This window comes from Copadichromis virginalis, linkage group LG14, assembly GCF_057382275.1.
Source record: "Copadichromis virginalis isolate Kocher_CV1m ecotype Utaka linkage group LG14, C_Virginalis_male_GT1.1, whole genome shotgun sequence".
NCBI classification, from domain to species: domain Eukaryota; kingdom Metazoa; phylum Chordata; class Actinopteri; order Cichliformes; family Cichlidae; genus Copadichromis; species Copadichromis virginalis.
The window spans coordinates 570212-714390 of NC_140631.1; the positions used below are offsets into that span (position 1 = coordinate 570212).

The window sequence follows — 144179 nt, forward strand, 5'->3', positions numbered from 1 at the left end:
TCTTCGATATCCAACATCCACACTGACGGCAAAACAACTAGTAGCAAAGATGAACAGGAACATGACTCAATACATAAGCGGGGCACAGAAAGGCATTGGCAAGATCACCAGAGACACAAAACACCAGCTCCTGGTAGACAAAGCAGTCCCCTGAGACTGCAAGACTAGGGTGACCAACAAGAAGGCCTGTGACTCAATGCCCCACACCGCATAGGCCTGAACCCCCTCAGTGAGATCATTGACAAGACTGGCTACAGATACTGACTACTGAATGGAGCAATTGTCAGCCACCCCCTGTACATGGATGGCATCAAGCTGTATGCCAGAAGTGAATGAGACATCGATTCACTGATCCAAAACACCAGGATATACAGCAATGACATGGAGCTATATCTATGAAGCGCCTTGAGGCGACTTTTGTTGTGATTTGGCGCTATATAAATAAAATTGAATTGAATTGAATTGAATAGAAATGTAGTCGGATAATAACAAACAGAGAGAAGGTAGTCAGAACTGAGGGGATCAAACTACCAGAAGGCAACATTGCATCCTGTGGGACTTCCAGATACAGACGGACAAAATGGTGGTGGCTAACCAACCGGACATAGTGGTGGTAGACAAACAGAAGAAGACGGCCGTAGTGATCGATGTAGCGGTTCCAAATGACAGCAACATCAGGAAGAAGGAACACGAGAAGCTGGAGAAATACCAAGGGCTCAGAGCAAAGCTCAAGAACATGTGGAGGGTGAAGTTAACAGTGGTCCCAGTGGTAATCGGAGCACTTGGTGCAGTGACACCCAAGCTGGGCGAGTGGCTCCAGCAGATCCAACATTGGAGATCTCTGTCCACAAGAGCAATCCTAGGAACAGCTAAGATACTACACAGGACTTAAGCTCCCAGGCCTCTGTTAGAGGACCTGAACTTGGAGGACAGACCGCCTGCAGGGGAGAGCAGGGAATTATATAATATACAAGCAGAGTCATTTGTGCTGGGCCCTTTAATTACTGAATGAATGTTTGATACCTGTGCTTCTATTCATTACACACATTTTAACAATAACTTAATCGCCATAATTCCAAGTGTAAAAAATGAATATTGTATATTATTTATGTTTTTATTTAATTATTATATAAACAATGCACAAATATCTTATTTGAATGATTGCTGTCATATAGATGAGAGAAAGTGAGGATAAAACACAGAATGAGCTCCACTGACTCATCTGAGCAGAGAGAGGCAGGCCAATACTGTGCTGTAAACTTATAGTGTAGTTTTCAGCTCTGACGCGGTCTGCTTTCTAGTTTTCTTTCCTCGTGTTCAACAGTTAAAACTGTTACATAATTCACCACCACAAAGAATATAAATTGATTTATTGTGAATAAGATGACCAAAACAGAATTAGAATTTTACACAAAAGCATTGAATGTTTACGTGTTTCACAAAGCCCTGCTTTGCCCATTACTGATAGAATAGAATAGAATAGAATAGAATAGAATAGAATAAACCTTTATTATCCCACGAATGAGAAATGTGGGTGTTACACAGCTCTTGTAGCAAGTGGAATATAAAATGTAGAAGGAAGAAACAAGGTGGTCCTATTTACATAAGCAACTGAAATTCATATATGCATATAACAATGTACAGAAATATGTATAAAAATAGTACAGAGTTGTGCACATAAGTGTGTGTGGGGGGTGGAGTGAATGATTCTGGTGAAATGTACAGTGAACAAACAAGCTGAGTGAGTGAGTGATGAGTGAGATAACCATGTGTTACAGAGTCTGACAGCTGCTGGTAAGAATGGCCTGCGGTAGCACTCCTTCCTACACTGCCTACATGCCTAATCAGATATTTACAGAGAAATACTCGGTATTTAGATATTCATTGTTTATGTTTAAGTTCCTTTAGTCATCTTAAGCTCCGTTGTTCAGTTATAGTTCTTTGTTTATAAGATCCCTTTATTTCATCACCACCGTGGTTAAGTCTCCTCTAACCTGTCACGTGTCATGTCTGCGTGTCCTGTGTTGTCAAGCTCATGTCATGCCTGTATTCCATTGTTCCTATTTTACTTTGAAAGTTATGTTTCTATGTTCATCGTGCTTGGTGTTACTTTTCCCTATGGTGTCATGATGTCATTCCAGTCAGCTGGTCTCAGAGTTCTTACTAATCAGGTTCAGGTTCATGTTCCTGTTCAGTTCCATGTCCATGTCTTTTGTTGCAGTTTTCATATTTATTTAGTAGGGGTGCAACAAAACAGATCCACTGAGCACTCAACACAGACAGCATCGTCAGAAGAAAAGTTGATAAAATAAATTTAAAAATTTTGTATTGTTCGATACATATGCGTACCGAACCGAAAGCACTGTATCAAACGGTTCAATACCGATACATGCGCTCGACTACTCCGCCTAGGCTGCACTGTCGAGTGCAGATCCACTGAGCGCAGCACAAGCTAGCAAGACAGAAGCTAAGCTCGTTGCAACATGGCAACTTCCTCAACGCTACCCCAAACTGAACCTCCCCCACCCTCATTCAGATCTGGCGTTTGGAACTATTTTGGTTTTCATGTGACGTATGACCCTGATGGTAAGCGCGTCATGAACAAAAGTAAAACAGTATGTCGGATGTGCCACGCAATGCTCAATTGGTGGGAACTACTGCGTCAGCGCAGTTAGCTTGTTAACGTGTTGACGCCGTCCAGCCTCACGCACTGGGCGATCCGCGGTAGCTCGTTAACGGAGATTTGCCGTGTTATGGCGTTAATGTCATTTTATGAGATTAGTGCTGACAGCACTAGTGGGAACACAACGAATATGACTGCACATTTACTCCGACAGCATCCTAGTGCAAAGACAAGTGGAAGCAGACAAAAACAACAAGCAGGCATGCTACAAACTTTACCCGAGTCATTTAGACAGCCGTTAGCACAGGATTCTCCTTATGGGGACCTGATATGTTTAATATGCTGCTGAGAATATAGCCCAGAAGAAGCGTATAGTAGAGCTTTTATTTTGAAAGAGCCATTTCTCTGTAATAAACTCTCTTTTCCAAAGATGAGGGATTTCTCCATCAGATAGATTTATTTTTTATGACTTTGTTGTTTCAGCAACATTAAATTTAAAAACTGTACTTTTGAGTTAACATATATATTTATAATTTTAATAAATGACAAATTAAAAAGGCATGAACATTTTTTTGTATCGAAAAAATATCAATCCAACCAACCAAAGTATCAAACTGAACCGTGATTTTTGTGTATCGTTGCACCCCTAGTATTTAGTTATCTCCCAGTTTAGGTGTCAAGTTAGGTTTTGCCCAGTTCGCTCTTGGTTTGTTTTTGTGTTCACATTTTGTCAAGCCAAATAAACGGCTCGCCTTTTGTTTAATCTTAGTTCCATCTCCTACCGTGTCTGCATTCGGATCTCAGTATTCACTTAAACGTATGCACTGTCATGGTCGGCTCCATGACAGGTGTTTGTTCCTCTGTTTTTAAGAGGGTTGCTGATGGCGGTTCTCTGCAACAGTATGGGGCAAGATGTAGACTTAGGCCTGGGGGGGCTTGAGTAATCATCTTGCAGCCTCACATAGATTTTTCTCTCTATTTTAGCTTGCTCATGTTTTTCAGCTTTTTCTAATTACATGTGCTCATCCATATTTATCTAACTTGCTCTCACTTTTGCTGCTTTATCCTTTATTTTCCCCACTGTTTACATTTCCAATCATCTGTCTCCTCAAACCTGAACTGTGTTTGCCTTAAGGGAAGAAGCACAACTTCCCCCCATTTTTTTTGTAATTTTATTTTTGTTTTAGTTTATTTTAGTTTTATTTAATTGTCTACTTTTTGAGTCACCACACTATTTCAGCTTCTGTTTATGTATTTTATTTTATGTATTTATTTAATTTTTATTTGTTTTAGGATAGAGTTAAGAATGTCCTAAAGCCACCAAGAGAAACATGTTTTTAACCTGGTTACATTTCAACTGACTTTTTTTACTGAGTGAATGAACAAAATAATAAAAGAGGAAAAATAGAATAGAATAAAATAGAATGCCTGCTTATTGTGCGTGCTCCACACCAACTGTGCAGCTATAAAATATAAATAGTAAGATAGCAGGAATAAATATCAAACAGGAGATATATATATATAAATATAAACAAAATAGATATATACAGACAGGAGGAATATAAACAAAACAAGACAAGGGCACACATTAGAAGAACAGGTTAGAAAGTCCTTGGAAGCAGTGCAAAAGGACTTGGTCTGAGTCTGTGTGTGAGTGGCCTCAGTGATGATGGTTACTCAGACCATGGGTCAGATAGGTGAGCAAGGTGGGTGAGGGGGGTAGTATTTGTTAACAGTGTGAATGGAGCAGCAGCTGTTAGTGGGTCTGCAAGTGTGGGACCTGATTGACCTGAGGCTGATCATTTATCAGTCATTTGTTCATTATGTGCTCACAATAAAACAATCTATGTAGAGACAGTGGCACTCGAGTATAGACTATATTTGTTCTTTTTCAACTGAGCCACAGTATGTAGACTCATACCACTTCATATTCATTTTTGTGACTTTTGATTGAGAAACATTTTAAAAAACAAGCAAAAAAAAAAACCAAACAAAAAAACATTGGTGGTAGACATCTTGTAGTTCCCCATATATTGTTCCCATTTCTTACATAAGCTAGAACAACAGAAATATTGGTTGCATAATTCTAGAAGACAAAGAAGATACGTCACGTACAACTGTAAAAGAAAAAAGTCATTAAAGAGCTCAGAAGGGTTAAATATGAAATGTTTTCATATTGTTTGACCTTGGATGAATTTGTGATTGTATGTAGAACAAAAACATTAATCTAGATATCAAAATAAAATTTTTTTTAAGTGAATACAATGAAGAATTAAAGATAAATGTAAAAGAAATGTGAGTAAAAAGCCATGACAAGTAAGCCATTCATATGGCTTGCCTGACACACCCACCTGAGCTACCGAACCAAAAAGCTCCGCCTCAGTCTTTATATCTTGAGGCTAACTTCAGGCTATAAAAAGAAGGATCAAACTGTAACAAGCGCACACTCTTTAAGTTTGCTTGGTGATCTCCTTTACAAGTAAAGTTAGCTTAATGCTTTAATTATTGAGAACACAGCATTGTTTCATTCGAAAGCATTGTTGAGCTTTTCTCTAACTTGCGACCTGTAAATCTCGAGCAGAACCATGGCAGGAGACCGGTCAGATCATCGGGTGCTGCAGTATGAACAAAGTCTTGTAAGTTTTCACTTGTCACCATATGAACTTTGTGCACTTTTCCCACAGTGCATCCACTTATGAGTGAAACGTGAGTAAAGTGTGATCAAAGCTGGACTAGAGATGTAATGAGTGAATTGTGATGCGTAACTTGTGAAAAATAAGTATATGCATGTACTTTTTGTCTGTGTGATTCTGACAACTTTTCTGGGTGATTGTATGTTTGAGAAAATATAAGTTTTAAATGATGCCCCACCTCTGGCTTTCGAGTAAAACGTCTGTGGAGCCATTTTGTCCATTTTTTCAGATTAACTGGTCTTTGATTAACTAGTGAGAGTGAAATGGATCAAAGGCATAACATCCAAAATGGCACAGGAGCCAGAAGAAACAAGAGTCCTTCTACATTAGAGAGTATGCATATATCCATACCTTAAAATGGACATTAATATCTTTAGGGCTAGGTTCTATCTTCTGAACCAAAAGCCCAACTTTGTTTAAGCAGCATATATTTTTCTTATGAAATCAGTTTTAGCCCTGCAAATATTCCTTTATTCATTTTTACTTTAATAGATTATCTAAATAATTTGATTGAAATAGGTAATGTTTCTAAAAAGTTGTCTAGAACTGGGTACGCCATGGAAATACAGTACTTGCCATTCTTGCAAAATACACATGAACCTGTTGACATCAACTATGCAGCAATTTCATTTCCAGCAAGTGTCTCACAGCCTACGTTGTTGGTGCGGTGACATTAAAAATGATTTTTAGCAAACCAAAGCAAAAAAGTGGTTCTCAAAAATGTAAAGAGACAAGAGAGCAGGATGAAGATACCACCAGGTGTACGGATCTGAGCAGTGTTGCAAGGCCCAAAGTTACAAAGTTCTGATTGGCAAGCAGTAGCAAACTTTGTGTTTTTGTAAAGGACTAAAACGTTGCACCGTTCATGTTGAAAATATGCACTCGTATTTTATTACATGCATGCGATATGTCGACAAGTTGGTAAATTGGAAATGACTGTTGAATGAGGAATTCTAGAAATCAGTTTGTTAGCAAGACTCAACCTGTTTTAGGCGTGTGGTAGCCTATTTGAAGAAGACTGTGTGAGTTTAAGAGCATAAGAGTAACTAAAGGTGTCCGTTCACGCAACCTCTGACTGAGGTGCTGATAAAAAGCATGAATGATGACAACTGCTATATCTTATTTATGCTCTTACAGTGTGAATGTAAGTGAGACAGAGAATGAGAGAGAGAATGTAAGATGGTGTGATTGCTCCTGTACAATGTGGCAGAGAGGGGCCCCAAAAAATATCTGCCCGGGCCCCAGAGACAGTTATGTCACAGAGTTTTTACTGTGGACTTGCTTTTCAGGAGCTGAAAAACAGAAGAAAAAAACATTGTGAACATATTTTCTTTAAAGAAATTTCAAGTTATATAGCTGAGACTGCAGCTACAGCACCAATGCCTGCTCATAATTTCACCAAAGCTAATTAAATCTTTGCAAAATGTTTTTGATGACACTAACACCGTTCACACACACTGTTATGTAATTTGAAGATTGTCATACAATTTATATTATCTGCACTCAAAGGGGCTGGATGCTGGTCCATTAGTGCTGCTGTGTACTCACTGGGCACCAGTGTTGGGTAAGTTACTTTAAAGTAGTAACTTAGTTACATTACTAGTTACTTCTATCAAAAGTAACTCAGTTACTTCAAGTTACTCGTTACTTTCAGAGTAACTAGTTACTAGGGAAAGTAACTTTGGTTTTACTCAGAATTCTCTTGTTAATGTGTTGCTTCCGTAACTGGATACTAGAGCAGGGCGATATGACCAAAAATATTTATCACGATATACATTTGAAAATTTGCGATAACGATATAATTGACACTAGACAAAATACTTTACAACTCCACAACTTTATTAGTGAAAAAAACCCATCAATGTATTTTCACTTAAACAAGCAGCTGTTTTTTATGTGCATAAAAGTTATATAAAAATGTAACAGTGCTAATTCCTTGCTGACAGTTTAACCAAAAGGCATTTCCAGTGGAAACTGGCCGACATATCCTCAGCATAACCATGTATAATATCCACAGAACTTAAAAAGAGGTTACACACACACAATACGGTAACATTATGTTGAAGCACAGTACGTATCACTCTGCGAGGCTCCGCCTACAATAGCCGTAATGCTCCGACAATCTATCAAGCGGTGCGGCTTCGTAGCTTAGCAAAGTCGTACTGAAACATCTGACAGATTTTCGAGCGCCGTGCACATAAAATCGTTTCGAGGTCAGTAAACACAACCAGAGTTCATACATAAGGCACACGGGATTATAAGGGGCTCTGTCGACTTTCAGAGAAATCAAAGGATTGATTTTAAGTGCCCCGTATTTTCCAAACAACACGGTAATAACGACGGCCCGCTAGCATGCGCTACCAAAAATAGTGCTTTGTTGTGTATCTGACGGACGAAAGCTAAACCAGTTCCACACCAGTGAAGTTGCAGCATTTTTACAAACCAGTTCTGGTTCATCCGTTTCATTCATCGATCCACTTTCGCTCTTCTCATTCTGCGTCGCCGCCATGTGCGTATGTAAACAAAGGCACTGCGCATGCGCATTTTACCCATATTCTATCGCGATATGTCATTTTCCTATTGTTGCCCAAAATTATACCGGTATTACCGTAAACGGTATGATATAGCCCAGCCCTACTGGATACCCAGCCAGACTGCCAGGCTTCTAGCTTGCCTACTTGCCACAAGTGCACTGTGCCACCTACCAATAGAAAGAAAAAAAATTATGTGCACACTTCCACGAGAGAAATCCCACGCCTGGACCGTCGTTGACCGCTGCCATGATTCTATCCTAGCTTTTTACATCCAACACAAAAACTGCAGTCGTGGTGCTTTCGATGGTACTCAGAACTCGGAAATTCTGCCCTCTGAATAGGAAGATGTAGGTAACACCAGACTGCAGATGAGCTGCATACAGGGCTGGACTGGGACAGAAAATCGTCCCAGGCGTTTTGACTAGAGACCGGCCCACCATTATAGGAAAAATCATAAAGCCTTTGAATGAAAACAAACACTGTTGTGACAGTGATGTTCACTGTTCTGATGGTATATATGCATCAATCTATCAATTGTTTGTTCTAAGATTCAGATAATTATTTTTTAAAAGTGAGACATTTTAAATGAGAATAAGAAAGAAAAGTATGTCTTTGAGCCCCCCTCTCCCTGTTAATGCCCTACATGGACCCCTGGCAACACTTTGCTAGACCCGCCCCTGCACAGTTACCAGCTGTCAGCTACTTAGAAAAGGATCCTGGTGTTATTTGTCTCTCAGAAACAGTTCATAACTTCCCTTCAACTCATCCATGTCACCTAAAAGGTAAACCTGTTTCTCCATCACCTGCTCAGCTCTGATGGTTCAGTAAGGACATCTCCTGGTTTCATCTTCATGTTTCCCTCTCACCAGATAACCAAACCGACATCATGACCAGCAGCTTTACAGCTGTGGCTCCAGCCAACATCAGCTGATACTAGAAATTAATATTAAATAAATTCTAACAACAGCTGATCAAGCTTAAACGTGCTGCTGTTGTTTAGCGCGACATCCGCTGGTTTCCTGTTTCTGGAGCAAAGTGGGCGATAAACAAACAAGAGAGACGATCAGCTGATCATTGATCAGTTTCATGACTGAAGTAGAAACAGGAGAGGGAGGGAGGGGAGAGAATGAGAGGAGAAGAGGCAGCTTTGTGTCTTTTTCATTGTAGCTGAAGTCCGGGACAAAATGTTCCTTTTCACCTCAATACGAAACCCGTAATATTTTCTCTGAATACCAGACGATTCTGTTTTTTACGGGACGGTTGGCAACTCTAATAATTAACCTACGAACAAAATAAAGTTCAACATCAGTAACATAGCACCACCCAGCTGTATAGAAACTCCGTCATGCTAGCTAGCACGCAGTACGAAAAAGTCAGCATAACGAAAATAAACTCGCCCTAAACTTGATTTATATGTGACTCAGATACACTGCAGGTCATAACTTCTTACCTGGAGTTCAGTTCACCTGACACTCTCGGACCAGTGGCTGCTTCGGGTCTCTCCTCTTGCCTCCCTTTTCCTTCATCCACCTGCTGGCCTCCACCACTTGCTAATGTTATTGAATCTGTGGAAGCTCCGCGATAGCCACCACACGAAGTAACGAGTAACGAGCCTATCTAAATCCCAGTAACGAGTAACGCGTTCCTGGTTTTGGCATAATAACTAGTTACCGTGCTTGTTACCACAATAATAACATAGTCACTGTAACGCGTTACTTAATAACGCGTTAGTCCCAACACTGCTGGGCACAAATCTGGACCTGTTTAGCTAATAATATGCGTTTTATGTTCAGTACATCATGTGCTCTGCTGCTCACTTATAAATAAACAAAACAGATACAATGTTAACATGAATTTATTTTCCTAGATTATTTCTTTCTTCAAAAACCACTTAGGAATCAATGTGCTACTGTTGGAGTATTTATTACTGCTGCAGTATGTTTATAGAAAAATTATAGACTTCAAATGAACAATGTAAATATGTAACCACATAATAGTAAAAAAAAGAAAAGAAAAGAAAAGACTCTTAGCTAGAAGCCAAATCCCTTTCAAATTGTGTCAACTCTGTCTTGTCTTTTAAATGTTGGCCTATTCTTCACCTCTCCTGCTCTTTTATCACTCTGTGACACACTGAAGTCCCCAAGTGCAAGTCGATATCTGTTATAAGCTTCTTCTGCAGATGGGTTTCCAATTACGCAATTCCCAGTTAGTAGTTCACCTTTTCTTTGTAATTAAAAGCACCAATTTATAATGCAGAGATCGCACTGCAGAATTAATATCAGCTCAGAACAAAATCTACAGTTCCCATCTTTCTAGCTCAGTGAATGTGACCCACAGCAAAAACTGCATCGAGCCATTGGTCTGATGCCTTACACAGACATTTCCAGGTATAAGATAGGACATTAAGAAATGGTTTATACTCTAAATCGGTCATGTCTACACAATTCCAAATCCATTGAATCAAGTTGCAATTGGCACTCATTTTTCATACATGACTGAGCCTCCTGGAATTTTACTGAACTTAGTGACAAAACCTATGTGGCAATAGCGGCTAACCTTGATATAAACAGGACTCGCACAAGACTTCTCAGCTTGTAGTGAGGAGAAAAAGCAGGAGTCAACTTTTTTCCTGACACGAATGTAACAATAGACACAATGGGACCTGAGTCAACAAACAAATGTGACTCAAAGCTTCTTTGAACTAAATGACCTGAGTGTGTTTGTGGTTAAAACACACTCATGGATGAGTGTGTGTGTGTGTGTGTACCATGTTTATATATCTGTGGGGACTATGTGGTTTTAGTGTCAGGGCTACAGTTAGGTTAGGGTTAGGCATTCATTGTTGATGGTTAGGGTTAAGGTAGGTGGGTAAGGAAAGCATTATGTGAATTAGATGTCCCCAACAAGATATGAAAACACAACTTTGTGTGTGTGTTATTTAACGTGCATGCTGTGTCCTGTATGTTATCAAGGGAAACCTCTCTGTGAAGGAGCAGAACCCACTTTCCAAAAATGTGTAACCTGCTTAACAGGTACAGTACTTCGTTTCTGTCCGAAGTATAGATTCTAAGTACTTTAAATCTCTGCATTCAGTTGTTGAAACAAGCCAAACTAACACACAATGCAACCATGACAGCCACAGAGTAAATGGGAAAGTTCTATATATCCTTTTGCCACACCAGCCAATACTTTGTTTCATATTCAATGTTCCCATGCACAACCACTCACAAACAGGGTTGTAGTGAGTTTTACACACTTGTGAAACTTAAATCTATTAAGTTTTGACTAAATTACCTGAATTGTCATTATAAATTTCAGGCAACCCTGGTTTGAGCATTATAGACAAATTTGAACATAAGTCAGATCTGTATTGTCAGGACAATGAGTGAGCTGCAATATAAAGTACTGTGCAAAGGTCATGATCGATCCTTCATGTTTTTGTTTTTCTGCTTTCTCGGAGCCAGACTGTAACGAGTTCAAGGAAAAACGTGCTCTGTAATTCAACTACCACAAAATATTTCATAGGAAAATATTTATTATGAGCCTGCTGGATGGTTATGAAATTTATGGTTCTTTGGGGTTCTTAGAGGTTGGATTATTTTTAGCAGAGAAAGCATGTGGGGGAATATTACACAAATAATGCCTGGAGCAGGCTCTGACTCAGGCCCCTAGTGATCCTGCAGCTACTGTACCACTTTCACTATATTACATTTTCAAATAGTTACACAGTTATGGTTCTTGTTATTTAGGCTGGTGAAGTGTTACACCTTAACCACCACAATCAACTATAGCTCCATCCATGCAAGGGAGACCTCCTACCCTACGCAGGCGCGGTCCTAGCCTGTTTGGTGCCCTGGTTGAACACTCCCTCTCAAAGACTCATCTGTTTACCTGCATCTTTTGCCCGTTTCTCCTCTTCTTTTCTCTTTTTTCTAAACTGAGGACCTGATTGCTTTGACCTTTTCTTGTCCATCTTTCATCAGTGATTTTGCACTCCAGTATCAACACCCAACCCCACAACATACACTAATAGACTAATAGGCCTACACCTTGTATAGGGTTTCTTTTTTTCTGGGATTTCACACAACCCAGGAAAAATAATTGATACATAATGGGCTTGCATTTACAGCATTATGAATGAAATGTGGTCTATTTGGAAGCAGCCCGCCCCTCCCCTGTTGACAGGTTGTGTGTGAGACTTCAGCAGCAGCAGCAGGCGCAGCGAGGGCCCTCGTGCTCACTTTTCAATTATATGTGTGTGATAGAATTTAGAAAACACATTAATGCAAATTATAAGTCTGTATCATAATGTCTTCAGTGTTTGTGTTTGTTGTAGGGCTGTCAATGTTAACACGTTAATGTGATTACAATTTTTAACGCAATCAACCTATCTGCAGCACAGAAGGGACAAACTTTGGACAAACTGCCTGAAATGCGTTGACAGAGACATTTCAGAGATTTTGAGTCATTCTGCGCTCCAAATGGTTTAATTGTGTTAAAAATTGTAATCGCGTTAATCATTCAAATTCAAATTCAAATTCAAATTCAAATTTTATTTGTCACGTACACAGTCATACACAGTACGATATGTAGTGAAATGCTTGGAGAACTGCTCGTGACCTAAAGAAAACAAAAAAGGAAAAGGCTATGAATAAGATAGGAAATAAATATGAAAAATTAAAAAGGGTAAATTTAACTAGGAAGGAATAAAATATAAATTAAGGTTAAAAATGAAATAACTGTACAACACAAATTAGAATGAAGGGTAAATTTAACTGGGAAGAATAAGATAAAATATATAAATTAAAGTTGAAAATAAAATAACTGTACAACAAAATACACAATACACAATATAGAACTATATAAGAATGTATGAAGAAATCTAAGTATAAATAAATATATACACAATAACAGCAGCTGTACCAGTATTAACTGGAAATGAAGAATATAGTGACCAGTGTTGTGCAAAAACAAAGTCCAGAAAGTCCAGTGTGTGTGTGTAAGAACCATATGTGTGGGTCAGTACTGTGTGGTGGTGTGATTGAGAGACCGTATCGCCTGCGGGAAGAAGCTCCTCCTCAGTCTCTCTGTGTTGGTCTTCAGGGAGCGGAATCGCTTTCCTGACCTCAACAGAGAGAACAGTCTGTTGTTGGGATGGCTGAGGTCCTTCACGATCTTCCTGGCCTTGGTCCAGCACCGCCTGCTGTAGATTGAGTGCAGGTCAGGGAGCTCGGAGCGGATGGTGCGCTCAGCTGACCGCACAACCCTCTGTAGAGCTCGTCTGTCCTGCATGGTGCTGTTCCCGAACCAGGTTAAGATGTTTCCCGCCAGGATGCTCTCTATGGTGCACGAGTAAAAGTTCCTGAGCACCTTGGAGGGCAGTTGGAAGTCTCTCAAGCGTCTGAGGTGGTAGAGACGCTGTCGGGCCTTTTTCACCACGGTGTTGATGTGACAGGACCATGACAGGTCCTGCGTGATGTGAACTCCGAGGTATTTGAAGCTGTCCACTCTCTCCACTGGGCACTCGTTGATGACGGGGGTCTGGTAGTTCCTCTCCTGCTTAGTGCTGAAGTCCACTATCAGCTCCTTTGTCTTACTGACGTTTAGAAGGAGGTTGTTCCTCTGGCACCAGTTCTCCAGATTCCTAATCTCCTTCAGGTAGGCCGTCTCGTTGTTATCAGAGATCAGGCCCACCACGACGGTGTCGTCAGCAAACTTGATGATGGTGGTGGAGCTGGTAGTGGCCACACAGTCATATGTGTACAAAGAGTACAGCAGGGGGCTCAGAACACACCCCTGGGGGGCTCCAGTGCTGAGAGTGGTGGAGGCTGAGACATGTCCGCCCATCCTTACTGCCTGTGGTCTGCCAGTTAGGAAGTTGGAGATCCACTGACACATAGATGAGCTGAGTCCCAGATGCTCCAGCTTGGTGGTGAGTGTGGAGGGAATTATGGTATTAAATGCAGAGCTGTAGTCTATGAAGAGCATTTTAACATAATTCCCCCTTCTAGTGTCCAAGTGAGTGAGTGATGTGTGGAGGAGATGAGAGATGGCATCGTCTGTGGAACGATTTGGACGGTAAGCGAACTGTAGTGGGTCCAGTGTGTCTGGTAGTGAAGAAATGATGAAGTCTCTGACCAGGCGTTCAAAGCACTTCATCACTACTGAGGTGAGGGCTACAGGGCGATAGTCATTGAGAGAAGCAGGGTGGGGTTTCTTCGGGACAGGAACAATGATGGACTCTTTGAAGCATGTGGGGATCACCGACTGAGATAAAGAGATGTTGAATATCTCAGTGAACACAGGAGCTAGCTGGTATGCGCAGTCTCTTAGGATACGACCTGGGATGCCGTCTGGTCCTGCTGCTTTCCTGGTGTTCACTCTCTTGAAGGCTCTCCTTACTTCATGCTCGGAGATGACGAGCACGTTTCCGGTGCTGGCAGTATCTTCCTGTCTGCAGCCGTTAGCGCCGCTAACACTAGCATTGTTGGAGACCTTAGCTGCAGCCTCGAAGCGAGCATAGAAAGTGTTCAGCTCGTCTGCCAAAGTCACGGCCGCGTTCGTCATACCGGTTGTTGGTGCTTTATAGTCCGTTATTGTCCTTAGTCCCCGCCACAGGCTCCTAGAGTCACTCTGTTGGAGTTGTGACTCTAGTTTCCTCCCGTAGCGCTGCTTCGCCTCTTTCACCGCCCTCCGCACGTTATATGACACGGCTTTGTACGGGTCCATGTCCCCCGTTGTGAGTCCCGTGTTGTAGGCAGCGGTGCGGGATCTCAGAGCGTCGCGGATGGTTTTATCCACCCACGGCTTCTGGTTGGGAAACGTTGTGATAGTCTTTGTCTCCACGGTATCATCCGCTAGTTTCCCGATGAATCCCACAACCGCTTCCGTAAACACGTTGACGTCATCGTCGGAGCTGTTTCTGAACATGCCCCAGTCTGTGTCATCGAGTGCGTCCTGTAACGCGGCCACCGATTGATCCGTCCAGCGCGCGACCTTCCTCTGAACCGGAACTTCCTGTTTCAGCCTTTGTTTGTATTTTGGCATGAGGAAGATGGCGGCGTGATCAGATTTGCCAAACGGGGGGCGGGATTGTGCCTTGTAGCCGTCCTTGACCGTAGTGTAGCAGTGGTCCAGTGTCCTTTCACCCCTGGTGGGGCAGGTGATGTGTTGATAAAAGTTCGGCGCTGCGCGTTTGAGGTTGGCGCTATTAAAGTCCCCCGTCACAATAAGCGCAGCGTCCCGGTGTTGTGTCTGGTGCTGTGTGAGTGCCTCATGCAGCTCGCATAAGGCGGTGACCGTGTCCGCTTGTGGTGGAATATAAACGGCACTTACAATGACCGATGTAAATTCCCGAGGTAGATAAAAAGGACGACACATGATGGACAGTAGTTCCAGATTTGGTGTGCAGGAGCGTGTGAGAGGAACAACGTTCGCACTGTTGCACCAGTTGTTGTTCACCATTAAACACACGCCGCCTCCCCTTGACTTCCCCGAGTCCCGTGTCCTGTCCATGCGGTGAACCGAGAAGAACTCGGCCGGCTGGATGGCGTGGTCCGGCACCGCTGGGTTCAGCCATGTCTCGGTGAAGCAGAGGAGATTGCAGTCCCGAATGTCTCTCTGGAACTTTATCCTGGCCCTGAGGTCGTCAAGCTTGTTCTCCAGTGACTGGACGTTGGCGAGCAGGATGCTAGGCAGAGGTGTGCGGTGTGCACGAGCTCTCAGCCTGTTCCTGACGCCGGCTCGCTTCCCTCTAGGCCGCCGCCGCTTCCCTTTGTTCTCCCTCGAGATCTCACTTTGATGATGACATGATGACAGCATTAACGTTGACAGCCCTAGTTTGTTGGTTTATTTTAGTTTAGTTTTGTGAGCTGGTTATTAGATGCCGCTCCAGCCAGAGAATGCCGCCCCGCTCTCTCCTTCCTGTGTGGCAAGCAGCAGGGGCACCTCGCAAACAGAGGGTGCCTTTACTCTCCGCAAAAGAAAACGGTTCGGTGCCTATGCAGTGCTCAAAATGCTTTGGCATGATGTCAGGGCAACATGGGTGCGAGCAACTTTTTTTTGCCGATGCCCATGATGCCGCCCCACCATGATACCGCCCCGGGCAACGGCTTATGTCGCCCATATCAAAAACCGCCACTGCCCCTATGCACGGGGGCCAAATATGGATTTTTGCAGATGGAAATGAATTCAGACAAGAAGTCAGAAGAAAGACACAATTCTGATTTACATCACACCGCCCATTTTTGGGACATGTTTAATGTGTTTGTCTTTTGAAAGCTAAATGGATGCCGGTGTTTTTTCGCAGATGTATGGGCGCTACACCCAGGAGCTCGGGGTGTATGCCAAAGAGGAGGCTACTCGGCTGAAGGAAAGTGGGGAGAAGGTCAGTCAGCGAAGCCGGACACTGGAACACGACAATGGACGCTGTGCCAAGTGTAAGAGTCAAACCACACAGCCAGCATGGAATATGAAGGACAAGCAGCAAGTGTTATTATTCCTGTTTCTGAAATTAGTGCTCGTTTCGTTATTTTATAGAAAACCTTCTTACCATTTCTAACCATGTGATGGACAAATGCCTATTCACACCACAATGAACAAAATTAGTTTAAAGAAAAGAAGTGCCGTGATACAGATTTTCTAAACCCTATTAAAATTTGGACCTTTTCATCTTTCACAAAAGTGTTCACACAGTCTAAATTCCTGTAGCGGTAGAGAGCAGAGTCACCATAGCAATTTGTATATGGTAGAAATCCACACCGTGTATCTTGCCATTTGAATATTGGCATTACCACTGAATGAGGCTCAAGACTTAACTGTTCAGGTTTGCTTTTTGACCATTGAACTAAGCCTCCTGTAGTACTGAAAACATCATTGAACATGGTCATGTTTTACTGTAGTTTGGCCATTTGCACACTGACTGGATGGCGCTCAGACTGAACCAAAACCCCCACTGACAGCTCTAGTATGGAACAATTCCATTGTTATCAAATATGCATTACATGGTCATATGGGATTTTAAGTGGTAGAAAAACATAAAGGATTATTAACCAGTCTTTGGCGATGGCACAGCTCAGGGCAATCATTTCTTTTTGTTGTGAGTCCAGTTCAGAGAAAAAATACAAAGAGTACTCCGTGAATTGCTCAGAATCCAAGCCTTGAGAGAAATTGTTTGAACATTAGCTTTCCGTTAAAAATGTAATACTACAATCACTTTGATGTCTCTAAACTAAACCCTGTGCCTTAGGTGTTGCTTGGGAAGCATTGATCCTACTGAACAGTTAGATAAAGAAGCTAAACAATATCTGCAGTGTCAGGCAATCATGGCAAAAGCATTCCTTGCAGCATTTCATACAAATGATCCACTGCCTTTCTTACCGTACTGTTGGTGTTGTCAGGTAGCTACAGTAACGAGATTATGTAGGACTAAATGGGATGCATTGAAGCATAAAACAAACACAAGTTGGAAAGTCTCTGATGTTCAAGTGGAATCTCCAAGGCACACATAGACTGTCAGTTTTAGTCTGAGAGTCGACAGCTGTGACAGTCCTAATCATGGTGAAGCTTTAGTGATACAGATGTTGTCTAAATCCAGTATGCCTGGATTGAGTTGGATTTCACGCCCAATTCATCTGAGTCACCTACAGATGAGTTTGAACTCAGGATAAATTTCTGTCAGTGATCATTTTTCCACTTGTCCATTCATCCATTCTCTTCCACTTATACTTGTGAAGGTCGCAGGGGGGCTGGAGCCTATCCCAGCTGTCATAGGACGAGAGGCAGTGTATACCCTGGACAGGCTGTACCCTGAGTCTGTCGCAGGCCAAACATAGACAGGCAGACTAACCATTCACACCTAGGGGCAATTAGGAATTAGCATTTATTACCAATTACTGTGGGAGGAAGCCGGAGTACTTGAAGGGAACCAACGCAAACACGGGGAGAACATGCAAAATCCATACGAAGAGCCCCTGACTAGGTGGCTCCAACTAAGAACCACGCCACGCCACGCCCCTAGTCACACCAACCCTATCCGTGTCCTCCTTCAGAGCATCTATGAACCTCCTCTGTGATCTTGCTCCCGTCCTACTGCATGGCAACTCCATGTTTGTCCAATATTTCCTTTATCCTTCCTGTAAGCATGGCCCGACCATCTCAGCCTAGAGTCTCTAACCTTGTCTCCAAACTGCTCAACCTGAGCAGTCTCTCTGTTGTAGTTAATTCTAATTCTATCCATCCTGCTCACTCCCAAAGAGAATCTAAGCATCTTCAGCTTGGACTCCTGTCTTTTAGTTAGTGCTTCATCTTCACTCTTTCCACTTTTGTTCTCTCACTTATCGCCACCACATTGTTCATTGCTTTGGATGTTTAACCCAGGTATTCAAAGTCATCTACTTTCTCTTTTTCTAATGCTTAAAGCTTCACTATTCACTTGCACCCAACTCTCACTAGATCATAATGTTGTATACAAACATCTTAATCCACCTTCCTCCACTCCTCCACACTTATTGCAAAATTCTCCCTCCTGTATATGGCAGTGGACACCCACCCAGCACCTCCTCATCACTTGTGTTCTCTTCACTTCACTTCCATTGTCTCCATCTTTGTAGCCATGTGTCAGTCTATGAAACCAGTTGGTCTTCAATTCTCCTGTCTCTTTCTCTCACTGCTGATATCACAAACTCCCAACACTCACACAGACATTTATGCAAACTCAGAATATGCAGCTGTGCCCAAAAAGGTGACCAGAGCTACATTTCTCTGCAATTTTGAGAAGCAACATGTAACATAGTGGATAAATAATATAGAATCAGTGTGTGGGGTATGGAGCCCCGCAAGACCTCGCAAAACAAACTCGGGATCTCGCAAAAGTTTTGTGAAAACGTCGTAGCACTTTTGCAAATATATGATGTCTTGTAAACCGAGCAGATATTTGATGTTTACACAACTACATTCACGCCTCAAAATATCTTGAAAGTTTATTTTGTGACCCAGAAAGAGTAATATTGCAACTAAGTAGCAGCCGCCATTGTGGGAATTCAACTTTTGCGAGATCTCGCAAAAGTTCATCGTAATTCTTTTCTCCCATGTCCCTTGCGGGGCTCCGTAGTGGGGAAAGGTTTCAGAGAGCACGCAGAGGCATAAACACATCAAAGTGATAACAGTGTGTGCAGTGTGGTTCACAATGACCCTTTACCTGAACATATTTAACTGCAGCTTTCCCCTCTAACGTGTCCTGCATCTTTGACATTGTCACAGTGTCCCCGTTTTAGTTATTTTAAAAGTTTCAAATATCATCAAGGCAACGTACCAGAGAGTGGGCAATTGGATTGTGATACAAGATGCCCTTTACTTCGGTGTGGACTACATTTAACAAATAAGTAACTTGTACAGTTAATGGACTGCTCTTCCATTTAAATGCACTCAGCCAGCATACACACACACATACACACATATTATTACCTTCAGTTCTTGATTTGATGAAAGAACAATATGTTTGCAGTGTTGGGAGTAGCTGTGATTCTGATTACCGGCAGCTGATGCAGGGCAGTTTTCGAAAAGCAAATGAAGGACCTAATAAGTTAGGTTTTGAAATAAATGTTTGACAGGGAATTCTTGGATATGCTTAAATGAAAAGGCTGAATGCCATAAAAGTCAGCCACAGCACAATTATTTGGCGTATTAAAACATCGGCATTTGTTCTACAAGCTCAAGTGTAAAAAGGAAGCAGGGAGATGAAAGCAAAGTAAGTGACTGCACACTAGGGATGGGTATCGTTTAGGTTTTATCTGATACCGGTGCCAAATCGGTACTTTTGAAACGGTGCCGGTGCTCAAACGGTGCTCTAACCGGTGCTTAAAGAATGGAGAACACAAACTTTGTCCTAAACCTCTCATGTTTAACTGTTTTCCACTTTTTCTTTGGTCATTTTAGCCTTTTTGGCCAGGGTGAAGGGAGTATCTGCCATCAAACAAGAAGACAGCCGCATGTAGCTATGATGATGTTTGCTAGTTCACCTTACATGCATTAATGTAATAACGTGGTTAGCCTACTCAACGTAAATTACACACGAACAACATGAAGCTACTCGCGCAGAGAAGAACGGCTGCTGCTGCATCATCATCCTCATCATTTCTGCTACACTGGCAGGGCTAGGGGCCAGGACTCTCCTCTTCGGGTTTTTGGGGGATGTTGCTCCGGGTCCGATAACAGGCAACCCACCCGCAGTAGATGTGCTCGGTGTGAGGTCTCGCAGCAAGCTATCAAATACGGCGCATTTCTGGGCTTTTAAAAAAAACGCTATGCGTCGCCAGGTGTTTCATCAGATTTGAGGTGTTACCTCCTTTGACAGTATCACAGTATCAGCTTAAAGCACTTGTTGCTGCTGAGTTTGCATCTTTTGCTGTGAAGTACAGCCAGACTTTTGACGGCTTCGCCTTGGACATTTTTAATCTGTAGCTCTGCTCTAAAAGAACGTACGTACCTGGCCCCGCCTACTATCCTCGGAAACGTAAAATTATTGGCTAGAATCTAAAGTGTATCACAGCTCAGGAAAAAAAAGCACCGAAATAAAGCACCGAAATGTGCGCTCCTTTTCGGTCTGGTTACTACCGTTTGTCAGAACCGGTACCCACACTGTAAAAAAAAAAAACGTTGCTAAAACTTAAAAACTCAAGGCAACCGACTGCATTTACGTTTTTAGGTTCTGATGGATAACTTATAATTTCAAGTTTAGGAGATAAGTTGCTTTAGCTAATGTTTTTGTGTTGACAAAATTAATAATTGTCCTTTTTCTGAACTCATATTTTATTGTTTTTGCAACGTATTTCCTAAAGTTTACACAAGGTATTAGTTTTAGTTTCGGCAACGTATTTCCTAAAGTTTACACAAGGTATTAGTTTTAGTTTCGGCAACGTATTTCCTAAAGTTTACACAAGGTATTAGTTTTAGTTTCGGCAACGCATTTCCTAAATTTTACACAAGGTATTAGTTTTAGTTTCGGCAACGTATTTCCTAAAGTTTACACAAGGTATTAGTTTTAGTTTCGGCAACGTATTTCCTAAAGTTTACACAAGGTATTAGTTTTAGTTTCGGCAACGTATTTCCTAAAGTTTACACAACATATTTTTTTTTGTTTTGCCAATCAATTTCCTAAAGTTTAGAAAAAGTATCTTTCATAGTTTTCATGAGGTGCTCCCTGTTGTACCAATGAATGTTTACACAGTTGATTTTCAAATAACTTTGTGTTCAAACACAACTGCACCACTGACAATGTTGACTTTTGAGATCAGCCATTTTTAACATACTGACAACATTCAGCCACAAATAAAGTCCTTCCAAAAACACAAAAAAAGTCAAATTTTTGTAACAAATGTTACTCATCCAATTTTAAAGGTGGTGTTGTCAGACAGAATATCAAACCTATCTTGATAGATAGTCACTAACAAACGGATTCAAAACATCAGATGGCAGGATGTGAACAACTTCTATCTGGTTTCCATACAGCAAACAACTTTCAAACAAATTTTTCCACCACTTGTCTTTTAATAGTAATCAACACTCCAATTTCCTGTGAAGTTCAGTATCGCGCCACATTTGTTATAAAACTAGTACAAATGTACCTAAAACCAGATTATAAAAATTGTTTAAAACAGCTCAAGTTAGAATAAAACCTTTCAACATTTTATAATAACATGTTATACATGAAATCTGCAATCAGTCATGCAAGCCACATTAAGTAAAGTTAGAACAGAAGACATTGATTCAGAACTTTCTGCACCTTACAGTTTTCTTAAAGACAGAAATGAACTTTTTTCAGAGCAACTTGCCACGAAACCCAAAAACTGTAAATCAAAACAAATTGCCATTCTGTTTTACACAAGTTGTATTTGAGTTGAACATGTTGTCAAATAGGTTAGACTTTGGTTAAGAGCTTGGTTTTGAAGCTTCTTATCCTCTGGGAACAGGTAGATGTCAACTCCATAAAAATGTGTTGCACAGCTTCAAATGTGTACTTGAGTTCTTTGGGAAACTCCATGTTGAGCCCATAAAGTAGGCCAAACAAGTAGGCAAAGGCAGTGGGAAGGTCTGGCAGATCATCAAGAATAATGTCCTCTTCCAAAACAATGGCAGTGTTGACCACTGTGGACTGCGAGTTGGGTCCCACGTAGTCCTCCAGAACAGTGAGGATGCCCACCGTAACACCTCGGGTTGCCCTCTCAACTGGATCTGTATCCTATGCAAAATAAAAAACAACAGTACATATAAGTCTCTGAAAACCAAAACTGAAGATTGAGTAGATTTGCATACTCACCAGACATGTTAAGAAGAGTTTGGTCTCGTCGTCGCGAACAAATATCGGTAACCCTTCCAAACTGATGGTTCGTCGATGCTGGACTATGTTTGAGACCTAAAACAAGGAAATCAAATAAGACTCAGTCTCATTTATAAACCTACCATTTTGTTTTTAAAACACATTAAGTGTTGTTGCTCAAAATACAGCCTTAAGAAATAAGATGTTGAAATGAGTTATTACAGATAATTGGTCATGTTTTTGTCAGATTTTTTTTATTTATTTATTTTTTAAGTAATTTTGATGTGCAACAAATGTAGCACACTTATTACAACATTTATAACAAAAAGTGCCATGAGTGGGATGAGAGTTGAACTGTCTGTCATGACCTGCAATCTGCCAAACACAGCGCTGCTTGTTAGCTTATAATCCCATTCAGGACACACTTTTTGAAAACTAACAATTTTTACATCAATTTAGTAAATATTTAATAAAGTATCTTTCGTTACAGTGGGAACTTCAGGTTCCTCATAAACCAGACACAAATACATTTTTATATATTACCTGTTCATCAAACTTCTGCAACAGGGAATCCATGTCATTGCGGAAAGCAGCTTTTCTAATTCGATACAGCTTAATCAGCCGAAGTGAGTAAGTGTCGAGGGCAGTCATGAAGGTCCCCATGAGATCCTTGGTGGTAATGCGTGAGAATTCCGCACAAATCTACAAAGCAACAAAAAAAATATAGAAGAAAACTTTTAAAGGTACATTATATAAAAATCACATTGTTTTCAAATTTGGTTAAAAGAGCTTAATTTCAAAACATTTAGTCTCGGTTGATCTATTGGTCAGGCCTTGATTGGATTTTTTTTTTTCCTTTAGTGGTAGTGGTGGTACAAATTATAACTGACGTATTAAAAAAAACAAAAAAAAAAACCCAAGAAAAATCTGATCGGCAGATCTTACAGTAAGTCTATAGAATACCTAATCAAATGTTGATAAGACAAAATAATGGTTTCAATTGTTACAGGATTCATTGCAGAAAAGAAATAAATCAATAAATTGTATTTTAAATTCATTGAAAAAATTCCATTAATTTTATAGTTATGTAGGAATGAAGTAAGAATAACATCCTGTGGTCAAATTTGTATACTTTCATAACACGTAAGTGACTTTCTCAATCCTGTTCTGTGAGTTTCATGGCTGTTGCCTGCTAAGGGTCAGCACCAAAAGATTCTAGATGCCCAGTGAAGACACGTCATTGCGGCGACCGTGGTTCAGGGGGTTGGGAAGCTCATCTGTAACCGGAAGGATGCTGGTTCTATCCCCAGCTCTCTCTGTCCTGGTCGTTGTGTCCTTGGGCAAGACCCTTTACCCTACCGCTTACTGGTGTTGGCCAGAGGCGCGATATGGCAGCGTCACTTCTGTCAGTCTACCCCAGGGCAGCTGTGGCTACAACTGTGGTTTCCCTGCACCGATGTGTGAATGTGAGAGTGAGTGAGTAGTGGAATTGTAAAGCGCTTTGGGTGCCCAGAGAAGAGCGAAATAAAAGCAATCCGTTATTATACACAGCAAGTTGACAAGTAAATAAGATTTCACTTCAATCGTTGTTGGTAATACCAAAATTAGCTTCATATTTTTAGAGCCAAGTATTTTTTTTATATTTTACCACTAGCATTGTTAGCTCATCGCGAGCCTTCAACCTTTTCTACAAGATATTGGAGTGATACAAACAGATGCTTTTAAAGGTCCTATATCATGTAAAATCAACTTTTTGGAGCTTTTAAACACATTTTAATGTTATTTCCTTAGATTAAAAACCCTCCAGAGTGGTTTTTGGCTTAATTCAGGCATTTCTTAGTTGTCTCAGTGAATCCTTTCCCCATAACCTTGGCTCAGCTCTCTCTTGCAAAACGACTGACTCGTAACATTGGGATTAAAATTTCTTTCTAACAACTCCAAATGCCTTGAAATTTTTCTGGGTGAATAAATGAACGTTTTCCATTTTAGAAATAAGACCACACTGGGGAAAAAGGGAAGAAGAAAAAAAAAACGGAAGTTTTCCTTTAAATATTTAAGAGACTATCTTACCTGTTCTTTCAAGAAGAGAGCTGGCCATCTGAGCTGCATTTCCTTGACCAAGGGCTGCATCTCCACAACTTCTTTCCTCCTGAGAGAGAATGTGATGTCCATCTTTTGGGTGATGAGTGCCATGTTCTTATCCCTCTTCTTCATTTCATCTTCCAAAATGCATCTTTCATTTTCAAGAGACTCATCATTGTAGTTTTCTGGGCCATCAGGGATAAAGTTGACTTCACCTCGCTTTGGTTTCTTTAAGGAAAATCTATTTGAGCCACTGTCATCTTCTTCCCCTCTTCTTTTTCGATTGACTGCAACTTCACTACATCCAGCTTTACTTAGCTTGGAACGGTAGTTGCCAAGCTTGAACTTAATGCTTGTTGCCCAACCATCATATCCTGTGCCATTGCCAGGCTCTTTGAGGCAGGGATGTTTGGAAACTAGCTCCTGTGCAACAGATGTTATTTCATTCTTGTCAGGGTACGCTTTGATTGCAAACATTTCTTGTGCCAACTTGTCTAGAATTTCCATCTTGATGTCTCTTGTTACACTTAAATTTGCCCCTGCTTTCTCATATACCTCATTGCCCTTGCGAAGTTTTAACGCTACATCATAGGAAAAGGTTGGGATAGGAAATGGATTTGGCCACTGTGAAGTGCTACGCATGTAGGTCTTTGTGGATGAGGATGGGCTGAAAGAAGATGCTGAACTCACACTGGCTGTATCAATAGATGAGATAGCGCTATGATCAGATGGAGTCTGTGGTGGCGAGGCTGATGCATTTTCCTCCCAAATGAGGTGCAACACTGCCCGTCCAGCAGGTAGCTCCTTAATATCCATCAGGTTGCAAAGTGCGTTCCCAAAATCTGGGTCTTCATATTGTATTGCAAAGTCACCTTCAAGTCCAAGCTTTGCTTGTAGTTCATCTTGAAGCTGCTTCACAGATTCTGGAACAGTGGACAGTTGGATTTTTCTGATAAGTTTTGGACTGACGTGGACTCGCAGTAACAGGGCCTGTGAAGACAAACCAAAAAAAAAGGGCGCAATTCTAAATAATTGACAAATTCAAAGTAATCAACTGAAAACTATTTATGAATAATACATACCATCACTTTCAATGCAGGAGGCACGTAACAGGTGTCACCATCAGTTGTCCATCTACGCAGTATTCAGCTAAAGGGTGGTAATCATTCAAATCTTCTGGGTCAAGTATTTCCAGATCTTTGTAGCTGCTGTCAAGCCGATATGATCTGTAGTGTTCCATAAACCAAGAGGAGAGCTTTGTAGCAACAAATGACACTTTCCCAGAGTCTACCAAAATGTTCAGTATCTTGTAGAATTCAGGTAGTCCACTCAGTTGTCCTGATGAAATGATCATGCCTTTAACATACTGGGTCCCATACAGATAAACACATTTAGCAAATGACACAGCTTTTACCTGTGGATATTTCAGTTTCAAGCACTTCTGAAGATTTTCATTCAAGAAACAGATGTCAACTGTGTCAATATTATCAACATGCAGACTTGGTTTAAAAAGACTGTGACCATCTAACAAGTATGCCATCATTTGTTGATGCTTTGAAGAAAGTGTTAGTAGTAAATTCTTAAAACATTGGACATCATGCACAGTTTTCTTGAAAAAGTTGTGCTTAGATTCAAATCGAATAGTCCACAAATCAACTAAGGGACCAAAACAACGCACAAGATGACTATAATGTTCAATATAGTGGTGTTTTGGCTTCAAATTAAAATCAGGAAAAGTCTCTATCAGTAATCGTCGATGATCCAATATTTTGGTGTCCAAGTATGACAATATTTCTTCTGATAGAGTTGTCGAGACAACAATTTCAACAAGCTCCTTAAGGTCCATCAATACTTCCCATGATGGCTCATGTTCTGGTATACGGGTCCCAATGATAAAAGGCAGCAAACGCAAAAGTGTCCAGTTTTCATGTCCATTGCCACTCACTCTTCCTGTTCCAAAACTGGCTTTTGTAATTTGTTGTGGCTTGTTGAGATTATCAGAGAATTTATATGGAAATGATTTTATACGTTTGTTTAATCCTTCAAATGTAATAAAACCCTTTCTGATTAAATCTTGAAGACACAAACACAATTCCACAGGGACAACACCTTCAAAGAAATCATGTAATATATCTGGAGGAAATCCAGTGACTGGATGAAAATAGGACAACGCACTTAAGGCACAGGAACCTTTGACACCACACACACTTTGTCTTTGACCATCCTCAAGCTCTTCTAGAAAAATGTTATGCTGTTCCACAGTTCTTAATGGAAATTCTGTAGGATCAAGAGCTGCAATCTGATGTTTATCAATACTACAAAATCGACAAAATTTGTCGACATTAAAGGACTCCAAAAAGCCTGCAAGGCTGTGAGCCCCAAGGTTATCTGCACAGACACAAAATACAGTTCCCTTTAAAAAACTATTTAAAGATTCAACATACACCCCTGTGCTTTCAAGACATTTTAAATCCTCAATGAGTGGATAAAGAAAAGCATCATACCCAAACTGTTTAACGTCTACACTTTTACCAAGAAGAGCAAGCTGTATTGAGTGTAATGTAGAACGAAACCTTGCAGATAAGTTGAGTACAACCCAATAGACAGCAGTTATTTTATGAATTTTTCGAGATGTTCCTAAAGGGTTGCATATTTCAAAGTCGTCAATATACAAAGCTAAACTAATGCAAGTATCTTGCAATCCTAAAAGCTTGTTGTTTTTGAAATACTGCCCATCTCTAAATGATCTGTAACCTTCACTAATTTCTTTATCAAATGCTAACTTTTCAAAGAAACTTTTCTCTTTCAATAAGTTCTCCAAGACCTGGTTTACTGAGACATAAACAAATGTATTTCTAGTTCTCGCTTTGTAGATGTACTCTGTAGGCTCAATTACATGAAAATTATTCTTGAAATAAATATTTCTCTTGTAATCAGTAGATAATGCACCTTTTGGTTCTGTTGAGATAATTAATGGGTTGGTTTTGAAAAGTGCATCATTTATATTTTTAATTACATCATCATCTGCCTCAATGTTCTGTTCAGCAAGCACCTGTTTGATTCTTTGAAATGAATGAACCTGAGAAAATTTTAAAATGTCACTAATTTCCTCAATAATTCTCTGCAAAGCACTTTTAGAAACATGTAACAATGTTTGCATGCATAGAAAAAGTCTAGCTATTTTATGTTCAAGACATTGGTAATCTACAAACTCATTGTCCTCTTTATCACTTGATGCTACACCTGAACCACTTGGTAATGTCTCTGGCTCCTGAGAGGTATTTAAGGATTTATCAGGGGAGCTACTTTCACTAGGACATGCATTTGCATGAGAAATCAGTCTAATACAGTTTTTTATATCTTTTGAGTTTTTGTGCTTTCTGCTTGTGTGTGACGTAAAGGTTGTTAAATTGTTGGTAGCATAGTCACATTTTTGGAAAGGACAGGATACAGTCTGATTTTTTTTTAAGTGCCTTAAAATATGTGAAATAAATGTATGCTGTGAGCAGTTTTCCTTAAATTCACAAAAATCACAAAAAAATGTTGAGATCTCCTGCCTTTTCTTAGCCCTGTTGTGTGATCTGCTGAGGTGAGACTTCAATGCCCCTCGTGTCCTGAACGAACAGACGCAGTCACTGTAAACACAGGGCAAATGAAATCCTCTTCTATGTCGTAGCTGGTGATGTCTTAAGAGTACTTCTTGGCTTGAACAGACAAAAGAGCAGAACTGGCACTGCATACAAAAGCTATAATGAGAAGAGAGGAGAGGACAGTGTCAACAATTCAAAAGAAACCTGAATTAATCTCAAATTACCAAAGTTACATTACCTGATAATGTGTTTGGGGCGGGGGGCAGGCACTCCTGTTCTGATTCCTCTCCTTACCAACTCCTCATCAGTCCCTCATAAATCAGGACAAGCAGTGGTCTGGAGTTGGCTTTTAATTCTCTAAATAAATAAAAATAGCAATTAGTTTTAAAATAAAATACCAGCTTCCTGACATTACTTAAGAATTTTTTTCTCCTGTCCTAATTTTTTTTGGCTCACTAAAGTGAGCTGATTCTGCCTTGTAAAATGCCATGTGAAACACAGTAAAACAAATAATTTACAAAACATACATTACATCAAATGTTTAATTTATTTAATTTATTATTAACAAATTGTATTCTACATGGAATGCACCAACAGTATACTGGGATGTATTATGTAAGCCAAGGATAATTTTGTGTGATTGGTTTTACAACTTAGAATGACAAACATTGGATTGAGAGTATGAGTGGGATAAAACTCCTGAAGCATCTGTTTAAATTATCAGTGCATTTATTAATGGTGCTCCATAAATAAACCAAAACAATGTTGTTTTGTGCATAACAAAAAGCTCACAATTGTGCAGTCAAAATGTAAAATAAAAGATGCTGAGCATAATAACAAAGACAGATTTTGCAGCTGCTCTGTTTCCAAGTTCTACTGTGTGACTGACAGCCTGGAGTTTGAAATCCTCTTTGTAACCGTGTCTCTTACAGGCGCCATTTATGGTCCTTACACGCATAATATGGTAATATTACGTTGAAGCAGAGTACGTATCACTCTGCGAGGCTCCTCGGTAGCCGTAATGCTCCAACAATCCATCAAGCAGTGCAGCTTCATAGCTTACCAAAGTCGTACCAAAACATTTGACATATTTTTTTAAGCTGTGTACCACATAAAATTGGTTCGAGGTCAGTAAGCACAACCAGAATTCATACATAAGGCAGACTGTCGATTTTTGAGATGAAAGGATTTTAGGCCGTGCGTCAACGCGTTAGCCCGGTTAGCTCACTAACGCCACCCAGCCCCACGCACGGGGTGATCCGCGGTAACTAGTTAACGGAGATTTGCCCCGTTAATGCAGTTATGGCATTAACTTTACGCTGACAGTACTAAAATAGTAATCTTCAAATGTTTTCTTTTTACCGACCAGCTCCTCTTTGATAGCTGCCGTGTCCATCTTGTCGTTGCCTGCAGGTGAAGCGATGGGGGAGGGGGAGTTGTGTTCAGTGAAGGAGAGAGGCGGAGTAACACAGCGTAGAGACAAAAGTGGACGAAAGAGAGGCAAACTTGCGGCTCCACGAGTATAATGATAATGTAGACTATATCGATATAAACTATATTGTCACATCTCATATTTCATTTAGTTCATTTAGTGGAGCTCGCTGGCCATGAGGACTCCACCACCCCGTTCACACAGAAACTAAAGCACACATTTTATTGGCTAGATGTGATTCGAACAAATTAAACGACATGGCAGCAGGCGCCCCCGAACTTTATTTTATTTTATTTAAATAGCGGTGGGGGGTTGCTGCCGTTGGTCATGAGTGAGCCAGCCTATTTTGTTTCGTTCGGTGGTATGGCGGCCACAGACTGCACTTCATGAAATACGCATAGGGGGTGTCGCGGAGGCTTGTCAGATATGAGCGCGCCTCTTTAGTAGCGAAGTTTGTCGGATTTTCATTGTTTTGTGACATGGCACGTAGTTTGTGACATGGAATCTTAAATGATATAGTAAACACATACCCATAAGCCACAAGGCTTCTTAGCCAAGAAAGTAATGCTATGCTAAGTTTCGGAAAAATACGAAGAACTTCAGTTGTGATATTTCTAACAGACAAATTGAGACTGTTCAAACATATACTGTCTGATATAATAAAAGAAACATTACTTGCCTTTAGAAACTTGAGATGAACGATCTATCCAGCTCCTAGCCTCACGTTCTCATTAAGGCAGACGGGCAGGTGGCTTTCAGTCCTTGCAAAAGCGCAAAGTAGACCCCGTAGCATCCAAAAATATGAGATGCGCATGCGTACTCAGGCACAGAAAGGCGCCAACAGCTTCAACTCATGTAAAACTTGAATTCATTCATTTTGCCAGCAATAAATTTCATCTGAGACCAACTTTTGCTCCAAAACGTTAAATGATTAGTTGAAACCCTTAATGTATTTGAGTTTATGGGCCAACTGAACTTTTATTGTTGAATTGTGAAAGAAATGACTGTAAGCTCAACAACTGCAAGTTTGATTTTTTACAGTGATCCCTACTGCACACAATCGTCTTTTTCCTGCAAGTACGATAAGGGTGGGAAGAAAGAAATAAAGAGAAATGGTTTTCACCAGGAATATAAACTTCTGAAAATGTCTTCTTTATTTTTTACAAAAAATGCCCCAAAACAAATTCATAATTACTGAATTTCCCAGAGGAACGCACCTGAGAAATTATTAAAGATTTATCTGATCTGCTTCTTTGTTATTGGGCATGGATCTGTTTATATTTGGGCCAAAGATAAGAAATGTGGGATAAATTACAAACTTTTGCATCTCTGGTTTACTAACTTGTAAAATGCTATAGAGTACAGAGCAGTGGTCTTTTGGGCTAACAACATGTTTATTGCTGTTCAATATTTCAAAAGCTATTGTGATGAAACACAGCTGTTATTGGAAAATGTAGAATAAAGTGACCCGTACTAATCTCTGGGTGCTGTAGTCCTAATGTATTATGCTGTGTTCTTGATATCCCATTAGTCGGCCCATTTCGCTGGCTGAGGTTCCTGATCTCATTGATCGGGGAGGACTGGATCTTCTTCTTCCTGTTGGGGATCCTCATGGGCCTAGCCAGCTGGGCAATGGAACTGGGCATCAACATGCTCCTAAAAGGTGACAGAGAGACTGGGTTGGTTTTGTTTGTTTGTTTTTAAAAATGCAGCATCACTACACACTAACATAATAACACATTTTGGGAAGGAAGGAGGTAAGTAATATCCAGAGATGGGCAGTAACGCGTTATTTGTAATGCGTTACTGTAATCCAATTACTTTTTTCAAGTAACGAGTAAAGTAAGGGATTACTATTGCAAAAACGGTAATTAGATTACCGTTACTTTCCCATAGGAACGCTGCGTTACTGCGTTACTGCGTTACTAAAACCGTGATTTTTTGCGAGAATGTCTCACGACAGTGACGTAAGCGAGTGTGACGTTAGTGACAACAGCTGTGTGCAGATCAACAATGGATCACATATCGAGTGCAGGAGAGAGTATGAGCGTGCAGCGTTTAAAGCGTGCAAGTACTGACCTTACTTTGAGTTTGATTCCATAAAAAGTGACAAAAACATTAGTGTCTGTTGTGCGTGGGAAGAAAACTTCTTTTTACAGCGAAAAAACCCTAAACTTCCAACAAGCACCGAGTAGCTACGACGTAATGGGAAACTCACAGAGAAACTCGCGGATTCTTCCACTGACCGCGGCACACCTGCACCAGGGTAAACCTCCGCCTGCCCCACTCCTGCTTTACAGGTGAAAATAGAGCAACAGGACCGCTGAGTCTTTGACTTTATTTATTTTCTGCTGTGTTTTACTTGCATCTATTTGAAAGACTGAGTGTAAACGCAAAATTAAAAAAAATTATGTGCTGGAATGTGCAGAAAATAGGTTTAAATGTTAAACAAATTTCTTCCAGTCAGAGAATGTTGCATATAATTAAATTTTTGCTTGATGCATAAAGTTAAAAGATTAAAACTGATAAAACAAGTTTTAAAAAGAGACTTTTCCATTTGATTACATTTTGTATGATGGATTATGTAGAAAAAGTAGAATTGGGCTGAAAGATCTATCACTTTATCACCTACTCAGGTTGTAAATCGTGTTTTTAAAAAGTAACTAAGTAACTAAGTAATGAATTACTTTTAAAAATAATCAGTAAAGTAATGGGATTAGTTTTTGGGGGAAGTAATCAGTAATTAGTTACTGATTACTTTTTTCAAGTAACTTGACCAACACTGGTAATATCTAACAACTACAGGAAACTGATGGTGAGAGGAAAAGATGAGTTGACAGGATGGAGGTAGTGGTGAAGGGTGAGGTCAAAGGATGGAAAAGGGCTGAATTTATTTGAAGTCTTTCACATTCTAGTTCACATCAAATAGACATGTATCACATGTATGCAAATGTATACAAATCTATTCAGAATTTTAAAATCGGACAGTGAAAACACAAAATAAATTAAGAAAAATATACAATGGAATTAGACACTGGAGCAAACCATTAGATGTGGCACATATTGGAAAGGTTTTAGATTTACTTCTTAGTGATGGAGACCAATCTTAAACCAAGTTGACATAAAAAAAAATTTGGAATTTGACAAATGCCTGGCAGGAAACTTTGTGTTCAAGTAGATGCATTGGGAAAAAAGCTCTGTGATAGGGCAAAGCCAGACTGGGTAAGCATTTGAGAGAAACTAGAAACCACAAATAAATGGTAAAAAGCTTTGTTCTTATATAGCTTTAGCACTCATAGCACCTTAAACAACATGTTTCACACACACGCTTCTTTTCCTACACGTAAGTTCTTTCTATCTATGTGTAACACTCACACTCAGACAAATGCATCAAAGGAGCAATTTGGGGTTCAGTATCACATTCCTCTAGTATTACAATTCCTTACCATCCAATGCCATGGCAGAGCAGCTTGACTCCACCTCCAGTGTACCTGGCCTGGCCTTCAATCTGGTTTCCTGCACGCATAATGTAACGACCTTCGTTTTCCCCATCACTTCAGCCAAATCTCCTCTCAAGTTTTTTGACATATACACATATGGTAAGACATATGATGGTCTTACCAAAATAAATTATTTATTCTCAATGATCCCAACTAAACCGCCACAAGATTGGTTCAGATCTCTAGATTCATGTATGTCCAAATTCCTTTGGAAAAATAAACCCCCACGTGTAAGCTTAAAAACACTACAAAAGACCAAGGATAAAGGAGGACTAGAACTGCCTAACTTTCAGCACTACTTCTTAGCCAACAGGCTTCAGTTTATCTCAGGATGGCTAAAACACACCCTCTTAGATGAACCTTGGCTAGATGTAGAACAAGCACTCTGCAATAATCTAGAGATCTCAGACCTACCATTTATCAGCTCAAACATCCAACGACATGAATGCTTTAAAAGCATCAACATCAGCTCTTCTCTGACAGCATGGTGGGAGTTTCTAAAATTGACGGCGTCTTCATTAATCCCATGCAAACGTACACCTGTCTGGAACAACCCTGACATATTACAAAACAATAATATGATAAACTTTTCAGATTGGAGTGGTAAAGGAATCAAATATTTAGAACATATACTAGAAGGAACAGAATTTATTTCATTTGACGGACTAGTTACACAATATGGGATCAACAAGAAAAGATTTTTAGAATATCAACAAATTAAATCCATAGTAAAAAAGAAATTTAAACCGGGTCAAGTTGAACTACAAACACCACCAAGTGTGGTTCAATTTCTTACTCTTAAACCCCCCAAATTACTATCCAAAATATACAGAATGCTTTCTAAAACAGATGAATCAATATCACTTCCTATTGCAAAATGGGAAGCGGATTTATCAGTTAACTTAGACCTAAACTTCTGGTCTCAGATTTGCTTAAAAACCTTTCATCTAATTAGAAATCCCAGTCTTCAATTAATTCAATACAAAATATTACATAGAGTGCACTATACAGGTCATCGGATGTTCAAGATGGGCTTTACGTCTACCAACAACTGCTCACACTGCCAAACCAATTCACCGGACAATTATATCCACGCTCTTTGGTTCTGTCCACCAGTTCAGAAGTTTTGGCGCGAGATATGTGAAGACTTATCGAAGTGTCTGAAATGTAACATTCCAACTTCCCCCTTAGTGTGTTTGTTGGGCAGCTTAGATAATGTCACTTCAGAAAAGAATATCGCCCATATGGTTTTCACTGCCCTATGCATAGCCAAGAAAACAGTCCTCATGAACTGGAAAAATAAAAATAATCTTAATTCTAACCAATATAGAAATTATCTATTAGATTACATTAGTCTCGATACAGCCTCTGCCACCACATCAGATCAATTGCTCTGGGCTCCTTTGATCAGCTCCATCACCTAGTGGGGGTGGGGGGGTCATAGTTTGGTCCCGCCTTCACTGTTGTGATTGGTGTGGGGGTAGGGACAGGCTTAGGGCGTCGGGGGGTTCCCCGGAGGCATCTTCCTTGGGGGGCTCAACCCGGGGTAGCGGTCATGTCCGGTTAGGGGCTCTGTTGGCTCTCAGGTGACTGTTTCCTCGCGGCTGCGTGCAGCGGGGCTAGGGGAGGGTCTGTGCTGACGGACGTGGGTTACTGACCTGGTAGCCTGGCTGCCCCTGGGTGGGTCCGGGATGGGCGTGAGGTTCTGGGGGCGCTCCGTCTCTGGGCTGGGACCCGGACCGGGCCTCGGGGGCTTGGGTCCTGGTTGGTGTGTTGCCGGGGTTGTGGGCGGGTGGGTGCATGGGGGCCCAGCCCTGGAGCAGGGTGCCGCCGGTGCGTCGAGCCACCTGGGGGGCTCTTCAACTGGTGGGGGAGATTGTCACATCTTGCAGGAGCTTTCCTCTCCTCAGGAGCTGCCTCTGCAGGAGGGGGAGATACAGGAGAGGTGGAGGAAGATCTCAGCCTGGGTGTTTATTGTCTTATGTAGTCTGGAAGATGAGTGGATGGTGGGGTGGGTGCAGTTTTCTCTGTGGTGGGGTTGGGTGGACTGTCCCGGGCTCTGTGGGGCCGGGCGGCGCTGCTGCACTGGGCCCGGTCTGGATGGGCCTGGGCCCCCTTTCCCTGGCGGGTCGCGGAGTATGGGGGTGCCTACTGGGGTCAGCGGGGGAGCTGGCCCCAGGGAGGGGTCACTTGCCCCTCCCTTCCTTCCCTCCCCATCTCCAGCTGCCTCCCTCTTCCCGCTCCACCACAACCACCCACACATGCAGGGCCTTGGAGTAGGGGCATGTCACCAGGGTGCAGAGGAGGCTACCCCCCCCTCTGTCCCCTTCTGGCTGCCTCTGCCTCAATTTTATCCCACAACTTAGACATTCACATTACTCACACTCTCATTACACATACATATAGGATCTTGGGGGTGGGCACGATACACGGACTCCAAAGTACCATCAGGGTGTACACCCCACCCCTGGCATCGTTGCCCACCTCTCAATTTTAAATACACGTAGACATTGAGGGCTAGCAGGAGGGACCATGCGCTTACCTGCTGCTCTCTGGCAGGTAGCTCCATGCCCTCCTGGGTTTTAAATGCACCTTAGAACACACATGCATCAACACTACAATGAGCGGGTGGAGGGAGGTTCGGAGTCTTCTCTCACCCCCGTTCTCTGCGACCTGCTGGAGCAGGGGGGCTAGGACTAGGAGGAGGAGTTGGCCGTCCGACTGCGGTCTGGAGTGTGGAGCCTTCCTGCTGCTGCGGAGTCGGGGCGGTCTGCCTCCCCCCACCGCAGGGAAAAGGGTAACACCACCTGGGTCTGGGTGCAGTTCCCCCCTCCAGGGGCGGGAGCACCTAGACCCGGTTTGTAGAGTACGCTTGGGGAGTGTGATCGTGTGTACAACGTCTCTTTATGTCTGTCTCCACGTTGGTTGAGTGTGGAGTAAGTGCATATGAGAGCATGAGGGTGGGAATGGATGTTTGTATCTGTGTGTGCCTGTATGTCTGTGTCTATATGTCAGGTTGGGTGTCAGGCGTCACCTCTCTGGGGACATCTCAGGCCCTCCAAGGTTTGGAGGCCTATCTCCCCCTACCACCACTTCCCCTGCCAGTGGCGGACCCCCTCAGACATCGGTGCGTTGGTGGTTCTTTGTGTCCGGGGATGGGCGTCCAGGTACACACCGGCTCACTCCTTGGCGGCCGCTTATCGGGGCCTGGAGCCTGGGGCTCGCTCGGGCCACTTCGGAGGTGGGGTGCCCCCGGCCTCTCGGCCTGGGGCTTGGTCACTCAGGCGCAGCTGGCTGCCGGCGGAGCTCACGGGCGCGTCACTGCAACTCCCCCTGGCTTCTGCTCCGCGGCTGCTGAGTGAGCCCTCATCTGGGACTCTCCTCAGCTCTTTCCGGGACAGTGGCGCAGCTGCCCCTCTGTTGGTCTTCCTTGGTCTCTTGTGTTCTGGGGGCCTCTGGATGTCTGGAGTTTTGATCTCCTCCACACCTGCTTCATGCCCTGGAGGACGGGGCTGTGGCCCCCCCACACCCTCTAGCAGATTATTACATGAAGGAACCTTTTAAAAAAAAACAAAAAACAAGCGCGTCCATGCTCACAGGTGTACACACGGGTGATCACACCCACAAACTACACCCTTTTTGGCTCCTACCTCAAAGCACACTGTGTTCTGTTGATCTTATGTGCTGCACAATAATGTTTAATATTTAGTATTTACTGTCATATTCCCATATATCATTGTGATGTTGTTTATTCTATTACTCTTGTTCTCTTCTGCTTGCTTTCTTTTTTCTTTCTCAGCAGGTGATCCAGGTGATTGATATATGCATTTTTTTTTCTCTGCCCGTTCTGTTGGTTTTTGTCTTTTGCCCTTCTCCCCCGTCCCTCTTCTCAGCTGTTTCTCTTTCCCTCTTTCTTTCTCCCCTTCTTTCCCCCAGTCAAGTCTGTCCCGTATTCAGTAAGTGAAAATAAAATAAACAATAAAAGGTGAATCAAATGGACCATTACGGCAAGGCTGGGATGGTCAGTTTGGTAAAGTAAATCCGTTGGGCATCTTTCTTTGCCTTTAGACAACAATTCTGATGGCAAAAGAGCCAAACGGGACAGGCCAAAAAAAAAAAAAAGACATATACATTTCTGCATTTCCTTTTTTCTCTCTGTACATCAGAGCACACATTGGAGGGGCATAGTCGATCAAAATGCAGAAACTCAGCAGTCCAAGGGGGGGCTTTGTCTGAGCCCCCCAATTTTGTTGGGCAGATGTATGTTATGATACGTGGGGCGATTGTGGCTCAAGAGTTGGGTGTTCGTCTTGTAATCAGAAGGTTGCCGGTTCGGACAGTCTTGGTCGTTGTGTCCTTGGGCAAGACACTTCACCTACCGCCTACTGGTGTTGGCCAGAGGGGCCGATGGCGCGATATGGCAGCCTCGCCTCTGTCAGTCTGCCCCAGGGCAGCTGTGGCTACAGCTGTGGCTACCAGTGTGTGAATGTGAGAGTGAATGAATAGTGGAATTGTAAAGTGCTTTGAGGTTTCTTGAAAACTGCTACATAAATGCAATCCATTATTATTATACCTAGACTACCCAACCATACAAAATCTATGTCTGACATACATGTAGATGCAGTTCTACATAAATATGTAAACAAAGGAGGCAAAAGCGAGGCTGCAGGGCAGGCCCACTAGCACAGCTAAAGAAAAAAAACACTGTTTCCTGTCCACATTAGATTCATAGCCAACAAAATTGACTGAAATACAGACTATAGTTCGGCTGTAAAATCTAGTATGGTAATCTATATTAAGTAAACTGAACTCAATTTTTCTCACGGTGTTATTAGAACTCAGTTTAAGAAAGTTACCAGTGTGTTTTATTCAAAAAAGCAAATCAAGCTCAGTAACTCTTTTTTGTGTGTTAAAGGTTCTCCAAGGGATAAAAACTAGAAGGTACAGTAGACAGGAATGAAAGAGGTATTTAACAGTGTAAAAAGGAAAAAGTTTGGTGTAAAGAAGTAAGTAAGTAATGAGAGCAAAGGGGACCAGGGAGGAGGAAAAATAAGTAAGCAAACTGTGCAAACCAGAAAGTTGAAATTAGACACCTGAACCTTTGAAATTCATCAGAAATGTCAAATCTCACAGGTTGAGAAATTCAAACACATTTCTCTGGCTGCGTGTTTTATACTTTCAGAAAGGGAAACTAACCTCGACCTGCCAGTTCCTGTTTTGTTGTATAGGTCTGTAACTGCACTGTAAATCTGTGAGGATGGTTTTACACATTGGGCCTGGTCTGTGTGGTTTGTGTGTCCACAGGACAGAAGTGGGTATATGGCAGACTGGACAGTAATGGGTTCCTGCAGTACCTGGGCTGGGTCGGCTATTCTGTTGCTCTCATCGTGTTTTCTGCCGGCTTCACCCAGATCGTCTCCCCACAGGCTGCTGGTATGTAAACAGATGTGGCAAAAGTACACACTTTCTTTACTTATGCAGAAGCACAGACACCAAAATGTAAAAAAAAAAATACTCAACTACTGAAAAAAGTTCATTTCTCAAGTAAAAGTGAAAGAGTACTTGATCTCAAATGTACTCAAAGGAAAAAAGTAAAAGTATCTCTTTGAAGGATAATTCTACTAACCATTTTTGTACAAGGTAACTGAACCTTGTGCTATATTAATATACTGATGAAACAATACTACTATATAAGAATACAAATACTATTCAAAGCTAAATTCTACTTCCATTGACTGTGGTTAGTTTGATATGTAAGAAATAAAAAAATAATTTTCAGTTGGCCACATGGTGGCGGGTAACTTTGCCTCCACACCTGCACAACAAAATAAGAAAATTCAGTGGTTAAAGTGGGATTCAACAGGTGCAGGCACACTGGGATCTATGTAGTGTCTCGGCATATGAAAAGGAATCACAATTGTCAATAATTTCTAATGTAAGCTTCAGATTGTATTAGTGTACAGCTGAACTGCTGCTTTTTGTGGATGTACACAATTGAATTCAACAGGATCTTGGCTCATGTCCTTCCCCTACACTGACACTGTACTGCTTCCACTATTTTTATACAAGACATATGGTTTGGTATAAAGTTGGATTTCAGTGACTCTAAGCATCATCACCTTAAATTCAAATTCATCTCTGCTATACTTGATGTAACCTAAATCTAGCTAAAAGACTAGCTAGCAACTCATTGTGCGACAAACTGCACACATACATTTTTTATTCAAGTAAAAATCTCATTGAGATTCATTTTCAAGAGACACCTGGCATCATGTGTGATGTCTAGTACTTTTTCCATTAAAATAACATCTGTAAATCTTGTCCATTGTTGTTCATTGTAATGTAAACAATAATCTTTTGGGGTCTAACAGAAAGTTTTGACAATCAGCCAGCTGTAAGAGTCCGTTGTTGTCCCCTACAGGTTCAGGGATTTCGGAAATGAAGACCATTCTACGAGGAGTATTACTGAAAGAATATCTCACCTTCAGGACCTTCGTGGCTAAAGTCATCAGTCTCGCTTTTGCCTTGGGTAGTGGTATGCCCCTTGGCAAAGAGGTAAAATAGATGCATACACACAAATCAGCTGCACACTCTTTAAATGTCTTCATGTACTGTTGTATGTTGCTGTGGGTAGGCGTCCATTTTCTGTGTCTGTCTGCAGTCACCATCCAAACCATCAAATTGGGAATAATTACTCAGTAGTTTGAAGGATCTAACATTCTAAGAGCTACATGTCTTTATCAGTGAGTTTTTGAGGGGCAAAATCCCATTTATTTATGATTTTCAACAAAATTGAAGCTGGCCCCAGGGAGGGGTCACTTGCCCCTCCCTTCCTTCCCTCCCCATCTCCAGCTGCCTCCCTCTTCCCGCTCCACGACAATCACCCACACATGCAGGCCTTGGAGTAAAGGTGTGTCACCACGGTGCAGGGGAGGCATCCCCCCTCTGTCCCCTTCTGGCTGCCTCTGTCTCAATGTTATCCCACAACTTAGACATTCACATTACTCACACTCTCATTACACATACATATAGGATCTTGGGGGTGGGCACGATACACGGAGTCCAAATTACCATCAGGGTGTACACCCCACCCCTGGCGTCGTTGCCCACCTCTCAAGGTTAAATACACGTAGACATTGAGGGCTAGCAGGAGGGACCATGCGCTTACCTGCTGCTCTCTGGCAGGTAGCTCCATGCCCTCCTAGGTTTTAAATGCACCTTAGAACACACATGCATCAACACTACAATGAGCGGGTGGAGGGAGGTTTGGAGTCTTCTCTCACCCCCATTCTCTGCGACCTGCTGGAGCGGGGGGGCTAGGAGGAGGAGTTGGCCGTCCTACTGCAGTCTGGAGTGTGGGGCCTCCCTGCTGCTGCGGAGTCAGGGCGGTCTGCCTCCCCCCACCGCAGGGAAAAGGGTAACACCACCTGGGTCTGGGTGCAGTTCCCCCCTCCAGGGGCAAGGGTACCTAGACCCGGTTCGTAGAGTACGCTTGGGGAGTGTGATCGTGTGTACAGCGTCTCTTTATGTCTGTCTCCACGTTGGTTGAGTGTGGAGTAAGTGCATATGAGAGCATGAGGGAGGAATGGATGTTTGTGTCTGTGTGTGCCTGTATGTCTGTGTCTATATGTCAGGTTGGGTATCATACGTCACCTCTCTGGGGACATCTCAGGCCCTCCAAGGTTTGGAGGCCTATCTCCACCCACCACCACTTCCCCTGCCAGTGGCGGACTCCCTCAGACATCGGTGCGTTGGTGGTTCTTTGTGTCTGGGGGTGGGCGTCCGGGTACACACCGGCTCACTCCTTGGCGGCCGCTTATCGGGGCCTGGAGCCTGGGGCTCGCTCGGGCCACTTCGGAGGTGGGGTGCCCTCGGCCTCTCGGCCTGGGGCTCGGTCACTCAGGCACGGCTGGCTGCCGGCGGAGCTCACGGGCGCGTCACTGCAACTCCCCCTGGCTTCTGCTCCGCGGCTGCTGAGTGAGCTCTCATCTGGGACTCTCCTCAGCTCTTTCTGGGACAGTGGCGCGGCTGCCCCTCTGTTGGTCTTCCTTGGTCTCTTGTGTTCTGGGGGCCTCTGGATGTCTGGAGTTTTGATCTCCTCCATACCTGCTTCATGCCCTGGAGGACGGGGCTGTGGCCCCTCCACACCCTCTAGCAGATCATTACATGAAGGAACCTTTTAAAAACAAGCGCGTCCATGCTCACAGGTGTACACACGGGTGATCACACCCACAAACTACACCCTTTTTGGCTCCTACCTCAAAGCACACTGTGTTCTGTTGATCTTATGTGCTGCACAATAATGTTTAATATTTAGTATTTACTGTCATATTCCCATAGATCATCGTGATGTTGTTCATTGTATTGCTCTCGTTTTCTTCTGCTTGTTTTCTTTTTCTTTCTCAACAGGTGATCCAGGTGATTGATAGATGGATTTTTTTTGTCTGCTTATTTAGTTTTTGTTTTTTGCCCTTTATCCCCGTCCCTCTTCCCCGCTGTTTTTCCCCCTCTTCCTTTCTCCCTTTTCTTTTCCTCATTCAAGTCTGTCCCGTATCTAGCAAGTGAAAAAAAAAATTATAAAATAAACCATAAAAGGTGAATCAAATGGACCATTACGGCAAGGCTGGGATGGTCCATTTGGTAAAGTAAATCCATTGGGCATCTTTCTTCGCCTTTAGACAATAATTCTGATGCAAAAGAACCAAACGGGACAGGCAAAAAGAAAAAAAAATTGACGTTTTGATCCACATTCTACTGTTGCTGACTTGCACGTTTTCAGTGAGTCACAGCATTAAGACACCACCACGAAGAGACAGCCCTTTTAATATGGAATGACAGCTTTAAGATATCCAAATAAAGAGTAAAGATCCCTCAGAAGACAGGCTTACACTCGGACCACATCTGGTCCTCAGAAACCCACACAGAGTAAATCGAAGCAAAGTGCTGGAACACCATTGTGCTTATATGAAATTTAAATTTAAATTAGATTTTCACCTGAGATCACTTCTCATATTCTGCAACTGGCATAAAAACCGCAACATGTGTATGTGTAACTGTTGACAGACCGTCAAACAGCAGCTAGAGAACCTGTTTTATGCCTTTATTTTTTCCTTCTGTCAGGCTCCCTTTGTACACATCGCCAGCTTGTGTGGCGCTCTCCTCTGCAAGTTGCCTGTGTTTCGAGGAATCTATGAGGTGAGTCTTACATCTTTTTCTTTCTCATGTTTTATTGAATTCATCCACTGTTGATTTTATTTTTTTTTAATGCTTTGCAAATGTCCTACACATATTTTTGCCTATAAAATACCAACAGTCATATTTCTATTCAGGCACTAGTGAACTGTCTCAGAGATGTACAATTATGGTTGGAGAGAAACTTATGGAGAGAAATTATTTTATTTGGGCATCCCAACCCATTTGACGGGTATGACAGTGCTTGGTGTGACTTTTGACTGTGCTTTAAAATTTAATAAACAGATCAGCTCTGTTGTTAAGACAAGTTTCTTTCAACTGAGTCTCCTCAGCAGGGTGAAGGCCTGCCTCCAACCACACGGCTTAGAGACAGTAATTCAGACTTTCATTTGCTCTCATCTCGATGATTGTAATTCTTTACATGCTGGCTCTGCTCAATCTTTACCTCGTCACCTCCAAGTCGATCAAAATGCAGAAGCTCGCTTTTTCACGGGAAATAAGCAGTGTGATCATATTGCAGCTATGCTGGCCTCCGTAGACTGGCTTTAGTGACTGTTTCTATTTAAAGAATACTTTGTGTAACCTTTTGTTGTTTAAAAACATGGTATGTAAATATACTTTGACTTGACTTGATTCATCGGTCAGTGTATACAGTGGCTAAATACAAAAGCATTTCATATCTATTTCATACTGTGCGCACAATATCAAAGAATACAAGCAGAAGTGTAGCTTCCAAAGTCGTGATGAATTTCTGATGATGATTCAGGAAACATAGTCTGTGTATAAGCTGAAAACTGATTCAGAAGCAATCTATGGTTTGGTGAAGATTTTAGCTATAATTTGCATGCTCTTTGAAGAATAAATGAATCTACCAGTGTTGATCAGCTCCAATGCCTTCTCTGGAACACCACGAGATTCTGACAAATTTAGTAAAACCACAATGACAAAACTGACTAAACACAGGAGAAAACACAAACACAGACTAGACCTGAGAGAAATAGGAGGACAAGAAAAAGTTGATAACTAACAATATCAAAATGAAAACATAAACTAGGCAAAAGTATATCCAGACTAAAAACAAGAGCAATTTCAAAATAGCTGGGAGAAAAGCCAGGATCATGACAAACAGATGTGCCAAAAAAGCTTCATTGTGTGGGGGTAAGAAAGTATAACATACTATGGCTATAAACTTGTGTGCATCAGTTTCATGTTTTATACTTGGACTATGTTACACTCCATTGTCCCTTTTAAATAAAGAATTATTATTAGTATTATCATATTTTACAATTTAATTTTTCGAACCTTTTTACCTTCAAAGCGAAAGAAGATACAATTTCATACAGCATATCTTTGACCAGAGAATTACCGCTATTCATAGTAAACACTTAAAATGGTCTTCCACCTTCTTACGGTTACATTGTAATTGTAGCTAATTTAATGTAGTCTAATCTATCCAATATTGCCTAAATGGTGAGTAGGTTATTTATTTCTGTATTCCACATCTATTTATTCTAAAGCTGAAATGTAATCACTTCCGTGTGATTTCAGAATGAGTCCAGGTACAGAGAGATGCTAGCAGCAGCCTGTGCTGTGGGAGTAGGCTGCGTTCTTGCTGCGCCCGTAGGAGGTGAGGTTCATCAAATGTGACGTGGTAACACTCCGAAGTAAGCTAAATCTGCAAACACTGTTAAGGCTTTAAGTTGAGCAGTGTAATATATAACATGTAATATGATAAGCTTTATGTTGCTGAAATCTGTGGAGCAGTTTCAGTAATGTTTCACAAGCTATCTTGTAATTGAGGGTTTCTTTTTTCACGCCTATGTATCAGTGCCAATTTCTTCAAGTTCAAGATTTTTTTGAGCCTCTCTTGTTAAGTCATGTATATATACAGCTCGCCATGAGCAAATCTATCCAAGATGAGCTGGAAGTAAATGACACTGAGATCTGAGTGAAGATGCTGGCTAGCAAATTCAACAGACAAAAGAAAATATTGTTCTTCAGCACAAGTGCAAGACGGGTTTTTGAAAAGTCAGTGTAAGTTTCAGAATATTTTAAAAGTCAGTTCCAATGCTCATGCCTTGCGTTGTTTGTGTGTTTCAGGTGTGCTCTTCAGTATTGAAGTAACATTCACATTCTTTGCTGTGAGGAGCTATTGGAGAGGGTTTTTTTCCGTCACCATCGCTGCCTTCTTTTTCAGGGTATTGGCTGTGTGGTACAAAGACGAAGGTATGACTGTGTGGCCAGATGTTTTTACCAGGTGTTTTAAGGAATTCACAATGTCACACCTTTTAATACTAAAAACAGCATTGATCATTAAATGAAACCTTACTGCTTTCATAGATACAACAGCGCTAATTTATGTTGAATGAAATTGCAGGCTGTTTGCAGTTATGAATTCAGGAAAATGTGGACTCAAAGCTTGTTGGGACTTATGAATTCCTAATTTGACAGATGTAGTCTCTTTAAAAATGTCAATTTAAAAAGTAAATCACCAGACCCTGAACACAGAACGCATAAACAAATGAAGATGTGTCTCCACGTTACTAATACATGTAGCTGTGATTTGTATATTAAGATAAGATAAGATAACTCTTTATTGTCATTGCACAGTCATACATAGTACAGTAGTACAATGAAATTGGAAAAACTGTCCTACGTCGGCACTACATATAACACAACACGACACGATATGACACATCACAACGTAACAAACAACACAACACAGTATATTAACTTAGTATAAAAAAGAAGAATAAGTGTATGAGAAGAATAAGTGTATGATGGTATATTTAAGAGACAAGTCAAAGTAAACGCAGCAAAATGAATCACAGTGGAGCTGCAAGTTTCAGTTTCTAGTGTTCTTCCCCCATTATTTGTGTAGTATGATCAAACATGGCTAGGTTTTGAGGTTTGCTCAGTACTTTCTCAATAAACTTCAGCAGGATCATTTTTTATGCATTCACCTAACAAATGATAGATTACCTAATTTGTTTTTGGGACAAGACATACACCACATGCCTGTTGCATCAGAAAGAGCTGTTCACAATGCTCAGCCTGAAACTAGCTTTACTCTCCATTTTCCATCAGTTATTCAACATCTGTAATACCTAATGTTATTGCTAAAGTTTGGATACTTGCACCTCGAAGTTTTGATGACTATTCAGTGATACACTAGCTTGTCCTCTTGGTTTTGCTTTCTCTTGCACCAGAGACCGTCACAGCCCTTTTTAGAACCCATTTCCAGGTAGACTTTCCCTTTGACCTCAAGGAGATGCCTGCCTTCGCTTTGCTTGGGTAAGTTTCCATCTCTAAACTTGAAATGCAAAAATTTGCTTTAAAAATAGTCAAATTGAAAAATACCCACTAGTTCCAACTCATCAGCTAAGCATCAGGAAAAAGATGTGCATATGAAATACTTTTTGTTGACTGAGGTTTTTAGCAGTCATTTAAAAGCCATTTGTTCTGAAAGATATTCCAACATATTATGATTGCCGCATATATTCTGATATTATTAAGGAGCACTACTTAAGTAGGTTTGATTCAGTTTTATTTATGTATTCACAACAACAGTCACCTCAAAGTGCTTTATATTATGAGGTAGAGACCCTACATTAACAGAGAGAAAACCCCAGCAATCAGATGACCTGCTGCGAGCAAGTGCTTGGCAAGAGTGGGAAGAAAAAACGTCCTTTTAACAGGAAGAAACCTTCTGAAGAACAAGTCTCAGAGAGGGCAGCCATTTCCTGCTGACTCTTTGGGGGTGAGGGGAGAGCGTAAAGTGATGTTGAAGTGACATCTTTTATAAGTAAATTTGGACTGAAGGCTTTGTTTTGTAATGCCAGGCTTTGACCTTTTTTCATGTCTATTATACTTTATGTCACAGTTTGGCATGGCAAACCGTGGGGGGTGTGGGGAAGGAGGACCCAGGCGCGGTGCTCTATGTACAAGCAGTGCGTTTATTTACAGTGATGGAACTGATACACAACAATAACACATCCCCGTGTGCTCCCGACTTCCACTCCGTGTCTTCTCCCAGTGTTTGTGCTCATGTGTCTGCTCCCTCGTGCCAGTGCACTCTGTGACTGCTGCCCTCTCATCCAGCAATCCGTCCTGGGAAAATAGAGGCAGTAGTTAGCACCCTCAGTTCACTTGGCAAGCTCACACTCACAAACAGACCAGCTGAAGAACTGACGGGAAGTCTCACGAAATGATCCCGTGTCGGTGGGAGCTCCAAGACTCTCTTAAGTAGCTCCCCCGACGAGGCCTGATCAGCAGCAGGTGTGTGGCTTCGGGTATGGCCAGTCCGCCAGCAGGGCCACACCCACCAGGCCTGAAGGCGCCCGCAGAAACACATACACACACATACAAGCAGGGATAACGAGGGACGGCAATACAAAATATATATTATAATATTAGTCCATAACTGCTCAGGGATCCTGGGTCGCTCAGACACTTTATATTTATACGTTTAGTGTGACATCAGTAAGACCTCAGTATACGGGCTATTTATAGTCCAAATGTGGTTCCTGTGGATCTTTTCAACTCAAAACTAAGACTAATTTTAGACGTTTAATATTCCTGCATGCATAGGCTCTGTAGTCACATGTTTTCAGAGGCATGTTTTCTGTAGGGAAACAGTTATGTGTTGAATGCAGAGTGATCAGCATACAGTGATACAGCATACAGGGAGGGGCTACTTGCCATGTCCAATGTCTCCACCGCAGGGAAAAGGTGTTACGGTCATTGGGGGGACTCAAACGCAGGACTACTTGCTCAAAGGAAGAACAGAGGGTTTTATTCACAAACACCAGGTGAAGTGTGTGACAGTGACTAAGTGCTATATACAAGCGTGCAGGGATTAGGGCTCCAGGGAATCCACAGTGAAAAGCAGGGGATCACTATCACTCCTCTTCAGTCTCTCTTGGCGTCTCACCAGTCATCCATTCTTCTCTCGCACCAGAAACTCTGGACTGTGACAAAAGGGTAACATCTCCTGGGTCTAGGTGTGGATTCCCCTTCTAGGGGCGAGGGTACCTTGTATAGAGGCTGTTTGTGGAGTGTGATTGTGTGACAATGTCCATTTGTCTTTACGTTGGGTGAGTGCTGAGTAATTGTATATGTGTGCATGCAAGTTTGTGTCTGTGTCTATATGTCAGGTCGGGTCTTAGACTCCGCCCCTCTGGCAACACCTCAGACTCTCCAAGGTATGGGGGCACACTCCCGGCCTGGCGCCCGTGGCTCGGTCAGGCTCCAACCGTGGGTGGGGGGCTCAGTCCACTCTGGCACAGCTGGCTGCCGGTGGATCCCGCGGGCAGGCCACTGCAACCCCCTCTGGCCTCTGCTCCGTGGCTGCTGAGTGACCCCTCGTCTGAGGCTCTCCTAAGCTCTTCCCAGGAGGCTGGCACAGATGTCCCTCCTCAGCTCCTCCTTGGGCTCCCACACTCGGGGGCCTCTGGATGTCTGGGGCCTGGATCTCCTCCATGCCTGTTTCATGCCCTGGGGGACAGGGCTATGGCTCCCCACTAGCACATCGTTACATGGAGAAACTTTTTGAATACAACCGTGCTGATCCACACAGGTGTTCACAGACACAAACTACATCTTTCTTGGCTGCTACCTCACAGCACACTGTGAGCTGTCCGTCTTGACTGCTGCACAAAAAACTTTGAAAATTCAGTATTTACTGTTATTTACGCTTAGCTAGGTTAAGTGCTAAGTGGGTTGCAGTAGTGTTGTGTTTAATATGTTGCTCTCTTTTTGTTTGTTTCTCTTTTTTCATTTTTTTTCTCTCAACCGGTGATCCGGGTGATTTTTTTAAAGTGTCCTCTCTCACTGTCCCTCTTCCCCTCTGTTTTTTCCTTAGCCTCCCTCTCTTTCTCTCTCCCTGTCCTATTCCCCGGTCATGTCTGTCCCATCTGTAATAACTTAATAAAATACAATAAAATAAAATAATAATAACAAATGTTGAAATGGACCAATACAGCAAGGCTGTGATGATCCACTTGGTAAAGTAAATCCGTTTGGTATCTTTCTTGGCCTTCACACAAATATTCTGACAGCTAAAGAAACAAACAGGGCAGGAAAGAAAAAGGAAGGAAGAAAGTGTGCAGCTGCGTGGTGGATTAGGAGCAGAAACATCCCCAGCTTCTTACAGCCAGTTTACAAATGTGCACATCAACAAAGACCGTCAATCAGATAGTCAAGGTTATATATACACTTGCAAACTTCTTGTACTTTCTGTCACAACTTCTCTCAGTCCTACTTCCATCACAAACATACTCGCTTCCTATTACACAGTTCTTCACAATAAAACACGATAACAACCTTACTAAATTAAAAATGAACCACACATAAAGCAAATGCACTTTTAAATGTATTAAACACATTGTACTCCTTTGGCAATAATTACAGATTCTTTCTAAATACTTTAACCATTACTGTTTTACATTTTAACATGGATTTCAATGTGGTTAATATCTATTTATAACAGTTTTAACCGGTTACAAAAAAATCAGTTGATTCCCAAACCATAAAGTAATGCTTATCTGTGCCCAGGAAGCACTGTTGCTGTCTGAAGCTCAGTAAGGCCAAACACAGTCAAGTCAGGAACTTGTGCATAAAACGTGAAGTGTTATGCACAAAGATAAAACTTTTAGATATTTTGTTTTACATTTCAGTTCATAAGTGCACAGTCTGATTTACAGGTACAAAATATTTATGACCTGAATTTGAACCCATATGAAGAAAAAAAAAATCACACAACGTATTAGTTTTTCCAAAAATATATAAACTGAATTTTAAAAACTTACATTTTCTAATTGTGAATTGTGTATAATACACATGAAAATGAAATACAATTATTAGCAAATCTCAAATCAATATTTTATTCACAATATAACATTGAAAGTTATCAAATGTTATATGTATATATGTTAATATTTCATGAAACATGTTTCTTTTTTGGGTGGTTGGTTTTTGGGTGTCACTGTATGGGTAAACTGTTGTGAGGCATGACTCATGGGTGGGTATTACGCAGTACATGTGGGTGCACTCACCTGTTCACCTCGCCTGGTGTTTGATGAGGAAAAGGATAGGGTGAGCATGGGGTGAAACCTTCTGCTGACTGCAGTTTGATTCAGTGGGTTGATGTCGCAATTTGGTGTGATAATTGGTGCAGCATTCTGTTGGTTTGTAGTTTGGTATGTTTGTGCAGTCTGTGCATTTGTGTGTTTTGTATCCCATGTACTGATTCATGGTTTGGACAGTGTAATGGTTAAATTAATAGAACAAACTCAGAATGGCATTTGATGTGTTTATTGGTGTGTTGTTTAGCCATTGGTTATGGAGTAGCTAAGCAATAGCTTATGTTGAAGTTGATAGCAGCTATAATTCTCAATTCCCGTGGTTGGAAAAACAAGTGATTAGTTTAGTTTAAGAATTAAAAGATCTCATCCAGGCAGTTTCTCTGATGTGAAGATGGGCAGAGGTTCTGCAAAACCGCAGAACAAGATTTAGTCCCTCAATATAAAAATCATATTTCTTAATGTCTTCAAGGCATTAACTTCTTTCTCTTTTTCTGCAGTATTATCAGTGGTTTTGGTGGGGCTTTGTTTGTCTACCTAAACCGACGGATTGCCCTGTTCATCAAGAAACAGAAGCTCTTCAACACATTCCTCATGAAAAAGTAAGTTGGGATTTTTTTAATATGAGGCAGTGAATGCAAAGCATTGTTGCAAATTTATGACAAGCATGTTAACTTGTCAGGAAAACTGATGCAGCCCATCTGCTTCAGTCTGCAGTCAACATGTTGTGCATTCAGACATGTTTTTCTGTAGACCTTTCTCTTTTTCATACCATTCTCTTTGAACCCCACAGATGTTTGTGTGGTTTAGTTCTATTACGTCAGCAGTTTCTGAAACACTCAGACTATGCCAGTCAAATTTTTTTAAGGAATTAAAAAATAAATAAATTCAGTATTCATTTACCGTAATTGTCGGGCTATAAGCCGCTACTTTTTGCACAAGCTTTGAACCCTGCGGCTTTTAGTCAGGTGCGGCTTTTCTATGGATTGTCTATGATTTTTGTGATATCGTAAGACGATTTGTTTTGTTTGTTCCGCTGTTGTACGGCACTACATTGCCTGGCGGAAGGATCGGGGTTCAAGAGTGGTATGTTGGTCACATGTCCGTCCGCCAGGCAACGTAGTGCCGTACGAAGTAGCGCGAAAAACAAACTTCAAAGTAGCGCTACGCGTTCAGCGGGAGGCGTGGATACTAATGTGCCACAAACAGGACTTTAATATCACCAACCATTCCCATGTTATTACGGTGTATCCATATAAATGGCCCACCCTGTACTTTTCAACTTCTTCTGTGTAAATGTCAGCTTTCAACAGTTCTGCACTTTTGTTTTCAGGTGAAAAATTCTGTATTTTCCAGCTCATTTAACATTTTTAACTTAACATTCAGCTATCAGCATCCACACTTCCATTTGATAAGAAAATGCATTTTATAGTTTCACTTGTAATTTACTCTTAATTTAACTACGTAACTCTAGAAGCCTGCACAGCACAGTCAGACATAATAAAAGGGACCCAACGTTGAAGCATTGGCTGAGACTTTAGGAAAGCATTTCCTGAAGCCTCCTAATGTTAGCCCACTTTACCCATTCCAAAACTAGTGTTGATGTGTGTTCACCGGGCTATATCCAGGTTTCATCATCATCATCATCATCATCATCATCGTTTATTTGTATAGCACTTTAAGAACACACCAGGCAGACCAAAGTGCTGAACAACACAGATCAAAACAACAACCAAATTAAAAATACCATAAAATCATTACATACAATAAAATAAATAAGAAGGTGTCAGTTTCCTACAGAGTTAAAAGCCAGGGAATAAAAATAGGTTTTCAATCTGGATTTAAAGACCTGGGCCCTATTTCAGGAAGCCGGTTTAGAGCAAAATCTGAGTAAGTATACCCTGAGTTAACGAAAACTCTGGGTTTTCGGTTTCACAAAGCGAGTTTAGATTAATTCTGAGCGAGTTACTATGACGACACACTCCGTGAAGCTAACCTGCCCCCTAGCAGGTTTACTTCAACTAACCCTGACCTTCTCCGCCTCTTTGTCAGAAACCTGACTGTAGGAAGTGTCGGACATGGCGTGCCCCTTCCTTGAAGAGCCAGTAGATGTTGAAGCCCAAATTCTCCGCAGAGCTCTCCGCCGGGAGAGAGTGATTAGAGCGCATTTGGACATTTTATCATTTCCTGATGATTTCCTGTGTGAACGTTACCGTTTTTCAGCACAATCTATAATTTATTTGAATAACATCCTCAGGCCTAATATTGCTCATGTGACACATCGCGGACATTCTCTCAGTTCTGTACATATTATTTGTATTGCACTTCAGTTTTTTGCAAACGGGAGCTTTCTGTATAATATTGGTGACGCTGAGCACGTTTCCAAGGCTACCGTCTGTCGGGCAGTCAGGAATGTTACAGTTGCACTGAAACGTCTCCTGCACTCGTTTGTGGTGTTCCCCGGTCATAGACCCACAAGATTTATCAAAGAGGGATGCCACAAAATTGCAGGTAGCAGGATGAACGAAACTTAATTCATGATGTGGTGATACTTGAACTACTACTTAAATTTTACATTTATTCTCACGGTTCCCAGGCGTGATTGGCTGTATAGATGGCACTCACATTCCAATCATTGCTCCTTCAGTAAATGAAGGAGACTATGTGAACAGGAAGTCTTTCCACAGCATTAATGTACAGGTACATAGTTCCCTGTAGCATTTCAAACTAACAAATTATTTCATTATAGTAATCGATGATAATTTGTGTTCTCTGCACTGTGAAGATCATATGTGATGCTGCCAACATTATCACAAATGTGGAAGCCAACTGCTCAGCCTCTGTGAGTGGTGGTGGTGGACGACCTCCACCTGTTTTTCAGGCCTCCGCTTTTTTTCTGTTGGCTATAACGGGTCACATTTGAGCATACAGAGTAAGCAAATATGTACTTGTAATGTGCTCAGATAATTTCAATAAGTGCTTACAGAGGGGAAATTAATGTAGCCTCAAACTGCAATTGATTTACATGGGACAAACAGACCAAGCACTATGGCTCATAATACAATTACACCTTACCTGTTTGGACTATATTTTTATATTTCATTTTTACTTGCTGCCAGGAACGTTTGGGGCCTGTTGGGTTGCACCTGCGCTCACATCACATCACAAAATCAAATGTATGAAATAAAAAATAAAATAAAATATAATAAAATAACGTGTTAAATGGGTGGAAATCCCTCGATCAATGTTTAAATTAACACTCACGCATTGACTCTGTCGGCCATGTTTTGCCATGCATGCTCCCTTTCTTTTGCAGCTGAGGCTGTGTTACTTTTTTTCCGCAAAATTTGCATGTTATCGCCCACCCCCGTGACATCACGCTCCAAAGCCCTATACTGCCATCAGAATTTCGGCCTCAAGCGCTGTAAAATACATTGACCGCGCCTTCTTTCCCTCCGTCTCCATGGTGACTCGCTTAATCTGTACTCCACTAATCAGGGCTTTATGTATCCTCGTGTGCGCGCTTAACTTGGGGTTAAAGCAACTCTGCGTTGATTGAACTAATTGTTATCAGCCTTTCTGAAACCGAATATTCCGAGTTGGACAGTTCGGGGTTACTCAACCCTGAGTATCGTTTTTTTCACTCTGAGTTTTCTAAACCGGCTTCCTGAAATAGGGCCCTGCACTGATGACGCTTGTCTAATTTGGAGGGGAAGGTTATTCCAGAGCATCGGAGCCGCAATTGAAAAGGCTCGGTCTCCTCTGCATTTCAGCCGCGACTTAGGGACCGACAGCAGCAGCTGCTCAGCTGAACGGAGCGAGCGGGGAGGAACATGTGGCTTCAGCAAATCAGATAAATAGACAGGAGCCAGACCATTTAAAGATTTAAAAGCCAATAAAAGGACTTTAAAACGAACCCTAAATTCAATAGGAAGCCAATGCAAGGAAGCCAGAACCGGAGTGATGTGATCGAATTTCCTACTACCGGTTAAAAATCGCGCCGCCGCATTTTGAACTAACTGCAGGCGTGACAAGGTGCCCGACCCAACCCCTATTAAAAGGGAATTACAATAGTCCAGACGTGAGGTAAGTAAGTAAGTAAGTAAAATTTTATTTATATAGCACATTTCTAGATAGAGATCACAAAGTGCTTTACAAGATATAACAGATTAAAAAAGACAAAATACAAACAAAGTTAGCAAAAGGCAGTTTTAAAAAGATGTGTTTTTAGCTGTTTTTTAAAAGTAATCAATGAATCAGCGGATCGTAAGTCCTGAGGAAGGGAATTCCACAGTCTGGCGGCCACAGTAGCAAATGCTCTATCACCCCTAGTTTTCAGTCTCGTATACTGAATGACAAGTAGGCCCTGACTACTCGACCTCAGAGACCTACTAGGGGCATAGGGCTGTAAAAGTTCAATGATATATGGTGGTGCTTGTTGTTGAAGAGCCTTGAAAGTTAAAACCAAAATCTTAAACTGGACTCTAAATTCAACAGGAAGCCAATGTAACTGCATGAGCAACGGTGTTATATGTGAAAATTTAGAAGCTTTCGTCAAAAGTCTTGCTGCAGCATTCTGAACGATCTGCAGACGCTCCAAAGAACCTTTATTTAAACAAGTAAACAGGGAATTGCAATAGTCCAGTCGTGAAGAGATAAAAGCATGAATAACAATCTCCAGTTCGGTATAGGATATAATAGAGCTCAATTTAGAAATATTTCTTAAATGATAAAAGCAAGACCGAACAAGAGATTTAACATGACTATCTAACGTAAGAGCAGGATCAAGGATAATCCCTAAGTTCCTGACAGATGGTTTTACAAACGTTGAAAGAGGACCAAGAGCATTTATTATACTGGGTATATGTCTATCTGGGGCACATAAGAGGACTTCGGTTTTACTTTCATTTAGTTGGAGGAAGTTTTCAGCCATCCAGCCTTTAATGGTTTCCAAGCACACATTTAAAAGCCGCAGCTTAGAAGCCTCTTCCGGTTTAAAAGATATATAGAGTTGGATATCGTCCGCATAACAATGGTAACAAATATCCTCAAAAGGGCTCAAAATGTGCTGAAGAGGGAGTAAATAAACTAAAAACAGTAATGGCCCTAGCACAGAGCCTTGTGGCACACCAAAAGACAGGGACGCAGAAGATGATCTATACTTAGAAACTGCCACAGAAGAATATCGTTCAGAGAGATACGAGGAGAACCATTTCAATGCAGTCCCAGAGACACCAACCCAGTGTTTCAGCCTGTTAAGTAAAATATAGTGGTCAACAGTATCAAAGGCCGACGTAAGATCCAACATTAAGAGAACAGAACATTTACCTGCATCGCTTTGTAACAAAATGTCATTAGAAACTCTAAGAAGGGCTGTTTCAGTGGAATGAACTTTACGAAAGCCAGATTGAAATTTGTCGAAAATACTATATTTATCTAAAACTGCTGTAAGCTGCTTAGCCACGATCTTCTCTAGAATCTTAGCAATTAACGGAATTTTTGAGATCGGTCTATAATTGCTAGTGAGAGATGGGTCCAGCATAGGCTTTTTTAACAAGGGATGTATAACAGCAGTTTTAAAATAGGCAGGGACTATGCCCGAGGCCAAGGAGGTATTAATTATAGTAAGAATACAGGGACCAGTAGAGTAAAAGACATTTTTAAATAATGATGCAGGTAAAAAATCAAGAGAGCAAGAGGATAATTTTGTTGCACTAACTATTTTTCCCAGCTCTGGTAGTGAAACAGGTGAAAAACCTTCTAAAACAACAGGCCGAGCTGGCGTGGGAACAGACAGCGCAGACGCTGAAAAAGACAGGTTTTTCCTTATGTTGCTAATTTTTTCTAAAAAGAAAGCAAGAAAAGTTTCACAATCTTCAACAGAAGAAATAATAGCAGCAGGTGGAGCAGGAGTAATAATATTAGTAATAGTATCAAATAAAACTTTAGGATTACCTCTGCTCCTTGCAACCAACTGAGAAAAGTAAGCAGCCCTCGCAACTCTAATAGCATTGTTAAAGGAGGCTAAAAGATCCTTTAAATAGAGGAGATGAACATTTAAGTGAGTTTTCCTCCATAACCGCTCGGCTTTACGACAATTACGTTTTATAAGACGAATGTTGTCATTTAACCAGGGTACAGACTTGGAAACAGGCACAGGTCTCATTTTAATCGGACAGATTTCATCTAAGATCGAAAGACAATGATAATTGAATAGATCTATAGAAAAATCAACATCGTTTTGTGGGGATAATGTTAAATTAAAAACATCAGAGAACTTCTGTGCTGTGGAGGAGTCTAAAGTGCGGGAAATAACTGTCCGATGAACAGGAGACATAGGCTCATAAAAAGACATATTAAAAAAGACACAATAATGGTCAGAAATAAAAATGTCCTTAGAACAGATATAATCAATATTCAGACCCAAAGAAAAAACAAGGTCCAGTGTATGGCCTTTGTTATGTGTGGGGCCAGATACATGTTGGATAAAATGAAAAGAGTCCATGATACTGGTAAAACTCCTAGCAAAGCGGTCGGACTCATCATCAATATGTATATTAAAATCTCCCACAAGAAGCAATTTAGACAACCTCATAGTAGAGGACAGAAAATCACTAAACTCGGCTAAAAACGAGTTGTTTGGGCCAGGAGGGCGATAGACCAACGCACAGTAAAAAGGATCCTTCTTTCCAATTTTGATGAGCTGCAGTTCAAAAGACAGAAAGTGTCCAACTTTCACTGAACGGCAGTTAAAACGGCTCCGATATGCCACCGCGAGGCCTCCTCCACGACCAGATCCTCGAGGCTGGCTAATGACAGAGAAGCCATTTGGGCACATTTCAATAGTAGACGAATAATCCGACCCCCGTTGCCAGGTCTCAGTCAAGAACAGGAAGTCCAGATTTTTAGAAACAATAAAATCGTTAAGCACAAACGATTTATTCGTCAAAGATCGGGCATTAAAGAGCGCCATAGACAGCGGGGTGAAAACATTGTTGTTGGAAGAAGCTAGAGTTTCTCGAATTAAAGGGCGTAAATTCTCGGGATCAGACCCTTCACGTTCATATATTCCACTCACCGAGGGGATGAAGAGCCAGTCGGCAGGAGAGTCTGGATGAACCCTTCTGAGATAACACGGCCTTGGAAAGCCGGGCCCCCTATATCCAAGTAGGGCCTTGGGAGACAGATTCCTCTCCATATAGCTGTCATGTGCGTAGGCAACGGAAAACGCCCGACATCGCTTTCCAATTCGTCCCCGCCGCCAGAGGAGCCTAAGCTTCACCTGGATGCCCGATCTCTTTCCTCTTCTTCTCCGTAGTCTACGGGGAACGCTGAAAGCGCTGGCCGAAGATCCAGTCACAGGCAGAGGGTGGAAGGTACCAAAGGAGTGCGGAGAAAAGTGTGGAGAATGGAAAGTCCCACAAAAGGAAGGAGAAAAAACATCTTTGGCCGTCATTGACGAACGGATGGATAACAGCGTCAGACGATCGTAGACCAAGGCAGCCAGTACATCATTAAAACAGTTAAAAAACAGCAGAGTAGAAAGAAAAAACACGACAATAGAGCGAGACCAACTACACCCGGCAGCGGCGAAGCCAAACACAGGCGCCATCATGCCGGAAGTACTCAGAGGTGATAAAAGCATGAATAAGAGTTTCCAAATTGGGTTTGGAAAGGAAAGGCTTGACCTTCGACAGGCGTCTGAGGTGATAAAAAGCTGATTTCACCACCCCACTTACATGACCTTCAAAAGTAAGCGCAGAATCAAGTTTAACACCAAGATTAGTGATTGAACTTTTCAGATGAGAGGTCAAATCATCAAAATCAACATCTGGAGAATCAGTAGAACGATGCGGGCCATATAAAATTACTTCCGTTTTGCGACCATTAAAATTCAAAAAATTATTTGCCATCCATAATTTAATATCGCTAAGACAGTCAAGCAGTGATTGACATGGGGAGGTATCCAAATGACTAAAAGGTAAGTAAAGCTGACAGTCATCGGCATACAAATGAAATGACACTCCGTGTTTACGAAAAATCGCACCAAGGGGGAGTAAATACAGCGAGAAAAGTAATGGCCCAAGGATAGATCCCTGGGGCACACCCCAAAGCAGAGGGGCCACAGAGGAAGCGGCCAGCCCCAGCTTGACACAAAAACTCCTTTCGGAAAGATATGATTTTATCCATGACAATGCCAGATCACAAATTCCCACACAGTGATGTAAGCGGGAGATCAGCAGGTCGTGGTCCACTGTGTCAAATGCAGCTGTCATATCCAATAACACAAGCACAGCATATTTACCACGATCAGTAGCAACAAGAATGTCATTCATAACTTCATACATCTGGCTATTGATTTCAAGAAGTTCAAGAATATGGAGGTAGTCCTCCTCCTTCATTATTCCACTCACTTTGTATAATGTACCAGTACCACTGGCAGCAAAACTACTGTACAGAGCCCCTCTGATGACATGGTCCAAAAAATAAATATCTTGTGGCCGCAAAATACTACTTCGTGGGCACGAAATGGGTATAACATGCCCACGAAATACTTATTTGTGGCCACGAAACACGTGACTGATAACCGTGATCCTTCCCAGGCCCTTGCAGTTGGTTGACAATAAAATCTATGTAAAGCAACTGGGCCTTCAATATCCTGTTTAAATGTCTCTCCATAATAATGGTTCCTTGCATTGCCAGGCTTTTCAAAATGCATTTGTAGCTCATCCCCAGCCTAAAATAAAACTCAATCATACTGTCTCTGTCCACAGTGCATAGGTTTAGCCTACTCTTATGCTTATGTCTCTACGCAGCTGTCCAGGAATTGTATCAATATGATGTGCGCACGTTATCTATTTCGTTGCCACAAATGCGTAATTCGTTGCCACGTTATACCCAATTCATGCCCACAAATTAGCATTTCGTGCGCACATTATGCCTATAATACTACTACTAAATACCTATAATACTACTTCGTGCCCTCGAAATAGTATTGCGTGGCCACAAATAAGTATTTCGCGGGCACGTTATACTATTTCGAGGGCATAAAGTAGTATTTTGTGGCCACAATTTATTTACTTTTTGGACCATGTCATCAGAGGGGCTCCGTACAAAACAGACCCAGGGCATGTTTGACAGTTGGTGCAGTTCACATTAACTCCTTCAAACATACCGCTCATCATTATAGCCAGCCAGTTCGATGTTTGGTCATCAGAAATTAATACTTTTCTCCATAAGGCTTTTGGCTTGTCCATGTGGTCAAGCTATAGATTTCAGTTAAGCTACCAAGAGTCTAGTCGAAGTTCAACTGTTAAAACACATTCGACCAAATATTAATAGGGGCATATGTATATTTGTGTCTCTGCATACTTTCGATCCTATGTGTATTAGAGAAAACCCCAAACACATTCAAACCTGTGCACAAAATTCCAGTTTCTTATATTCATTTAAAAGGAATAAATGACAAATCATAGATTGACAGAATGATATGGTAAAGCTCTAAACTCCACATGCATAAATACATTGAGCTGCTGACATGTGATTGGATAATTTGAGATTTGCCTTAAAAATAATTTTCATAGGTATACCCAGCAAGGTGGCCTGTAAGTGTATTATTTTAAGTTAAACAAACTTGAGTAAATAAAGGAAAAAATGTACCTATAAAAATTAATATAATATAGTGATTGGCTTCACGTTGCTTTTTCACCCATGCGTGAATAACTATGGTTTTCTCAGTAACTGTTAGACATGCATTATTCCCTGTTTATTGTTTTATGTTATTGTTTTAAAGCATTTCATTGTTTTACCCTTGCTTACTTGTTCTTTCTGTTATATATCTATGTTCTTAGATGTCTTGTGTATCCAGTGATGGTCTCTTTCCTCATTTCGTCACTATTGTTTCCGTCTGGTTTTGGACAGTTTATGGCTGGAGAGGTAGGTTCACAAAGCCCATGAACCATATATTATTTTTATTACATATACTCATCACTCTACAGTTATTACAGTAGACATCAAAGAATTCTTTAAAAAAATATGCAGGGCTTTTTCTCTTTATTCTAATTAAGCTAATTTTGAAATGTATCTAAAGATGGTTTACATATCATACATGTTGTATGGTTTGAAAACAGTCTTTATCCATCTTAAATCATTTAATTATTGATATACCAAATTATTGATATATCAATAAGACTTAAAATTCAGCCCGTTCTTGTTAAATTGAAGTCATTCATTATATAATAAAATACATCATCAACTAACTCAAAAAAATGAAAAAATTTTCTGTGGATTACACATCATGGAAATGCTAATGTTAAATAAAAGGATAATATTGAAACCATTAGAAATTATCTTCTAGGGTTTCAAGCCAAACACTGAATTTTGAATGAAATATGTCTGTGAAGGTTCTCAGTCATCCAGGTCATCGTAGTCAAAGGAGCTTGCAAAGAAAAGCGTCTGGACTTCTTTAAGTTGCTTGAAGACGTTTCACCTCTCATCCAAGAAGCTTCTTCAGTTCTAAGGTCAAATGGTGGAGAGTCCCAGATATAAACCTAGTGGGAGTTTCCCCCCACAGAGGGACAAAAGGACCCCCTGATGATCCTCTAATCGCCTGAGCCAAGGTGTGAAACTGGGCGTGGGTCCCAATCAGCCAGAGTTTCGGGTGAGCTCATTGTAAAACCTGGCCCCACTTTATCATGTGATGTCCTGAGGTCAGATGGCCCAGGATGTGAGTGGGCGTTAAGGCGTCTGGGAAGGATCTCAAAACTGGATTATAAATGGCAGAGAGTTGGTGTCGTAAACCCCCGCCTCTGTTCAAAGATGGTCGCTCACAGTGGACATAGATGCTTCTTTCACTCCTCTTTCAAACCATCTGTCCTCTCTGTCCAAAATGTGAACGTTGGCATCCTCAAAGAGTGACCTTTATCCTTAAGATGCAGATGGACTGCTGAGTCTTGTCCTGTGGAGGTGGCTCTTCTGTGTTGTGCCATGCGCTTGTGAAGTGGCTGTTTGGTCTCTCCGATGTAGAGGTCTGAGCATTCCTCTACATGGACACCAACTATCTGTCATGTGTTTCTGTTTCTATTATCTGTGAAAGAGCTCCGACTCAGTCACAGTCGTAGTAATTGTATTTTTTTTATTTGTTTAATTTTCCAAATTTTCCAGCTGACACAGAACGAGGCTTTGGTCACATTACTGGACAACCGCACATGGACTAAAGACGGCATCGCTGAAGAGTTTGACTACATTGGAAACGCACGAGTCTGGATGCACCCACAAGTCACCGTCTTCGGCACACTGGCCCTTTTCACCATAATGAGAGTAAGGTGAAAATATGTGTACAAAGCTGTAGGTTTGATTTATGCTAGTAAATGTGTCTGTCTGCAAGTTTTCATAATGTATAAAATGAATTTGTCATTCTATGTAAAGTATGTTAAATTCATGCACAATTCCTGACAGGATTTATTATACATACACGGGGTGCTATCCCCCCTTTTTAATCCAGAGGTCCACATTTACTTACATGTGAATGTGTTATTAATGTCTTTTTAAAAGCTTTCCCATGTTAATTTTATTTGCTGGAAAGAAAATATGTCCCTCTGCTGGTGCTGCAGCTTACTGCGAGTGCAACTAGTGCATGCATGTCCATTTCATGCTTTGGAGAGGCAAAGTGTGAAATGGAAACAGTGGACTACTCTATGTATTACATGCTTTGCTTTGATACTAGGTTGGTCTGAAAGCTGCGTGTGCAGCACACATGCATTTAAAGAACACTGACGGTAGGACATGATTTTCTATCATGGTGTAGGAGTGTCAGGTGCACACTGATATTGGCTCTGTCACACCGATCTTGCTAGTGAGCTGATGTCAATGTTAAACGTATAAGCTGCATTCTTGTCTTTGAATAAGAAACTTTGAATGATTATTTTATGGTTAATGGTTCCAAACATCTTAACATAAGAAGATGATCCAGCTAGGCTATCATTTTGACTCTAAAGGGGTCGGCAACCCTGGGCATGCGTGCCACAGCTGGCACGCAAAGGGTTAGATGATGGCACGACACACAGTGAATTAATCTGAGAAGGTGCATTAAAAAATAATAATCTATGGACGGGCCACTGGTGCACATCACTAATTAGCTTACATTAGTTGTGCCACTTCCACATTCCAACACTTCAAACGTTCAAGAGCTGTCTGCTCAGCGCAGCATCAGCACCACGAATTCACAATGCAGGTGTTTGGACCAATGCTTTCTTTTCTGATTAAACCAGAAAGCTTTAATGGGCAGCTGGATTTGTCTCGTGCATTTTCACCTGCTGGACATCACTACCTGACAAGTGTAACTGTCTTCAGAGCATTGCACAGGCCTTATTGACAGTGTTTGGCTCCACATATCTGTGTGAGCAGACTTTCTATCACACAAATAATGTTCTCAGCACCTCCCATAGCCGTCTGACTGCCGGACACTTGGAGACCTGTGTCTCTGAGTGGGAGACCATAGACCACAATAACATGTATTAACAAACATGCCTTAGTATTTTTCCTTATCACTTTTGTGAGTAGACCATAAATAGCATTTGTATTTTCTGTCGTACAGTTCCTTTGCTGTTATAGAGTTCTTGTTTTGGATAAAAAGTGTTTTTTTTTATTTGCTTTTTGTTTAAAACAGCTGATCTGCACTTTGCCAACATCTGCGAACAAATATAGTTCTTTAAAATTATTCTATATAGCGTGGAACTGTTGAGCATGATTGCTAATGCAATGGTTGATATGGCACATTGACTTCTGAGGAAACGTTCTGATAATGAGTAGCATTATCAGAACGGTTGCCGACCCGTGATTTAGACCAAGGGTATTCAACTGAAATTTAAGGATGTCTGGTCAGAGAAAACTTCCTCAGTCAATTTACTATGCAAGCTACAATGCATGTGACCAATTTGTGCATCTCCTGTGTTAGGGCTGGGCGATATATCGAGTTTTTTAAAAATATCTATTTATTTTCATGCGAGATATAAGATGTGACAATATCGTTTATATCGATATAGTCTATGTTACGTTATAATTATACTTGTGGAGCCGCAGGTTTGCCTCTTTCGTCCACTTTTGTCTCTACGCTGCGTTACTCGGCCTCGCCTCTCCTTCACTAAACACAACTCCCCCTCCCCCATAGCTTCACCTGCAGGCAATGACAAGATGAAAGTGGAAAATCTCCGTTAGCGAGTTACCGCGGATCGCCCCGTGCATTGGGCTGGACGGCGTCAACGTGTTAGCGAGCTAACCGCGCTAACCGCGCTAACGACATGCAGCCCACAGGGGCTGCACGGCCTAAAATCCTTTCATTTTCTCAAAAATCGACAGCGCGCCTTATGTATGAATTCTGGTTGTGCTTACTGACCGCGAACCGATTTTATGTGGAACACAGCGCTCAGCAATCTGTCAAAAAATGTTTTAATATGACTTTGCTAAGCTACGGAGCTGCACCGCTTGATGGATTGTCGGAGGATTACGGCTACCGGGGAGGAGCCTCGCGGAGTGATACGTACTGTGTGTGTATAAGGACCATAAATGGCACCTGTTCAGAGACGTGGTGCAGCTGTGAAATCTGTCTTTGTTATTATGCTCAGCGTCTATTAGTTTACATTTTGACTGCATAATTGTGAGCTTTTTGTTATGCACAAAAACAACATTTTCTTTTATTTATGGACCATGATTATTTAATAAATACTGATAATTTATTTTTGAGTAATTTCTTCATGTACATCTACGCTGTATGTAAATAAAAGTGCCCGTGTGACAGCTGGGACACAGTGTGACTAAGAACTCTCTTTTTGTTCTTAACTTATGGCTTTAAAAAAAAATCGAGATATATATCTTATATCGCCATCCAGGTAAAAAATATCGAGATATGAATTTTGGGTCATATCGCCCAGCCCTATCCTGTGTGCACACACTGGCTACAATAAGCCTATAGAAAAGAGCTGTGCAAATTAAAATAACCCTACAGTAAATCTAAAAAACTTTGAGCAGAGTAAAACAGAAATCGCGCATTGAAACCAAATAGGTCAAGGTCTGTATAAAGTAGCATCTGGGTTTAGACTGCGGTCTGCCTTGTGGTGAGCTGGAATCTAGAAACACACCAGATAATACCATGCAGCTCCTGGAATGTCACCCTATTCTTTCTGTTGATGTCTTCTTCTTCTTTTAGTTCTGGATGTGTGCCTTGGCCATCACCATGCCAGTGCCCTATGGAGCCTTCATGCCAGTACTTGTCATTGGTAAGATGTGTGTTTTTCTGTGAAGAAGAACAGATGAAACACATTTGAAGGCGTTAACACAAGGCTCAGGGGTGAACAGTCATTTGCCATGACTGTGAGGGGAGAGAAACAGGATAAAGGCACAGTTGAAGACAGCCAGAGATTAATAAATAAAAATTGTAGTTGTATATATACACACAGAATGAAAAGAAATGGGAAAAAGGAAAGACTCCCCCCGCAGGCTAGACCTAAGGCAGCATAACTAAGGAAGGATTCAGGGTCACCAGCCCTAATGATATGCTTTGGCAAAAAGGAAAGTTTGAAGCCTAATCTTGAAAGTAGAGATGACTAACTGAATGCTTATCAGGGAGTTTTTAGGACATCCAGATAATAACGACTGACAGCATTCCAGCCTAGAAGTAACACATCCATGAATTTGTTTTTCAACATCACTCAGACAAAATATTTGTGTAGCGTGTTTAAAAAGTGAATAAAGGCAGACCTATATTTTGTTTAACATGTGCATTGAGTCAGTTTCCTCACTGTGTTACTGGAAGTTCAAGTAATGTCATGCATGCCTAGCTGTGAGTAATCACCAGTGGACAAAAGAAGTATTCTTGAAGGGTTTAGCTAGTGGTTGTGTGAAGTTGCTTGCTTGCTGTCATTATGCAAAAATGGTAACAGAGAGGTTTTTACGCCAATACTACAGAAAACATTGTGAATGATTTGGTTACTAGCAGATTGCTGGGGTTGACAGTAGTTTGCAGTAATGATAGTCAAGAAGAAATTGACTTGCCTACAAACATTTGCCAACTACCCATCGAGGAGCACTGAAACTGTAGAGTGGTAAGAAACCTCAAAACAGAGACCTTCAATACTCCTTCAACAGGCATCTCCGAGAACGTTAGAGCACTTTTGCAAATATGTGATGTCTTGATAAATCGAGCAGATATTTGAAGTTTACACAGCACCATTCTCGCATGAAAATATCTTAAAAGTTTATTTTGTGACCCAGACAGAGTAATCTTTCAAACTCTGCCACTCTGTGTTCCTCCGCCACTGCCTCGTTTGAGTTTTGGGCGAAATGGATTCTGGGATATTGCATTTCGTCATTTCAAGCTGATGGGCAAGCCACAGGCAACCGTGTCTTGGCTGGCCTCACCCTGGGGACCAGCATGGGTACTGGAGCAGACTGAATGGCAATCCCACCCGAGTAGGTGCGGGTGCAGGAGTAGGCTGCCCTCACATTGGAAGACAGGACAAGCACTGGCAACAGCTGGGCGTCAGCTGTCCCCGCCTGAATAACAGAAATGGGTGCAAGAATGTTTTTGAGCTGAGATTATTTCAATGATTTTGGTGTTTGTGAAGCTGACAGCAAAGTAAGTGAAATTATTGTCTCAGAATTGGACAATGTTCAAGGTGACGTTTAGGTCTTTGAGTCAGCAGAATATATCACTGGGTTTTCTGTTCACCAGCCCGGTGACACTTAACGCACTGTTTCCAGTCCTGTAGAGACTGAGTTCTTGGTTCCCCAGTCGGCCTTTTCCAAGACTAAAATCTGTGAACTCCTTCATTTTCCAGAGTTCTCCAGTGGACCACATTGGAGTCTTTGCAAGGTTCATTTTGGCCCCTGAACCAAAGTTTGACAACCCTATTTTAGATTACTGTAGTGACTGATTCAATAATGATTTCAAAACTCAATACTTTTTTTGTTTTAGATAAGTTTTATATTTTGACTTAGCAATTTATTTTTGTCAGGCTGATGGTGCTCAAGCCACAGTGATTTCAGTTTTCTGTGCACATGTTTGAAAATTCTTGCAAGTCTAAGAACTGTATCAATACCTTTTGTGCAATACTTTTGTAAATAGTCAACGGTGCAATAGACTCAATACTTGAAATGTGCAATTCACTTGTATTTTTATTTTTATTCCTATTTATTCTATTTATCCCCTTTGTATATTTTATTTATATTGTCTCTGTATTTATATATATGTGTGTGTGTATAACTCTGTAACTTCTGTCGGTGCTGTGCTTTTTTGGAAATCGAATTTCCCAGAGGAACCCACCCGAGGGATTAATAAAGTTCTATCTTATCTTATCTTATCTTAACTGCTGATTTTAATAAACAGCCACATACTGATTGTGAATCTCTATCTCCTTCCACATTTCAGGGGCCAGCTTGGGGCGTCTGGTTGGAGAATGCATGGCATACTGGTTCCCGGAAGGCATTCATGCAGGTCATGCTATCTATCCCATAGTGCCAGGAGGCTACGCTGTGGTGGGTAAGTTAGCGACTCTCTCCTGACTACATTCTACTTAAAATGACAAATACTTTCTTTGGTACAAAGTAAATAAAATAACATTCTTAACATTTTGGAGACCCTTGTAGCTCACAAAGAACCCTATGCACACACCTCGGGAGTTTCGTGAATGTTTCAGCACTTTTGCTTTCCAGTGGAGACACTGTAGTGGCGCATGATCTGAACAGAGGATAAAAGAGTCGCCCAGGAGGTAGTAATGAAGAAGGTCAACCAACCACTGTATTGCCAGATACTGCTCATCCACAGAGCTGTATCTACCTTCCCGCTCAGATAGCTTCTGGCTTATATAAATGACCAGACAGTCAAACCCCCTCACCTGCTGGGACAAAGCTGCCTCAACTTGGAAGGCCTTAAACAGGCAGGGGTCTCAAACTCAAATGAGCCGCGGGCCACTTCTGGCACCGTCATCTCATTGGAGGGCCACTTAAGTGTCCAAGTAGTACAAAAAAACAAAAACACCCACTAATATTTCCTAAAATCTAGTGTGTTGTTTGTTTTATTTAATTCCAAATATTGTGTAACAAGACAAAATTGCAAACATGAAAACAATTTTTTTCTCACTCTTAACTATCTGAATCCTTTCAGTTTCATTTGTCATATGCAAGTTAGCACAGGGTCAGCATTGCAATGAAATGTATTTGACGAGTAGAAGACAGTCACCCAGCAGTATAGCACAGTATAGTACAGTAGTTTCAAATAAACAGCTCTTTCTGGCCAGACACGTGGCAGCACTTTTGCTATTTTGTTTGTATTTAACAAAATAAAAATGCAGGCATAAGCATACACATTAGTTTTCGACTACAAGTGAAAATTTTCCTTCCAAATAAATCTCTCACTGAACTAACACAGCCCTCAACATGTTTGCACTCTCTTGTTACCTCGGCCAGGCCAGTAACTAGCTTTACTTTGCTAGCGAGAGAAAGAAGCGTTGAAAGGCTGCTCCAGCAGAACTTTATTGTTTCGGAGGAAAACACGAACACAGTGTACAGTCGAGTCTTAATAGCTTACTGGGCTCGTCAGGCACTCTTTTTGGCTGCAGTGGTTATTTTTATATTTACATGCTTCCATCTCCCAAGCACCACCTCACCTCCTCTCTGGTCGTGCAACATGGGCAAGATACGATGGCTGTCGTTTTCTCTATCTGAAGGTTGCCTGCAGATAGATACTGTACCTCTGTCCAACTGTACACTTCTTTGGGTTGGCTAAGAGCCCCACCTGCCTCAGGCACTCCAGGACCATGGACTTCCATTGCATATGCTCCGCCGAAAACTGATCTGGTCTGTAGCTGTCCAAATGGAAATATTGGCTTCAGGCCCACTCCAACGTTCGAGCGGGGAGCTAGGGCTGGGCGATGTGACCCAAAATTCATATCTCGATATTTTTTAGCTGGATGGCGATATAAGATATATATCTCGATTTTTTTTTTTTAAGTTTTAAGTTTTAAGTTAAGAACAAAAAGAGTTCTAGTCACACTGTGTCCCAGCTGTCACACGGGCACTTTTATTTACATACAGCGTAGATGTACATGAAGAAATTACTCAAAAATAAATTATCAGCATTTATTAAATAATCATGGTCCATAAATAAAAGAAAACAATGTTGTTTTTGTGCATAACAAAAAGCTCACAATTGTGCAGTCAAAATGTAAACTGATAGACGCTGAGCATAATAACAAAGAGACAGATTTCACAGCTGCACCACGTCTCTGAACAGGTGCCATTTATGGTCCTTATACACACACAGTACGTATCACTCCGCGAGGCTCCTCCCCGGTAGCCGTAATCCTCCGACAATCCATCAAGCGGTGCAGCTCCGTAGCTTAGCAAAGTCATATTAAAACATTTGACAGATTGCTGAGCGCTGTGTACCACATAAAATCGGTTCGTGGTCAGTAAGCACAACCAGAATTCATACATAAGGCGCGCTGATTTTCCGCTTTCATCTTGTCTTTTTTTTCTTTTTTTTTGCCTGTCCCGTTTGGCTCTTTTGCATCAGAATTGTTGTCTAAAGGCAAAGAAAGATGCCCAACGGATTTACTTTACCAAATTGACCATCCCAGCCTTGCCGTAATGGTCCATTTGATTCACCTTTTATTGTTTATTTTATTTTCACTTGCTGAATACGGGACAGACTTGACTGGGGGAAAGAAGGGGAGAAAGAAAGAGGGAAAGAGAAACAGCTGAGAAGAGGGACGGGGGAGAAGGGCAAAAAAGAAAACCAACAGAATGAGCAGAAAAAAAAAATATATCGATCACCTGGATCACCTGTTGAGAAAGAAAAAAGAAAACAAGCAGAAGAGAACAAGAGTCATAGAATAAACAACATCACAATGATGAAGCAGGTATGGAGGAGATCAAAACTCCAGACATCCAGAGGCCCCCAGAACACAAGAGACCAAGGAAGACCAACAGAGGGGCAGCCGCGCCACTGTCCCAGTAAGAGCTGAGGAGAGTCCCAGATGAGGGCTCACTCAGCAGCCGCGGAGCAGAAGCCAGGGGGAGTTGCAGTGACGCGCCCGTGAGCTCCGCCGGCAGCCAGCTGTGCCTGAGTGACCGAGCCCCAGGCCGAGAGGCCGAGGGCACCCCACCTCCGAAGTGGCCCGAGCGAGCCCCAGGCTCCAGGCCCCGATAAGCGGCCGCCAAGGAGTGAGCCGGTGTGTACCTGGACGCCCATCCCCGGACACAAAGAACCACCAATGCACCGATGTCTGAGGGAGTCCGCCACTGGCAGGGGAAGTGGTGGTGGGTGGAGATAGGCCTCCAAACCTTGGAGGGCCTGAGATGTCCCCAGAGAGGTGGCACCTGACACCCAACCTGACATATAGACACAGACATACAGGCACACACAGATACAAACATCCATTCCCACCCTCATGCTCTCATATGCACTTACTCCACACTCAACCAACGTGGAGACAGACATAAAGAGACGCTGTACACACGATCACACTCCCCAAGCGTACTCTAAGCCCCGGGTATAGGTACCCTTGCCCCTGGAGGGGGGAACTGCACCCAGACCCAGGTGGTGTTATCCTTTTCCCTGCGGTGGGGGGAGGCAGACCGCCCCGACTCCGCAGCAGCCCCACACTCCAGACCGCAGTCGGACGGCCAACTCCTCCTCCTGGCCCCCCCGCTCCAGCAGGTCGCAGAGAATGGGGGTGAGAGAAGACTCCAAACCTCCCTCCACCTGCTCATTGTAGTGTTGATGCATGTGTGTTCTAAGGTGCAATTAAAACCCAGGAGGGCATGGAGCTACCTGCCAGAGAGCAGCAGATAAGCGCATAGTCCCTCCTGCTGGCCCTCAATGTCTACGTGTATTTAACCTTGAGAGGTGGGCAACGACGCCAGGGGTGAGGTGTACACCCTGATGGTAATTTGGACTCCGTGTATCGTGCCCACCCCCAAGATCCTATATGTATGTGTAATGAGAGTGTGAGTAATGTGAATGTCTAAGTTGTGAGATAAAATTGAGGCAGAGGCAGCCAGAAGGGGACGGGGGACGGGGGACGGGGGCGGGGGGGGGGGGGGGGGGGGTAGCCTCCTCTGCACCCTGGTGACATACCCCTACTCCAAGGCCCTGCATGTGTGGGTGGTTGTGGTGGAGCGGGAAGAGGGAGGCAGCTGGAGAATCTTGTCATTGCCTGCAGGTGAAGCTATGGGGGAGGGGGAGTTGTGTTCAGTGAAGGAGAGGCGAGGCCGAATAACGTTGCGTAGAGACAAAAGTGGACGAAAGACAGGCAAACCTGCAGCTCCACAAGTATAATTATAACGTAACATAGACTATATCAATATAAACGATATTGTCACATCTTATATCTCGTATGAAAATATATCGATATTTTTTAAAAAAACTCGATATATCGCCCAACCCTACGGGGAGCCCCTCCACAAAGTGTTCGAGTACCCCCATCTCCACCAGAGCCAGGGCCGGGCCACAACTATAGGGCGGTAGTCACCTGGCAACTGCGCCAAACAAGGCGTCTGGCATAAGAGTACGGCCGGTCCTCATGCCCCGTCAAGTCTCCTGTGAATCGTTGGAGGTGGTCCTTCAGTGTGAGCTCCAGCTGGTCAACATTTTCCCATTGGCCATCTGCAAAACAACCCCTTGCCATCACAGGTGAGCTGAGAGCCGCCAGCTGAGCTTCCTCATCAGCAGAGGCAGCAGCCACAGTGTCCAATCTTCCTTAAGTGCACCCTCTCCCATGTGGTATAGAGTCACCTCCACATTGGGAGTAGTGGTGGTGCCAGCAAGGAGCCAACCCTACAGCTAGGCTCTCCACCACATCCATCTGGCACTTGGACTAGTCCTGCAGAAGGCCACGAAAGTCACGCTGTATGGTCACCATTTGAACTAGTGCCTCAACTGGCTAGGCTAGTTGTTGGTCTGCCATGCTGCAACTGGGTTTTTGGCACAACTGTAGCACACAAACATTTAAGCAGTAATTTCTCTCGCTGTTCCTCTTCCCAACAAAAGGTGCTGCAGCTTTGTCCGGAGCAGTCAGCCACTCATTTTCCACCGTGGTCATGGTGCTTGAGTTGACTGGACAGATCTCCCACCTTCTGCCGGCCCTGATAGCAGTGGTCCTGGCCAACCTTGTGGCCCAGTCCCTGCAGCCCTCCATCTATGACTCCATCATCAAGATAAAGAAGCTTCCCTATCTCCCAGAGCTGGGCTGGGGTCAGCACGAGTATGTATACACTGGAGAAACACAAGCACACAACTGTCATGATAAATAGGTTTTGGCCTTTTGAAAAACTAGAAGTGGGAAACATCAAACAAGAATAATTTTAACTGTTTAATTATTAAAAGCTAATAATAACTGCCCCCCAAAAAAACAAACAAACAAAAAACTAACGTATTACGTAGGTAATTAAGAACATTTGGAAATGCTTGAAATCAATGTACATAAACAATACTAAGTTAATATCTGATCAGGTATTTGGTGACTGAAATGATACAAATTTCATAAAGTTGTCTTCTTCGATGTTCAAGTCGAAGCTGGTCAGTCACAGCGGTTGGCTGCTCCTCATTGGGCCCGATTCTCCTCCCATTAAAATGGAGCTGCATGGAATTAAACAAGAATCTATAAAAAAAAAATCTTCCTACAGAACTTTGTTGCTGCCATTTATTTCCCTAAAAGCATGCTCATGTTTTTCCTACTCTCGCGAGTCCTTCCTATCTACAGCAGATTAATAATCCTCTCCGTTCTCATTTCAGGGTGTATAACATTCGTGTGGAGGACATTATGGTGCGCGACGTGCAGTACATCACACTCAGCTGCAGCTACAGAGACTTGCTAAACATCCTAATGAAAAGTCGACTAAAGGCTCTACCCCTGCTCAAATCAGCTGGTAAGTCACTGCTACACACTGTGATGTTCATATAATAACTCACTACCCCCATGAATAAACACATACATGAACAATAGATACGTCTGTTTTTAACATGACTTTATCTATTAGAATCGACGATGTGTTGCACTGCATGAGGCAAATGGTGGTCACACCAGATACTGACCGGTTCTGGGTCCCCAGACCCCCAATAGCGCAAAAAACTGCACATTCCAGGGTGGCCTTTTGTTGTGGGCAGTCTGAGGTACACCTGTGCACTACTCATGATGTCAGATCAGCATCCTGATGTGGCACACCTGTGAGGTGGGATGGATTATCTCAATATAGCAGATGTGCCCACTACCACACATTTGGACTGATTTGTGACCACTGTTTGGGAGGGATGGTTATATTGTGTATCTGGAATGAATTTTAGGTCTCTACGTCCATCCCATGGGGAATGGGAGCAAAAACAAAAGTGTTGCGTTTATATTTTTGTTGAGTGTAAGAGGCAACTGTACAAGTGGAGGACGAAAGAAAAAGAAGCAGGCCTAAAAAATATATATATGTGACCTTAAGAAAGAGGACATGCCTCAAGGACATGGTTGGGATCGCCACAGTTAGCTCACTCCTTATTTCTAAAACAAGTTTACACACTCTTCCCTTATCTCACATAAAAACCTGCTCCTTCGCCCCTTTTTATCCTCCTCTCCCAGAGTCAATGATCCTGTTGGGTTCCATTGAGCGTACCCAGCTCCAGTCGCTGCTCTCGCAGCAGCTCAGCTGTGCCAGACGTCTGCAGTGCATCAAAGAACGAGGCGCTGAGGCGAAGAAGCTCCTCTCCACTGAGTCGAACCCACCCAGCAATAACAACAGCAGCCTGCAGACAGGCCCGGAGGAAGGCCACATCCAGGTGAGAGGTCACAGGAGGACGCATGCTTTGTGAAAGGAGCTCTAATATGAGTGACAGATTCAACATTTTCTTTCACCTGAAACATTAGACTTATCTGCATGTTTGTTATGTTCACCCATTCACCTGCTCATGCTTCATTGTTTTTTTCCTCATCTCTCACTCTCGCTCCACACCCCGTCTGGTCCATTGCTTGCTCATAGCAATTGTTGTGTATCAAAGTGTTGAATTGAATGAATGCACGAGGTCATTTCTGTGTTTGCAGAGGAAATAAACTGAAATTGGCAGACAGGTTGCAGATAGATGTCTATAGATGAAAGATGTTTTGTTGCAGCTGCTGCACTGCATTGCTTAACATGAGTGAGTGGCTAAGCAGAACGTCCTCAGGCATGGATGTGGAAGTCGAGCAGTCTGCTGTGATACTGTCTGCTTTTGATTTGATATTGTCTGATATGTTGATAAGCATATTTTCTTGGCAAAACATGATTTTTTTTTCTGGCCTTTTCAAAAATCCTCAGTATACGTAGAGAAGATGTTGTCAGGGAAAGGAAAGTCAGCAGGGGGACTGACTGAGGTCATACATTTGAGGCCAGACTAATATGAGAATTCTTAGTGTAGCTCTGGTGCTGCAGGTTTGCTCTCTTCATTCGTGTGCTCGTGTTTCTGTTGCATCAGCCCACAGTAGTGCACGTGATTGTGATTTTGTTTAATCAGTCTGTGTGTGTGTGTGTAGGTCACTAATGAGGAGCTGAACCCGCCGCCTGTGGTGGAGCGACCCACTGAGCTTTCCAACAGTAAGAACTACACTTACCTGTGCAAATACATGCACACAGCAGAGTTTCAGAAGACCAGATTGATGTGGCTCGAAACAAAAGGAAATAGAAATTCAATAGAAGTGTGGGTTTTGCTCTCTCTGTTCCTTATGTGACGAGCAGCTCCTGAAACTGTTTGAATTAAATAGGTATAAACACACTGGTTTTTCTAGCTCACACTTTAAATGTTTGCTTTGTGGCCACTGATTAAAAATACAAGACAAACCAGCTAATTTCACTCCCTGAGCTCACTAAGCTGGACCTCCTGACTATGTTGCGGTCTGTGTGTCTGTGTCTCTGTCTCTGATGCAGGCTCACGAGATGAATCAGGAGTCACACTGAGAAGCATTTTCTGTGCTAGTTCAGATGCAGAAGAGGTAAGAGAGTGACATCCCACCCACACACCCACACTTCCACCCTGCAGAAAGGTGTCCTAACATAGCCCGTCTCACTCAGACCTCTGGAGTATTTTGGCAGATTGCTGCAAAGCACAGCGTTGGTAGTTTGACACTGGACGTCATCATCAAACAGCATCAGCTTTAAGTTGCAATGTTGATGTCCTTGTAGTCACTCATTCAGTGACTCATGTCATTTTGTCCATCTTCTGTGCACAGACATAGTGCTAAATGTTTATGGAGGTAACAACCTGCTGAGGGCTGTTGTTTGCCTTTACCTGTGTTTGTGGCATTCACACTGAGTTGTGTTATTGGGTTCAGTGTACACGCTGACTATCGTTGCTTTCTGTTGCTTCTCAGGTACAAGATGATCGAGATGTTCAAGATCCCACTAGTGAGGTAAGATGTTCAGACAATCCACACAGACAGAGCAACCAATGAGCAGATCACAAGCGGTCGCAGTAGAGTGTTCGTTGCTCTGGGACATGAGAAAATGGGGGGACTACAAAGGTTTCCACCCAGCCCCCTGTTCAGATTTAGAAATGAGGAATTCTCTTGGATAAGAGGCGAAACATCTTCAAAAACAAGAGTTTGAAAAGAAGGTGATGGAACTGTTTTCAGATTGTCTTAAATGGTAAATGGCCTGTATTTGTATAGCGCTTTTCTAGTCTCTAAGGACCCCAAAGCGCTTTACATATCCAGTCATCCACACATTCACACACTGGTGATGGCAGCTACATTGTAGCCACAGCCACCCTGGGGCGCACTGACAGAGGCGAGTCTTAGCCAGCAGTGTGACAGCAAATTGCTCTGTTGGTGTTTAAGATAAGATGAGGCCTAATTATTCAAAAAATACACTTTAGGCCAAGAATGACAGGTTGTATTACTGTAAGCGAATCATTTATTACAAACTAAAGTCATCTTAAGGGAAAATAATGTAGATCACTAACTGCTATGAAGTGATCAATCCAACACGGGATGCTGAAAAGGAGTTTCACTCTTGTTGACTTGCAGATTACAGACTGGGAGGCAAGGCAACTTGATGAGAGGGTCAACTTCAACAACTGCAAGATTAACCCTGCCCTGATCCAGCTGCTGGAGTGTACATCACTGCATAAGGTTTGAATTCTGAATACTGCGACAGTCAGTCTGTATGTGTCTGTCACAGTGACAGCAGTATTTTCCAGTGTTTTAGGGTTAGGGGACAACGGTTGACTTGTATTTGATCCTTTAAAGAACGTACGTATGATTTAAAATGATAAATCAATGCAAGGTGACCTAAAATGAAAAGATCCACAAACAGTTTGGCAGAACAAAATGTATATATTACATCCTATATATAATATTATAATACATATATAATATTACATCATGTCTACATATACACACTGCAATTTCAAACTGCACCATTTCTGTTACTTTCAAAATAAGTGTATTCCATAACAAAGCAATTGTGGCAAATGTTTTTTGCCGACTGGGTGATGGCTCAACGTTGTCCTAACAATGATCAATTAGAGAAAAACAAAGATTTGATGTTATAAGAGCAAAGTGAAAAAACAAAGGAAAAACAAATACATCTCAGATACAGATCAACTGCAAAGAAAAGGAAAAAGAATAACTATTGTTTTGCTGAAAAAGGAAGGTCCTTATGAAAACTACTAACTCCAAAACCAGCATGTGTCATTAACCAATATTAGTGCCTTCACAGATGTGTGCTAATGGTCCTCATCGAGCTGCCACTTTAACTGTCTGCTAACAGCCCTCGGTTATAGACAAACGTGACCACGACTGAGAAGTCAACAGATTCTGCCTTTTAAAGTTGAAAGACATCATCCAACTTTCAGCACCACTTATTTAAAGATTTAAGTCGGTGTATACTTTTGAACACGTGTGGAGAAAATCCTAAACAGATCTGAACTTGTGCACCCAGTTCCTGCTTTTTAAAGACGCTGCTCAATCATTCAACAGTTCAAAGAAACCATTAAAAGCCACCATGATATTCATGCTCATGATGAGTGTTGTAAACTACTGACCACAGTTGTATGTATGCTAACCGCAGCCCATATTACTGCCTCACTAAACTTAACAAAATAGTAGCCTATATTACTTCCGTAACACACATAATACACCCAATAAAATCCTGTGTGCAGGTCACATGTGCAGATTAAACAAATGTGTTTTGATTAGCTTCAAACATTTCTTAAAGCCATCAAGTCGAGTTAATAGAGAGTCTTCTGTCCACAGGTGTACACGGCTTTGTTAAGCATGTCGGTTCCCCCTCGCAAATTTCCCACAGTGGAAAAAAAAAATCCCATTTAGCTGAAAATGTGACAGGTTGAATGACTCAAATGTGATTAGATATTGGTGAAGTTTGGATAATTAAGATCAGTGGTGCATTTTCCAAACTGGACTTTAGGTAAGAAGAAAGTTTTTACCTACAGACCTCTGCTGTTTTCCTACAGACCTACACCATCTTCTCTCTGCTGGGCCTCGACCACGCCTACGTCACCAGGATCGGACGCCTCATCGGGGTGGTTTCCATCAAAGAAGTAATAGGCTCTCTTTACAGGACTTTTGGGGTGTATGGGTTTGATCACTTAATCAGCTGCGCTCCACCAGCAGAGTTGGTAAAAGTACAGACATTCTGTACTCAAGCAGAAGTACAAATACTACTATTAAAAAATATTACTGTAAAAGTTGAAGTACAGAATCAACTTCTTTACTCCAGTAAAAGTAAAAACGTACAGGCTCTGAAAAGCTCTTTGGAGGATGTTTCTGTTTCTGTGCAAAGCTAACTGAACCTTGTGCTATATTAGCATAATATTAAAATAATATCAGTAGATGTTAATACAAACTTTATTAAACTCTAAATATTCTCATCTTGAATCTGAAAAAAAGAAGTAAATAGAAAGCAGCTCTATTTTCTTATGCCTACATTATAGTTGGGGACTGTAAACAGGGAAATGTGCACCGTCAGAGGTTAAAGTGGGGGAAACTAAACTAAACTAAACTGGTTGTAATGGTTCAGTGTGGGGAAAAGAATCAAACTCACATTCATTTCCAGTAGATTTTCTTAGTGTACAGGCTGTGATCAGCGGAGCTGCTGACACACCTGGATTCAACCAGATGTTTCCTGCACTGACTCTACACTGTTTATGCCGCCTTTACGTTAGACTGGATGAAGTTGGTGTGAAGGTGGAATTCAGTGAATGAATCTGTGCTACACTGTGAGCTAACTGTGACCACGAAACACAGCCACTGTGCAGCAGTCACTGTTCTTTACTTTAAACCAATCACAGTGCAGCAAACTAACCTGTTTATCCTGCACTGACCTGTGAGTGACAACAGTTAGTCTGCCCGTCGTTCTCATCTTTCTCCATCTCTGAGTGAAGCTAGCGCTCTTTCTTTTCTCTCCCTGTGAAATCCAGCAGCTGCACTTTAGCTGAAACACACTGTGAGACAAACGGCACACAGTTTGTGTGTTTGCTGAGTTGAAAAGTCACAATAACTTCACAATTTAAAAAAAAAGCTTATGCTCACTCCTCTTCTGTAGGGCTAGCTAGATGCCAAAGTATCACAACCGCAAATTATGGACCTGCAGTAGGGTTGCCAACCGTCCCTTAAAATACGGAATCGTCCCGTATTTCGAAACAAAAGTACACGTCCCGTATTGAGCTAATAAGGGACGCACTTTGTCCCGTAATACAGTGAGAATCAAAAGTAGTCTATAAATGTTTATGGAATTAACACTTTGTTTGAAAACATAATTCCCAGCCCCTCTCCTGCTTTGTGACCAATGAGCTGATAGCACACTTATGACAATTCGAGTATGACAATTCAGATTACCGCTCCTCTCATTGGTCGAGGAAAGGTCGGAGAAAATACCGGAAGACAACAGATGACCACAACAAGAAGCATGGTCAACAGGGGAACAAACGCCGACTCTGCGGTGCAAGTCTCGGACGACAGTACACCTAAAGCTGGGCAGACACTGTGCGATTTTTTTCAGTCACGTTATTCAGCTCCTGCTCAAACTGCACGATTGACTCGCAGGGGTTAGAAGTTCGTATGTCACGATGTACTCTCACACTATACCGCCCGATGCTCTGATGCGACCTGAGTGCTCACACTGTGCCTCCATAACATGAAGGTTATAACAGAAAATCTGTCGCTCGCTCTCTCTGTCTTTCACTCACACAGACACACCACCACCATCAACTTTGCTAAATTGCTAATGAAAAACATTGATCAGGCAGCTGTGATTGAGCAGCATGTAAATCCAACTATTTTCACGGTTGTTGTGGTCGTGATAATTTTGTGATGCCACATCGAAAAGGCTCGGATGAGCTTTCCAAAGTTCTACAAGTTGTGCCTCCATCGCTTGTGTCCAGATCACACGCTGCACTGCCGTGCTGCTCCGTCTTTTTCACCGACGTTTACGTGTTTGCGCGTGAGCAGTGTGAGCGCCTGTGGTGACACCCTCACGAGCGATTGATGATCGGGAGCTGGTCGTGAGGTGTTAATCACTTCTCGTTACCCCACGTATACTACACGACGCACGATGAAGGCCAAAATCGGTCCGATCACTCAAAAATCGGCTCAAAATGGGCCAAAAATCGTACAGTGTGAGCCCAGCATTAGAGCAGCAATGTTTGTTCCCCTCAGAGAAAGGGAAGAATGGAAAAAGGAAAACACCTGGCTGGAAAACGTTAATATGGGCATGTGCAGTGAATATCAGCGCTATGTGGCCAGAAGTGTGATAATATAATTTATTTTGTGTAATAAACAACTGCAAGGATAGATGATTACAACAAATTGATGACTAATACATAAAAGTAATACATAGATGAATAATGATGATGAGTTATGATGCGTAATCATGGGAACAAGCGGGTTTACAAACAGGAGCAGCTGATTAGCATTAGAAAAGCTGAAATAATACCTCAACTGAAGCCAATTGTACTAAATGCACTAAATGTGCACTGTTACAAGAATATTTTTCTTTCTATTGTTTTCTATTATTTTAAGTTAAGCAGGACAGAGTTCTTTTAAAGAAAGATTTACTTATATTCTCAAAAGTTAAGCATGACAGGCTTCTGTTTAAGAAGGAGACCTGTTTTATGTGTTAATGTTGTCATTTTGAGCTAAAAATAAATGGCTAAATGATCATTTGTTTCACATGTGTTCATATCACAAAGAATAGAATATGCATCTACTTAAATCAACTTCAAGTCAAATGGTTAAAAAAATAATTTCACACACAAAAAAAGAGCTAGAAAATTCACCACACTGGGAAGGGTGAAGACAATTGGGTCGCCCGGCCCTGGCCACGAGGTGTCCCTTATTTATTTTTCAGGGAGTTGGCAACCCTAACCTGCAGTCGTTCCGATGTTGAAAGGAAAAAACAAACCAAAAACTCACCACCGTCCCACTTTTAAGCCCTGACTTCTCTATGACATTTCCTTGTGATTAATAAACAAACAGACATCCTTTCATGTGTTTCTGTTTAGACTCACACCAGTTTGGTGTTTGGAGGCTTGCAGTGATGTGAAATAATAACTCATATCTGTTACAGCAAAAGCAATGAGCCTGTTTTGAAAATGTAAGAAGAACAGATTTGTGTTTAAATATGTAGGGAGTAAAAGTAAAAAGAAGTCAGAAAATTAAGTCCTCTGGTAAAGTACAGATACCTAAAAATTGTACTAAAGTATAGTAACAAAGTATTTGTACTTTGTTCAATTCAATTCAATTCAATTTTATTTATACAGCGCCAAATCACAACAAAAGTCACCTCAATGCGCTTTATATTGTACAGTAGATACAGAGAAAAACAATCATATGACCCCCTATGAGGAAGAACTTTGGCGACAGTGGGAAGGAAAAACGCCCTTTTAACAGGAAGAAACCTCCGGCAGAACAGGCTCAGGGAGGGGCGGGGCCATCTGCTGCGACCGGTTGGGGTGAGAGAATTATGTCCCACCTCTGTCCAACAGCAAGAAAAAACACAAACCCAGTCAGGGCAGATAAACCCATCCTCTCCCAGTCTGCCCGTCTTTCACACAGACACTGTCACATCTCTGATCGACGGACGGCTAAACTCTCAGAGCACATTGACAGGATCTGCAGCACTTTTACTCACAACAGCCAAAACATCCCATATTTAAAAGAAGCCAATTAAAGGAAAAGCTCTGAAAGACCAAAACATTGAGGTACACCCTTTTTAATAAAGAAATTATACAGCTGAAAAAAAAGCATTCTTATTATGTACTGACAGAACAACACATTACATATGTTCCTTTAATGCGGGGATAATAGATTAATATGCACATAAAATGTATACATCATTGCTTTTATTAGATATGAATTTTTATGTGCTGTACATATAAAGTCTTCAGGCATGAGAAACTCTGAGCCTTAAAAAGCAGGTCGTGCAACTGGCACTACTACTACGTTGTTTCTTTCTCTCTACTGTCACCACCTCTTTCTCCCTTTAATGCTATATGACTATGGTGGTGATCTGGCACCATATAAATTAAACTGCAATCCAAAATAATAAGATAAGATAACCTTTATTAGTCCCACACGTGGGAAATTTGTTATGAGCTTAAAGCCTTGAGTTATGTTTGTGTTTGCATGGCTCAAACAACTTTATTGGGATGTTACTCACCTGGAATTGAACAATTCCTGCCTTCTTTCTTCATCTAGCTCCGTAAAGCCATAGATGGCTCAATGACTCTGAAAGGTGTGAAGGTAGCCCCCCCTATGGCCACCTTCAGGAACAGCAGCTTGAGCAGCAGCCAGAATGAGACCACCTATCTCCAAGCTGTGAGGCCACCAGAAGAGCACGTCACCGATGCACCAAAGCACGTCTGCTGACGTGACCAACGGCAAGTCTCGGGAGGAGAAGGAGGAAATGTCAAAGTGCTCAAGTCTTTAATCTCCCAAAGCTACACGTGCAAAAATCAAATACAGACAGTGCAATGTGTATAGGTCTGTACATTAGGGGGGCAGATGCCTCAGCTTTTGTGTTTTCCTGTTTCCACTCTCATTCCTTTCTTCTTCACTGACATACCTAATAGTCAGGTGTTAATTGTCATATATTATTGGTTATGTCTTAATAGTCAGGCTGAGAGCTGAACCTGTGCAAGCAGACGTGCTCCCTGCCAGTGATGGAGGCACCTGTAGCTAATTTCATCCTGTCGCCACAGCTCTCACAGGCATAGAAACACACCTGGATTGTTGTCCAAATGCTCATTTCACAAGTGCCTCCTCTTCGTTATCACCAGGAATAAGCAGAGAGTGTGAGTGTGATAAGTGAGGTTTTCCCAAAGGAGAGCAGGGGCGCGGGGAGTCAGTTTGACCACATTCCACTCGTACTAAAACTTTAACCACATGTGAATTTTCCACGTACTATGTAGTATGTTCAGATTAAGGCTTAACTGTTACAATTTCATTAAAGATGAAGGATTTGAACTAAAAAAAATTTGATGTGATATTTTTCAGTTTCATGACTCAAAATAGTTGCTTCATATTTACTGAGGGTAAAAATTGCTTCTTTTTGTGTGGAGTTTAACCCTCACCCAACCAGACCGAGTCGAACAATATCCTGACCTATCTCACCTTTACACCAAAATCAGACATTGTGTTGTCAATCAACAGTGAATAAATGCATGACATTTTAACAAACCTCTGTTTTGTTTAAGAGTTCTTTCTGTCTCTACATTTTCATCAGGATTTCTGCAGCTGCTCATCTTTGCCGTCTGCCCTCTTTCTACCCTGTAGTAACAGCTGGAGTGAAATTTGTCTTTCCAGATGGGTTTAAATGTGTTACGTCTAAAACATTTGCTGATACGTGTTTTCAGCAGTCATTCACACTTTTGCAAAATTTTGAAAGAAAAAAATTGTACATTAGTAAATCAAAAGTTGAAAGTAATTCAAAGCAGGACTACTTTGTCAGTAATGTCTTGTTCATTACCTTTTGCAATATTAAAGGATTATGATTGTAATAATTAACAGCTGCCTTGCTGCAGGCGGTGATTACAGAGAGTTCAGCAGGCTTGACTTGGATTTTTAGACACTACATGCTATTTCTGTCACAGTCTGTTTGGCTACACTCAAGCAGCAACCTTTCACTTGCTAACTGAATGCCTACACCACAACACTGTGGCGAAAACCACTTTGTATAACACTAAGCAGTCCTTAAATTGTCTCTTATGATCACAGCCATTTTTTATGAGTAAATATCACAGAAAAACCAAAAACTGCATCAGGAACTAGTTCTTACTCTGCAGCATGTGCACATCTGTGGCTGCTCCAAGTTTCCTGCAGCATTCTCTCCTTGTAAAGCAGTATTTCTAGGGGCCACTGGGAGGCAGCCTGTCATTGTCAACATGACAGCAAAAGTACTCCTCAGTTAGTGTAACTTTGACCTGTAACGCACAGGAGTAACACAACACCTGATTATAGTTGTGCCCAGACGTGCACAACTATAATCAGGCTGTCAGCTCACACTTTTTATACACCAAAGATACATCTGCAGACACTGGACTACATTCTTGCTCTTTCTGTTACGACCCGGCACAGGGGTAACAGGGACTGAACATGAAGCTGCAACTTCCCACTCCAACCACTCCTAAGAAATGCCAGCAATAAGGTAATTGAAGGAGCTAGCAGCAAATTATTTACTTCAGACGTGAGCCGTGAAAAAAAAAAAACAAAACCCACCAACAACACAACAGACAACAAAAAGCTTCCCTATTAAAACAAAAGCAAACAAGACCATTTCTAACCTACTCTCCTATAAAAACATGGGGGAAAGGGTTCAACAAAAAAGGCCTTCTCACTCCTACTGAATCTGCTGCAGTGCTCAGTATATACAATGAAAACTAAATTACAAGCAATGGTTATACAACTATTTTCAGAAGGTGCTCTTCGCACAAGATGTTTCAGTTACTGACAGCTCACACCTTCCAAAAACACTGCAGCTCAGGTTTTCCACACAAAAGCTCAACTACAGAGAACCAACTGGCACTTTGTTGTTGGTAGCTGTCACGGTATGGCATGGCACACCGTGGAAGGAGTGGGGAAGGAGGACCCAGGCGCGGTGCTCTATGTACAAACAGTGTTTATTTACAGAGTGAAAACAACGTAACAGTAAATCCTCGTGTTCTCCCAGACTCCCGTGTCGTGTCTCCCGTGAATAGTCCGTGTGCTCTCTGCTCCCGTGTCAGCACCCCCCGGTGCTCGCTGCTCTCCGTGCCTTCCACGCTCTTCCTGCGGGAAACAATAGCGCAGCTGTCAGGACACTCAGAAATGGCAGGCATACACTTTCTGACTAAACTTAGACAGGGTGACTAACGTGGAGTCTCAAGCAATGATCCCGCGTCGGTGGGAGCTCCAAGACTCTCTTAAGTAGCTCCCCCGACGAGGCCTGATCAGTAGCAGGTGTGTGGCTTCGGGTGTGGCCAGTCCCCTTGCAGGACCACACCCTCCAGGCCTGACGCCGCCTATAAACAGGTGCTCAGCCACACACACACACACACACATATATACACAAGCACAGAGAAGGGAAGCAACACCAAAATGCATATAATAATACTAATAATATAATTCATAACTGCTCAGGGATCCTGGGTCGCTCAGACCCAGGACCCTGACAGTAGCGGAGTCAAGGAGAGGGGCGAGGTGGCTGTCAGCTGGAGTTTAAGGTCAAAGGTCAAGGTCAAATTTATTTATATAGCACATTTCCACACAGACGATGCTGCACAAAGTGTTTAACAATATAAAAATGCCATTAAAAGGAAAAAGTGTAGAACAATAATAACAATATGAAACAATGATAGGACAATCAAAGAATTAAAACAATAACTAAGACGATCTAATATTTAGGGGGAGACCATTCCAGAGTCTGGGACCTGCCACAGACACGGCTCTATCGCCACGAGATGTGAGACTAGTCCGTGGGATGGACAGCATTGGTTTTGAGCTAGACCTCGTAGTTTTTCCTGGAGCATAAACAAAAAGGAGCCCAGACAGGTAAGAAGGGGCTCGGGCATTATGCGACTTAAAAACAGAAAGTAAAACTTTAAATTGGATCCTGTAGGAGACAGGAAGCCAGTGTAGAGAAGCTAAAACTGGGGTTATAAGCTCTCTCCGTTTGGTACCAGTTAGCAGGCGAGCAGCTGCATTTTGGACCATCTGAAGACAATGGATGAAGGCCTGGTCGAGACCAAAATACAATGAATTGCAGTAGTCCAATCTACAAGTAAGGAAAAGGTGAATGACACGTTCAAAGATGTTAGCCAGGAGGTAAGGCTTTACCTTCTTAACTGAAAGAAACAGGACTGGACTACTGCGCTCACCTGCTTATTCAATTAAGAGCCTGCTGTCCAGTAAATCATCCAACCCCAGGAGCACACACACACACACACACACACACACACACACACACACACTAACTTGTCTTTCAGTTAACTACATCTGTGAACTGGCTAAACTCAAACACCAGCTGTACAGAAAGGTAGTGACTTTGTTGTAGACATGCTCACATTTAATCTAATATGAGGAAAGTGTTGTCAACAATAATGGAAGGCATCAGAGGGAGAGTACATGGATGTGCAAGGAAGAAGATAGGTAACGGTAGAGGGGAAGGATATGTACTAATAGGAAGGGAAATTTGTGCCTTATCAGTCTACCATGTGATAAATCTTTGGACTAACGGCAAGGTTTTCAATGATGTCCAGCAGGCCTGAGTCCTTAGAAATCACCAGCTTCAAATGAAGCCAAGGTACTGTTAGGTCCATATATATTTGGACACTGACACAAGTCGACTTTCAGCTTTTATTTGAGGGTATCCAAATTTAATTGGCTAAAAGGTTTAGGAGTTCCAGCTCCTTAACATGTGCCACTCTTTTTAAATGGACCAAAATAATAATAATAGGACAATTGACTTAAGGCCTATTTTATTAGCAGGTGCGGGCTATTCCTTGGTGGCGCATGCATGAAAAACAGTTAGCCGTGAACAGACAACATGTGGTCAAAGGGGAGAGCTGTCCCTGACGGTACTGTTAAGAATGTCCATGGATATAAAAAACCCTTTCACAACAGCCAAACATCGAGCAACACTCTGCAGGAGGTCGACGTATGAAAGTAAATACAAAGGTTTCACTGCAAGATGCAAGCCACTCATGAACCTCAAGAATGGAAAGGTTAGACTAGACTTGGAAAACATCTAAAAAGGCCAACACAGTTTTGGAAAAAAGTATGGAGAACGTGTGGAACAGCTCATGATCCAAAGCATACAACATCATCTGTAAAACACGGCAGAGGCAGAGAGATGGCTCAGGCATGCATGGCTGCCAGTGGCAATCAAGGTCTCTTTATTGATTTTTATACAATCACAACAACAAATCAAACATACAAGCAAAAGAGCATACTACATATAAACTGAAACCCCACCCTCCCATCTGCCAGATTAAAACTGAAGAAGGGGCGGGGATTTGACCAAGGCAGGTTGACAAAAAAATTGACATTTATAGACATGCACATGCAGCCAATTGTGCAGAGGCAGCTATTGTTCATCTTTCCATTTCTCAATAAATGTCAGAAATGGTGTAGAAGCCGGACGTTGGTCCTTTGAGGGAGCATCTCATCTTTTGCAGTTTAACATGCACAACTTCTGTAATCCATTATGAACATGAAGGGGCCGCCCCTCTAGAGCCTGGTTCTGCTGGAGGTTTCTTCCTGTTAAAAGAGAGTTTTAAACAAAAATGATTGTTGGGTTATTCTCTGTATGTATTACTGAAGAGTCTACCTTACGATATAAAGCAGCTTGGGACGACTATTGTTGCGACTTGTGTTACTTATTATTATGTGTAATCATTTACCATTATTCCTTACTCTGAAGCACTTTGGTGTGCCCCTTTTAAAAGTGCAGAATACCTTTTTCTTTTTTTAAAAAACACACCAGAAATGAAAGCCTCCACCTGGCAAGGAGGGAGGGAACATATGGTTTCTAGTAAGTGGTGCAAAAAGAGAAAGACTATGTAGCCTTAAAGTTTTCCTAAACTGTCATTTTTGACCAGGACATGTCCTACAACGCTCATATTAAACAAATATGCTTTCTTCCATTTGTGCAACATCTCTAAAATTAGAAATATCCTGTCTCAGAGTGACGCTGAAAAACTAGTTCATGCATTTATTACTTCCAGGCTGGACGACTGTAATTCATTATTATCAGGATGTCCAAAAAACTCACTGAAAAATCTTCAGTTAATCCAAAATGCTGCAGCAAGAGTCCTGACAGGGACTAGAAAGAGAGAGCAGATTTCTCATGTTTTGGCTTCCTGTTAAGTCCAGAATTGAATTCAAAATCCTGCTGCTCACATACAAGGTCTTAAATAATCAGGCCCCATCTTATCTTAATGACCATGTAGTACCATATCACCCTATTAGAGCACTTCGCTCTCGCTCTGCAGGCCTACTTGTTGTTCCTAGAGTATTTAAAAGTAGAATGGGAGGCAGAGCCTTCAGTTTTCAGGCCCCTCTTCTGTGGAACCAGCTTCCAGTTTGGATTCAGGAGACAGACACTATCTCTACTTTCAAGATTAGGCTTCAAACTTTCCTTTTTGCTAAAGCATATAGTTAGGGCTGGACCAGGTGACCCTGAATCCTCCCTTAGTTATGCTGCAATAGACGTAGGCTGCCGGGGGATTCCCATGATGCATTGAGTTTTTCCTTTCCAGTCACCTTTCTCACTCACTATGTGTTAACAGACCTCTCTGCATTGAATCATATCTGTTATTAACCTCTGTCTCTCTTCCACAGCATGTCTTTATCCTGTCTTCCTTCTCTCACCCCAACCAATCACAGCAGATGGCCCCGCCCCTCCCTGAGCCTGGTTCTGCCGGAGGTTTCTTCCTGTTAAAAGGGAGTTTTTCCTTCCCACTGTCGCCAAAGTGCTTGCTCATAGGGGGTCATATGATTGTTGGGTTTTTCTCTGTATCTATGAAGCGCCTTGAGGCAACTTTTGTTGTGATCTGGCGCTATATAAATAAAATTGAATTGAAAAAAAAAATGTAGACGGCCTAATGTGAAGAGGAAGATCATTCCAAAGCTTCAGAGCAACAATAAAGAAAGCTCAGTCTCCTCTAAGTTTCAGCCGTGATTTCAGAACAGCTGCTCAGCTGACCAGAGTGAACGGGGGGACATGGGGCTTCGGCAAATCGGACAAATATACAGGTGCCATTGTAAGGATTTTACAATGGATCCTATTGGAATTGGAAGCCAGTGTAGAGAGGCCAGAAATTCAGGCACAAAGCAAGCTGGCACACTTTCATCCATGGATGGCAGGCTTTTGAGTGTCCTTGCAAAGAAAGGTGGCTATATTGGTCGCTGATTTGTTTTTGTTTTGTTTTTGAATGTCAGAAATGTATATTTGTGAATGTGGAGATGTTATATTGGTTTCACTGGTAAAAATAAATGATTGAAATGGGTATATATTTGTTTTTTGTTAAGTTGCCTAATAATTATGCACAGTAATAGTCACCTGCACACACAGATATCCCCCTAAAATAGCTAAAACTAAAAACAAACTAAAAACTACTTCCAAAAACATTCAGCTTTGATATTGAGTTTTTTGGGTTCATTGAGAACATGGTTGTTGTTCAATAATAAAATTATTCCTCAAAAATACAACTTGCCTAATAATTCTGCACTCCCTGTATGGGGGAGAGCAGAAGTGCATTGAAGTTCCACAAAGTGATGAATTAAGGACATGCATATTGTATTGAAGTGTGGCATGCAGAGGAATCTTTACAAAGAAGCTCACAGAGAGAGACTGAGCTTGTTATTCAACCCCAAGCTGGTAGGGGGAGCTCTTTATTAAAAAACTTGCTGGTGCTACAATGTGCCTCAAGGTTCAACAACAGCACAACAGAAGTCACTCATGGTACAGCACTCTCTCTACAAAACAACAACTGTCAGTGACTCACCACAGCGTAAACACAACATTCAAGATAGAACATTCAAGATAACAGTTAAAAGTAACGTAACCACAAACAATAAAACAAGTAGTAGTAGTAGTATTTATTTATTGTCATTGTCAAGAACAATGAAATTGCGTTTGGGGCTTCCATACAACCCAAAAAAAAGAAGAAAATAATAAATACCCCTTAAAACCCAAGTGTACATATTTAACCCAGTGTGACTCCAATGCAATAAGACAATCCTTAGCAATAATGTTCGTAGAAATTCAGACAAAGACCTGAGAAACATGACAAAATACAACAATGCAACCCATTCAATATTATTGTACTGTGAGATATGATATCAGATATGATAGTTATCTATTTAAGAAAGAGGGGGGGGGGGCAGGAGGGGGAAGAGAACAAAGATATGATGCACCAATGCAGACCAGTTCATTGCTATTAAGAAGTTGGATATGGTTATTGTCCGTGAGAGGGGGGCAGAGAGTTCAGGAGCCTCACAGCCTGTGGATACAGGCTGTTGGCCAGTCTGGATGTTCTGGCCTGTATAGACCTGTACCTTCTCCCTGAGGGCAGCAGATGGAAAAGGTGGCGCGCAGGGTGATGTTGGTCCCGCAGGATACTGTGCACCCTCCTCAGACAGCGAGTGGGGAAGATATTACTGATCTCTGGCAGACTTGTTCCAATAATTCTGCCAGCTTCTTTCACCACCCGCTGGAGTGCTTGCTGATCGGCCTTGGTGCAGCTGGGGAACCACACTAGAAATCCATACGTCAGAACGCTGCTGATGGCACAGTTGTAGAAGTTCAACATCAGAGATCTGGGAATGTGTGCGCTCCGCAGTCTCCTCAGGTAGTAGAGGCGCTGTTGGGCCTTCCGTGCAACTGAGGTGATATGGTTGCCCCAGGACAGGTCCTCGGTCACAGTTACCCCCAAGAATTTAAAACTGCTCACCCTCTCCACCGCCTCACTGCCAATGAAGAGAGGCAGATGGTTGTTATGACCCCTCTTCCGGAAATCTACAATGATCTCCTTGGTCTTTTTGGTGTTTAAGACCAAGTTATTGTCGTGGCACCATGACTCTAATTGTTGTACCTCTGTCCTATAGTTTGTCTCATCATTGTTGGATATAAGTCCGAGCACTGTAGTGTCATCTGCAAACTTAACAATGAGATTGGACGCGCAGGAAGAACATCTAAACAGCAGCACATGTCCCAAGGCATGATGGGAGACAACTAGCTGTTCCCCCAACACGCCACACAGCCCCCACCTGAGTGGTTAGCTGTCCCCAGCAACTGGCATGTCCATAGCAAAGTCTCTGAGTTGTTGGGGAAGGCGACGGCTTCGTTGAGGGCGTTCTGTGGGTCCCCCAGCTGCCTCTGAGGCCAGGTTGGGGGCCTGCAGTTGAATCTGGGACCCTGACTCCTCCCTGGATGGACTCAAGGGCTGATAGGGTGCCAGGCGATCACGATGGAGTACGATCACCCTGCTCCGTTTGACCAGCCGCACCCTGTAGACCACGTCGGACAGCCTCTCGAGAACAGTGCAGGGTCCAACCCACTGGCTCATCAGTTTGGGAGAAAGCCCTTTCTTCCTCTCCGGGCTGTAGACCCACACATGCTGACCGAGCGAGAGTCCTTCCCCCTTGCAATTCAATTCAATTCAATTTTATTTATATAGCGCCAAATCACAACAAAAGTCGCCTCAAGGCGCTTCATAGATACAGAGAAAAACCCAACAATCATATGACCCCCTATGAGCAAGCACTTTGGCGACAGTGGGAAGGAAAAACTCCCTTTTAACAGGAAGAAACCTCCAGCAGAACCAGGCTCAGGGAGGGGCGGCCATCTGCTGTGATTGGTTGGGGTGAGAGAAGGAAGACAGGATAAAGACATGCTGTGGAAGAGAGACAGAGGTTAATAACAGATATGATTCAATGCAGAGAGGTCTGTTAACACATAGTGAGTGAGAAAGGTGACTGGAAAGGAAAAACTCAATGCATCATGGGAATCCCCCAGCAGCCTACATCTATTGCAGCATAACTAAGGGAGGATTCAGGGTCACCTGGTCCAGCCCTAACTATATGCTTTAGCAAAAAGGAAAGTTTGAAGCCTGATCTTGAAAGTAGAGATAGTGTCTGTCTCCTGAATCCAAACTGGAAGCTGGTTCCACAGAAGAGGGGCCTGAAAACTGAAGGCTCTCCCTCCCATTCTACTTTTAAATACTCTAGGAACAACAAGTAGGCCTGCAGAGCGAGAGCGAAGTGCTCTAATAGGGTGATATGGTACTACAAGGTCATTAAGATAAGATGGGGCCTGATTATTTAAGACCTTGTATGTGAGGAGCAGGATTTTGAATTCAATTCTGGACTTAACAGGAAGCCAATGAAGGGAAGCCAAAACAGGAGAAATATGCTCTCTCTTTCTAGTCCCTGTCAGGACTCTTGCTGCAGCGTTTTGGATTAGCTGAAGGCTTTTCAGCGAGTTTTTTGGACATCCTGATAATACTGAATTACAGTAGTCCAGCCTGGAAGTAATAAATGCATGAACTAGTTTTTCAGCGTCACTCTGAGACAGGATATTTCTAATTTTAGAGATGTTGCGCAAATGGAAGAACGCAGTCTTACATATTTGTTTAATATGAGCGTTGAAGGACATGTCCTGGTCAAAAACGACTCCAAGGTTCCTCACAGTGTTACTGGAGGCCAAGGTAATGCCATCCAGAATAAGAATCTGGTTAGATACCATATTTCTAAGATTTTCAGGGCCGAGTACAATAACCTCAGTTTTATCTGAATTAAGAAGCAGAAAGTTAGCGGCCATCCAGGTCTTTATGTCTTTAAGACATTCCTTGCAGCGGGTATCATAAGCTTGCTTCTGCCGGGAGCCTGCATCTCGGAGAGCCTGCCTGGTCAACTGATGCACCTCTTGGAGCCGGGCAAGGAGGTTGTGGAGGTAGTCCAACCCGGGGTCCCCGCGCACTTCCTGCTCGGGGGGGGGGGGGGGGGGGATCCAAACACCAAGTCCACTGGGGTACGAAGCTCATGACCGAACATCAAGGCCGCTGGAGTGCACTTAGTAGATTCCTGGACTGCAGAACGGTAGGCCATTAGGACCAGGGTAAGGTGTTGATCCCAGTCACGCTGCTGGTGGGAGGTCAGGATAGCAAGGTGGGTGGCCAGGGTATGGTTGAAGCGTTCCACCAACCCATCGCTTTGGGGGTGCAGTGGCGTCGTCTGGGTCTTCGTGATACCCAGCCACTGACAGACCTCCTTGAAAACCGCAGCCTCAAAATTCCGGCCCTGGTCGCTGTGCAGTTCCTCAGGTACCCCGAACCGGCAGAACATCTCGTTGACCAGACGCTCAGCAGTGGTGACAGCTCTCTGCTCAGGGACTGCATAGGCCTCGGGCCACTTAGTGAAGTAGTCCATGGCAACCAGGACGTAGCGGTTCCCCTAGTCAGTGGTGGGGAAGGGTCCCAGGATGTCCACACCAACCCGCTCCATGGGAGCCCCCACCTGATACTGCTGCAAGGGGGCATGAGAGCGTTAGGAAGGCCCTTTCTGAGCCGTGCAGGCATCTCACCGATGGACATGGAGCTCTACGTCCTGGCGACACCCGGGCCAGTAGAACCGAGACCGAAGTCGCCGCAGAGTCTTGGTAACTCCAAAGTGTCCTGCCCCCGCCGCACCATGGACCAGCTAGAGCACCCTGGACTGCAACTGTTGAGGTACCATGAGCTGGAAGACCTCACGGTGACCCCTGGGAGCCTGCCAGCGGCGATAGAGGAGGCCGTTTTGGTTTGTGAGGTTGGCCCATTGGGAGTAGAGAGCCTTGGTCTCGAGGTCCAGTGCAGATACCTCTGGCCATGATGGTCTCTGACCGGCTCCAATCCAACACTGAACCTGGGAAAGGGCAGGGTCTTGGTTCTGGTCGTGTTGCAGCTGTTGGGGATCCATGGCCTCCAGACTCTCAGTATCCCCTGCGGTGGACTGGGCCTGAAGACTGCTACAATGCCCACCCGGAACAGAGTCATTCTCAGGGCCACCCTGTGGTGACGTGATCACTGAAGTCATGCCCTCCCAGTCCTCCAAGCGTTGGCAGTACCTGCACTGTTTTTCCTCACAAGGGCGTCGGGAGAGAGCATCTGCATTGGTGTGGAGACGTCCCGCCCGGTGATGAACCTTAAAGTGGTAATCTTGCAACGGGCTAGCTGTCCCTCCGGTTCTTTAAAGCTGAACAGCCAAGTGAGGGACGCATGTTCTGTGCGGAGGAGGAACTTCTTCCCATAGAGGTAGGGTCTGAAATGGCGGAGACCCAGGATGATGGCCAGCAGCTCTCGACGGGTGACACAATAGTTCCTCTCCGGTCTGCTGAGGGAATGGCTGTAGTAGGAGATGACCCGCTCCCCCTCAGGGCCTTCCTGCGACAGTACAGCCCCCACCCCTGTGTTGCTGGCATCGGTGTCCACGACAAAAGGGAGCTGGAGGTCTGGGTAGGCTAGCACCGGTGCCTGAACCAGTGCAGATCGGAGCCAATCAAATGCCACGGCACTGTCCTCAGTCCAGTGGAACTCCCGGCCCTTCTGTGTGAGCCAGTGGAGGGGGCTTGCAATGGTAACAAAGTCCTTGACGAAACGCCAGTAGTATGATGCCAGGCCAAGGAAGCTCCGCAACTCAGCAGTGTTGCTCGGAATGGGCCAGTCTTTCACAGCGGCCACCTTCGCAGGGTCAGTGGAAACCCCTGCTCCACTCACAACGTGACCCAAGAAGGTCGTCTCCTTTCGGAAGAGGTGGCACTTTTTGGGGTGGAGGCGAAGGCCAGCCTGGCGGATAGTATGGAAAACAGCAGTCAGGTTAGCCAAGGCTTTCTCGAAGTCTGTCGCATGGACAAGGAGGTCATCCAGGTAGACCACACAGCGGTCACGGGGAATGTCAGCCAGAACCCTCTCCATTAGGCACTCGAATGTGGCTGGGGCATTGCAGAGGCCGAAGGGCATCACCTTAAACTGCCACAGTCCCTGGCCAATGGAGAAAGCAGTCTTTGGGCGGGCCTCTGGCGTCAGCTCCACCTGCCAGTAGCCACTGCGCAAATCGAGGGAACTGAACCAGCAGGACCCAGCAATGGCGTCGAGGGCATCGTCTATCTGGGGCAATGGGTAGGAGTCCTTGCGTGTGATGCTGTTGAGTAGACGATAGTCGACACAAAACCGCCAGGTACCATCCTTTTTCCGAACCAGTACAGCCGGGGCTGCCCAGGGGCTGTTTGTGGGTTCGATGATGCCAGCCTCTGCCATTTCCCTGATCTTTTGCTCTGCTGCGGCACGCTTGGCAAGGGGAAGGCAACGAGGGCGGAGGCGAATGGGCCGTGCAACCCCAGTGTCAATGTCGAGTTGTACCAGGCTGGTTTGCATGCAGTCCTCATCCTTGGCCGCAAAGATGTCGGCAAACAAGTCAAGTATCTCTCGCAGCTGCCGTCGCTGATCAGCTCGGAGACCCTCGCAGCTCCTCTGGTATAGGTCCTTGACAGCTTGCTTGGTCTCTGTAGACAGTTGCGGTACTGCTGGTGAAGGGGAGGCCCCTTCCCCCACCAGCGGCGACAGGTCCTCAGGCTTTCTGACGCTGGCTGAAAAAGTGAAGGCAGGCAGCGGGACTTCCTTTGTGGTGTGGAGCTTCACAGCCTCCGTGCCCAGGTAAAGGATTGCTCGGGACACGTCCACTGTGACCTCCCATTTGGCTAGCAGGTCCAGACCAATGATGCATTGGTCCTGGATGCTGGCTAGCCAGAACTGGTGGTCCAGAGTGCAGTTACCAACAGTCACCGGGAGGGATCTTTCCCCCTTAACTTTGGCACGCTCCCCCGTGACTGTGGTGATGTGGAGCTGAGTAGGCTGCCAATCCTGTGGTCTTGGGCCATCGGTACCAGGGAGGACTCCAGCCTGTACCAAGGAAAGCGTGGATCCAGTGTCTATCAGGGCTCTACAGGTGGTGCCGGCAAGGTCACAGTCCAGATACAGTCCCCGTGTCTGGCCGAGCCGGCCAACCCGCAAGTGTGATTTGGAGGACAGAGTGGTGGCAGGGGGCAGTTCCTCTGTTGTGCCACCCCGCCTTAGTTTAACGGCAGCTGTGGCTGGGGTGCCAGGCTTTGTGGGCTTGGTGCTGGATAGTAGCGTGCGATGTGGCCTGGTTATCCGCACCGATGGCAGTTACCCCTGAATTGGCCTCCTGCTCGTCTATTCCCTCGCCAAGATCGCCAGGGGGGTGTGTTGGTGGTTTGGCGGGGCTCCTCCTCCTGGTCGCTCCTTTCGTAGTCCGTTTGGCGCACTTGATGACTTATGCCAGGGCTGCATGCACCTGGGCTGAGCACATGCTCCACTCTTTCGGCCTCAGTTAGAGCTGCCGCCAGGGTTTCTTGTGCATGCAGACGGATGTGCTCTTGTAGTTGTTTTGACTGGAGACCCCAGACAAACGCCTGGAGAGCAAGCTCTTCTTGTGCTGCAGCATCAAAAGCAGGGTACCTTCTACGTGCATAAAGATGTAGGTCGGCAGCATAGGCACCCAGACTCTCCTCTTGTCTCCGTGGGCGGCTAGCAAGTTTATCTCGGGCATCATCTGCATGTGTACGGAGGCCAAACCTGCTCTGCATTGCTCTGGCAACAGCAGGCCAACTTAAACACTCTTCTGGCTGAAGATCTGTGAGGATCTGCAGGGCCCTGCCTGCCAAGGTGAGGGCGACTTGGACAGCTGTCTCCTCTGTTGACCGTCCGTTTAGCTGAGCTGCCAGCTGTACCTGGATAAGATAGGTCTCTGGAGGTGCCTCCCCATTATAGCGTGGCAGCTTCATGCTCCCCCGGACAGGAGCCCCTGATGGCAGCGGCGGCTGCACTTGGTCCTGGAGACAGTTGGCCTTGTCCCCCTCAGCTGCCAGCAATGAGGGTGTGCTGCTCCCAGGCATCACCATGAGTGGAGGCTGGCTGGCTGCTCGTTCTCTTGGAGACTGCAGCATGCCTTGGCGGCTCCGACAGCTTCCCAGTGGGCGGGGGTGTGAGGCTCCATCTGGTGAGCCCCACAGATCTTTCCCTAGCTGGCTTGCTGCTGCCCGGGGCTCTTCCCGCTTCTTCGATCATGCTCCATTCACCGCTTCCAGGCGAGTGATAAGCTCCTCAATCTTTCTTAGCTCATTTTCCTCTTTCAGAATAGTGGCCATGCTCTTGGAATCCCACTTCTGACACCAATGTGGCATGCAGAGGAATCTTTACAAAGAAGCTCACAGAGAGCGACTGAGCTTGTTGTATAGGATAAAGGTCTAATCATCTCTTAGTTTACTCAGATTGCACAGAGTGTATATTTGTTAATAATTTGAATCATTTTGGATAAGGATAAGTGTAAGATAATGGGGAATTTCAGTTTTTACTTTATAATTTGTTTAGCGTAAGATTTACAGTTAAATTGTATTTTTTCTTGCCTTATTTAATTTTTACGTACTGTTCCTTTAACACACGGTAACTGTGCACGGGGGGAGCGTTCGCGACGGGCAGTGTGCAGCAACGGGGGCTTTAACTAGCTGTGGAGAAAACCAGTTTCTTACCGTGTTTGCTGTGTACAGGAACATTCAAATGGATCACTGTATTTCAAAACTGTGGAAATAAATGTTTGCCTGTTTGTTTTTCGACTACAAGCGGACTTTGTGGATTATGTTCAACTGCACTAAGACACGTGTACAGCTAGACTACCAGCTAGTGCTTCCGCGGTAATACTTGTTATTCAACCCCAAGCTAGTAGGGGGAGCTCTAAAAACTTGCTGGTGCTACAATGTGCCTCAATGTTCAACAACAGCACAACAGAAGTCACTCATGGTACAGCACTCTCTCTACAAAACAACAACTGTCAGTGATTCTGCACCACAGCGTAAACACAACATTCAAGATAACAGTTAAAAGTAACGTCACCATAAACAATAAAACAAGAACATCTAAACAGCAGCACATGTCCCAAGGCATGATGGGAGAGAACTAGCTGTTCCCCCAACACGCCACAGAAGAAATAAGTGATGAGAATGCTGTTATTTGCATTTACCAGCTCACGTATGTCAGACCTTTTGATAAACAAAATTCTAATGAAAGTGAGAACATGTATACTGTTACATCTTTCAGAAAATGTTTTGAAATTGTGGTGCACAGTTCAGAATAAATGTTTTTCAAAAACCATTGCGTCTTTTTAGTAAATGTTTATTTCCAAAAGAAATGTCTAGAAGTTCAGAACAGTAAAATTCCTGCTTTTTAGAATTAATTAGAAGATAACTCTTACGTAGTTAAACTAAAATATTCTTTGAGAGTTAATATATAAACTCTTAACACCTAGTTAGCATTAGTAAGTGTTAAATTATCAACTCCAGACAGATTTAGTGTTTAACACTAAATCAGAGTTAACGTACCAACTCTCCAAAAAGAGTTAAATTAACACTCTCTGGTGTGGACCCATATAGACACTTTAATAGTGTTGAAATCAAATCTGACAGTGTTAATTTGGACATGCTGGATTTGCTGTGTCGGGCTGCACCTAAGCAAGAAAAATAAATAATGCAAAGCCCCTAAACAGAGCCCAGCAGTTATAATACAGAAATGGTAGCAAACAGAATGGTTTCTCTTTAAAATGAGTAAGCATGCCAGCAATCTAAACTTCTGAAAGAAAATAAGAAACTCTTGCATAGTGCTTTATAAGACGGCTTCAGAGGTTTTGCATTGGAGTAAAATTATAACAAACTCTATGCTATCAGAAACTATGGATGTTTAAAAAAAACTAACTCACATGCAGAGCTATATGTTTTTCTTCTAAACAAATAGAAAGAAGGTTAAATAAAGTCCTGTTTGATTTTCTTAAAGACGTTGGTTTAAGGGCTTTGGACTAGGATTAGGATCATTGCTGATGATAAATTAGATCTCAGAAAGTTATTTTTCTTCTCTCCTGTGTCACTTTAAAAATCTTTTTTTGTTCATTGAATTAATGTCAAGGTAAACTTATCCCCTGTGATCCCCACTCCTGCACCTCCCACCCCCTTGACACCACTGACTGTTTCTTTAGGCCAGCTCTCTGAATGCCTTCAGGGAGTGTTTTTGTCTCTTTTATTGCTGCTGGAGGTAATGATGAGAATGTCAGAAGTGAAGCTGAAGCGAAGTAGGTGGTTTGGGAACTAGACCCTTGAAATTACACCTGGAGTTGAAAGGAAGCTGACAGCAGCCTGCAGATGACCAGGCAGAGATGCTGACACAGAGTCAAGGAAACTGGGCTCTGATGTTGTTGTTGTGTCTCACTAAAAGGGCCAGACACTGGTGCCTCCACGTGGCTCACCCTGTCAGAAAGCCGTGCTTAGCCTTGGGGATTGATAATGATGGCTGCTGAGCTCCATTCTTATCTGCTCACAATTATTATTTAGCGGCTGACATTTAAGGGGAATGAAGTAGATCATTATTTTTGCCAAACTCCAGCAGTGTCCTTGTTGTTGTCACACTCTTGTTTTGGTTTCTCTGACTTTTTGGTATCTTCTTCTTGTGCACTCTGCACAGCCTATGTGAATTTATCAGACAACTCCAAGGGCGATAGATGATGGAGGGATAACTGTAAATCCTTTCTTCAGACTTAGCTCATTTCTGAAAAAATTTGATCTGCTGCATTTGCAGCTTGGCTTAAGACTGTCCCATCGATTGAAGCCCAAAGTCTTCTGTTTAGGCCAGACATCCAGGTCCCTGTGTTTAGATTGGATCAATGAGCAGAAAATTATTCAATCCAATGACTATTTGTGTAATTCCATTCTTTTTAAATGGGAATGCATACACATTAATGCATTAAAGAATTGTATATTTTAAAATAGGTAGATGGTTCAATCTCTGGCTGCTCCAGTCTCCAGTTTGCATCCCTGAGAGTGTGAATGTGTGTGAATGCTGAACAGAAAACACTCAGGTATAGAAAAAAGTGCTCATATGAACGGGTGAATGACACATGCTTTGAGTGCTTAAGTGGAAAAGCGTCTCTTTCTCTCCCCTTTGGCTTTCTTTCCTCTTGTCTTTGTGCAGATAATCGTCACTCGTCTATCTAAAAATATATGTAGTGACAGAGGTCTGTCAGCTAAACTTCATGGTAAATCTGTATTTCTGAGCCAGATCACAATCAGGAAATTACGTGGGTTACAATTGCTCCAGGACAGTAACAGTGACAGACTAAACTATTTAAACAATACACTATCCCCACTCAAAACCATCTATTTAAATCTGCATATTCACTGTGAACCTATTGTTTGTTTATTCTATTTTGTGCTTTTGTTTTTATTGTTCTTCATTTTGTCATTGTTCTATTATGTGTTCTATTCTATTGTAAAGTGTCCTTGGGTGTCTTGAAAGGCGTTTTCAAATAAAATGTATTATTATTATAAATATGTTACAGATTTTACAAATGTATGAAATAGCTCTAATGTATACAAATATGATATATACAAATCACTCAATTATCATTATGGTAACGTATGATAGGGTAAATAGAAAACAATCTCCTGGATCTCTTTCAGTTCTTTTGTAAAGCACAAATGAAAAAGTTAAAAACTCTATTTAAACCACTGAAAGTTGAAGGCACACGTCAACCAGTATGAAATATGTAAAATATTTACTTCTCATTTTCCTGGAACGGGGAACAAAGGTGTGTGCTGTCTGTGGTGTGGCTGAAGATGGGTGGGGCCTCTGCATCGGCAGCTATTTAACAGACGCTGACTCTGAGGAGCATCATAGTCAGTTATGGGTCAACCTGGGATTCTGAGTTGGACATGGGCGTTGTGCGCCTTTGTCAGCTGGGCGCATGTGGGCCAAGCAGGACCTGGACCGTAAGTTTGCCTCTATGATCGATTCTTTTTTTATGTCCTGTGAAATTTGTAACTGGTGCACATGAATTCTGATTTGAGATTTTTTCTTTTTCACATCCATAGAGGTAACTGCTGTATGTGTGTATCTCTGTGTCTGCAGGCAATATCTAGTGGCAGTTCCTGCAGTTCTTGAGTCTGGAGCTGAGACCAAATTCTGTGTCAGCGTTCTGGAGCTCACTGAGCCCGTGGTTGTGAATGTCACCCTGAAATCAACAGCGAAGAGCGCAACCCTAATGTCACTGCACACATGCATTCAAGATGTTCATACCTGCATTGCTTTTTCGGTGAGCTTCCCAAAAGAAGCATTTATATATATATATATATATATATATATATATATATATATATATATATATATATATATATATATATATATATATATATATATATATATATATATATATATATATAGCCCGTTTGTTTTTGAAAGAATTTTTCTCTCTTTTGATCATCCACATGACTTTAATAGAAAAGCTGGAGAGCGAAATGTGTGAGGTCCAAGTTAGTTTCGAAACATGTGCCCACTTAGCAACTGGCTAAAACATATAGCCAAACAAATATCCTGTGCTTCCAGGTTCCTGTTGTGACAAATGAAGAGGTGATGGATTTTCAGGTGAAGGTTGAAGGAAGCGGGTTTCAGTCAGAAGAAGTCAGAAAAGTCCTGATCAGAGCCTACAAACCGCAGACATTCATCCAAACAGATAAACCCATCTATCTCCCCGGACAACAAGGTAAAAATGAGCAATCATGCTATCTGTCCCAACAATGCAGCATAAGCATGATATGGAAGTATAAGTAATGTATCCCCAAACATCAACAGTTTTAAACTCAGAGAAGCCATTAGAAGTTATATAATATAATTAATAATGAATATAATGAGCTTTAGGGTTTGTGACACTGCTAGAGATCATTTTTCACGCAGTCTCTTTGGATGTGTCTTGAAGTGCATTTCAGAGTTGTCACACTGGACTCCAAGCTGAGACCTGCTAGTACACTGGTGAGTGTTTAAACTTTGTTAGGTCCTATTTACGGACAGCTTATGCATTTGAATGAATGCAATGAAAATGAGTTACTTCCATGAATTTTGGATTACTTATCCAGTGAAGTCGTAAGAGGCGGTTTCTACCTCCCAGCTGTCATTATGTAGCTTACATAAATCTTCATCTGAATTCATCTGAAGCCGCTATCATTTTAAAGTGTGGAGCACTCACAAAAAAGCCTAATAACTGTAACACTGCAAGATGACATGAAACCATTGTGCTCTTTGAACCTTTTTCCCTTCCTTTGTTGCAGTATGACATCATCGAACTGGAGGTAAGAACACAGTAGTGCATTTAAAAATAAATAAACAATATGAACACACAAGTCATAGTACTATGTTTATTTTATTCATGTTTTTATTATTATTGTTGTTTTTAACAAATCATGGCATTAATTTAAAGAGTTTAATGTGTGAATACATATAATATACACGCAGTGTTGGGAAGGTTACTTTTAAAATGTACTCCATTACAGAATACAGAATACATGCCCCAAAATGTATTCTGTAACGTATTCCGTTACGTTACTCAATGACAGTAACGTATTCTGAATACTTTGGATTACTTAATATATTATCATGCTTTTTACAACAACGTGAATGTACTATTGCTGTGTGATTTATTACTATTACTGAAGGTCCGCGACTCCGAACTGTAGTAAAGGGACCTCTGACTAATACGGCGGGGTCCCTGTCGGCTCGTAGCCGAAAAATAGCTTTACTTTGTTGTGTGGGTCAACTTTTCTTGCGAGAGACAGAGAGAGGCGTTGAAAGGCTGCTTAATGTTTCGGAGGAAAACACGAACACAGCGTACAGTCGAGTCTTAATAGCTTACTTACAACTGGGCTCGTCAGGCTCTCTTCTTGGCTGCAGTGGTTATTATTATATTTACATGCTTCCAGCTCCCGTTTTTCCTCGACGACAACTCGTACCTTTCCACTCCCCTTTTTCTCCCTCCTCGCGCTCACAGACACATAACGTGTATGGCAGTCCATTCTCCCTGCAGCACGGACTACACTGCCCATGATGCTACATTCTTTAGAGCTATGCTTGTAGCATTCTGCCTGTTAGCTTAGCACAACAACAACAACGAAAAGGCGCTCTCTCACCCAGGAAACACACAGTCGCAGAGACTGTAACCATGGCAACCGTAGCGCTGCCGCCTGGAACAACAGAACGTAGCTGTCAAACAAACCCAAACAGTCCTGACCCGCGACAATATGAAACAGGAAAGTACCGCCGTGTAATCCATTTATTTCAACAAAGTAACTGTATTCTAAATACCACCTTTTTAAACGGTAACTGTAACGGAATACAGTTACTCATATTTTGTATTTTAAATACGTAACGGCGGTACATGTATTCCGTTACTCCCCAACACTGTATATACGTATGATTAACACCTTTCAAAGTCAAATTGAGAGAAGTAATAATTCTTTGACCCACGTATTTGGTTATTAATTATATTCTTAATTATATTCTTTCATTTTGCATGTAACAGGATCCAAGCGGGAACAGGATCGGGCAGTGGCTCAAGACAAATTCAGATAACAAAATACTGCAGCTTTCATACTTCTTGAGTTCTGAGGCTCGTGAGGGAATATACAAAATCACTGTGACCATGGGTGAATCCAAAGTATATTACACTTTCACGGTGGAGAAGTATGGTAAGTTGGGCTGATTGTTACACTCTTCCCATTTGCAGTGAAGCTTAAACACTGACACGGACACTTTGTCCCCAGTTTTGCCCAAATTCGATGTAACTATAAAAGTGCCTGACGAAGTGAGTGTTGGAGATCAGAGCTTTAAGGCTCAAATATGTTCAAAGTAAGTAAACTGACAGATGTCTACTAGATTTTATTCTTATTTGTTTTATTTATGTATTTATTTTTAATTTTAACAGGTATACATTTAAGCAGCCGGTGCCAGGAAGGGTCACTGTAGGTGTGTGCCGACCTACTCTGGGACATTTTCACGGTTCAGAGTGGATCAGAGTTGCAGAGCACATTGATGAGAGTAATTCACATGATGACACAAATCCTGTGTGTCACTCAGAGACGAAGCAGGTACAGGTTCAGTTTCATCACTGCAGAAACAAAGTTCGCATAGAGGGTGTTTTCTTCTTTATTACAAATTTCTGCTCAAGTTTGTTTGTGCGATTAAAATAAATTAGGCAGGAATTATACCTGCTCCCTTATTCACAAACATTTCATTTAGTTGAGTGATGTTTTAAAGGCACGAGGCCTTTCCTGGCGCAATCCCAAAGAGATTTATGTCTCCTCCTGGAAGCAAACCAGAAACATTTTTTGTTGGGAATGTGTAAACTCCTGCACTACGCATTCACTATATACATAATTTATACAACCACTACAATGTTACCAAACGTAAACTTGGTGTGGAGTATCCCTGCAAAGCTACAACTCACTCTCAGACTACAAGTATCCGAGTATTTTGTGCCTTCTTCAGTATTTCCGTGTTTCAGAGGGAACTCTCTTAAATTGTCAGTCACATTTCAAATTAAAATGTTTTAATCTCTAAAATCTTTGTAAAAATATTAATAACATTTTTTGGTTTGACCTTTTTGAATTGTTTGACTTCACGGCAACAGCCCAAAGCAAAACTCAAACTCACTAAAAGAAAAGCAGCAAATTTCAAAGAGTCATTTGTCAAACTAGTCCTTGTAAGTGTGCACAGACCAGTAGTGTTTAGATATTATCAGTCATTACTTTAACGCAAAAGCAAAGAAGATAGTAGTAATAGTAAGTGTAAGGCCGACTAACTTAAGGCCCTTGTATTTAGGGCCTTCAGCACTAGGCTTGTTTTGTCTGAAGACTGTCTGATCCACTGCTTTAAATGTGCATATATGTGATGTTTGTGTCAGATCTGAATGATTTGCTTTGCTAAACTCTTGGAGCAAACTCGGATGACGGGTATCACCATGGCTGTCGTGCTGAGAAACGGCTAATATCAACTTTTATTTTGTTTTCACAATATATTCTAGGCAGATAAGGAAGGCTGTACCACTTTTACCGTCAACATGTCAAACTTCAACAAAGTTGATTCAACAGCACTGAACGATATCCTGGACATCACCGTTAAAATGGAAGAGGAGGGCACAGGCAAGACTATATTCATATTTAGTTTATTGTAACGACGCACTTTGGTGTATTGTAACAATATATCATATCTATTGCTTTTTTTTCAGGTGTTTTGATATCACAAAAGCAAAGCATAACGATTTCATATGTCCTTGGAAGAGTGTCTTTTGTTGATACTCCCGACATTTATGAACCAGGAACAAATGTGCAAGGAAAAGTAAGTGTTTTTCTCAGTTATCATCATTTTGTAATACAGCTGAAATCCTGTGGATCCACACATCATCGTTTTCCTTTCAACAGGTCAAAGCTGTTTATCATAATGGTGAACCCATTCCTGACCGCATCGTGTACCTCTTTGAGGGAGACATTTCCCTGAGCTCAATACAAAATGTAAAAACTGACGAGAAAGGTGTTGCCGTGTTCTCACTTAGCACAAACGAATTAAAAGGTGACGTCCAACTCCATGTAAGTGAAAAGCTGCACTGACATTTATAATATAAATATATATATATATATATATTATAATATAAAATAGCTGTGATTTCATGAACAGCTAAAACTTTCTGCCCAAATGTTCCCCTCCTTCGTTCATTTATGTTTTGTTCCACAACCAGGCAAGCCTGGCGCCGACTCTGGATTATGCTGGATATAGAACTGCTTTCTTTGAGGTTGGAACTCACACTTTGTCCATGGTCAAACCGTCTTCTCCTGATGATAAAACAGTTAGCTTCCTGGAGGTAAAGACGAAGGACAAACCTCTTCCGTGTGAGACAGAAGAAGCCATATCTATCTGGTACACGATCGTGGGAGAGGCCCCAGGCTCTGTGGATCTGATGTATCTGGTGAGAAAATACATAGTAGAAAGACGCATGTCAAAGGCCTTAATGTTATTCAATGACAGCGTGGAGTTTGAACGTTCTGTTACACCATGATAAGAACCTGTATGGTAACATTTTGGTATTATTTAGGTGTGATCATTTGTAAGCGCTTGACCAAGAAAGTCAAAGTCACACCATTGAAAAAAGTTTGTTTTTTAATGTGTAGGTGCTTTCATTAAAATTTAAGATGAATAGCTTTAACAGTCACGTTAGTTTACTCAATCAAGTCACATGAAAGAACCAAAGCATAACGGCAAAAAGAAAGGAAGTGAATATTTGCTGCTGACTGTCTCCTTGTGTCATTTTCTCCAAAATTATCAAGGTCTTGTCCAGAGGAGTTATTTCCGTTCACGGACATCAAGAGCTTAAAGTTACATCTCAAACAGGTGTGCTAAACATGGCTTTGATCTTGACTTTCAAATTTTCCCAGTAAAGTAGCTTTTGATGCTCTGTGTTTCAGTGAATGAGGGCGAGGTGTCCTTGAAGTTGACTGTATCTCCTGAGATGACACCAGACATCCAGATTGTGGCTTATGCTGTCCTCCCCAGTGAGAATGTGATCGCTCACAGTGCTGAATTCTCCACTGAGAAGTGCTTCACTAACAAGGTCAGTAAAGATTACTTAGTCGACGCTTTTACAAAATTATCAATATCAAGATAGCCAATAAGGCTAACCTGAAATAACATTTACTCGTAGGTGTACCAGCAAAAATTCTTTCATGTCATGGTTAAAGATTTCTGGAGCCATCACATGCAAATCAGACTTGACTGTAGTACGCCAGTTCATGCGCAAATATGTAATTTGGCCATAAATGTTTAAATAGTTAACTTTCCACAAGCAAGCAACACATTGAGTAAGCATGGTGTTTTCATGTTACCATGGTCACACGGGCCATGAAGTGACACTTTTTATATGGTTTTCTGTACCTATCCATCGGTCACCTGTCCAGCTCAATGTTCAAAGTATTCAAACAGAAAATTACAATGATGAAAAAAATCTATAAATAATTATCTTCTTTTCAACTTAAAATAGATTTTTTGAAATTGAAATGTTGCTAATTTTACTAAAACTAATTTTTAGTACTTTTCAAAGTGAGTAACCTCAACTCAAAAAGATTATTGTTATCATTTTATGCCAAATTGTAATGTTTCCATGTTCATTATTTTAGATTAGATTTTACAAAACATTACAAAACCTGAGGTCATTTCGAATTACAGGTGTTTATTTATACAGAATACAGTCAGATCCATTTGTATCACATGATTTTACTTGCCAAATATTTGTTCAAAGTTCACCTTTGTTCACCACCAGAGTTCACCTCACATATTAACATCTGGATGGTTTCATTTGGGTTTTGTGTGCATCAGGTGTCGGTACATTTTGTACCACCTTCAGCTGTCCCAGGAGATGAGACCAACTTCCAGGTGACGGCCCTGCCGCACTCTCTGTGTGGTGTGAGTGCCATCGACCAGAGTGTCCTCATCAAGGAGCCGGGGAAGACTCTGAATGCTGAAAAGGTAACAGCGTTTTTAACGACCACCAGGTCAGGTGGGATGTTGGATGTTGAAGGCTCAATACCAAATGCACAGCCCCTCCTTTTCTCTTTTGAACAGCTGGCAAGAGTAAGAGTGTACAGTAGAAAGATCATACATACATATTTTCTTTCAGATTTATGACTTGCTTCCTGTCAGGAAAGCAACCTATGTCCCATATGAGGTTCAAGATCCTATAGAGTGCATGGAAGTGAGACCAAAAAGATCAATTCTGCCGTTTCCTGAGAGTGGCAGAAATGATGCCCACACTGTTTTCCAGGTAATCTGCATACGTACCTGTAAGTCATATTTAGTAAAAAGCTTTTTGTTGTTTTTCCTGTAATGAACTATTTGTATGTGCTGGATTATGTAGAGTGTAGGACTGAAGATGGCAACCAACTTGGTTATTCAGTTGCCTTCATGCCTCAAGTACAAAGGAAGAGAATACTATCGAGGTGACTTTGAAGAGTGATGCTGATCATTTGAAAGAAAAATGAAGCAGTTATCTTTATGGTTGTTTCAATCTCTTTTTCTGCTTTCTTTGTAGACCAGTGCTTTTGGAAGGGTCCTTATCAAGTATACAAGTTGGACATATTAGAGAGAATACCAGATGCAGCTGCCTCTGGTGCTCCGGCACTTCCTCCTGACATTTCACCCATAAAAACAGTCCGTACTTTCTTCCCAGAGACTTGGATATGGGATCTGGTAGACGTTAGGTGAGCTTGTGTTGTAAACTGATTTGATAAACATTAAGTGCTTGAGAAAAGTCTTTGAGTGCATAATGAAACCAAAGATTCACCAGTTCTCCCATCAAGATTTGGAGTATTTTTATGTGCATTTTGTTTTTTGATGATGAAGGAAGTTATAATTTAAGGAGTTTTTGCAACTTCAAAACAGGGAAGGTCCGTACTACAAGAAAAAGCTTTTGTGTTTCTGTGCATGGAGTGAAACTGTAGAACAGTCTGAATATGGAATTAAAGCGACGTCCAAACATAAAACTGTTCAAAAAGAGTTATAAAAATATGATCTTCTCAAACTATAAAGAAAAGGAAAATATTGAAATTAAGTGAATGTCTCTATTTAAAAAAAAAAAAATCATGATGTGATATTATAGTGTATAGTATATCAGAAATCTGTTCACTATTGTTGTTACAGGTTATATCAGTAAGGAAGCAACTAAATATTAACTGATCATTTATGGCAAAGGGGTGGGATTAAATAAGTGTTTCCTTCTTCCCTCTCGACATGTAACTGAATCAGAACAGTAGCAATATTGAAATGTGCTGACTTTTGTTTAGTATTTTTTTCTCTCTTATTTTCTTTTCTAAATGTACCTGTATATTGTTTACCTGTTTGAAATAAATTAACAATCACTGATTTGGAATTGTAGCTTCAGTTAACCTCTCAAGCCTAACTGATCTCCTGCCTTTTGCCCCCATATCAGGGGACGTTGGGGCTTAAGAGGTTAAACATTTGTGCTGCTATTGTTAGAAGTTCTTCAGCAAAAATGTGTCCAATACTGCATCATTTAAAACACACTGCAAAAACGTTTTGTTGAGTATATTTTAGCCCCTGACAGAATGTTCTTGTGTGTTTGGGCTGATTCAGAGAATCGGGCACAGAGGAAATGACCCTCACCGTCCCAGACACCATCACCACCTGGGAGACGGAGGCTTTCTGCTTGTCTTCTGAGGGTTTTGGTTTGGCTCCTCGTGAAGATTTGAAAGTCTTCCAGCCCTTCTTCCTCGAGCTCACCATGCCCTACTCTATCATCCGGGGGGAGTTCTTTGAACTGAAGGCAACTGTCTTCAGCTACCTGACCAGCTGCATGATGGTAATCTGTGCTGCTAGTTAAACTCTGACGAGCAGCAAAGAATCACAGAATTACTAAAGAAAAACTTCAGTATTTCTGAGATGAATGAAAATACTGAGCACATTTAAACCTGTTCCTCAAAAGAGTCTATATTTAAAATGTATTGTTTGTCCCTGGAACAGATCACTGTAACACCAGCATCTTCCTCACTTTACACCCTCACCTCCCTGTTTGGTGACCAAACCACATCTTGTTTGTGTGCCAGCAAGCGCAAGACCTTCAGCTGGAGCTTGACCCCATCGGCCTTAGGTGAGGGTCAAGCTTTGGAGCAAATGCTAGAGGGTCTCAGTGTGAAGGAGCCATGTGCCCCTTTTCCCACCACTTCTCCTTTGAATCATTAGACACTGAGATCCCTTGAATAACGAGGGTTTGATCGTTTGCAGGATTTTGAAAGTCATTTTCGCTGATGTGTTTTAGGGGTTGTGGAAGTGACTGTGTCTGCTGAGGCAGTGGCTTCAGTGGATTTATGTGGTTCTGGGGCCGTAACTGTTCCAGACAGAGGTCGCATCGACGTGGTGACAAAACCCCTCATAGTGAAGGTTGGTGCCATAAACACAAGATGCTAATGTGTTCACCACCTTAGTTTTTGGGGGGGGAGAAAGTCAATCCATCTTGGTATAAATGTTAATGCTATATCTTCATGTCCCTCAGCCAGAGGGAGTTGAGGTGACAAAGACCTTCAACTTGCTACTACTCCCAGAAGGTCAGCATGGTTTTCTAAGGCTATCGCCTAGTAGAGCAGTTTTCTTTTAATACCACTATTTCAATAAATGTTAACTTCATTTCACTAAACTAATAGAAGAAATGACCACACTTGTACTCTTCCCCATGTAACGTGGCTGTTTTTGTCTGTGTGCAGGAAAAACTGTGAGGGAAGAAGTTCTGGTTGAACTTCCGTACAATGTGATTGAAGATTCTGCCCATGCTTTTATATCAGTCCTGGGTAAACCTACTACATGAAAAATTACATATGATATATAAATAATGTTTCAATTAATATTAAAAGACTATGCTGTGAGGCTGTTTTTTCCTACCTATTGCTCTATTAGAAGTTCATGAGTTGATTTTAAGCTTAGCAAGCATACTCAAAGTACCATCGGATTACAACAAAGTACTGCATTTGATGTATTTGGTATTTTTCTAGGTTGTTGGCATGTTTTCACTCATTTGAAATTAGATGATGGGTTAGTTACATGTTCAGCTTTAGTGAGACTTTTTTCCATCAGGTGACATTCTCGGTCGGGCTCTGAAGAACCTCGACAGTCTGCTGCAGCTGCCAAGTGGATGTGGAGAGCAGAACATGGCTCTCCTCGCCCCCAACATCTTCATCCTCGAGTACCTGAAAGACACACAGCAGCTCACCTCAACCATCGAGGAAAAGGCTACCAGTTATCTAATCACTGGTGAGTGCAGCACTTCTCTAAAGCTAAAGCAAGGAAAGCAAAAGTCATGCCTAGGTTAGGACATTTCAAAGCCAGATCTACCAGCTGAGTTAAACATACTTTAAGTAGAAAATGTTGATAATAAAATCTTGAAGTTTTGTGAACCAAACTAAAAGCTAAAGATATTGCAATCAATTTAATTCAATTCAATGTTATTTATATAGCGCCAAATCACAACATAAGTTGCCTCAAGGCGCTTCATAGATACAGAGAAAAACCCAACAATCATATGACCCCCTATGAGCAGCACTTTGGCGACAGTGGGAAGGAAAAACTCCCTTTTAACAGGAAGAAACCTCCGGCAGAACCAGGCTCAGGGAGGGGCGGGGCCATCTGCTGTGATTGGTTGGGGTGAGAGAAGGAAGACAGGATAAAGACATGCTGTGGAAGAGAGACAGAGGTTAATAACAGATATGATTCAATGCAGAGAGGTCTGTTAATACATAGTGAGCGAGAAAGGTGACTGGAAAGGAAAAACTCAATGCATCATGGGAATCCCCCGGCAGCCTACGTCTATTGCAGCATAACTAAGGGAGGATTCAGGGTCACCTGGTCCAGCCCTAACTATATGCTTTAGCAAAAAGGAAAGTTTGAAGCCTAATCTTGAAAGTAGAGATAGTGTCTGTCTCCTGAATCCAAACTGGAAGCTGGTTCCACAGAAGAGGGGCCTGAAAACTGAAGGCTCTGAAGGATTTTCTATATACAAATCACACACATGCTCATAACTAGATGAAGAGGAACACATATACACAAAGTAGAAAAAGGCAAATGAATTACATTTCTTATTTTATTTTAAAATGTATATTAATAAAATATGAGCAGAATTTTGAGCAATTTGGACATTTCATAGGTTTTATGTTAAAATAGCAAACCAAAACACCTTTTTAATGTTGTGAGAAAAACACTAGCTCTTATCATTATGCATGATGCTGCAGTTCTACTTATGCTGTAAAGCAAACAGCCAATAAAGCGTGTTCTAATGACAAACACATCAGCTAAAATGAAGGAGAACTTCATTACTTTAAGCCAGTGCTTGCCAGGTGAAAACTACTGTGTGTATATGAAATTGAATCTGTTCAAAATTAAAAGCCAACTCTAAATTGCAACACAAAACAAACAACAAACAAAAACCACACACACAAACATTGGTAAGTAGATAACAACTAATGCCAGCCATACAATCAATCAAAAATTCCCCTTGAGTTGGGGAACAGGCTGACAAAAAACAAGCATGTTCTCAGAGAAACATCATCATCATCATTTAAATCTGTTATCTCAGGTTAAAATGAACTGTGTCTATTTACTGTTAAGTATGTTCATACATAAGTTTCTGGTAAGAAACTCAACTGTCAAATTTATTCAGATAGAATCGATACATACAGACTTTTATCTTTTTTTCCTCAAGCCGCACTCCGAAATATTCTTTTAGGAGCCATTGTGCAACATCAAGATGTGTCTGATTGTGTGAACTCCTCTGTAACAGATCCTCATTTATATGTAAAAGTACCACAACCACAGTGTGCAGAGCACAGAAAGCCATGCAGCTTTCAGCTTATGATGACGTATCCTCAGTGTAGTGCTTCAGACATGTTTGCTAGTCTCTCCCTGTCCTATTTTACACCATGGAGCGCTACTCTGCGATATATTTACTCTGAATAGGAACCTGGATTCAAGAAATAAGTGCTTAAAGTTCTGGTTCTGGTTTTGTAGCGTCATCTTGTGACAGTACAGTGGTTAGTTGCAGCTTGCATTGGTTTATGTTAGCTAATTAATCACGTCATCCTTTAAAAAACTTACGTTCATCACCCTGGGGACCATTTTCTGCCACGCCCGAAAAATGCTATAAAAAGATTATATATTCATATTTTTTTCCACTTTAAATTAGCCAGTCTTTTAAAACTACTTCTCCCTGAACTATCCATGTAAAGTTTTAATTATATTTCGGGGGTTTTAACCCTTTTAATCGCAGTTTAATTACATGAGCGCACCGTTTTTTTTAGCCCCCCAAAACAAAACGAAATATTTTTTAAAAAAAACATTTGAAGTAATATTTGATTGTTATTATAATTAGGCCTTTAGATGGACTAAAGATTGGCACCAACCTTCATTTCGATCGCCTTTTTTTTTTTTTTTCAGGACCAGAAAATGGTCTCCAGGCAGCAAATGCTCCTCCTCTAGGCCGAAATCAGTGCATCCTCCCGGGTTAACTCCCGACGATGACCGGGGCATGTTGCGTCGGACCCCTTTTTCCAACACACACGTCCGGTACCACGTCACAACAAATACGTCATTTCCTGTTGATTAAAAAAAAAATGCACCCTCAAACGGTCCTAGGGGCCGAAAATGGTCCCGCCCGATCAGCGGGCGAAGCCGCTGCTGCACGCCGGAAATGAGGCTTCGTTTCCCGCAGGCCTGTTTAAGCAGTCCGCTGTTTTCCAGCCCGGGGTCAAATGTGGAGCAAGGGCGCCACCCGGTGGACAAATAAAAAAATTACAACTCTAAGGCCAGTACTGCAAACGGAAACGGAAACATAACCGATCACGATCGATTTGACCGTAATTTTTTTGCCGTGAAAAATAGCGTTTATAATGGGTTTCAATGGGGCACAAAACGGTCCCTAGGGTGATGAGTGTGAGTATTTTTGCTGCTAAGCCATGTTAGGCTGATGTAAGAAAATCAGACTGAAAATTTGAATTTTTTACAAAAACGAAACCGGGTGGCAAGTTTGGCTATGTTACACCCAACACAGCGGAAATGGCGTTCATACGAATGAAAAAAGTGGCACAAAAAGAGCCCAGTATGACGTGAGGGATAATTATTAATCTCAGAACTGACGACTCACTGGGAAAAAAAGAGACTAAAACTAAAAAATTGGTCACTTTTGTACTGCCGCTGACTGCATTCAGTAGTTTTATGTTAGAAACCAATGTACCATTCACTTTCATTCGGTTTTTTTAAGCAGTAAGTTGTTCTTTATTGATAGCTAGCGATATTGAAATGGGAGAATTCACCTACTTGCTGTCAGGGTTTGTAGATCACTTGTGCACTGGTGGTTCACCAGAATAACGAGATGGAGTCTGATGTTGTTCACTCTGCACAGACCAGCGCAATCAGCCATGCTTTTTTCTCAAGCCCATCCAAACAGCTTACAACCTGATATCTGTTAGCATGTCTGCAGGGAAATCTCCATGTTACACCCTCCTTCACTTACATTTGGGCTTTGCTTTTCCTCACTTCTAGTATGAAGTAATCACTCAGTGAGATAAGAATTTCTAAACCAAAATAAGAAAATAAGTTTTCCAAAGAGTGTGGTATCTCTTTCTCAGAGGCTCATGTTTTTGTTTTTCTGTCACGTACATCAGTTTTCTTTTCTTTTACAGGCTACCAAAATCAGCTGACATACAAGCATACTGATGGTTCTTACAGTGCATTTGGAACAGGGGAGGGAAGCACTTGGTGAGAACATCACTCGTTATTCACACAGTTATATGGTGTCCCACATTTAAGACACAAGAGAAATTGCTGTGAGTTTGTTGCCTCTTCATGAAATGTGATTCATCCTGTTATCATTCTCACTCGCATTTCCAAAAATATTTAAATTACATTTAAACGGTAATAAAACTGTAGTTTTTTGTGTGTTTTTACTTGTTTTCAGGCTGACTGCTTTTGTGGTGAAATGTTTTGCACGAGCTGAGAAATTCATTCACATCGATCCCAGAAACATTGAAGAGTCTAACACATGGCTGGAAAATCAACAACGAGAAAATGGCTGTTTTAAAATGTCAGGGAGACTCATTCACATTGGCATGAAGGTACACTTGTATAGCATGAAACTGCCTGTCAGAACTTAGAAAACTGTTACTCATAGAATAATCCATAAATAATACCAGCCTAGATCACATTACAATATGTAAACAATGACTGGATCTGGAGGTAGAAGCTACATTTATTAGCAGTGGCTGTCCTAGCCTGTTTGGCGCCCTGGGCGAACACTCCCTCTGGCACCCCCCCCCCCCCCCCCACACACACACACACACACACATGAAGTATGCATTGTATGCAAACAGCTACCAAACAGCCATCATAATTCGCCACACAATGAGAACTGGACAAATCAACAACTGACAATTAATATTAAAATCTGTAACATGATGTATTGTTTGGAGTTTAGTCTGTTACTGTTGCTATTTTTACCATTTATTCTTGGAGCAACTGTAACCCACATAATTTCCTTAGGGATTAATAAAGTATTCTGACTCTGATTGGTTCAGGATGAGCTGCCATTATCCAATCACACGTCTGCTTACCTGCATCTGTTGCTCGTTTCTCCTCCTCTTCTTTTCTCTTTTTTCTAAACTGAGCACCTGATGGCTTTGAACTTTTCTTGTCCATCTTCCATTGGTTTTAATTTTGCACTCCAGTATGAACACAACTCCTCGAGGACTCGAGGATCACCACAACATAACCTAACAGACCTACACCTTAGTTCACAGATTCACTTTGTCTGAGGTGTATTTCTGGGATTTCACACAACCCAGGATTCAGATCATGAACACATAGTGGGCTTGGATTTACATCATTATGAATGAAATGTGCGCTATCTGGAAGCAGCTGGCCCCTCCCCTTTCGATGGCTTGTGTGAGACTTTAAATCATCAAACTGTAAATTTTAAATTGTTATTGATCCTTTACCCCGAGTCCTAAAGTGTATATTTATTTTCTTACTCTTCTTATATTTGTTGTTTGTTTACTTGCACAGCTGCAACTGGAGCCTCGTCGTCTCGTCTCTCTATTTGCTGGACTGTCTGTAGCGGAGATGACAATAAAGTTTACTTTGACTTCAGCAGCGAGCAGGCGCACCGAGGGCTCTCGCTTTTTTTTTTTTTAATATAGAATTTCGAAAAAACATCGGTGCAAATTATAAGTCTGTATCATGAAGTCTGGTGTTTTCGTGTTTGTTGGTTTGTTTTTATTTTGTTTTATTTTGCGAGTTGGTTATTAGATGCCCCTCCAGCCGGTCAGAGACTCCCCCGCAGCCCCGCCCTCTCCTCTCTGAGCCGCAAGCAGCAGGCGCACCTCGCAAACGGAGGGCGCCCTTACTCCCAGCAAATGGGCGATAGGAAACCGATCGGTGCCTATGCTATTCCCAGTATGCGCTGGTTGACGTCAGGGGAGCATGAGTACGAGCATTTTCTTCTTTTTTTTTCCCGATGCCCGTGATGCCGCCCCCAACCACGATGCTGCCCCGGGCAACCGCCCATGTCGCCCATATCTAAAACCTCTACTGTTTATTAGAATATGTAGGACACATTTTTGAAACACGACACTCACACCGTCTACAATATGCGCAGGTTAGAAATTCACATCCCTGCACGTTGGAGGCACATTGCTGATAAAGTTTCTTTGATGGTTTTCTATCCACAGGGTGGCGTGTCGGACGAAGTCACTCTCACTGCGTACATCACTGCGACGTTTCTGGAGAATAAGAAATATGCAAAAGTAGGTAGATGCCCCTGTGGCTGAAAGAATTCACATGTGTGTGCTCTTCCTTTGGAGATGATGACGTATCCTGCTGAACTGAAAAGCTCACTAGGTCACACCACGGGTTTATAATGCTGACATCTGTGGACAGAGAGCCGTGGCGTGTTTGCCTTTGTCTTTTGGGGGCTTTTCCCCCCTGTTTGACTTTAGTCTTTTGATGTGTAATTTGAATTTATTTTTCTATTCATTTGTGGTTATTATTTTATAGCAGTATGACAGAAGAAGTTTTAAGGGGTTCACAACAGAAAGTATAAGATCAAGGCCAATTGCAACGTAACTAAGGGCTCACCTGATCCAGCCTCAACTATCAGCTTTATTTAAAAACAAATCTCATAACAAAAACATTTTCATTCTTCACTGTGATAATTAAAAAGTCTTTCACTCACTGACTGCTATTATGCACATAAAAGACATCAACATCTGTTCTGTTTTGCTGCAGGGAGATAAGACCATGTTCACTGACATACTGCTGACATGTGAAACTTGTTCCTGTTGTTTTGATCAGTATACTGAATTTTGTTCTGACACATTAATTGTGAAAATTGTTAAAGAACTCTGTGGTGAAGAAGAGCCTGGCTTGCCTCAAAGACTCCATGAATGACCTCAGCAACACCTACACTACAGCTCTGCTGGCGTACGTCTTCACCCTGGCAGGAGACGTGGAGACCCGCGCTCACCTTCTAGAGTACCTCGACAAGGTTGCAGAAAAGCAAGGTGAAGGTGCCTCATGCAGGAACCCATCAATCCCTCGTCATCAGAAATGCAGCTTACGTCGTGTCTCTGTGTCTGTTTGTGTGCGGCTCTCAGGCAGTTTCATCTACTGGACTCAGAAATCAACAGAAACGTCCGCCTCCCTGTCAGTGGAGATCAGCTCCTACGTGCTGTTGGCCCAAATCAGTGCTTCCCCGACCAGTGAAGAACTGGCTTATGCCTTCAGCATCGTGAGGTGGCTGACTGAGCAGCAGACCTATTATGGAGGCTTCTCCTCAACACAGGTAGTGAACTCCCATAGAGTGTATATAAAAGCCTCAGTTAGGTCAGCCCAGGTAGTGATTGCCCATGATTGCAACAATGTTCAGTCCAGTGTTTACTGTGTGTGAGTGAGAGAATGTTCATATTAATATGAATATACCGTATTCAAAGTAGTTTCTGTTTTGTATTTGCATCTTATATAGGACACAGTGGTGGCTCTTCAGGCTCTGGCATTCTACTCCACTGAGGTGTTCGGTTTTAAGGGCTCAAGCAAAGAGGGCTCAGAAAAAGGAGGCTCAAGCAAAGTGGCAGTTGCTACTCCTGGTGGCCAGGTTACGTTCCACGTCAACCGAAACAACAGACTGCTCTACCAGGAGGAGATAATAGTGGAAAACATAGCAGGGAAGTACATCGTGGAGATGAAAGGCAGCACAAGTGTTTCTGTGCAGGTCAGTGCCCATATCAACCTGGTTGTTCCAAATAAAGATGAAGTCACTGTTCACTTGTCATTTAAATTAAATAAATAAATGTTAGCGTAGTCAAAACTGTAGCCAATGGCGATTTTTTTTCTTTTAAGCCAAGTTTACTCTGTGTTACTGTAATTATTCTCATATAGCGCTTTTCTACTAGTACCCAAAGCATTGTATACAACATGCCACATTCACACCTATTCTCACAAGCACTGTCTCTAAACTGAGTGCGCTTCTAACGCCATTCACACCCATTCACACTCCGATGGATGCATCGGAGAGCAACTTGGGGTTAGTATCTTGCCCAAGGATATTTGACATGCAGACTGCAGGAGCCAGGGATTGAACCACCAACCTTCCGATCAGTAGGTGACCTGTACCTCCTGTGCAGGAGCCACCTAATCTATGCTACATACTACATCTGTTTCTTCTAACATATTTTATAGGAAAATAGAGCAGAAATCCTAATATAAAATCTTTCTTGGTTAACTTTGTTTCAGATTGCTGTTCGGTACAACATCCCAAATCCTTATGGTTCCTCAACTCTGAGCGTGGAGGTTAACGTGCAGTATAACCACAACAGTCAGTCTTCCCGACCCAAACTCACTCTGCTGATAAAGTCCCAGTAAGTACTCAGTAAGCACATTACTGCTACAGTAGAGGAATGTAAGGCCCTGCTGGATGTGCATCTGAGAAATGTAGTAGTTTCTACTCCAAACCCCAACAACAACCTTCCTTTCCAATCACAAACATAGTGATTGGTCTGGAGGGCGAGGCTAGTCTCAGTTATGCTAACCGATCACACAGCAGGCTGCAGATACTGTAAAATTGATGGACATTAAAGTGCAAGTGTAACTGACTGCTGTGGCGTAGTTGTTGGAAACCTATCCAGGAAGTAGGGTTAGGTATTGTTTTAGCAGCATGCTAAATCAGCAGATAGCCTATGCTTAGCACCAGTCAGTAACATGAGTGATTCTTTGCAGATACACTGGAACGCAGAGCACTACAAACATGGTGATCCTGGATATCAAATTGCTCTCTGGACACGTCCCAGACCCGGAGTCTTATGACAAGGTCAGTTATGACGTTTTCCTCACAGGAATTTTGTAAGAATTCCCACAGTGAGAGTGAAGATAACTGAACTAAACATTGTCTTTTCACAGCTCAAAGGTGCCCAGCTGGTGGATCGTGTTGAACAAAGGGAAGATCATGTTGTGGTGTACTTACGAGAGGTGAGAGGACATCACAGTGAGAAATACCAGATGATGATCTTTGTACTTGTTAACGAGTGCGTTGTGTCTTTTCCTGTGCAGTTAGTGAAGGACACACCTGTAGAACACAGCTTGGACCTCATAGAGGAGTTCCCAGTGGACAACCTGAAGCCTGCTGTGGTCCTGCTCTATGACTACTATGAGCCAAGTAAAACTCGAGCACAGCACACCAACACATGTTGCTCCTTAGTGGAGCTGTACAACAAACTGAGCAGTTAACAGGACTTGAAGCACTGAAGTTTTAAGTGTGTTGGACATGTAAAGAGAGTCACCCTCAGTCTTTTTACCGGCTCTTTTTCTCTCTCAGGTAACCGGGCTGAAGATGAATACCTCTATCCACACTGAGAAGGTCAGCTGTCTGAGAGGGAATTCCTCTACCCGTGAGGTAATACTTTAGAACTACAAACAGGAACACCTACAGGAAGCCTTTTTTTTTTTGCCTGTCCAACAAATGTGCACCAATTTGACAATAACCTGATATTTTAATACAGTTTTTCAGGTAAATGAAAAAGCAACAAATAATTACTGTAGCTTCACTAAATTATTGCTTCTTTTGCAGCTTGAAGAGAGAAACCCTGACGTCATCATCAATTTCAGAATAATTTCACATCCTTTCGCTTTTACCATATTTTTTTGTGTTTATACAAATAGCATATTGTTGGTATTGTGCCACACTTAACATACAGCTGTGTATGTATTGCACATATTCAGCATGAAATGAATGCATGATGGAAATATAATAAATAGATCTGAATTCTGCTCTTAAAAGCGGTCTCTGTTCTTCCATGCTTCACATCATGTATTTAATCCATACGCCAATAAACTCAATGGTGCAAGTTGGTGGATTGGGGAAAGTACAAATGCAGATATTTCCTGAGTTTTCATCAAGAGGAATAAGGTGCTAACTTTTTTTATGTTGCAGTCAACTTGCAGTGTTTGTACAAACATGCTGCTAACCTGTACCATTATGGACTGATTCTTACATAGTGCTTTTCTACTCTCCTGGAATACTATCCAACACACCCATGCAGACTGGGGGAGCCAGGAATTGAACCATAAACCTTCCAATCAGCAGATGATCTGCTCTACCTTCTGAGCTACAGCCACCTAGTTTTTCACTTCTGGTACAGGGTTTTCATACCTGCAACTTTGGTATCAGGTGCCTTTTATGCCTATGCCCAGTGGATCCACACGGTTTGACATAACACTATAAACATTAAAACAATGAGTACGTCTGCAGTGGATTTCCTTTTTTAGTTTGTTGTCAAATGTAAAACCAATACAAAAAATTTCACAAAACTAAACACAAATCAGGAGACTCAACTCTGCAAACCTCCAGCTTCCAAGTCAAAACCAAATCCCTATCTTCAAATCGTTCAGTTTTTGCGATGTTACACCTCAAAATTCAATTTTATTTATATAGCGCCAAATCAACAAACATCGCCTCAAGGCGCTTTATATTGTACAGTAGATACAGAGAAAAACCCAACAATCATATGACCCCCTATGAGCAAGCACTTTGGCAACAGTGGGAAGGAAAAACTCCCTTTTAACAGGAAGAAACCTCCGGCAGAACCAGGCTCAGGGAGGGGCGGGGCCATCTGCTGTGATTGGTTGGGGTGAGAGAATGAAGACAGGATAAAAGACATGCTGTGGAAGAGAGACAGAGGTTAAGAACAGGTATGATTCAATGCAGAGAGGTCTGTTAACACATAGTGAGTGAGAAAGGTGACTGGAAAGGAAAAACTCAATGCATCATGGGAACCCCCGGCAGCCTACGTCTATTGCAGCATAACTAAGGGAGGATTCAGGGTCACCTGGTCCAGCCCTAACTATATGCTTTAGCAAAAAGGAAAGTTTGAAGCCTAATCTTAAAAGTAGAGTTGTTTTTTTTTTACATTTATTTATTGGTATTAACCAGTTTTACATGGTGCACCGTGAACATAAAAAAAATACCACAACAACAACAACAACATAGTAATAGAAACAAAAACAAAGCAAACCATAACAGAAGGGAAGAGCAGATATACAAATCAAGTTAGAGTTTCAGGCCGTTAAGTCCACAGTGTGCACGCTGCAGTTCTCCAGAAAGTTGTAGAATTTTTACCACAGAGCCCCAAACAGTTTATTTCTTAATGCATAAGTTATTTTCTCCATAGATAGTATAGATGTCAGTCCATTAAGCCACTGAGATAGTGCACATATTTTTTGATTTTTCCAGCACATAGCAACACAGCGCTTGGCTTCTAAAAGTCCAGTCGTTAACAGAGCTCTGTTGTTTGCAGCAGGTACAAAATTATTCGGGTATATATTTAAAATACATATTTTAGGATGAAGTGGAATCACGTCACCAGTGATTTGACTTAACAGATTTATTACCTTTTCCCAAAAGATTTTCACATGTGGACACTCCCATGTACTGTGAAATGAAGTGCCCCTGTCCACTCCACACTTAATACAGGAGTCTGGGATGTTTGAGTTAAAATGATGCATTTTTGACGGAGTCTTGTTAACCATTTATATTGAAGTAGTTTAGATTGCACATTAAATGTCTGACTCTGGGCCAAGGAGCATGATTTATACCACTCATCATCAGATATATCCATTTGCAAATCCTTCCTCCAAGCCTCTAAAATAGACTCTGTTGATTCTTTGGAATTTTCCATAAATAATTTATACAATGCAGAAACTCGGCCTCTCCCATTTAGATGCTTTATAACTGTGCTCTCTAGAGAGGAGGAGGTGGGGATTTCTAAGCTGTCACCTTGTGTGGTTAGAATAAAATGTCTTAGACGCCACCTCTCTGGGGACATCTCGGGCCCTCCAAGGTTTGGAGGCCTATCTCCACCCACCACCACTTCCCCTGCCGGTGGCGGACTCCCTCAGGTATCGGTGCGTTGGTGGTTCTTTGTATCTGGGGGTGGGCGTCCGGGTACACACCGGCTCACTCCTTGGCGGCCGCTTATTGGGGCTCGCTCAGGCCACTTTGGAGGTGGGGTGTCCCCGGCCTCTCGGTCTGGGGCTCGGTCACTCAGGCACAGCTGGCTGCCGGCGGAGCTCACGGGCGTGTCACTGCAACTCCCCCTGGCTTCTGCTCCGCGGCTGCTGAATGAGCTCTCATCTGGGACTCTCCTTAGCTCTTACTGGGACAGTGGCGCGGCTGCCCCTCTGTGGGTCTTCCTTGGTCTCTTGTGTTCTGGGGGCCTCTGGATGTCTGGAGTTTTGATCTCCTCCATACCTGCTTGATACCATAGAGGACAGGGCTGTGGCTCCCCACACTCTCTAGCAGATCATTACATGGAGAAACCTTTGGAATGCAAGCATGCTGATCCACACAGGTATGCACACAGGTGTACACATGGGTATTCACAGATGCGGACTACAGCTTTCTTGGCTGCTGCCTCAAAGCACACTGTGCGCTGTCTATCTTGCGTGCTGCACAATATCGTTTACTATTTAGTAACTATTGATATCTATGACTAGCTAGTTTATTGTGATGGTGCTTTTTTTTTTTTATTATTATTATGTTGCTCTTTGTTGTTTGCTGTCTCCCCTGTTTTTTTTGTTTTTCTTTCTCTCCATACAGGTGACCCAGGAGTTTTTTTTTTTGTTTTTTTTTCTCTCTTCCCCCCCTTCTCACCGTCTCTTCTCCCCTTTGGTTTTCTTTCTTCCTCTCCCCCTCTTTCTTTCATTCTTTCCCCCTGTCCTATTAAAAAAAAAAAAAAAAAAAAAAAAAGGATGACAAAGGATGAACTGAAGCTCCGCCATCACGTGATGTCACATGCTGCTGTTTCTGATGTCACTTCCAAAAAAGAGAAAAAAAAAAAAAAAGAATAAAATGTCTTAATTGAAGAAATCTAAAAAAAATGTTTGACAGGAATAGAAAAAGTACTTCTAAGTTGTTCAAAAGACATAAAAGTATTATTCCTAAATTTATCAGACACTTTTCTTATACCTTGATCGAACCAAAATTTAAATCCTGCATCCGCCCTACCAGGAAGAAAGCTGTTATTTCCAAATATCAGAGTAAACCGAGACAGTTGGATCATTTCTCCCAAGTAGTTATGTGTTTCTAACCAGATCATTATAGTGTTTTTTAAAAAGGGGTTCTTAGTTTGCATATTTAGTGTCTTCCTGTCGGCTGAGTAAAGATATAAGTTAGGGGGAATTTTGATTTCTATAGACTCCATAGAAACCCACACTGGAGTTTGCTCATTAACAAAATAAAACATTGCCGCTTTGATTTGAGCAGCCCAGAAGTACTGTGGAGGTAAGCATCAACGACACAGAGCTCTCAGTTCTCACTCCTTCTTTATTCGTCTCCCACATCAACTGGGGCCTGGGCCGGGACCACCTGATCCTCTTGCATAACATGTGCAGGCTTAAGTCTGTCAACAGAGACAACTTCCTGCCGACCGCCAAAGTCCAAAATGAAATGTTTGTTGCCTGGTTTAAGAACCCTGTATGGTCCGTCATATGGTGGACGCAGCGGAGTCCTATGGGCATCGTGCCTGATGAAAACGAAACGAGCAGAGTTCGAACTCGGAACAAAAGTGTCAGGCAGGCAGTGGTGCACAGGACCAGGAACAGGAAATGAGTTTCTTGGGGGGCGAAAAGGCAACAAAGAGGTATCGAAACATGGGGGAGGACTCTCAGGTAAGAATTCCCCAGGGACCCGGAGAGGCTGGCCGAGGACCAGTTCAGCCGGGGAAACCCCGAGGTCTTCTTTAACCGCGCTACGCAATCCCAGCAAAACCCACGGAAGACGGTCGACCCAGTCGCCACTTGTTAAGGAAGCCCGGAGCGCGGCCTTAAGTGACTGGTGAAACTGTTCGCACATCCCATTAGCTTGCGGGTGGTATGCTGTGGTGCGGTGGACCTTGACTCCCAGGCCGTCAGCCATAGCAGACCAAAGCTCAGAAACAAACTGGGGGCCCCTGTCCGAGGTAATGTCAGGGGGGCCGAAACGTGAAACCCACGTTGACAAAAATGCCCTGGCCACCGTCGCCGCTGTCGTGGACGCCAGGGGTACTGCCTCTGGCCATCTGGTTGTGCGGTCCACCACAGTCAAAAGGTGCGTGAAACCCTGTGACTGCGGCAAGGGACCAACCAGGTCCACATGAACGTGATCGAAACGCCTACCCGGGACACGGAAAGGTTTGAGGGGTGCCTGTGTGTGCCAGTGGATTTTCGAGCGTTGGCATGGGATACAAACCGCCGCCCATTCTTTCACCGTCTTGCGAAGGCCTGGCCAAACAAACCTGGCGCTGACCAGCTTGACCGAGATCCCGGACGCCGGGATGAGAGAGGGCATGAGTCAAAAACACGACGACGCCACGAACGGGGAACCACCGGGCGGGGGCGGCCGGTGGAAATGTCGCAAAGAAGGTGCGGACCGCCGTCCCACACTGGGGTGTCCTCCAGCACGAGGCCCGTCTTTGTTGACTGAAGGGCAAGGACGTCCGGGTCAGCACATTGCTCGGCGGCCATCGCAGCGTAGTCGATGCCAACATACACCGGAGAAACCAGCACCAGCACACGTGAGAGACAGTCAGCGACGTGATTGGACTTACCAGCCACATGCTGAATGTCTGTGGTAAACTCTGAAATGGCCGCCAATTGGCGCTGCTGGCGTGCGCTCCATGGGTCAGAGACCTTGGACATCGCAAACGTCAAAGGTTTGTGGTCAACGTACGCAGTAAAGTTGCGACCCTCGAGGAAAAAATGAAAATGTCGTGTCGCAAGGTGCAGGGCCAGCAACTCCCTGTCAAAAACACTGTACTTGCGTTCAGCATCCTGGAGCGTATGACTGAAAAAGGTGAGCGGTTGCCAGAGACCTGAAACCTGCTGTTCCAACACCCCACCCACTGCCACGTCAGAGGCGTCGGTGGTCAACGCGATCTCCGCCGACGGAAGCGGGTGGGCCAGCAGGGCGGCGTCAGCCAGCACAGACTTGGCTGCGGAAAACGCACGGACGCGTTCCGGCAGCCTGTCAACCGGATCCTTGGCTGTTTTACCTTTTAAGGCACCATAGAATGGCTGTAGCAGGTGGGCAGCTCTGGGGAGAAAGCGGTTGTAAAAATTTATCATCCCCAAGAACTCCTGCAACACTTTAACCACTTTAACTGCCAAAACGGCCTGGACTCTGTCGGGCAACGGAACCACACCTTCAGCGGAAATGCGGTACCCGAGGAAATCCAGAACAGGCAACCCAAACTGGCACTTGGAAGGGTTGATGATCAGGCCGTGCGCTGCCAAACGCTGGAAAACCTGGTGCAGATGAGACTCGTGCTGGCTCGCTGAGCAGCTGGCCACCAATATATCGTCCAGATAAACAAAAACGAACGGCAGCCCACGCAAAACGGAGTCCATCAGCCGCTGAAAAGTCTGGGCGGCACCTTTCAGGCCAAACGGCATGCGCAAAAACTCGAACAAGCCGAAGGGGGTAATGACAGCGGTTTTAGGAACGTCTTCGGCGCGCACGGGAACCTGGTGATACCCCCGCACCAAGTCAATTTTAGAAAAAAATCGATGCTCCGGCGAGATTGGCAGAAAAATCCTGAATGTGGGGGATGGGGTAACGGTCATTCTCCGTGGCATTATTTAAACGGCGGAAATCTCCGCAAGGCCGCCACCAACCGTCCGATTTGGGCACCATGTGAAGCGGAGAGGCCCATGCACTGTTCGAACGCTGTACAATGCCAAGGCGCTCCATGGCTGCAAACTCTTCCCGAGCGACGGACAGTTTCGCGGGGTCGAGGCGGCGCGCGCGCGAACACCGGGGGCCCGACTGTGGGAATATAATGCTTAACCCCATGCTTCGTTACCGTGCTAGAGAAATTAGGGACAGACAGCGATGGAAACTCTAAAAGCAAACGCTGAAAAGCATCCCCAGTGGTCACTAAATTAGCCCGAATCAGGGGCTCGGCAGCCCGAGTAAAACAGGGTAGCGAAGAAAACGAGAGAGCATCAATTAAACGTCTGTTAGCAACATCGACAAGCAGTCCATGAGCACACAGGAAATCAGCACCCAAAATAGGTACAGAGCTAACGGCAACAACAAAGTTCCACTGGAAATCCCGGCCATGAAAACAAACAGTCACCAACCTTTCCCCAAACGTTTTGATGGGAGAGCCATTAGCTGCAATGAGCTGCGGCCCACGGTTCGCTGCTAGTCCGTCGGCAGCAGTAGGGGGAAGGAGGCTCTTCTGGGAGCCGGAGTCCATGAGAAAACGTCTCCCGGAGCGCGAGTCCTCTATGAAGAGCAGCCTTTCTGTATTGCCAGCGGTCGCGGCTGCTACGGCGCGCTGGCGGGTCCGTTTCCCTGGGCCGTGAAAGCGCAAGGCGGCAGGCAGCGACGCGCTCTGTCGCCAAAACGCTGATGGTAGAAACAGATGCTCTTTCCGCGGTGCCGGCGTGTAGCAATCCCTGCCGTCAGCAAGGGGGCGGATGCTCCGGGGGAGGCAGGTGGAGGCGTGGAAGGTGCCGCCGGCGTGTCCGTAGCCAGGGCGTGAACGTCAAAAGTGCGGCTAGCCAGGAGAATGCGATCCGCTTCTTCAGCCGGGGAGCAATGATCCTTCGCAGGCAGGAGCGGAGAGTTCGCGAGGACAGCTCTCACGGCGGCCGGTAGTTGGCGGAGGAAGAGGTGGGCGAAGAGGAAACCACAGTCATCCGGCCCGAACAACGATAGCATGTTCTCCATGAGCTCGAGCGTGGTACCGCCACCCAAGCCTGAAAGGTTGAGGAGCTTTTCGGCTCGTTCAGCGTCGGAGAGGGCATAGCGCCGAAGAAGCAGCTCTTTGAGGGCAGCGTATTTCCCTTGGGCGGGTGGGTCCCGGAGAAGCGCCATCGTGCGACGGGTGGCCAGCGGGTCGAGCGAGGCCACCACATGGTGATACTTCGTGTCGTCAGCCGAGATGCCGCGAAGGGCGAACTGAGCCTCCACATGTACAAACCATGACGGGCGGGTCATGGAGCCAAAAGTCCGGCAGTTTCAGCGCCACAGCGAACGTAACTGTAACAGGAGGCGGAGGTCCGGCGGCTGCTGATGCATCCATAGCGGAGTCTGTGTTATCTGTGGCCCGTTGCATGCTCGAGTCAGGGGTCACCAATGTGGAGGTAAGCATCAACGACACAGAGCTCTCAGTTCTCACTCCTTTATTCGTCTCCCACATCAACTGCGCATATCGCGCCACAAAACACAGGAACACACTTCCTATACACTGGGTGTGAGTGGAGCCCTCTAGTGGTCCACCACAGTACCACTTTAAATTTGGAAGTTGTAAACCCCCTCTTTCATAAGGAAGGTATAGTAATGAGACTCTGAGTTTTGGTCTTGTTATTCCAAATAAAGTTTCGGAATAGTTTTTGCAAAGCTAAAAAGAAAGAGTTTGATGGTTGTCAAGCTCTTAAAGTTTGTGCGGCTTCCCCGCTTGAAAGGGATTGATATACAGTGGGGCAAAAAAGTATTTAGTCAGCCACCGATTGTGCAAGTTCCCCCACTTAAAATGATGACAGAGGTCAGTAATTTGCACCAGAGGTACACTTCAACTGTGAGAGACAGAATGTGAAAAAAAATCCATGAATCCACATGGTAGGATTTGTAAAGAATTTATTCGTAAATCAGGGTGGAAAATAAGTATTTGGTCACCTCAAACATGGAAAATCTCTGGCTCTCACAGACCTGTAACGTCTTCTGTAAGACGCTTTTCTGTCCCCCACTCGTTACCTGTATGAATGGCACCTGTTTGAACTCATCATCTGTATAAAAGACACCTGTCCACAGCCTCAAACAGTCAGACTCCAAACTCCGCCATGGCCAAGACCAAAGAGCTTTCGAAGGACACCAGGAAAAGTATTGTAGACCTGCACCAGACTGGGAAGAGTGAATCTACAATAGGCAAGCAGCTTGGTGTGAAAAAATCAACTGTGGGAGCAATCATCAGAAAATGGAAGACATACAAGACCACTGATAATCTCCCTCGATCTGGGGCTCCACGCAAGATCTCATCCCGTGGGGTCAAAATGATCATGAGAACGGTGAGCAAAGATCCCAGAACCACACGGGGGGACCTGGTGAATGACCTGCAGAGAGCTGGGACCAAAGTAACAAAGGTCACCATCAGTAACACACTACAACGGCAGGGAATCAAATCCCGCAGTGCCAGACGTGTTCCGCTGCTGAAGCCAGTGCATGTCCAGGCCCGTCTGAAGTTTGCCAGAGAGCACATGGATGATACAGCAGAGGATTGGGAGAATGTCATGTGGTCAGATGAAACCAAAGTAGAACTTTTTGGTATAAACTCAACTCGTCGTGTTTGGAGGACGAAGAATACTGAGTTGCATCCCAAGAACACCATACCTACTGTGAAGCATGGGGGTGGAAACATCATGCTATGGGGCTGTTTTTCTGCCAAGGGGACAGGACGACTGATCCGTGTTAAGGACAGAATGAATGGGGCCATGTATCGTGAGATTTTGAGCCAAAACCTCCTTCCATCAGTGAGAACTTTGAAGATGAAACGAGGCTGGGTCTTCCAACATGACAATGATCCAAAACACACCGCCCGGGCAACAAAGAAGTGGCTTCGTAAGAAGCATTTGAAAGTCCTGGAGTGGCCTAGCCAGTCTCCAGACCTCAACCCCATAGAAAATCTGTGGCGGGAGTTGAAAGTCCGTGTTGCTCGGCGACAGCCCCAAAACATCACTGCTCTCGAGAAGATCTGCATGGAGGAATGGGCCAAAATACCAGCTACTGTGTGTGCAAACCTGGTAAAGACCTATAGTAAACGTTTGACCTCTGTTATTGCCAACAAAGGTTATGTTACAAAGTATTGAGTTGTATTTTTGTTATTGACCAAATACTTATTTTCCACCCTGATTTACAAATAAATTCTTTACAAATCCTACCATGTGGATTCATGGATTTTTTTTTCACATTCTGTCTCTCACAGTTGAAGTGTACCTCTGGTGCAAATTACTGACCTCTGTCATCATTTTAAGTGGGGGAACTTGCACAATCGGTGGCTGACTAAATACTTTTTTGCCCCACTGTATCTACCACAGGTGTTTAACTGGATTCACTCAATGACCAGGCAGATTTTTTGTTTTCCTTTTTCTTTAATCTTCTTTTCGGCCACAATCAGCCATAGGTGAAAAACCTTTAAATACAACCCAAAACCCCCGAATACAAATTATTTTGTTATCACACATCCACACATTTGCAAATATTGTAAACAATCCCAAACACATTTTCCTTATTTAAACACATCAATGCAGTGTGTAAGCTTTGTAATACAACATTTACTTGAGTATTTTTAAACGCTCAAATTATGTAATTCTCTAACAACTGTACATGTACCTTGAGAAATACTGCTTTATATTACAGCTCTAAGTCAAGTAATCAGTCTGCATTCGAACTTAAGCAGTAACAAAAGTGTTTGTAATCAGCTTCTCCTAACCATATGTCTTCCATGTGCGGACCAACAATAAATAATGGAGCCGCTCGTGCACAAGCGACCAACTCACAGCACAGCGCTAATACTACGTAAGCTAGCGGCAGCCGCGATTCTTTAGCAGCTCACTTCAAAGTCTTTTACCATAGTCAGCAACCATTCCCTTACCGGCTGCCTCCCTGGCTTTGTAGATACTTCAGTTCCACACAATATTCGTGTTGGCGACAACTTGTTGAAAGAATTTTGCTGGGCTTTCCCCGAAAGTGGCAACTTCCTATCGCTCCCCAGTTTGCCTTTATCCTTCCCGACGGAAACCCAGACACAAGATTAGTGTGACTGTCACATTTACTTTTTTGCCTCAGGGCTCTCCACCTCTTACTCGGTTTGACTTGACAATGGTGTTAAGAAATCAGTTTTACCCCGGTTCTTTTATTCGTCGAAACTTCCAGAGACGGCACCGGAACTCAGTAGTCATTTCACAAAACCTTTATTCATCTTTATTCATCTTCATTTAAGCATGCACTTCTAGAAGGGAAGACGAGGCCGGTGTCCCTCTGCAAAATCTTCACCCCTTTGTTAGTTACAGCCAGCTTTATAGAAGCAACCCCATCATAAAACCCCCTACGGTGTGCTGCAAACTCTGTCTGTGTCTATGTGCACGAGCACATGAATGCCTACATGTGCGCGTTCCCACGTGTCTATGTGAGTGCTCGTGTGTGACTGTGTATGCATACCCGTGTGTATGTGTGAGTGCACATGAGTGAATGTGCGTGTGTGTGACAGTTAAAACACTGTGGGTGTAGGTAACTCCCTAGAGGTCATAAAACCCCTCTCCCTTCCAGACCACAGTTATCCAGTTACAAATGTTGAGACCCCCACCCAAACATCCTCTGGGGAAATTCCACTCAGTGGGGAAGAGATCTCCTACAATCTACTCCTAAGTTCACAACACAGTCAGCCTTTATTATATTGAGGGCGGTGTCAATGTCTCTACAATAGTTCTACATTCTATGTTAACACATTTCTAAACTCTAAAATAAGCTAAACACTGTTACAATGGAGAGAGAGATACTGATTGAAAAAGGTCAAGATATTTTGGCAAAATTGACATTTTTAGTATATTAATACGACCAATTAAAGATATAGGTAGTTTCATCCATCTGTTTAGAAGTGTAGTAACTGACGTCGTCAAGGAATTATAATGAGATAATTTCACACCCAGATAAGTAAACCCATGTTCAGATAGCAGAAAGGGAATATTGATTGGTGTCACGGCTGGCGGAGTGAGCCGTGTGGTGTGGAGGAAAGGGAGGACCCAAAATGCAGCAGTGACTGATGATACGAGTGATGTTTATTTACAAAGTGACAATGGCAGAAACAGGCAGTGAGGCATGACAAAACAACTGAAGAAACCTAAACTGGGAGAACTAAATGACAAACCTGAGACCATACAAAAGGGGTGCGGGGCAGAGAGACGCAGAGACAGGAACACCATAGAACGCAGACGAGCCGACAATGAACACAGACCGAAACCCACTAAATATACACACACAAGGTAATCAGGTAATCACACACAGGAGGGAAGAACAGCTGAACCTAATACACATGAGGACCGGAGGACACAAGCTGAACACAATGACAACAGACACAGACCTTCAAAATAGAATAGGAAATCCAGAACATGAGCCTTCAAAGTAAAGCAGGAACACACAGACTGATTTACAACACAACACGGGGACATGAACAGAGCACCAAGGACAGACACAGGTAGGGCTGAATACACACACCAAACTACAGGTTCAAATTCAAATTCAAATTCAAATTTTATTTGTCACGTACACAGTCATACACAGTACGATATGTAGTGAAATGCTTGGACAACTGCTCGTGACCTAAAGAGAACAAAAAAGGAAAAGGCTATGAATAAGATAGGAAATAAATATGAAAAATTAAAAAGGGTAAATTTAACTAGGAAGGAATAAAATATAAATTAAGGTTAAAAATGAAATAACTGTACAACACAAATTAGAATGAAGGGTAAATTTAACTGGGAAAGAATAAGATAAAATATATAAATTAAAGTTGAAAATAAAATAACTGTACAACAAAATACACAATATAGAACTATATAAGAATGTATGAAGAAATATAAATAAATATATACACAATAACAGCAGCTGTACAAGTATTAACTGGAAATGAAGAATATAGTGACCAGTGTTGTGCAAAACCAAAGTCCAGAAAGTCCAGTGTGTGTGTGTAAGAACCATATGTGTGGGTCAGTACTGTGTGGTGGTGTGATTGAGAGACCGTATCGCCTGCGGGAAGAAGCTCCTCCTCAGTCTCTCTGTGTTGGTCTTCAGGGAGCGGAATCGCTTTCCTGACCTCAACAGAGAGAACAGTCTGTTGTTGGGATGGCTGAGGTCCTTCACGATCTTCCTGGCCTTGGTCCAGCACCGCCTGCTGTAGATTGAGTGCAGGTCAGGGAGCTCGGAGCGGATGGTGCGCTCAGCTGACCGCACAACCCTCTGTAGAGCTCGTCTGTCCTGCATGGTGCTGTTCCCGAACCAGGTTAAGATGTTTCCCGCCAGGATGCTCTCTATGGTGCACGAGTAAAAGTTCCTGAGCACCTTGGAGGGCAGTTGGAAGTCTCTCAAGCGTCTGAGGTGGTAGAGACGCTGTCGGGCCTTTTTCACCACGGTGTTGATGTGACAGGACCATGACAGGTCCTGCGTGATGTGAACTCCGAGGTATTTGAAGCTGTCCACTCTCTCCACTGGGCACTCGTTGATGACGGGGGTCTGGTAGTTCCTCTCCTGCTTAGTGCTGAAGTCCACTATCAGCTCCTTTGTCTTACTGACGTTTAGAAGGAGGTTGTTCCTCTGGCACCAGTTCTCCAGATTCCTAATCTCCTTCAGGTAGGCCGTCTCGTTGTTATCAGAGATCAGGCCCACCACGACGGTGTCGTCAGCAAACTTGATGATGGTGGTGGAGCTGGTAGTGGCCACACAGTCATATGTGTACAAAGAGTACAGCAGGGGGCTCAGAACACACCCCTGGGGGGCTCCAGTGCTGAGAGTGGTGGAGGCTGAGACATGTCCGCCCATCCTTACTGCCTGTGGTCTGCCAGTTAGGAAGTTGGAGATCCACTGACACATAGATGAGCTGAGTCCCAGATGCTCCAGCTTGGTGGTGAGTGTGGAGGGAATTATGGTGTTAAAAAGGTTCAACCCTAAACCAATACAAAATCAGAATAAACACAAAGCACAAAAATGAACTTCAAGGAAACACAAAACGCTGGGCCAAAATGACCCAGGACCATGACAATTGGAGGATTTTGTCGTTCGTTTTTATTCAAAAATAATATTTCAGATTTATCAAAATTTATTTTATAACCCAAAAATATACTAAATGTATTAATGAGACTCAATATGGATGGTATTGATTTATTTAAATGAGTGCAGAACAAGATCACATCATCTGCATACAGTGTTGGGGAGTAACGGAATACATGTACCGCCGTTATGTAACCCTGAGTAATTTCCTGCACTTATTTCCTGCCATTGAACGCATCACAAATACATGACTCCAACCACATGACTTTGCTCAGCCAATCGGATGGCATGTAGGTCATAGTAAGCCTGTCCCGGCTTCCTCCCGTCAGATGCGTGGAGGCAAGCCAGGTGACAGAGCTGTTGCAGGTGTGTATTGGCAAACATTTGCTTTTCCCATTTTAATGCATTTTTTTAACACCAACTAACTTATGCAACTTAGATGCTGATTACTGTGAGCCAGAGCCATAGTGTTGTTGTGCACTGAACAGAACGGAATTGGCCAGGTGAACCTTTTTGGGGTATGAAAGAGGATGGCGAGCCAATGAATGGCTAGGAGCAGGACACATTCTGCAATTGACGCTTCCACCGGTTGGGTAGGAAGCTATCAAAGACAACGCTCTTTCCCCATTTTCCAAATACACTGACTTCCGCAATCATACACACCATTCCCTTCATTTATGGACAATAGCGCTTGGACATCTCTCATGGACATTCAGATAAAACTCATGGACTTCAGTGTGGATCAGTGGATTTGATATTAACATGTGTTGTTTATGGGGGAACTGGGTTTTTTTTGAGACCCTGTATTGCTTGGTATAAGCCAGACAAATCTGTTTAGTTGTCTTTGTGCACCCTCACTGTGTTTTTGATTAATTGGATAGCTGCAGCAGGAGTGATTATTTAAGTTTTCCTTTTCTTGTTATTCATTTTTTTTGGGGTTTGGTTAAATACATGGTACCTGCAAAACCATTTTTTGTGTTGTGTGTATTTATTAATTACTGCCCATCAGCTCCAGTAGCGTCCCTAAATCTTCTGATTAATAATAACCATAAAATTACACTCAATCCCTAGCCTGTATTAATTCATTAGCGCTACGTCAGTGTTACAGTTACGTATTTAAAATACAAAATATGAGTAACTGTATTCCGTTACAGTTACCGTTTAAAAAGGTGGTATTCAGAATACAGTTACTTTGTTGAAATAAATGGATTACACTGCGGTACTTTCCTGTTTCATTTTGTCGCGGGTCAGGACTGTTTGGGTTTGTTTGACAGCTACGTGCTGTTGTTCCAGGCGGCAGCGTTACGGTTGCCATGGTTACAGGGCAACGCTCTCTCTCTGCGTGTTTCCTGGGTGAGAGAGCACATTTCGTTGTTGTTGTTGTGCTAAGCTAACAGGCAGAATGCTACAAGCATAGCTCTAAAGAATGTAGCATCATGGGCAGTGTAGTCCGTGCTGCAGGGAGAATGGACTGCCATACACGTTATGTGTCTGTGAGCGCGAGGAGGGAGAAAAAGGGGAGTGGAAAGGTACGAGTTGTCGTCGAGGAAAAACGGGAGCTGGAAGCATGTAAATATAATAATAACCACTTCAGCCAAGAAGAGTGCCTGACGAGCCCAGTTGTAAGTAAGCTATTAAGACTCGACTGTACACCGTGTTCGTGTTTTCCTCCGAAACAATAAGTTCCGTTGGAGCAGTCTTTCAACGCCTCTCTCTGTCTCTCGCAAGAAAAGTTGACCCACACAACAAAGTAAAGCTATTTTTCGGCTACGAGCCGACAGGGACCCCGCCGTATTAGTCAGAGGTCCCTTTACTACAGTTCGGAGTCGCGGACCTTCAGTAATAGTAATAAATCACACAGCAATAGTACATTCACGTTGTTGTAAAAAGCATGATAATATATTAAGTAAACCAAAGTATACAGAATACGTTACTGTCATTGAGTAACGTAACGGAATACGTTACAGAATACATTTTGGGGCATGTATTCTGTATTCTGTAATGGAATACATTTTAAAAGTAACCTTCCCAACACTGTCTGCATATGGGGCAATACGGTGGCTACTTTAATTCCTGATATGTTTTTATGATTCCAAATTGCCATTGCAAGAGGCTCAATTGCCAAGGTGAACAAGAGAGGTGACAAGGGGCACCCTTGTCTAGTTCCACAATATAATCTGAATGGTGCGGAAAAAAGACCATTAGTTAAAATCTCTTCTTGAGGATTGGAGTATATCAACTGAATCCATTTAAAAAATCTGTTTCCAATACCAAACTTTTCCAAAACTTCAAATAAGAATGCCATCATAGCTGGACTGGCCAGCGGCCCACCGGGAAAATGGCGATTTTTTGTTTTTATGGGCTGATGGATTTTTTTTTTGTTTTGTTTTGTTTTTTTTTTAGGAAGGGTATATATAATGAAAGGTGTTGGATTGGCCAATTGGTCATGATCGACTCTGGGCTGGACCAATTACAGCCCTCCCCCTTGTTTGGCAATCATGTGATTTTCGCGCATTGCAAGCCGGGAACTCGTGGCAAAACAATCCAAGTACCGCATCAAATGCAAGCATTTGCAGCACCGCAAAACGTTCATTCTTCGGTTCCAATACCTTCTTGTTTTTCTTTGCCGCACAAAAAAGGTATGTACAAAACAAAAGGAGAACAATGCCGGTCCGTACAAAGACAGACTCGACGAAAAGACAAAGAAAAGATACGAGGAAAAAATCAAAGGAGTGAAAGGGTCAGACCCTTACGAGCACACAGAGGGACAAAAGACATCAGCGTGCTGCCCAACTTTCACCACGCTCATATTTATAATCATACGGTTCTTGGAGTGAGTGCATACACTCATGAAGTTTAGTAACTTCAGGTCACTGCAAGGAGCCCAGGTACAGTTTACCGACGGATGGGTGCAGGACCTTGAAATGCACCGTGTAGAAAGTAAAGACCATCGTACGTATCATAAGTTTACCAGTCTCACAAATCGTCGTCATAAATACACATTCGTTAACCGTTTATTAATAGGACCTTTGAGCTCAACGGTAATTAATTAGTAGTGGAAATAATTTCTGGTAGCATCACAGAAATGTAGCAGTGACAATAATACTGTATGCTGTAATCGTACTGGGCAATTAGTGATACAAAAAACCTGTTTTATCCTGTGAATAAAAGTATATGTTTTTGTCAATGTACCATAATAACAGAAGCGAAACGCAATATTGTGTCAGGACAATTCACTATTTATGCACAATAAACAAAGGAGCATAGCGCGACAATTTCTGTTCAGCGCCAGACTTGCTTGTAACCTATATCACCAATTATGTTAAGAAAAATGACGCATTAACTACAACAGCAGACTGACCTTTGTGTAAATGCTTGGAGCAGACTAACCTGTGAGCTGGAGTGTTCTGGGACGTTATATTTGGTATATCCAGACCATCCGTCGGCTCTTACTTCGGAAACATGGCTTAAAAAATTTCTCTTCAACTATGTAATCCGATAAAAAAACGATCTCTTTACCCGTCGGCTTCCCGTGGCTGTCATGCGACCGGCTATTGCAGTTAATAATACAACAGCTTCTTGCCATTTTTTGTGTTTCTTTTTATCGCTGTGTAACTGAGTTCAATTGAAAGCCTGCGTGCGCTAGTACCTCTTGCCACAAGTTCCCAGAATCCTTTGCGGTTTTACCCCTGAGTGACGTCACATTTTCAATCTTTATCCTGGTGGGCCGGTCTCTAGTCAAAGTGCCCGGGCCGATTTTTTGTCCCAGTCCAGCCTTGATGGCCATTCAATCCTGTTGACGGCTTTTTCTGCATCCATTGAGATTAACACATTGTCTCTGGTCTCTTTTTTCTCATAAATGATATTCATGACCCTCCGTATATTGTGAAACCCCTGCCTCCCATCAATAAAGCCGTTCTGGTCTATATTAAACAAATATGTAAGACTGCGTTCTTCCATTTGTGCAACATCTCTAAAGTTAGAAATATCCTGTCTCAGAGTGACGCTGAAAAACTAGTTCATGCATTTATTACTTCCAGGCTGGACGACTGTAATTCATTATTATCAGGATGTCCAAAAAACTCCCTGAAAAGCCTTCAGCTAATCCAAAATGCTGCAGCAAGAGTCCTGACAGGGACTAGAAAGAGAGAGCAGATTTCTCCTGTTTTGGCTTCCCTTCATTGGCTTCCTGTTAAGTCCAGAATTGAATTCAAAATCCTGCTCCTCACATACAAGGTCTTAAATAATCAGGCCCCATCTGATCTTAATGACCTTGTAGTACCATATCACCCTATTAGAGCACTTCGCTCTCGCTCTGCAGGCCTACTTGTTGTTCCTAGAGTATTTAAAAGTAGAATGGGAGGGAGAGCCTTCAGTTTTCAGGCCCCTCTTCTGTGGAACCAGCTTCCAGTTTGGATTCAGGAGACAGACACTATCTCTACTTTCAAGATTAGGCTTCAAACTTTCCTTTTTGCTAAAGCATATAGTTAGGGCTGGACCAGGTGACCCTGAATCCTCCCTTAGTTATGCTGCAATAGACGTAGGCTGCCGGGGGATTCCCATGATGCATTGAGTTTTTCCTTTCCAGTCACCTTTCTCACTCACTATGTGTTAACAGACCTCTCTGCATTGAATCATATCTGTTATTAACCTCTGTCTCTCTTCCACAGCATGTCTTTATCCTGTCTTCCTTCTTTCACCCCAACCGGTCGCAGCAGATGGCCCCGCCCCTCCCTGAGCCTGGTTCTGCCGGAGGTTTCTTCCTGTTAAAAGGGAGTTTTTCCTTCCCACTGTTGCCAAAGTGCTGCTCATACACTCAAAAAAAATGAAACGTTGACTTTAATTAAAATTATTTTGTCAACAGGTTCCACGAAATTGAATTATGTTAGTTTAAAGCAAAAATCTTTAGTTCATCTAATTTAAAAAAACTACTTAAGATTAACAAGACATATTTAAGACTAACTAAATCAAGTTATGTTGTATGAACATAGATGATATATTTTCAGGTTAGATAGTTTAGATTAGTTACTTCAACACATTTCTTATTTGTGGCAGTAAAATGTTAAATTTAAGTTAGATTAATTCAAATATTATATTTTCAGCCACCTTGTGCTTTATTAATTAGTTTTACATAAATCTATTTTGTCAACAGGTTCCACACAAATGAATTAAGTACATCCAACTTATTTTTTAAAATTTATTTTATTGCCAACACATTCAGTGAGCATTTGTGTAAACCCAGTCCAAAATAAAACACAACAGCTCATTAGGGTTAGTAATTAACAGTATGTAGACAGATGCAACATCAAGACTTTAAATTAAATGTCTGTATCTACCAGAAATAGAAGAGAAAAAAAACGCATTGAAGATCCATAACACATTGATAAGATGACACTTGAGTTATGCACATGTGATGCTAGTAAGGTCTGTGAGTGTTTTTTTTCTTTTAGTGTCTAAAATGGATAGCAAAGTTGCTATTTGCAATGATTGCTTAGGGTCAGTCCAGTAACACAATGCCAATGAAGTGCTTTCCTTTAACAATGCAAAGTGAAGTGTCCACCTCAACAGCCACAATTTAAAAAAAAAAAAAAAAAATGTAACAACAACAACAATAATAATAATAATAATAATAATAAATAGTCCACTGATATTAGCAATCAAAGAAAATTACATCACCATCCCAAATAAAACTTTAACAAAACATGCCAACATTATGGTCTAACAATAAAACAGCTTGTCAGCGTTCAGTTTTTTTGCAACAGCACAGCAGTAACCATTTAACACTCGCCACTGTCAACATTTATTTTACTAGTGTTTGGGCAAAAAACTTCAGATGTAAACATTTTAACATGGAAACAATTGTTCGTCTTTAAAAGTCCACAAAATATACATTCATCCTGCATTCCCAACTTGGATGATCTGATATCCTCGTGTTGGTGTTGTTCCCAGACCATCATGAAAATGTTGTTCCAGGTTCAACATTGCAAGTGACCAATCACATTGTTGTGACGTTATTCTTTTGCGCGCCAAGCCATTCGTGCATTTATGAAATTCCAGTGTTGCAAGGACAATATCAATTCTGCTTACTGTTTATTAAAGGGTTACGGTTAGGGTTAGGGTCAGTTGATCGGCGGACAGAGGCGGTTTCACGCAGCTTAAGTACAGTTTTTTGTTTTACGCCGGTTTTTCCCGAAGTCGCAAAAGTATGACGTCACAACATTCTGATTGGTCACTTGCAATGTTGATTTTGGAACAACATTTAGTATGATGATCTGGGAACAACACCAACACGAGGATATCAGATCAACCTCCTAACTTACCCTTATTTTTAGTATGTATTGCAATTACCTTTACAATGCACACAATGTAACACAAACTGAATATGAACATATTTCTACCTCATAACAATATGCCTTGAACGCTAATATACACACCACCCTTCAACATTTCTGGTGCAGTATCATCTCTCAATTAAATCCTTTAAATCTCAATACTTTTGATTGTCTCTTAGCTTTCAGTCTTGAGGTTAACTGAGATTCAGTGCATATATCCCACCCATTAAGAGTGCACATGCAGAGGCCAGGTCTTCCAGGTCATGCAGGACACACTAGATGGTTATACCCACATCGGCTGGAGGAGTGCTGGCATCAGCTCTTTCGATGGTAAAGATAGCAAGGGTAATTTGTTCCAGCTCCCTCTGAACAGCTGTAGCTTAGACACAAAAACATAGAAAAATGGCATCCAGTTTTAAAAAAAGAAAGAAAAAGGGCCAAAGCTACCCTTTAATGACGTAAACACAATATTAGGAACATGCACCCCAGTGCGCCACTATTTTAGACTACAGATTCAACGATAAATATAAATAGTTTGGGTATACAAGAAGATTCCCCAAAACATTTAAACAGGTTCCATGCAAATTACAACAACAACAACATTACAACATGCAACAACATTAGTTATTCAAAATTTGGTTTAATACAGATAAAAAACTAAACTAAAATTACCAACCAATTATTCTTTGAAGAGGATGCTTGGGTCTTCATTCAGGTAAAAAGGTAGTGCCCTGAGGACACACTCCCTCCCCTTTTCAATGGTTTCCTTCTGTAGAGAGTGGCAGAGATACAGGAAGAGAAAACAGATATACTTTAGGATGACAGAAACTCACATTATACGCAAAATGAATGACATATCCACTGCACAGATAGACATGTACACAAGACCAACTAATCATCACATGGACATGAATAGTTAACCTGTTGGGCAGGGTTTCCACCACATTATATATGTCCATAATGGAGGTAAAGACAAACTAATACATCATCTTTTTTGCATTCAAAACATAACATAAAAACATTCACTTCTGGTTTAACCTAAATCAAGGGATCAGATTTTACATATGTTTAGGTAATTTTAATTTTCCAACGTTTTGAGTACCAAACTTTGTCTTGCTTAATATAAATGTAAGTGCACTGTGCAGCTACCATACACTAGCTGTTTAAATTTGAAAATGATCTTATTAGCCATAATATTTTGCTACCAACAGAATAACACACCTGTGTGGCTGGGGCCAAAGTTTGTCTAATTTTCTTCCCTGCAACGCCTCCTTTTTTCTTGAAGACTTTTATGAGCTGGTCAGTGTATTGGTCAAGTTGTGTAAAAAGCCTTGGAACATGTGCAGCAGTAGTAATCCTCACATATTCTGCTTCCACCTGAAAATATGTCAACAAACACAACATACTGTACTGTAAATATACATACTATATGTACACATATACAAACTAAAACTAATGTAGTAAGACCTCATTAAAGCTATAATTTTAACACAAACATTTACACAAAATGCTAATGGAGCCATTACAGCTTTTATTGTTATTTATCAAGTTCCAAAAAATATTGATCACAGCTGATCTGAAAAGAATTTCATGCCTCAGGCCCTTGAACTGCAACCATGGTTCAGATGTGGAGAAGAAATAACAGGGGCATGGGATGGGTCACAAAAGAAAACTTAACTTATAAAACAGTTTTGTTTTTAAAAGTATAACAGTTCACATACCACATACAAGCTCAGCAATACCACATACACCACATCAGTATAGGAGGGAGCAGGTAAAGGCAGGATCTGAGATTTATAAAGAAAAAAAATAAGTAATTCCTTAATTTCAAGAAGCAAATTATTGTTTGAATTACAACTAAATAAAATACTACTCAGAAGAAAAGCAAGAGATTGACACTGCCATGTGCTAACTTTCTATAGAAGCAATTATCACCAGGTCTGTCGACCTCCATTGTCTGTCCACTCATATGTCTTGAATAATTTTATTAAAAAAATTAAGTGTGTACTTTCACAAACTGTAATTTATAACTACATTGATATGTATAACTCCGCTAGGAAACATGCTGTATTTACAGACCATTTTTACATAATACAGATTACTGATAGAGCAGAACAATGGTGTCACAGTGGCTTTCGCCCTTGACTTTTTGGATTTTAAATGTCACTTTATGCTATCCTTGCTATCCTATTCGATATTTCCGACTCTCGGATTACAGAAAAGGAATCCCAAGAAAGCAAATGGAAAAATAACCCCTTGAAAGAATAACCCCATGAACCCCTGTAGCTAATCCCTTAATAAAACAAAAAACAATAAAAATGTTTCTTACACAGTCCACAAAATAAGCATGTCCAGGACCCAGTAAAACTAATGTAAAACAAGCACACGCAAACGATATAACATGTCTTGTAAGACAAACGCAACATATAACCATGCTGGACATATAGATACTACACAACATAGTCAAAGAAAAAAGTGGTCTTACCTCTCAAAGAAACAGCAGCTTGGCGCCAAAACAGCCTTTTTCAGTTAAATTTGAAGTCTTGTGCATGAGCAGGCACAAGCCGTGAAACCTTCTTGTTCTGCGCGGTTTCATTACAACTGTTTTTGCATTACTGCCACCTTGTGGATATACAAGGTATATCGATCCTAATTGACTTAACTTAAATGTTATGCGATCAAGTAACACATTAGTATTATGTACGTTGAATAATAGACACAATTACGTAGACTTGATTAGAAAAACATATGTTAACTTAACAAAAACATATATTTTAAGTAAAATGAAAATAAATAATTAATATACACTGAACAATCCACCTCATTCATTTTTTTGAGTGTAGGGGGTCATATGATTGTTGGGTTTTTCTCTGTATCTATGAAGCGCCTTGAGGCGACTTTTGTTGTGATTTGGCGCTATATAAATAAAATTGAATTGAATTGAACTGAACTGTAAAAAATGTCTGAGCCTTTCTGTGTTGACTGCGACATCACTCACGGCACATTTAAACAACAGAAACTAAAGTGCTTTAGAGACTTTCACACTGCAGGTTTCCAGAAAACACAGTTTCAAAATACATGAAAGCTGAAATCTGTGTTAACTCATTTTTGCTGCCTTTAAAGGCTAACAGTATCACATGATCAGGCTAACAGTGGTTTTGGTAATACTGTGTATGGCACAGCACTACTCCCACTCCTGTGGAAGCTGGTGTGAGTGCGTCTGCTGCTCCATGCAGGCAAAAAGAGAACATGGAGTCAAGTGGGGGTGTTTCTGTTAGTGAAGCATCACAAAGAGCTGCTCTTTTTACTTCTTACCTAGCTGATGTTGAGAGCAGGCTGCAGTCGCATTACATTTTGGACAAAATTAGTGAGAAGCCTCATTTTCAGCCATCCACTGTTGTAGACGGGTTAGCCACACACTTAGATCTGTTAGATGCTTGGGTGTAGTCTCCACATAAAACCAGAGACTCTGCTGCTGGTATTGATCTGTTGAAGAGTAAAGACATAAAAGTCAGACTGTCTGTCTGTACTTTAAACTGCATTTAGAAATTTAAAGCGTTTTCATCTTCAAATTTTCACATAAATCGAAGATCCAATGGTTCCAAACATTTTCCATCTAATTTGAACAAATGATTGATCATTCATCCATGTGTCCTGTATCTAAAGCTTTCCATGGGTAAGTTTGACTGCTACGCTAATATCTTCCCTTTGCCCGTACATTACTGTTGTCTTCTTACTGGGGAAGAAGTGTTTTCATTGCATATGTTGCACTTATGTTCACTTGTAAAGTTATACAGTATCCTACAAATGTGGCACACTACTGGCAGACAATCAAATCAACATTTAAAGTTGAGTCACACAAAACTACATAACTGACAGCAAAACCTGGAATGGAATGATAATAATCACCAGATTGTGACCGTGTAAGTCCTGAGACAGACTTGGATGATGTAACATTCACTTGGTGTCTTGGTGTTCACAGCTCATTGGCCGTGTTTATCAAACAAACTGTGACTGACTTCTGCTCATTCTAGCAAATGTTGGTGTTGTGCAGTCACTTTAATATAAATATTACAAAACTCCGATTGTACATGGGTCACTCAATCCCCACAATTTAAAAAAACAACAACCATGGTACAGTCTAAACTGCAAATGGATTGAGTTAAAAACTATTCAAACCTGTGCTTTATCAAAAATGTAAACAAAACCTCAGAAAGCTCCTCCTTCTTCTTCTTCTTTAAAAAAATAGCTTCCTACATCATCACACTTCACAAAAAGATTCTAACCACAGAAGACGCTGGCGTGTGTGGATCTTGTTGTTTGGGTTTTCTCGTTGCATGGTAGAGTGTGATCTTTCACTATGTGCAGTAGATAATGAAACGTTACCCTGAGCCATGACTCTTAAACTGTGGAACTACTTGTTGTGCCACAGAGGCTCTTTTTCCACTTTTTTTAATAATCATGCAGACAAAGAACTTCAATGAATATGAAACATTTGTTTTTAAGCACTGCACAACCTCCTCTCTCTCTTTTTACCACTTAATTTCTGTCAAACATGTTGCTGACATGAAAATGAGCATGTAGACTTTTCAAAGATGTTGTGTTTGTAACCTTTTCAGTTGGATAGCACTGCATTGTTTTCAATAACATTTCATAATGCTACCCTGGGGAAGGAGATCCAGGAAATGAAGACATAAGTTCATATCCATTAGTCCTGATGCATTAATGTAATGACTGCAACAGGCATTGTTTCCGTTTCCAAGGCTGAGAGAACATGCAGCTGCACAACATGAGGCAAACCTGAGAGTGTGAAATATCTGAATTTTGTCTTTTCATTAATTCAGCATTATTTAATGTCATTAATTTTTGGATTATGATATGGGGTATGCCAGTCTCATCCTTGATCACACAGTCTGGATACATATCATTTACAGGGTTTATTGCAATGTGTGATGCACAACATCAACATAAACTGTTGATGGTTACACTGTACCTGCAGATATGTCTATATCCTTTTGTGTGGATACTTGTGTTATCGTGCATTACATACAGTCCCTGTGTAAGCACCTCTTAAACTTATTTTATCTTTATTTTTCTTATTCTCTTATCTGAAGAATCTGAACGTAAATATCTACAAGCTGCCAACAAGTGATGCCCAACTGGGTTTCAAGATCTATCTTAGCGTATATTATAAACATGTCAGAAATAAAGTCAGCAAATAATGTGTATGAACAATATTTCAATAGTTTGTATTAAGGGCTGTTTGGATCTGCTGTAAATGTCCATCCAGACACCACAGAACACAGAAGTGCCTCGCCAGGTCAAAGCTGTTTTTGAAACATAAAGGAAGAATATGCAGGTGTTTATTTTTCACATTGTCTTTTGATGAATGTAGACCAGAGTCTGTCCCTTCATGGTGTGTCAAAATGATTTTAACCACCCAACTTTTCCTTAGGGAAATCAAGTGAGACCAAAAAAGACCTTAAAAATAAATAAATAAAATGTGCAGCAGTAAATGTAGAGATAATGTTCAACTGTGGTACTATCAACACCTATGGATGCGCATGTGCTTGCTTAGTGCATGGAGAGCTTTATCTGTCACACACAACAAACTCTGGTGAAAGTGTCATCTGAGTTTGTGCCTCTTTGGTAGATTAAAAAAGTAAATAAAGTGCCGCCCTTCGCTTTATAGTTGAGGCATATAAGTGGATGCTATAGGGTGCAAAAGTGGAAACATTAGAAAGAAAGTTTAAATAAATCTAGAAATCTAATAGGAATAAATGAATAAATAACTGACTACAAGAAAAATTAGATAAGTGTGGATAGATGAACTTTTTTGGCATTTTATAAATTGCCTGTAATTTATGCATTTTGCTCAAAACCTTTAAGTCTCCATATAAAACACAAGCAAAAAAACTTCTTTTTTTAACAAGCGATTTCAATATCAATCCTCTAAATGCCGAGTGGGGGACAATGTGTGCACTGCAGCAGCACTTAAACTCCACCCCAGCTGCTGCTTCCATCATGCCCAATCCTGCCCATTACACGGATGTTTTTCTTTCCCTTTTCATTTCTGCCATCCAACTCTTGCAAATCACTCAAGGCAACCAAGGAAGACCAAGGGTAAGACACACTACACTTACACTCACATAGATCACCCACTAATTCAGGCAGAGCTGTCCTGTGCGCCTGTTCAGCCGACACGTGTGATCATGTGCACATTTCAGCTGTGACCACATCCAGCAAACATTTCTGCCTTGAGTTACCATAACGGGTCGGTCCTCACGGCTTGATTTAAAAATAAAGCAATAAAATATCACAATGAAATTTTGAGACGTAACTTCCCCCGGCTCGACGCATCCCTCTTCTTGAACGTCACTTGTTCCTTGTTAGAAGTTTTTTTTGCGCATTTGTGCGGCACAAAGGCGTCGTGTTATTGTTCTTATACTGCAGCCGAAACTGTTCTTTTAGAATGAATCAGACAGACTATACGCCGCAGCAGATTCGCGTTAGTTTCAAAGAGCCAAAGTTGTTCTGTCCTGGCAGCGCTTGCACATTACCATCGCACTCTTGTCTTTTTGTACAATAAAAATTAAAAGTTCATATCTCCAATTCTCACATCTGCAGATTCCCAGTTTTCTCCTCCTGTCAGTTAAACTAAAATCAGCTGGTTGAAGCACAAGTGCGCAGAAAAAAGCGCGTTTGTTTGCGGTTTTCTTTTTATGCTCTTTACGTGTCGTGCAGATACTGAAGACGCTTTGTGACGCAAGTATTGACAAACCCAGTACTGAATGTGGATTTGTGTTCTCCTTGGGTTCTAAGGAGAACACAACATTTCAACATTTATGTTTAGGTCCTGATCGTACCTGTGTTGAAGTTACTGGGCCCTGTTTTCTCTGCATACTATGTGATTATGTGGTTGTATTAATGAGGAGACCCTGAACCCCCAAGCTAACCCATGAGCTACGATAAATGAAGGTGGCTGTAATAACCAGTCCCTCTCCATTCTGTTCGGGTTTAGTTTAGTCCATTCTGTCTCATTAAAATTCTACATTCTAGCCATTTATCTGCACCAATAGTTGGGTTGCGGTCACGTGGTTCTGATGCCGTGCGGAGGCAGCGCGATTTTTGAGTGGAGGGCGGAAGTAAACATGGAGGACACTGTGGAGAGTCAGGAGAGCAGCTATTGTGCAACTTTAGACCCCGTTTCTCGGGAGAGATATAAACAGATAGTTAAAAAATATATCGGACGTGATCCGTAAAATGTCCGAATACACCACAGAAGTAAAGGATTTGCCTACTATCGAGGCTGTGGATATCACCAACTACTTGGTCCTCCAGACTTCTTACTACACTAGGCAGCAAATGAAAGCTTTCAAGAGTCTGGAGGCGTACAATTTTTTTGTCAGCGGGTGGGTCCACAACCTTGGAACAAAACGTCTCCGTGATGGATACAGTTTGGTGTTTGCAAGGGTGAGTGTTTGTTCTTATATTGCTTTATCTTAAACACGCTAACAGTTAGCGGTAGCGGCTTTAACGTCAACAAACATGCCACATCCTTAGGACTTCGTTAGAGTGACAGTTGTTTGTTTCAAGGTAAACCATTCTCAGAGGTCTAACGAGACACCTCTGAAGACTTGGGTAATTGCAAAGGAGGATGGAGAAGTGATTGCAGCTCATTGCAATTGTATGGCAGGGTTAGTAGCCTGTTCTCCACTGTCACTAGGCTCAAATCCGGGCTCTCAGCCGTCTGTTGCATATCCAAAATCGCCTCTGCACATCGATGCTGTTCTGCCTTAAGCTTCATTCTTTTCTCTCGTTTGAGAACTGATTCCGATCTGGGTTTTCGTTCGTAGCCGAGATTGACCGTCGGAGCCCAGTCCTCCGACTCTTCGTCATCCAAAGCACTTGGGCAGCCTATAGTCCCAATCAAGTCAATATTAGACTACTAACTTAAAAGCACTAAGTAAACGAGAATTTAACGACAACCTA

The 144179-nt window shown here is 42.4% G+C and overlaps 4 protein-coding genes and 2 long non-coding RNA genes across 7 annotated transcripts in view; 3 read left to right on the plus strand and 3 right to left on the minus strand.

Moving 5' to 3' along the window:
* The first annotated feature begins 5053 nt into the window (after positions 1-5053).
* LOC146693154 (chloride channel protein 2-like) lies at positions 5054-80752 on the plus strand. Its single transcript, XM_085478900.1, has 24 exons — positions 5054-5102; positions 5205-5259; positions 16159-16288; positions 30800-30931; positions 38073-38201; positions 39190-39323; positions 41889-41963; positions 43509-43587; positions 44061-44186; positions 45170-45254; positions 49543-49644; positions 58894-58978; positions 60206-60361; positions 63246-63315; positions 65466-65576; positions 70089-70302; positions 70833-70966; positions 71662-71858; positions 72589-72649; positions 72980-73044; positions 73423-73461; positions 74077-74181; positions 75525-75611; positions 79768-80752. The coding sequence occupies exons 2-24, from the start codon at positions 5209-5211 to the stop codon at positions 79936-79938; spliced, it is 2538 nt and encodes an 845-aa protein (XP_085335026.1). The 5' UTR covers positions 5054-5102; positions 5205-5208; the 3' UTR covers positions 79939-80752.
* Positions 20999-30278, minus strand: LOC146693155 (uncharacterized). Its single transcript, XM_085478901.1, has 8 exons — positions 29948-30278; positions 28075-28193; positions 27804-27992; positions 25329-25472; positions 24235-25236; positions 22708-22866; positions 22165-22260; positions 20999-22086 (listed from the first exon to the last, which is right to left on the minus strand). The coding sequence occupies exons 4-8, from the start codon at positions 25329-25331 to the stop codon at positions 21766-21768; spliced, it is 1581 nt and encodes a 526-aa protein (XP_085335027.1). The 5' UTR covers positions 25332-25472; positions 27804-27992; positions 28075-28193; positions 29948-30278; the 3' UTR covers positions 20999-21765.
* A 17074-nt stretch (positions 80753-97826) lies between the features above and the next one.
* LOC146693156 (alpha-2-macroglobulin-like protein 1) lies at positions 97827-116786 on the plus strand. Its single transcript, XM_085429735.1, has 36 exons — positions 97827-97912; positions 98052-98235; positions 98526-98682; positions 98896-98948; positions 99245-99265; positions 100492-100657; positions 100733-100817; positions 100894-101056; positions 101992-102109; positions 102196-102305; positions 102389-102553; positions 102703-102930; positions 103289-103352; positions 103427-103572; positions 104334-104483; positions 104635-104778; positions 104872-104953; positions 105046-105214; positions 106107-106332; positions 106494-106620; positions 106789-106910; positions 107023-107074; positions 107231-107314; positions 107598-107774; positions 111194-111269; positions 111469-111625; positions 113237-113311; positions 113905-114067; positions 114161-114348; positions 114529-114774; positions 115296-115420; positions 115779-115869; positions 115959-116027; positions 116109-116214; positions 116374-116451; positions 116626-116786. The coding sequence occupies exons 1-35, from the start codon at positions 97827-97829 to the stop codon at positions 116409-116411; spliced, it is 4413 nt and encodes a 1470-aa protein (XP_085285861.1). The 3' UTR covers positions 116412-116451; positions 116626-116786.
* A 19324-nt stretch (positions 116787-136110) lies between these two features.
* LOC146693157 (uncharacterized) lies at positions 136111-139034 on the minus strand. Of its 2 annotated transcripts, none has more exons than XR_014923899.1 (5): positions 138673-139034; positions 137909-137974; positions 137409-137564; positions 136864-136956; positions 136111-136566 (listed from the first exon to the last, which is right to left on the minus strand). It is a non-coding gene; the product is annotated as an uncharacterized LOC146693157 (long non-coding RNA). The 2 variants fall into 2 exon arrangements; XR_014923900.1 differs by lacking the exon at positions 138673-139034 and adding an exon at positions 138517-138616.
* A 4273-nt stretch (positions 139035-143307) lies between these two features.
* Positions 143308-144179, plus strand: part of LOC146693158 (uncharacterized) — a 17746-nt gene continuing 16874 nt past the window's right edge. The window contains exon 1 of the mRNA XM_085478914.1: positions 143308-143660. Within this exon, the coding sequence (XP_085335040.1) occupies positions 143451-143660 (210 nt within the window). The 5' untranslated portion in view covers positions 143308-143450. The remainder of the gene's footprint in view (positions 143661-144179) is intronic.
* The window catches only part of LOC146693159 (uncharacterized), a 930-nt gene continuing 353 nt past the window's right edge, over positions 143603-144179 (minus strand). Inside the window, exon 2 of the long non-coding RNA XR_014923905.1 lies at positions 143603-144104. This is a non-coding gene — a long non-coding RNA (uncharacterized LOC146693159). The remainder of the gene's footprint in view (positions 144105-144179) is intronic.

What these genes read in the sequence shown, in the direction of transcription:
- LOC146693156 (XM_085429735.1), top strand. Translation starts at nt 97,827, where the DNA reads ATGGGTCAACCTGGGATTCTGAGTTGGACATGGGCGTTGTGCGCCTTT. An exon ending in TAAAGTTACATCTCAAACAG is followed by an intron (nt 103,353 to 103,426) that starts GTGTGCTAAACA and finishes TCTGTGTTTCAG; the next exon opens with TGAATGAGGGCGAGGTGTCC. An exon ending in GCACAAGTGTTTCTGTGCAG is followed by an intron (nt 114,775 to 115,295) that starts GTCAGTGCCCAT and finishes ACTTTGTTTCAG; the next exon opens with ATTGCTGTTCGGTACAACAT.
- LOC146693154 (XM_085478900.1), top strand. Translation starts at nt 5,209, where the DNA reads ATGGCAGGAGACCGGTCAGATCATCGGGTGCTGCAGTATGAACAAAGT. An exon ending in CATCAACATGCTCCTAAAAG is followed by an intron (nt 30,932 to 38,072) that starts GTGACAGAGAGA and finishes GTGTGTCCACAG; the next exon opens with GACAGAAGTGGGTATATGGC. An exon ending in ACCCACTGAGCTTTCCAACA is followed by an intron (nt 72,650 to 72,979) that starts GTAAGAACTACA and finishes TCTCTGATGCAG; the next exon opens with GCTCACGAGATGAATCAGGA.
- LOC146693155 (XM_085478901.1), bottom strand. An exon ending in TGCAGAAGTTTGATGAACAG is followed by an intron (nt 22,261 to 22,707) that starts GTAATATATAAA and finishes TCCTTGTTTTAG; the next exon opens with GTCTCAAACATAGTCCAGCA. An exon ending in AACTCTTCTTAACATGTCTG is followed by an intron (nt 22,087 to 22,164) that starts GTGAGTATGCAA and finishes TATTTTGCATAG; the next exon opens with GATACAGATCCAGTTGAGAG.